At 41.5% G+C, this 144,179-nt stretch overlaps 2 protein-coding genes, 1 long non-coding RNA gene and 1 other non-coding gene across 4 annotated transcripts; 3 read left to right on the plus strand and 1 right to left on the minus strand.

Annotated features, from left to right (window-relative positions):
* Nucleotides 1–34,555: 34,555 nt before the first annotated feature.
* Rnf149 (ring finger protein 149) lies at nucleotides 34,556–65,963 on the plus strand. Its single transcript, XM_012952478.2, has 7 exons — nucleotides 34,556–34,997; nucleotides 48,179–48,429; nucleotides 50,205–50,273; nucleotides 55,632–55,714; nucleotides 57,605–57,701; nucleotides 61,272–61,470; nucleotides 65,117–65,963. Exons 1-7 carry the CDS (start codon nucleotides 34,556–34,558, stop codon nucleotides 65,158–65,160), a joined length of 1,185 nt encoding a protein of 394 aa, XP_012807932.2. The 3' UTR covers nucleotides 65,161–65,963.
* Nucleotides 65,964–68,027: 2,064 nt separating this feature from the next.
* LOC123460152 lies at nucleotides 68,028–72,608 on the plus strand. The gene is made up of 3 exons (XR_006636812.1): nucleotides 68,028–68,271; nucleotides 69,789–69,938; nucleotides 71,588–72,608. It is a non-coding gene; the product is annotated as an uncharacterized LOC123460152 (long non-coding RNA).
* On the plus strand, nucleotides 68,348–68,463 carry LOC123460540. Its single transcript, XR_006637083.1, has one exon. It is a non-coding gene; the product is annotated as a small nucleolar RNA SNORD89 (small nucleolar RNA).
* Cnot11 (CCR4-NOT transcription complex subunit 11) lies at nucleotides 71,460–86,719 on the minus strand. The gene is made up of 7 exons (XM_004651770.3): nucleotides 86,157–86,719; nucleotides 82,976–83,140; nucleotides 78,724–78,876; nucleotides 75,413–75,615; nucleotides 73,756–73,958; nucleotides 71,839–71,935; nucleotides 71,460–71,759 (listed from the first exon to the last, which is right to left on the minus strand). Exons 1-7 carry the CDS (start codon nucleotides 86,623–86,625, stop codon nucleotides 71,562–71,564), a joined length of 1,488 nt encoding a protein of 495 aa, XP_004651827.1. The 5' UTR covers nucleotides 86,626–86,719; the 3' UTR covers nucleotides 71,460–71,561.
* Between the last annotated feature and the right edge of the window lie 57,460 nt (nucleotides 86,720–144,179).

Consider the following 144,179-nt stretch of genomic DNA (forward strand, 5'->3'; position numbering starts at 1 on the left):
GGCAGAGGTAGGAGGATCGCAGTGAGTTCAAGGCCACCCTGAGACTACAGTCGATTCCAGGTCAGCCTGAACCAGAGTGAGACCCTACCTCGAAAAACAAAAAAAAACAAAAAAAAAAAGAATGTAAGAGTGGAACGGTGGGCAGTAGTGTTTTAGAATACTGTTTTCCAGGCACAATGTGGCCAGTGCATTCATAACCTCACAGCAGCTGTCATGACCTGCACAAGACCTGCATATTATTGAGCCCATCAACACGATGTCGTGGATTATGGAGGGCAAAAAAAGACATCAACATAGAAAGAGATTAGTTGGAAAGAAGGGTTTCAGGGAAAGGGGTTGGGGGGGATGGAGCACAAAAAAGTAATGGGAAAGGATTATGCAAGAACGGGAGCTATTTGAAAGGGTTGATTCACCATTTCTTTTTTACTTCTTTCATTTACTTTTTTGACACTGAGATCTTTATTCTTCTATTCTCCTGAACAGCTTCTGTACCCCTAGGAGTTTGTGACAAACCTCCAGTTTCCAAACCTGAAGATTTTGCGGTACAGAAGCAGCAAAGACTCGCTGCGCCACCTGGTGGCTCCCTTTGGGAATGTCATTTTCTCAGAGCCTGGGAATTCCAGTAACTGAGACCAAAAGCGACTTTCAATAAAATATTGTAGTTGAGGGATAGAGAGATGGCTTAGCAGTTAAGGCGTTTGCCTGAAAAGCCCAAGGACCCCTGTTAAATTCTGCAGGACCCACGTAAGCCAGATGCACAAGGGGGCGCATGCATCTGGAGTTTGTTTGTAGTGGCTGGAGGCTCTGATGTGCCCTCTCTCGCTTGCTCTCTCTCCCTTCCTCTTTGTAAATACATACAGAAAATATTCTCCTGCACAGAAAAGACAGGCTATATCTACAAAACATGATACTTGATGGTAGTGATATTTCTTTGGGGGAAAAGGTCTCACTCTGTAGCCCAGGCTGGCCTTGAACTTGATCATCCTGCCTTAGCCTCCTGAGGCTTATAGGTGATATTTTAAAATCATTTATAGCAATTACTATAGCTTCATATTTACTATAATCTAAGACTTTACAAACATTGTTTCATGTAGTTTTCATATCTGCCCTGCAAGGAAAAAAATGCCATAGTTTTCACATGGGGACCCCGAGGCTCAGCAAGGTCACAGCCTGTGCTCCTGGGGTATCAAGGAAATACTCAAGGCTGAGCAAATATTTAACCCAGGCTTGATTCAAACTCCTTTTGCTCCTTTCAATGCTTGGATATTTCAAGAGGAACCCAGTCAGTACTTTTTTTCCCTCTTACGGTTTCTCTTCTCACCAGCACCAGTACCCTAGACTCCACCTGGAGAGTGGCACCAGGAGAACCTGGTTCCCTTGCCCCCATTGTCTTTTGCTCTTCCAACCCTACTAATATCTTTGTAGATAATTCCTAGTATTAAACCCTTTTCCATTTGAAATAGCTCATGTTTTTGTTTTCCTATTAGGCATTGACATGCCATCTAACAACAGAAATTTCCATGGCGTTGATCCCTTTTGGCAAGGCAGGAGTACTGGGGATGGAATATTCAGACTTGAACATTAAGCAAGTATTAAACAGCACTAAGTTAACCCCCCAACCTGGCTTTGATCTCCTAGTTTCATGTGGAATGAAGGTATCCATTTTAATGTGACAGTATCTCACATTTCCCGTGTCATCCAATAATATTTTAATTACCTCATTAACAAAAACCCAAGCAATCAGTTTTAAAGATTCATTCATTTATTCATTCATTCATTCATTTTGAGAGAGAGAGGCAGAGAGAATAGGCATGCCAGGGCCTCCAGTCACTGCAAATGAAGTCCAGACACAAGCACCCCCTTGTGCATCTGGCTTACATGAGTACTGGAAAATTGAACCAGGGTCCTTAGTCTTTGCAGGCAAATGCCTTAACCACTAAGCCATCTCTCCAGCCCACATCATTGTTTTTATACTGAACTCTTGTAGACTAAACACCAAGATTGTATCACTTGGCTAAAGTTCCAAGACAGATGGAGGGAACCGTTCCTCCACGGGGCACAGGCTACCATTGTTAAACATGGTTAAAATCAATTCTAAAGTTAATAGTAATTTCTTACTGTTATACACTCCTTCACATTTTTAATTTCCCGGAAATAAACAAAAATTTGGGGGATGGGAAATTTAACTCTAATTCACAGCTGCTATTTTATTTTGTCTGTCTGTTTGGTTTTGTTTGTTTTTAATTGGTTTGGGTTGTTTTTTGAGATAGTCTTACCATGTAGCCAAACTTGCCTCAAATCCAAAATAATCCTGGTTTTTCCCCCCAAATACTGGGGTCATAGACCTATGCCCCAGACCAGCTCTTGACAGTTGTTAGACTCTTTGCTGGTGCCCTGATGTCTTTAGCAAGGGAGTGTCAACTCAATTACCCTTATGCCAACTCCAGCCACTGTGCAATACTCTACAGACACTGTAAGGAAGCTCCCCACCACTCTAGCTGCTTGCTCTGGCTCCTGATGGTGTGCCCCAGCCATGGTGGCTTGCAACACCTCACATTAGACTTTCCCTACAAGCACTGCAGCCCAGACCAGAAGGGAACATTCCCATGGTGGGTGATGGTGACAACAGGGACAATGCCAGCTGATTGGAAATGTTTCCACTTTATCAAGCTAAAGTTAAGTTGTTCTTTGTACTTTTGAGAAACCAAAAAACAGACTTAACCAAATTTGCCACACAGACCATTTGCAGTTGGCATGAACTAAATTTCCTTCTGCCATAAGCTTTCCATTAGCCTTACACAAAAATAAATTTAAAATTTTTTTTTAAAATGGCAACCTGGGCTGGAGAGATGGCTTAGCGGTTAAGCGCTTGCCTGTGAAGCCTAAGGACCCCGGTTCGAGGCTCGGTTCCCCAGGTCCCACGTTAGCCAGATGCATAAGGGGGCGCACGCGTCTGGAGTTCGTTTGCAGAGGCTGGAAGCCCTGGCGCACCCATTCTCTCTCTTTCTCCCTCTATCTGTCTTTCTCTCTGTGTCTGTCGCTCTCAAATAAATAAATAAATAAATAATTTTAAAATGGCAACCTGAAGTAACTTGATCAAAGCTAATCAGAGATCATATGATTCTGTCTGCCTGCCCCAGCCTTGCAAGGAAAGTAAGCCCACCTACTCACTTTTTATTTCTCTTTGTTTTCTTCAGCCCTTTTCTATCTGCAGCCAGTTTCATTGGCTAGGTTCCTTGGAAAACTTTCTCTGTGCTATGGAATAAAAAATTGTCAGATTCTAGGGCTGGGGAGATGGCTCAGAAATTAAAGGCACTTGAAATACCCATGTAAAGTCAGATGCAAAAAGTGGCTCATGCATCTGGAGTTCCTTTGCAAAGGTCCTAGGTCCTAGCATGCCCATTCTCATTCTCTCTATATATGCAAATAAATAAATAAATAATATTTTTAAATGAGGATTTCCAAAACTTGGCATGGTAGTTCATGCCTTTAGTCCCAGCCCTTGGAAAGCAGAGGTATGAAGATTATCATAAGTTTGAGGCCAGCCTGGGACTAGAGAGTGAGTTCCAGGTCAGTCTGGGCTAGGAAAAAACAAATAATTCCCAGATTTTACAAGCCCAAATCAAGTTAATTGCCATACTTAAACTAAATATAATTTTGTCTTTTGACAAGTTTTAAAATCAAGGTCTATATTTATCTGTTATGAAAGCCACTTTTTGTAAATACTTCTGAAAGTTTCATGTAATTGACCAAAGTTTATTTGGGAACAATAAAATAGCATGAACGTTTAGGAGGTTTTTATTTGGTGTTCAACTATTTTTATTGTATCCATCAAGGCTGTACTGTGTTCTGCAAAGTACCTGATGATGTTTTAAATAAAGACCCACCAGTTCTATCTTCAGATACTTTATGGGAAAGTAAAAGTCAATGCAGAGAGAGAGAAAGGGAAAGTCTGCCAAGAACTGAGAATGAGTAACATGAGTAACAGACAACACCAGCTGTAAAAATAACTGGAAACTGGATCCCTCCCAAGGTGACGATGCAGCTTTGCAATGTCATAACAAGCTCCCTTTGAGTGGCTTTGATTTTCTCAAGTCAGGAAAAATACCCTTCCAAAATCATGTGCTATCTATCAGAAACTTTGTTGTTTCAAACTAAATCAGGAAGAATTAAGTAGTGCACCAGATTTGCCCAGCACAATGTCCATAGACTACAAGCCCCAATCCAACTGTTTCCTGGTCCCCAGGGAATCTGATTTCTCAGACAGCTGCTTGAGAAGCAAATATATCAAACCTACAGCCAACATATTACAAAATGGAGAAAAACTTGAAGCATTTCCCCTAAAATCAGGAACAAGACAAGGGTGTTCATTGTCCCCACTTTTATTTAATATAGTACTGGAAGTCTCAGCCATAGCAATAAGGCAAGAGACACACATAAAGGGATACAAACTGGAAAGGAAGAGGTCAAGTTATCATTGTTTGCAGATGACATGATTCTATATATAAAGGACCCTAAAGACTACCAGCAAACTGTTAGTGCTGATCAAAACCTACAGCAATGTAGCAGGATACAAAATAAATACACAGAAATCTGTAGCCTTCATATAGGCTAACAACACACACACAGAGGGTGAAATCAGAGAATCACTCCCATTCACAACTGCATCAAAAAAAATAAATAAATAAAGTACCTTGAAATAAACCTAACTAAGGAAGTGAAGGATCTCTACAATGAGAACTTTAAAACACTCAAGCGAGAAATTGCAGAAGACACTAGGAAGTGCAAAAACATCCCTTGTTCCTGGTTTGGAAGAGTCAGTATTGTGAAAATGGCAAACTTACCAAAAGCAATCTGCATATTTAATGCAATCCCTATCAAAACTCCAATGGCATTCTTTTTTTAAAATTATTTTATTTTTATGTATTCATTTATTTGACAGAGAAAGAGGGAGAGAGAGAAGACCCTCCAGCCACTGCAAATGAACTCCAGATGCATGCACCCCCTGTGCATCTGGCTAACATAGGTCCTGGGGAATCAAACCTGGGTCCTTTGGCTTTGCAGACAAACGCCTTCACTGTTAAGCCATCCCTCCAGCCCTCCAATGGCATTCTTTATATAAATAGAAAAAATAATCCAAAAATTCACTTGGAAGCACAAAAAATCTCGGATATCTAAAACAATTTTGAGCAACAAAAATAAGGCTAGTGGTATCACCATACCTGATTTTAACCTATATTACAGAGCCATAGTAACAAAAACAGACATGTAGATCAATGGATCAGAATACAGGACCCAGATGTAAGCCCAGGTAGCTATAGCCACCTGATATTTGACAAAAATGGCAAAAACGCTCATTGGAGAAAAGATAGCCTCTTTTACAAATTGTGCTGGGAAAACTGCATATGTATCTGTAGAAGGATGAAAATAGGTCCTTATCTCTCTCCATACACAAGAATTAAATCCAAATGGATCAAAGACCTTAATATCAGACCTGAAACTCTGAAACTCCTAGTAGGGGAAACCCTTCAACATATTGGTCTTGGCAAAGACTTCCTGAATATAATTTCAGTTGCTCAGGCAATAAAGCCACAGATTAACCACTGGGGCCCCATGAAATTACAAAGCTTTTGTATGGCAAAGGACACTGTGAATACAGCAAAGAGGCAACCTACAGAATGGGAGAAAATCTTTGCCAGCTATACATCTTATAGAGGATTAATATATAGGATATACAAAGAACTCAAAAAAAAAACATAATAAGAAATTGTACAACCCAATTAAAAAATTGGCTATGGGCTGGAGAGATGGCTTAGCAGTTAAGCGCTTGCCTGTGAAGTCTAAGAACCCCAGTTCCAGGCTCGATTCCCCAGGACCCATGTTAGCCAGATGCACAAGGGAGTTCGTTTGCAGTGGCTGGAGGCCCTGGTGTGCCCATTCTCTCTATCTCCCTCTTTCTCTCTCTGTCTGTCACTCTCAAATAAATAAATAAATAAAAATAATTCAGAGGGCTGGAGAGATGGCTTAGCGGTTAACTGCTTGCCTGTGAAGCCCAAGGACCCGGTTCGAGGCTCGGTTCCCCAGGTCCCACGTTAGCCAGATGCACAAGGGGGCGCACGCATCTGGAGTTCGTTTGCAGAGGCTGGAAGCCCTGGCGCGCCCATTCTCTCTCTCTCTCCCTCTATCTCTCTGTGTCTGTTGCTCTTAAATAAATAAATTAATTAATTAATTAATAATTTAGAAAAAAAATTGGCTATGGAACTATATAGAGTGCTCAAAAGAAGAAGTATGGGTGGCGTATAAACATCTAAAAAAGTTCTACATCCCTAGTCATCAGGGAAATGCAGATTAAAACTATGTTGAAATTTCATCTCATTCCTGTCAGATTGGCTACTATCATGAAAACGAATGACCATAAATGCTGGTGAGGATGTGGAAAAAGAGGAACCCTTCTACACTGTTGGTGGGAATGCAATCTGGTCCAGCCATTGTAGAAATCAGTGTGAAGGTTCCTAAGACAGCTAAAAATAGATCTACCATATAACCCAGCTATAGCACTCCTAGGCATATATCCTAAGGACTCATCTCACTATCCTAGAGATACTTGCTCAACCATGTTTGTTGCCACTGTATTCACAATAGCTAGGAAATGGAACCAGCCTAGATGTTCCTCAACTGGTGAGTGGATAATGAAGATATGGCACATTTACACAATGGAGTTCTACTCAGCAGTAAAGAAAAATGAAGTTATGAAATTTGCAGGAAAAATGGGTGGATCTGGAAGGGATTATAGTAAGTGAGGTAATCCAGGCCCAGAAAGCCAAATGTCACACATTCTCTCTTATATGTGGATCCTAGCTATAGATGATTGGACTTCTGTGTGAGTAGGAAGATAACTCAGTAGCAGAGACCAGTAAACTAGAAAAGAGATACAAAGGGAATAGAAAGGAAGAGAGAGAGGAACTTAATAGGATGGTATTGTGTATATGTAAGTAGCAGAAGTAGGTGAAAAGGCCTAAGTGAAGTCAAGGGAAGAGATTGTGTAAAGGAAAGATGGAGGGAGGCTAATCAAAGCCTAAGAGGATATATATAAATCATATGGAAACCTACTTTTTTGGACAATGGAATACACAGGAGCCATAGATTGTTACTAGAAAATTTTCAGTGCCAGGGATGGGATACCTTCCAGTAAGTTGTTGGCCAGGGAGGTCCCTGATGCCCCCAGAACATTACAGGCCATTGCCAAGGCCCTTGGTTTCCCACCAGGAATAGATCATAAGACCCTACTGCTGAAGACTGCACATACTTGGGCTGCAAGATCACTGAGAAATCCAGCTGAAACTGAGCTAAAAACTTCCTCCATGTAGACCAGCTGACAGAAAGCTAGAAAACGCCACACTGCATACAGCTCAATGGAAGAGAGAGAAATCACCAGCAAAGATATTCCACAGTGGACACTTCAAGCCTTATATTTGGCCAAACAGGCAAAATTAGCCAGTGGTTACAATAGTTGCATGTCTGGGGGAAAACAACTGCCTTCTAATTTTACTGGAGGCCCACTCCATGTTGGGAATATATCCCTGATACTAAAAACCTACAACAGGGATAGTCATGAGCCCTAGAGATGTAACATCTTCTGCTATATGGCGAAATGTATATACTATGCTCATCAAACTTCTCAGTAAGCACTTCTCTTAATGTTCATACCCGTATATTAATGCTACTCTCACTTTTTCATTAGAGAACTTTCTCTTTTCAGATGGCAATGACCTTGGGATGACTCTGAAGGCATCATGGTGCTGAGAAGAAGTGACAGAGGAGTGCTCAGCACTGCAATATCTCTATCACACCTTCCAAGGCTCAGAGTCCATTGTGGAAGAGGTGGTGGAAAGAATGTATGAGCCAAAGGAAGGGTAGGACTCCTTACAAGGTGCTCCTCCAGACACAAAATGATCTAGATATCCATGACCTCACAGTGCCTTACACTACCTATACAAAACCATCATAATAGGAAGAAAAGATGATGACATCAAAATAAAAGATAGAATGATTGAGTGGGGGAGGGGATATGATGGAGAGTAGAGTTTCAAAGGGTAAAGTGGGGGGAGGGAGGTAATTACCATGGGATATTTTTTACACTCATGGTAGTTGTTAATTATAAAAAATTAAACATTAAAATAAATAAGTAAATAAATTGACACCACTATTAAGGAAATAATAGTTTTAGTAAGAAATAAAAAGGATTATATATTTGAAGCTTTAAATCAAAACTTAAGATAGATATGATAATAAACAAAGGATATATTCTGCCATTACATATCAACTTAAATTACAAACTTAAAATGATGGTGCTCGTAAATGGACATTAAGTTTTCAAACAACAGGGCTGGGGATGTAGCTCAGTGGTTTGCTTGCCTAGTCCATGCAAGGCCCTGGGTTCAAATCCTAATGCTACAAAATGAACAAAGCCACTTATCTCTTTAAATGTACAAAACATCTTAAACAACATTTGAGGAAGGCTAGTGCTCACTCTGGCTGACATGATTTTCTTCTCAATAGTTTTACTTTGGGAGAAGAGTCATGTGTTCCATGTAGACACAGAAAATATGAAATATAATATTGGATATAGAATTATTTGCATTCATGTCATAACATTTTATTTTAACTTCCTTAAATCTCTACACCTTAGTTTTTCCACAATTTCATTTTAGTAATTTCATGCAAATTTAAAATTGGTAATCTTTGTAACATACATAAGGAAATATCTTGCAACTTCTATGTTTTTTGATAAAAAAAATACATCATTTTGTTAAGTCATAAAGAGGTATGAAAATTAAAGGCAAAAATTACAAGGAAAGACTTAAAAATTACACAAGTGTTTTGACAATTAATTGTTTTCATTCTTTTGAGGTAAAATAATATGAGTCCTTCATGTCATATTTCACCTATTATATGATCAAAAAATCATGAAATTTACTGAAGATAAGAGTGCCCAAGATCTAGGAACTCTTAATTGGATTTTAGCATAAAAATAAACTGAATCTGTGTGAGAATTCCTTTGAATCTCTTTATAGACAAATTTGGACATAAAACAAATGTATCTCGTATCCTCAAAGACAATAAGAGTTTATTCTTCAGCCAAATATGAGTGACAATGGCCCCAGGAACTGATGCATGTTACTCCAAATACCATTTTCCAACATGGATATAGTTTCACAAAATTTTTATAGTTACACAGCCGGGTGTGGTGCCGCACACCTTTAATCCCAGCACTCGGGAGGCAGAGGCAGGAGGATCACGGTGAGCTCAAAGCCACCCTGAGACTACATAGTGAATTCCAGGTTAGCCTGGACTAGAGTGAGACCCTACCTTGAAACCCCCCCCCAAAATTTATAGTTACAGAACAAAAGAAGGTCATAAATCAAGGCACTTTTCAACATTTGGTAGAAACATCAGGTAGACGGTTACAGCAAAGTGAGGAATCTCTGCTATAGGCCTCAGGCACTATCTACTGGGGTTCATAGCCTTTGGTTTGGTGGAAGCTATGAATCTGTTGTACATTCCAAAAGGATTTACCTAATAGTCACAAGAATATTGGGTCATACCACCACAGGCTGCAGTCACATGAGAGATCATGCTGGGACTGAGATGGAAGCCAGCTTCCTGCTGGATGGCTATCATAATGCTGGAAGGTGCTATGCCTGCTGCTGGGGGAGAAAACTCCTCTGCATTCTGAACCAGCAATGGATCCTGCAAGCTGCACAATTGGCCAGCCAGGCAAGATGTACCCATGGGTCAAATGGTAATCAACTGCACTCTCTCTAGATATGAGGTTCCACTCAGCAAGAGGGAATTCACACCTGGTACTGAGAACCAGACCAAAAACCTATGCTTTTAACTAATGCTGATTTCACTTTTGGTTAGAGAAGCTTCTTTTTACAGACGGCAATGAATACTGGGGAGACCCAAAACTCATGATAAGAAGAGAACACCCAGTGTCTAGCTCTAGAAGAGTCATCTCTACCACACCCACCAGGGCCCAGGGAACATTGTAGAGGAAGTGGTGCAATGAAAAAGATCGCTGCTCTCACTGCTAGCCAGAGGGACCATCTCTCTGGAGATGGCAGCAGATGCTGAGGAGACTCATCAGAGAACAGAATAGGAGGATGCTAAAAGCCCAACACTAAAGGAGATTTCTATCACACTCTCCAAGACTCAGGGAACATTGCAGAAGAGGGGGTGGAAAGGATGTAAGAGTCACAGGGTGAGTAGGTGTACTTTGGAGCACTCTCCTCCAAATGTGAACCAACTGGTGCACACATAACCCTACAATGGTTACCAAGACCCCCACAACACCACAGGCTCTGAGACCATCTACATTTTGACATGGAGCACAGAGGAGGACAAAAGGAATGAGATAACAAAATTGAGGAAGGACTACCATGAAAGTGAAGATTCCTACAAGGGTGAGAGGCAGGGGAGAGGAGACAAATGAGATAATGGGACAAGAACACAATCAAATTACTGCTTGTCCATATATAAAAGTTCTTGGTAACATAATAGTAATAATAATAAAGAATGTCAAGTTGCACACAGAGGTGGGCAATAAATAAGTATTATGGGAAGGGGACTCTGAATCTGAAACATGCCAACGCTCCACAATCATGAAGTTCTAATCAGTCCATCATCCTTGGAGAATCTTTTACATAGTTGTGTCTTCTAGAAAAAAGAGCTTCCAGAAGGGAGCTTCTGTTCACACAAACTTTTCACTATGGGCAGGCAAGCACCTTTATCACTAAGCTATCTCTTTAGTGCCTTTTTGTTTGTTTGTTTGTTTGTTTGTTTGTTTTGAGGTAGAGACTCTCTCTAGCTCAGGCTGACCTGGAATTAACTACATAGTCTCAGGCTGGCCTCACACTCATGGTGGTCCTCCTACATCTGCCTCCCAAGTGCTTGGATTAAAGGTGTGTGCTACCACACCCAGCTGAGAATTGACCACTTTTAAATGTACAGTTCAGTAGCATTTAGTATACTCATCATGTCGTGCAGTCAATGTTTATTTCTCAATCTTAATTTCCCAGATATTTAAACAGTTATTCATCAAATATTAATCATACATTGATGTCTAAAGACACCAATTGTTTCAGCTAAAGAAAGGCCAAATATTGCCCTTGGACTTTCCTGATGCCAACAAAGACTTCCAAGTCCTGTCAGTAGAAATCAAGAGATCAAAAGGGCCCTTAATGTTACCTCTGAGAAAAGTGCAGGTTCTCTTTACACATTTTAATAAGCCAGGAATGCTCACTGACCTTTAGAGCAAATAATGTCCCCTAGGCTTTCAAAGAGACAGCAGTCAGAATTTTCAGGATAGATTTAATAGGTATTAGTGATATCAGTTGTACTGATGACATGCTGGCTTGTGTTTTTCAGTACTATGTAATTTGCCCTAGTAATTTTTCAATTTTGGCTCCCCACCAATGCCTCATGTTAGCAGAAATTAACAGGAAATCAGGTGAATTTCCCCGTTCCAACATTTCAAGAGAAATTGCAGGCTCTCAGCTCAACCTTGCAGTGCCATGGAGAAAAGAGCTATTGTGGATATAAAAGACAATTGGCCACTAGTTGATCCAGTCTACTTTGCCTATCCAATGTCTTTGCCCTTCAATACATATCTAACTATCCATTCACCACAAGATTCATACTTCTGCCTTTAGTATACCAAAATACTTTTTGTACAAATGAAGATATTCTCATCATTTCCCTGAAGAATTCCTGTGGTGGTTTGAATGTGTTCCCCATGGCCTCACATGCTTGAATACTTAATCCCCAGTTGGTGGTGCTGTTTGGGAAGGTTGTGGGGCCTTTTGGAAGAGAAGCCTTGCTGGAGGAAGTGTATCATGGGGGCGTGGGGGTTAGGTGTTACAGCCCAGCCCCATTCACCACACTTCATTTGCTCTCTCTACTTTCTCCCTGCTACTTCCTCCCTTCTACTGGCTGTCTGAGCCTGCCATGCTTTACCCACAATGATGAAACTTCCCCTTGAAATCATAACCAAAGGTAAACCCTTTCCTTCCATAAGCTGCTTCTGTTCACTTTTGTTCCAGCAATGAGATTGAAACTGCTACACTCCCATCAACCACTGTTTCCCACTCTGGGTGATATTAATGCCTGCCAGGATAAGCTATAGCCCCAAAACAAAATTGATAGTCACCACCCACATTCTTTCTACAAAACATCTGAAACAAAAGGAGGGAATTTTTAGCTAATATAAATCGAATATAAACAACAGCAAAGAAGAAAATATAGTAACCACTATAGCCTTTATTCTATAGTTGCCTATTCTTATCTTTCTTTGTCTACTGCCCATGACATGTTCCTTTTCATTTCACTTAGCAGCACAGATGGAGTTTATTACCTAGAGAAGCAGCACTAACCTTCATTCCTTCAAGGACTTGTTCCCAGCAGTCTCACTTTTTATTGATGTCTATAGTCTTTTACTACATTTTAGATGGCTTAATGATATGAGCATCTGCCACACAAGCATGAGGGCCTGAGACTGCCCAAGTTCAATTCCTCAGCAGACATACCCATGTTAAAAAAAAAGGGGGGGGGCTGGAGAGATGGCTTAGTGGTTAAGTGCTTGCCTGTGAAGCCTAAGGACCCTGGTTCGAGGCTCGGTTCCCCAGGTCCCATGTTAGCCAGATGCACAAGGGGGCGCACGTGTCTGGAGTTCGTTTGCAGTGGCTGGAAGCCCTGGCGCACCCATTCTCTCTCTCTCTCTCCATCTGTCTTTCTCTCTATGTCTGTCGCTCTCAAATAAATAAATAAAAAATGAACAAAAAAATTAAAAAAAAAAAAAGAGCTGGGCATGCCACACATGTGTGTAACCACGGTCCTTGAGGCTAACTGATCAAAAATGGCAGCTCCTGGCTGAGTGACAGTCCACCTCAAAGAAAGCATGTGCATGAGTGATCTATCATGATATTTTGCATGTGCACACATGGTATTAATATCTGCACATACGTGCATATGCCACATCATCATCAAATCACACACCACACATACTACACATGCTCTATCTCTCCATAAAGAAAGGCATCAGAACCACTTTTTCTTGGTAATTAGAACCAACCACACCTGCCTTTTGGTTCAAGGGCAAAATGTCCCTAATAGTCAGATGACTATCTCCTATAATAAACCTGTGCACCAAGTGGATGTTGGTCCTTCTGGGAGTGGTGTCATACTGGGAGCTAAGCATCAATTTCTGGCATTCGCACCATCCAGCCCACTGCAGTTGCAGTAGCTGATCAGCCTCATGAGAGAAGTACAGGTCAGTGAGTCCACGTATCACCTACCTTTTACCTCCACTGTGTGAAGACAGGACATGTGGAAAAATAGACTGTCACCCAAAAACTAGAGCTTCTTAGTTTCTGGTCATTATGGTCCTCCTCTGCCAAAGTTGCTCCATGGTGAATATTTATGAGACACAAATATCCCCACAAATTTTATCTTCTCAGCCGGGCATGGTGGTGCATGCCATTAATCCCAGCACTTGGAAGGCAGAGGTAGGAGGATCACTGTGAGTTCAAGGCTACCCTGAGACTACATAGAGAATGCCAGGTCAGCTTGGACTACAATGAAACCCTACCTTGAAAAACCAATAAAGTAAAATAAAATAAAATAATTATCTTCTCGGTATGCTTATCTATATGTTGCTTTCCAGAACTCCTTGTTATCAACTTTTTAAATTTTCAGGTCCTTGACTAGCCAACTATGTAGCTACTGTCCATAAATTAATGCAGAATATTTCTATGGCTATCTTTCCACTTAGGAAGTTAAGTCCAGGATTTCCTTTTCCCATGTAGCTGTGCCTGTAAGTGAGGTAAACATATCATAACTAAGCCTAAATTTGCTTGGGATTTTTCCATAAAATACTTGCCATGGGAACTAAGTTATATGAGCTGCACCATACCATCTCTCAACTCGGCAACTCATCCTTATCTAAATCCTGATGAGACCCTACCTTGAAACCCACCACCTCAAAAAAAGGGATCCACCTAAGTACTCTTACATAATCATTGGTTCTACTTGCAAGAACAGAGAGATGATGCCAATTCACAGATTCATATACCATGCCCCTTATAACCTTTAGCTGAACAAACAGAAACAAAATATGGAATTTCATTAAAACACCCAGAAACATGAGCTTCAAGAAATCAAGAAGACTATAAAATTAGATCTGGAGAAATCTGGACTGTCTTCCCCACCCGTATTTATCATTTATTGCTTCTTTTCTTATTTAACTTCATTCATCTGTTCCAATATTTACCTGTGTACTTTATTCCAAAAACAGAGAGGGTACAATAGTGAACAAACAAACAAAACCCATGACCTCATGATGATGTGTGGCATTAGCAGATCTGTTGTTTACTCTCCATATGACCGTCTAAATCAAATCACTCAGATCTTTTGGGTCTTGGGTTTCTCACCTGTAAAATGAGTAATGTAGTACTTAATTCAGATAGTTAAGTAACTAAGTGAATTAATCTATATAAAGTGCTTAGAATGTGTCCTGGTACATATTAAACACAAAGGAAATTCAAAAGAGTCTCACTATCTAACCCAAGCTAGCCTCAAACTGGCAGTAATTCTATTTCAGCCTCCCAAGTGCTGGGATTACAGGCATGAGCCACTATTCCAGCTCAGGAAATGTTAGTCTTACATTCTATATCCTACCAATATGTTTTCATATAAATAAAATTTGAGAAGAGAAGAAAGGAGACATTAGAATATAAGCAGTCCCAACACCTTCACATAACAGGTATGGAAATGGAGTATTGTAAGAGTTCCAGTTCCCAGGTCTCACAGGGCATAGAACCCAAGACCCAAGACATAACCTGAGGCCATGCTGAGTCCTTGAGGAGGAGATTGGGAGATCCCAGCATGGCACTGCTGAGTCAGACAGAGCTGACAATGTGTCTCAACCCCATCACTTCCTAATTACGAACCCCTGGGCAGACTCTCATTTACCATGAAGAGAAGGGGGTGGATGATGATGACAGTGATAATGATGGTGATGATGACAACGGTGATGATGATCTTGAGAAGTCCAATCAAAACACAGAGTGTGATCAAACTTTCAAAGAGAAAGAGGCCACACTTTGTAGGAGATAAACTTCAGTGTGTCCTTGCCACCCCTGTCTAGTGTTGTCCTAAGGGACTCTCCTGAAAGATGGAGCACAATACACCAACTGAAACCACCTCTGATCGACTGACACAAAGGAACGTCTTGGAATACTTCAGAGATGGCCACAGACTTGAAAGAAGCTGGAGCTTCTGAAGAGCAGACACCATACAGAGTACTGTGTCACATGTAGCCAGCACTAGCCTCCAACTCATTTTGTAGCTGAGGGTGACCTTGAACTCCTGATCCTCTTGCCTCCAATTTCCAAATGCTGGGATTACAGTGCTGCCATGCTCATCTTATTTTTACTTTTTAAATTCTCATTTTAAATTCTACTTCACTTAAGGCTTAGCAATGTAGAAAGGTAGTTTCTAGAAGAAGTATAATTACAGTAAATTGCCTTTGATGTTGATGCTGATGCCCAAGTTTGCAGCTTTAGAACCTGTTTTATTAACTCACCCATGAACTAATGTTTCCCACAAACTGAATTTATGAGAATTCGCAAAAGTCATTTGTAAGCCAGCATCCAATTTATGAATGTTAAGAGATTAAAACCTTTATAGTAAACCATGACTGTAGCCTTGATATTAGATCTGTGAGACCTCAGAAAGCTAACTTAGGGATTAGACTGAAAGGTAATCACAGAGGCAAATTAAAGAACACACAGGGCTGGAGAGATGGCATAGTGGTTAAGGCAATTGCCTGCAAAGCCTAAGAACCCAGGTTTGACTTCCCAGTACCCACATGAGCCAGATGCACAAGGTGGCACATGCAGCTAGAGCTCATTTGCAGTGGTTGGAGTCTCTGGCATGCCCATTCTCTCTCAAATAAATAAATAAAATATTAAGAAAAGTAGTACAGGGCTGGAGAGATGGCTTAGTGGTTAAGCGCTTGCCTGTGAAGCCTAAGAACCCTGGTTCGAGGCTTGGTTCCCCAGGTCCCACGTTAGCCAGATGCACAAGGGGGCGCACACGTCTGGAGTTTGTTTGCAGAGGCTGGAAGCCCTGGCGCGCCCATTCTCTCTCTCTCTCCCTCTATCTGTCTTTCTCTCTGTGTCTGTCGTTCTCAAATAAATAAATAAATAATTTTTAAAAATTTTTAAAAAATTAAAAAAAAGAAAGAAAAGTAGTACAGAAACTTTGTGATCTTCTCAATGATATAGGCCAGATGTAATGACCTTTTATAGGCTGGGGAGTAGAGTACAAGGTTCTAGTACCTTCTCACTCGCATGTGTAGATAGGGCAGCTACTGACAGAGGACTGACTCAGCCTTACAGTTTCACTCTTAGCATTTCTTTCAGCTGCATGGTAGCATTAATGAGAAATGAACCTGGTGCACATTTCATCCATTCAGTAAATATTTGTTAAGTCTGAGAATGGTAATTGTACTGGACACTGGAAATTACAATAATGAATAAAATAATGAACTTACCCTTCTCTTTCAATAAAAGGTATAAACGATACAGATGACTGACTGGATTATATCTCAGGAATATCCAGTTGTTCTCTCTATATCACTTGGTAATCTGCCAGATGATTTCAGTGCACCTTCTTGGATTTGGATTCAGTTAACTCTCAGTAGGCTTCATAAATCTGTTCACCATTTCTAGTAAACTCCTTATCACATGTCTGGCAAGTGTTTCAATCTAGTCCCTTATTTCTGACACCTGCCCCATCCTTGTTTTGGGTGACCTCACTTCTTAGTTTTATTAAAATTTTTTTTGTTTATTTTCATTTATTTATTTGAGAGTGACAGAGAGAAGGAGAGAGAGAGAGAGAGAGAGAGAGAGAGAGAGAGAGAGAGAGAGAGAGAGAGAATGGGTGCACCAGGGCTTCCAGCCACTGCAGACAAATTCCAGATGTGTGCGCCCCCTTGTGCATCTAGCTAACATGGGTCCTGTGGAATTGAGCCTTGAACCTGGGTCCTAAGGCTTCACAGACAAGCACTTAATCGCTAAGCCATCTCTCCAGCCCAACTTCTTACTTTCTTGAGAAGACTGAATCACTCACAAAGAATGTCTTCAGCTCCTTGTCTCTGAAGATAAAAATTTATGTTTCCACTTTACTTCTTCCTCCTCCTCCTCCATGTTAAATAAATATACTTTTTTCTTTCTATGGTCACTTCCTCTGTCCCGATCTGAATTTCTTAGCTCTTTCTTGCAACTTGTTGCTTCAACCAGCTCCTACAACCTGGGCCTCTTTCCTCTCTTCTCTTTAGTTCCTTGCCCTCAACCTACAGACATTCCCCACTCCAAAAAGGAAAACGTTTCCCTCAATCCTGATGATTGGAATTACCCATCATGAGTGTCCTCAAACAAGTTAAGTGGCTTACATTTACTGTCCCCAACATTCTAGACAATATCAAGTCTCCACAGCATATGACATGGGTCAGCACTGCCTACTGCACTTGTCCCTCTCTGGATCATACAGTTGAGTTCTTTGGTTTTTTTTGTTTTTTTTTTTTTTTCCTCCTGAACACTTAGCTGTCATCTTCAGTGGCTCCTCTTCATTCTATAATGCTTCCCAGCTTCCACTATTTCTTCTCCCATCATATCCCCCAAGGTGTTCACCTGGCTAAAAGCTTCTTGTCTCTTCGAGTAGTTTTTGTGGCTGAGCATCACAGCCCACAGGCTTCCTAGTCATGTCTGCATTATTATCTGTCAAGTTAGGATCACTAGAACTCACCTCATTCTCCAGTCATTGACCTACATTATTTGTACACATTTCTACTTGGATGTCTTGCCAAATACCTCAAGCTTGATCCAAGCCAAAACTATCATCATCCCACTAAACCAGTTCTTCCTGCTTTTCTCCCCACCTTGGGCTTTGCACCATCATACTTCAAGACACCCTTTCTTTTCCTTGTGCATGCCTGTGCAGTTTTCAACCCCTGTTAAGTTTTGTCTCCTTCATAGCTGTTTATATGTTGCCATTCCTTTTGGATTCCACTGCCTATCCCTCTTCATTCCCTCACTATTGGGCTCTTGTTTAAATAGCATCTTGATTAGTCTCTCTTGCCCCAGACTCTTCCTCTTTCGAGGTCTTCTCCTTAATGATACAAAGTTAATGTTTTAATTTCAATTTTATTTTATTTATTTGAGAGAGTGATAGAAAGAGGGAGGAGAGACGGGGATGGAGAATGGGCATGCCAGGGCTTTCAGCCACAGTAAACTAACTCCAGACACATGTGCCACCTTGTGCATTTGGCTTATGTGGGTTCTGGGGAATTGAACCTGGGTTCTTTGGCTTTGCGGGCAAACACCTTAACTGCTAAGTCATCTCTCCAGGGCCAAAGTTAATTTTGAAAGCACAGTGAAACAATGTCATTCTCTGGTACAAAAAAAAAAAAAAAAATCTCAGCGAGCCCCTACTGGTTTCCAAATGGAAAATAAATGAATACCATGATATTGATAGAGATTAGGAACAAGAGAATCTTCTTTTGCAGGTAGTTAGTGAGGAACACAAGTCACAACACTAATCCCAACCTAGACATGGCTCAGGAGAGTGATCAGGAACAGCTTCCCACCCACAGATTCTTTTTGAGTTTATTCTCTTCCCTGATCCACAAACCAGTCAAGGTCCTCCACATACATTTAAACTTAACCAACAAAACTTATCTCAACTCAACACCTAATTTACATCTTTAAGCTTATAAGACCTGATCCAAGTCACCATACAGAGTACCCACTCGGGATCAATCCCAGCTTGGAAGTTTTCTGCCATATAATTAATTTAATTTAATTTACTGATTTATGTGTGTAAGAGACAGAGAAAGGGAGAGAAAGAAAGGGACAGAGAGAGAAAGAATGGACACACCAGAGCCTCTAACCACTGCAATCAAACTCCAGACACATGTGTCACTTAGTGCACCTGGCTTTATGTGGGTACTGGTGAATCAAACTTGGGTCGTTAGACTTTGCAGTCAAGTGCCTTAACCACTGAACAATCTCTCCACCCCCAAAGTTTCTACTGTATATTTGCTTAAAATAAATCTTTCTTAACTTATCCTTCTGTGTATCTATCTGTACCTGCCAGTTCTTTGTGAGTCAGAAGATAAATAAGCTTGAGAGGCCCTGGCTCTGGGAATTAGTGGCCATTGAGTGTCCAGTGTTCTAACCCCTAAGCTATGCTCTTCCAAAGCCCAGAGGGACTCAGTTGCTTTCAACCAGTAACAGTATGAAATTTAAGCACTTCCTAGTATGTTCTCAAATACTTTATGAATTTCCATCATTCTCATTAACGTGCATATCTAATTTTCCATTCAAAACTTACTACTTACTAGTCTCCAAACATAGCCTTCATTTTCCCATTAGGCCTTTGCTTATTTTGTGTTTTACCTCAAACTCCTTTCTTTTTTATCCCTGCACTTCATCAAAACCTCAACCATCATTCCAAGTTTATTTGAAATTCACTGCTTCTGGAAAGTAGTGCCTGCTTTTCCAATTTGGAAGTTCTTCCCTTATTGTTTGTTGGTCCCTATGGTACTGACTACAACTTTTCTAGTAGCAAGACACAAAATATGAATGTCTTATCTCTGCTACTCCACAGTAAATGAGCTTATGTCAGATTCCTCTGTGTGCTGCTTTATACAAAACATCATACTCTGAAAGTCTACATGATGAAGCACACTGTCCTGTTCAATGGAACTCTTTTCTCTTTATAGCAAGATTTTAGGAGGTTGATTTACATTCTGAAACAATCTCCTTGTCCCAGGCCACAAACCACATTTCAGGTATTATTGCCCTAGCACACAGTATCTCTCAATAGAATTTTTTAAAATACTTTATTTTTTTAGAACAGTTTTATGTTTGCAGAAAAACTGAGCAGAAGGGACAAAGAGTTCCCAGCTGCCCCTACCTGTAGAGTACTACCCGCCCCATGCCCCACAACAGGAAAGTACATGTGCTACAACTGATCAACCAGAAAGTCCATAATTTGTATTAGGGTTCAGTCTTGGTCTTGCACAACATATGAATTTGTACAATTAAATATTAAATTTAAATAAATATAAAAGGGCTGAAATTAGAGGGCTGGAGAGATGGCTTAGTGGTTAAGGCACTTGCTGGCAAAGCCAAGGGATCCCGGTTTGACTCTCCAGGACCCATGTAAGCCAAATGCACAAGGGGGCGCATGCACCTGGAGTGCATTTGCAGTGGCTGGAGGCCCTGGCACACCCATTCTTTCTCTCTTTCTCTTCGTCTCTCTCCCCTCTTTCTCTAAAATAAATAAATAAAATATATAAAAAAGAAAAAAGGGCTGAAATTATATAAATTATGCTCACTAATATATGGGAATAAATTATGGATGCACTGCAGAAGCCAGATCTGGCAACACAGGCCTGTAATCTTAGCTAATTGTGAGGCAAAGACAGCAGGATGGCAAGTTCAAATCCTGCCTGGGTAACTTAAAGAGACTTGATCTCAAAATAAGTAAGTAGATAAATTAATGAATCAATAAATAAGTGTCTGGTAATAACTCAGTGGTAGAGTGTTTGACTAACATACAAACAGCTTTGGAAGGCTGGAGCGGTGGCTTAGTGGATAAGGCACTTAACAGCAAAGCCAAAGGAAGCAGATTTAATTCCCCAGGACCCATGTAAGCTAGATGCACAAAGTGGCACATATGTCAGGAGTTTGTTTGTAGCAGATGAAGGCCCTGGTGTGCCCATTCTCTCTATCTGCCTTTCTCTCTCTGTGTGTCTCAAAGAAATAAAAAAAAAATTATTTAAAAATTCTTTAGATTCAAGGACTACTCTGGAACAAAAGAAGAGAGAGATGAGTTGGAGTGATGACTCAGAGGTTAAAGGCACTTACTTGCAAAGTTTGATGGCCTGGATTCAATTTTCTAGTATCCATGTAAAGCCAGATGCACAAAGTGGCACATGTGTCTGGAAGTCATTTGCAGTGACAGGAGGCCCTGGTGTTCCCATTATTTCTCTTCCTCAAATAGGTAAACAAAAAAAAAAGTAAATTCATAATTTTTTAAAAGAAGTAGAGGAGGAGGCGGTGGCAGCAGCTGGAGAGATTGCTTAGTGGTTAAGGCACTTGCCTGTGAAGCCTAAGGACCCAGGTTCAGTTCCTCAGTACCCATGTAAGCCAGATCCACAAAGTGGCTTAAGCATCTGGAGTTCATCTGTAGTGGCTAGAGGCCCTGGCATGCCCATTCTCTCTATCTGTCTCTCCAATAAATAAATTTAAAAAAAAATTTTTTTAAAGAAGAGGTAGAGAAAAATCCATAGTAAAAGTAGTTTGGGAAATTTTCAAATTAGACAACTTTTTTCTAAATAACTAATGGGTCTAATAATTGTTAAAAAAGAAAGCCATAAAATTCCTTGCAGTGAACCACAACAACAACAACAAAAAGCTGGGTGTAGTGACATATTCCTGTAATCCCAACAATTGCGAAGTAGAAGTAGGAGGATCATGACTCAAAGTCATCCTTAGGTATGTAGTGAATCTGAGGTCAGCTGGAGCTACCAAACAACAGCAAAAAATAAAATACCAAACAATGAGTAAAACTGGGAAAAGAAAACCTTCTGGATACATCTAAAACAGTATTTTAGATGTACAAAGTTGTCAAAAATAAAATAATTTTAAAGTAGAAAAAAAAAACAAGCAAGCAAAAGGAAGAACATATCAAGGCCTAGAGCACAAACAAGTGAGGTAGAGAAAGACAATGGAAAACACATATTAAACTGAAAGACAAACCAAGCTGGCAGACCTTCAGCTATACTGATAAAAAGAAGGAGCTCAAATTATTAATTCATCAATGAATCACTACTACCAATGACATCACTACTGAACTTACAGAAATGAAAAGGATTTTAAGGAATATCATGATCAATTATAACAAAAAATTAGATATCCTGAATGAAACAAATTATTAGAAATACAATTATACTACAATTATTTACACAATGAAGCTGTATTTCTTTGCCTGCTAATTAATACATATTTCTAGAACTGAAGGTCAAAGAAAGTCAAGCTATATTTCAATCCTGATGGGTGAATCTGCTATGTGCTTTCTTCAGTTCATTTTGTTCCCTTTTAAAGGCACAAGTGATTATCTGAATAGGACTAATGAAATCCAGTTGAAGGACGTTCCTTCTGCTTTTAAACATGCTCAGAAAAGCTGCACATTACATGTATATAAATGAATAAATGTAGTACTTGTCCCTAAGCAAGCAACACAATTCAGTCTTGAAGAAAAGAAAGAACTTTCCACCACTGTGGACTATTATTCTATGTAAGAGGCTCTGCTGAAGCAGGTTATAATCACTGGATGACCTAGAGAGAATGACCCCTGTTTACCAGTGTTTAGCAACCATCTACAATTCCATGTACTTATGGGGTCTGCAGAACGATTTGCCCCACAAGGATAAGACAACTTAAGTGTGACTAGTCCTAATGTAGATTTGCTGTAAGTATAAAACACACTTGGAATTCCAAAGACAGTACAAAGAAATTGTAAGTGACCTTAGTTTTTACATTGCTTACATGTTGATATATTTGAAGTATATTCAGTGGAATAAAATGCAGTATTAAAGCTAATTTCACCTAATTTTTTTCTACATTTTCAGAGACTACTAAAAGCTCTGAAATTAAAAACATGGCTCATGTCATCTTTATTTTGGATAGCAAAAATCCCTAGTCTGTCACAGACAACTTGACAATTCAAAGGAAGGATGCTGTCATCAGCATCACAGGTATGCTTGGGCCTAGGAATACTGCAGAAGTTTTCTCCATTAAAAAAAAAAAAAAAAAAAAAAACCTTCGTGGCTCTGACCACTTGGGAACTTCCAGCTGTGAATGAGATTTTGCTGGACTGGGCAGAGGTGAGGGCCTCCTAGCCTTTACTTTCCACATGGCTTCTGTATCTCCTACAACTCCTCATATGGCAGGAGCTCCTTGAACTTTCTTTTTCTCTTTTCTTTCCATGGTGTTTCTGGGCCCTCCATGTGGTATCTCTAGGCACATGGGTGCTTTTCCTTGGCTGTGTACTTCCCTCAATAAATATAATAACTTAATATATTTTTAAAACCTCATGGAGAACTCGTGAGGAATGGAATAAGGGTTCCCCATCATTTCTTGACACAGGCAGTGCTCATAAGACTAAAGAGGTAGTTAGCAGGTTTTAAAAAATAGGCTACTGTGAAAATAGTTGCCCAAGCTTGGGCCTAATTATAGTTTGATTCAATCCCTCAAAAGGTTGTTTGATAATATCCCAGTCTATGGGCTAATGACCAGCATTATCAAATTACCCCTTTTTGTGATTCACTGCCATGTTTATGGACTCTTTCATTTACTTCTTTCAAACAGAGATGGAAAAGGTGAAGGGTCTTTGCTTATGCTTGACTCACATTAAAGCCCTGTTCTATCCAGGACCTGCTGTGGGTCTGGATTCTAGACTGAAACAAGCCTAGACAGATTCTTCTCCAGAGAGAAGACATGCTTTTTACTCATGTTTCACCCTACAGCATGTATATAACTCCATGGAAGTTCACTCTGGGGCAACCACTTCTGCTTCCAACCCCTCTGGGGTGGTCAGATGACCAGAGTCTATGACAAATTCACCATAGCACTCTGGAAGTGTCCTTTGTACTTCCAGGTGACCTTTGCCCTCTGTTCCTCCCCCCAACACACAACTACATACCCAAACACAGCTAGAAGATTCTTATACCTATCACTGCAAATTTACTTAGGTTTAAAACATTTTATTAGCAAAACCATCATACAAATGTATTAAATGTCCCAAATAGAAAAAACATAATATATGAAATTTCTAAATCCAGACAAAATATTCAGAGTAGAACCAATACCAAAAACAATGTGTTTTTCTGTTTTAACAAACATTCATTCATTTACTCATTTACCACTTTTTCTATAGGTATACAAACCAAAAAGTCATGATCTCAGCCAACATGAAGATACCCTTCCCAGGAAGGTAGGGTCTCGCTCTAACTCAGGCTAATCTGCAATTCACTATGTAGTCTCAGGGTGGTCTCGAACTCACTGTAATTCTCCTACCTCTGCCTTCCAGTGCTAGGATTAGGATTAAAGGCGTAAACTTCTACACCCTGCCGGAAAATGGGTTGTAAGTTAATTTTAGAATCTTTCTCAAAAATCTTTGACAATTTCCAATAGGTATAAAGTCTACATATAAAAAGAAGTCTACATATAAATGTGACCAATGACATTTTATTAGTAGAGTTTGATTTTGTAATTCCTAACTGTTAATATTTATCTTGAAATACAGATTTGTTCTCCCCATACCCACACCATACCACTCCTAGTTCATTTAGGGAGGGGTGTGGTTCTCTGCCTCAGGAAGTTTTGAATAGTGAATAGCAGAAGCTGTTTTAAGACTCTTACACCCTTTGAAAGGATATGGGTAGGGTTACAGAAAGCTGACCTTGCAGGAGCCTGGAGCTCTTTAGAAGTGTTAAGGAGCCCTACCCAACTTCTAGAAGCAGAATCTCAGAAGGTGAGGTCTCAGAACCTCTTCTAGAAAATTCTTCGGGTAATGAATATGCACATTGAAGTATGAGAACTATCTGGCTACAGAAAAGGACTCCAGAAGGAGACAGGTAAATACCATACTTTTGGGGATGGGAGAGAAAAAGAAGCCCACAGGATGTGTGAAGCTCAGAGCTGCCTGTTTTGAAGAGGTGTTGAGACACTAGATAAAAGGCACTGGGATTCCCAATTAATGAAGCCACCTCCTGCCTTGTTCCCTTCCAACAGGCAGTGAAGCAATGCTTAACATTGAAGGGGGCAGTGTGTTCACAGTGGGATGCTAACCAGAAGACATCCCCAGACCCTTGCCCTCGTTTCCAGAGCCCATCATTGCCCATCATCTTTTGAAGGGCTCCTAGACCGCTCAAGATGCTCATCATGGCATGAAACCACACAGTCTAGTTTGGTTTTATTTAAAGCAAACATTTACTGCCACCCAAAAGAATGAAGAAGTGGATAGTTCTTTGCACACTTGGTACTGTACACTGAGATTCTTGCCCACTGCACATATTATAAAGCTAACAAGCGAGACAGTCAACCACTTGAATGAATTCGTAATTCTTCAACTGGGGCTTGTGAATGGCACATTCAGCCTTATGTCAGCCTCTCTAAGGCATTGCTTTGAAAGAGGTATCAATCTAAAATCACTAACACCAGATAGTCTCCAAAGACTAATATGTTTACTCAGAAGTAGCACTGAGTGGAGATACACATGACAGTAAATTCTGAGTGTCTTCAAGGATGCTGAAACAAGAGGAAATTTCTAAAGGCAAAATAAGAACGATTACATGAGTTGTTTTGAAACAATAATCCTTGGATATACGATCAATAACAAGGGACACTTGAGACCAGGTTTGGATAGGGAGTTGCTGGGTAGATGTCACTACAAAAGTTTATTTTTTTGTGTGAGGCTATGGTGGCCTTTCTGGACAGTTGTGATTCTGGCAGTCTTTTGTGATAGCTCTAATTACAAGGAGTGCAGGTATGAGAGCCTCTCCTTTTTACCTCCCTGCTTTATTTAGTTTCTGTAGAATTTGACATAAGCCAACAACATTTTGATTCTCACAATTTTCAGATACCTGCAAAAATAGAGGGAAGGAAGGGAAAGAAAAAGAGAGAGGAAGCTATCTTGTACTTGTATTAGTTACTTGTTATTATGACAAAATAACTGATAGAAGCAATTTATGGAAGGTAGAGTTTATTTTTAGCTCACAGTTCAAGGGTATGCAGTCTTCAATGGGTGGTTTTGCCTTCAGTGAACCTTTCCTATTGCCCCAGTGCAGCCCAAGAGGTTTCTCTTTAATGGTGATGATCTCTGTAACAATTACAGCACCAGCCTTGTTTGCAACTTCAAACTACCTATTTTTTTCACCTAATAACAAATTTTCCTATGTTTTGTGCTCCACTGTTGCCTTTTTGTAGACCTGGATTACAGCAGTGAGTAGTAACCATGAAACAGCTTTAATGCTATCCTGTGTTGAGACTTCCTTTGCCAAACAAGTTAGTCCATTACTTTTTAATTCAGTCTCAGTCAACTACTCAGGACACAGGCAGAATGCAGCCTGATTTTTGCAAAAATATAACATGAACTGCCTCTACCCCAATTCCCAGTAGAGTTCATGTTCCCCTCTGAAACATTATGAGCTGGGCCTTCACTGATGGATTTCTCTTGGTATTCTGCTCCTCCCAACTCCCATCATAATGGCCTATTAAAGTCTAGTTATAGCAGTCTAATGGAGGTTTTAGCTTAAAGTTCCAAACTCTTTCAGACTCCTCTCACAACCCATTTCAAAGACATACATATCACATGGTCAGGTTATCACAGCCCTACAGGACCAGTGTTCTGTAGTAGCTGTTTGCTGTGACAAAAATACCTGAAAAATCAACTTGGAAGGAAGGAAGAAGGAATAAAGGAAAGAAGGAAGGAGGGAGAGGAGGAGAGAGAAGAGGGAGAAACAAAGGAAAGAAGGGAGGGAGGGAGGAAGGAAAGGATTTATTATGGCTCACAGTTTAAAGATACAACAGTTCATTATGGCAGGGAAATCATTACAGCAGGAGTGTAAGGCAGCTTGTTACATCACATCTGTAGTCAGGGAGCAGTGAGAGATAAGTAATGCCAGTGTTCAGCTCGCTTTTTCCTTTTTATTTAGTATGAGACCCCAGCCCATGGAAGGGTGCCACTTCCACCATTACAGTGGGTCTTCCCACTCCAGTTAACCAGTCTAGGAAATCCTTCACAGACATGCCCAGACATCTATTTCCTAGGTGATTCTAGAGCCAATCTAATTAACAATAGAAATTAACCATCACAGAAATACAATAATTAAAATCTCTGGTGTGGATAAAATTTTTTTTGGGGGGGTTGGTTTTTCAAGGTAGGGTTTCACTTCAGCCCAGGCTGACTTGGAATGCACTATGTAGGGTGGCCTCCAAGTCACAGCAATCCTACTACCTCTGCCTCCCAAGTGCTGGTATTAAAGGCATGTGCCACCATGCCTGGCCTTGAAATAAAACTTGATATATTCACATTTATGTAAGTGTGTTTCTGGCTTGAGATAAACCTCATTGGCACAGCACTTGCCTCATATGTGCAAGGTCCTGGATTCAATTCCCAACACAGCAAAAAGTAAAATATTAAAATTAAGTAACCATGTTTCTTATGAGAACTTCATAATTTGAACTCCATTAAGAGCAATAATAAATTCCAGCTAACAAGAGATATCTTACTAAGCCATATGTAAATAGGATGTTAGCATATCATTTTTTTCAAGTGTCAAGCTCAAAATACAAGTACCAAGCAGAATCATAAAAGTATATCCATGGTTTCCAAATGTGGGTATATATCAAAATCTCCCAGAAACCTTGTTAAAATTCAAACTGCTATGACTTTTTGTTCACAACCTCCTCAGTTTCTGAATCAGTAGATCTGGCATAGGGGTTAAGATTCTGAATTTCTGAAACATTCATAAGTGATACCAATGATGATTGTCCAAGAATCACCTTTTAAAAGTGACTAGAACAAATTACCAGACCACCCTGTTTGCTTGCCATGATCAAAAGTGCTTGCAAGGAAAAAGATTCCTGGATGCTCTACTCAAAGGTGTTCTGGGCCCAGGCCTAGGTTAAATTTGAACAATCAGTCATCATTGTTTATCTGCTTTCATCCTAAGACAGAGTGTACATTGTTGTCATTGGGAGGACCTTTTCTAAACTGATGGAGCTTAGGTCCCAACCCCAAGAACACAAAATAAGCATGCAAATTTTCATAGTTACGTGTTTCTTTTTAAATGTTATAAGTTACTAATCAAATTTGTTATACATTTAATATTATCATTTTAAATAAAGGTAGAAATTGAAATTTCTTCTATAATATGAAAAAAATAGAAAAAGGCTTTTATGTCCAAGAGCAGGAGCTAAATTTCTGATTTCAAATGAAATACCATGTAACCTTTCAAATTATATTGAGGAAGTGAATTCAAGGTATAGAAAGATGTTTATGGAAAATGTTGCTAGTATTTAAAAAACAGGAGCAAACAGTAACCATTGTATTTTAGTTTTAAAATACAGAAAACAAGCCGGGTGTACTGGCACATACCTTTAATCCCAGCACTCTGGGTGCAGAAGTAGGAGGATCGCCATGAGTTCAAGGCCACCCTGAGAATACACAGTGAATTTCCAGGTCAACTTGAGCTAGAGTGAGACCCTACCTGGAAAAAAAAAGAAAAAAAAATACAGAAAACAATATAGCTTTCCAAAATTTAACAGCATTTCTCTGGCATAATTTTGACATTTTAAATCTCTTTTCAATAAATATCTTCTGGTTGAGGGGAAGGAAGAGGGGGCATCTTTTATTTGCCAAGGATTTCCTCAAATTCATGGGCTAAAGTGATCCTCTTGTCTCAGCTTCCAGGGTAGCTGAGACTATAAGTACATGTTATCATGGCTGGCTGGAAGTCAGTTTTTAAAAATATGATAATGGTAGATGTGTTTTTATAGGCACCATATCTTTTAAAGGCACTATATATAGTGGCTTAAATGTGTGACTCCACACATTTAATTGAATCTTGAGTCTTCCCCTACCAAGGAAGAAGTATGTGATTGGGTGGCAGATCTTGAATCCAGCCCTAAGGTGTGTGGAGATTAGTTTGGAGCTCTGGCTATTTGTGCTGTTGGTGTTTTGTGGCTTTTGATGGTGTTTTTCTGTTTTGATGTATGGAAGTGAGTCAGCTTCTTCCACCATTGAAGGTGTTCCCCTGGAATTTGCAAGCTTGAAATAAACCCTTTCCTCCAATAAGCTGTTTCTGGTTAGATGTTTGTCCAGCAACACAAAGCTGACTTTAACATTAAATTAAATTTCTCATTGCTGTGGCAAAATATCTGACAAAAGCAACTTAAGAAAGGATAGGCTTATTTTTGGCTCTCAGTTTAAAGAATACATTATTTTTAAGAACATATATTTATTTGAGAAAGAAAGAAAGTGAGTGAGTATGGACATGCGAGGGTCTTTCACCACTGCAAATGAACTCCATATGCATGCCCAATTTTATACATTTGGTTTTATGTGGTACTGGGAAACTGAACCCCAACCAGTAGGTTCAAGTGCCTTTAATTGCTGAGCCATTTCCCCAACCCAAGAATACAGCTCCTCTTTGCAGGGAACGTACAGTAGAGAGGAGTATGAAGCAGCAAGCTGGTCACATTGCATCCATAGTCAAGAAACAGAGAGAAATGGATGTTGTTGCTTAGCTTGCTTTCTTCTGTTTATTCAGCCAATATCCAATTTGAGTTTCACTCACATTTGTTAGGCATCTTCCCTTTTCAGTTAAATCTTTCTGTAAACATCCTTCTACAGAAACCCAGAAGCAATTTTCCATGGTAATACTAAATCCAGTCAAGTTGACAAAGAAAGGTAACCATCAAAATTCCATCCCTGTCAACATGACACCCAAACACATCACTTTAAAGCATAACATTCCACTCCTAGTTGCCACAGGCTCATGCTATTTCATAATGCAAAATGTCTGTATTCCAACTTCAAAAGTCCTCATATTCTTAACAGTCCCAACATCATTTACCAGCCCAAAGTCTCTTCTGACAGACAATCTCTTAACCATGAGCTCCTATAACATCAAAAAACAAAAGTTATATCCAATAGGCAATGGCACAGAGTAAGCATTCCCATTCCAAAAAGGAGGGTTAAACAAGACTGAAGCTCAGCAGGCTAAACACCAAATTCTGCAGATCAGTGTCTAGCATCTAGGACTCATGATGAAATCACCTGGGCTCAAATAGACTTGAGCAACTCCTCCCCTTCAGTCTTGCTGTCTGCAGCACACATAGCCTTCCTCTTAGGCCTTCTGTCCTCTATGCCTGCAACTTCCTCTAGCAGATGTCCTATAGTCCTTACACTGCCAGTATCCTGGGGTCTCCACTGCAATTTGAACTTCATTTCATGATGACTCAGGGTCTCTTTGTAGGGAATTTGACCTTGCCATACATTGTCTTGACCTCACTGGCTTTCTTAAACCTTGCTGCAGTCTTCTATGGCCTTCATGTTTGCATCTTTCATGCGTGGAAAACTTGTACCTTGTGGACACTGCTGCCAAGTTCTGCTGTCAGCATGAGATATAGTTTAGACCTCCTGAATCACAAATGCTATGGTCTTCCTATGCCTTCCAGGCTGACGCCAAGGAAGTATTTCACTAGGTAGCCATTTTCAAGCAATGAATGGTTGTGGTATCATTCTCAGTTTGCATTCTCTCCTTTAAAATGAATTTGCAAGTGCTAGAGAAATGGCTTGGTGGTTAATAGATGTTTTCTTGGGGCTGTAGAGATGGCTTAGCAGTTAAGGTGCTTGCCTGTGAAGCCTAAGGACCTATGTTCGATCTCTCTCCAGATCCCATATAAGCCAGGTGCACAAAAGTGATGCAAGTGCAAGGGTTGCACATACACACCAGGTGGCACAAGTGTCTGGAGTTTGATTGCAGTGGATAAGGCCCTAGTGTGCCATTTCTCACTCACTCATTCGCTCTCTCTCTCTGTCAAAAATAAAAAATAAAAAAATAAAGCTTGTTTGCAAAGCTTGATAGCCAGGGTGTGTTTCTTCAGTACTCACACAGAGCCAGATGTACAAAGTGGAATGTGTATCTGGAGCTTGTTTACAGCAGGGGGCCCTGGTATCCTAATACAATCTCTCTTCCTTTTCTGTCCCCTATCTTTTAAATAAATATTCAAATGAATTTACATTTTCATATGCTAGAGCCTTTGATGGGTATAGCTTTGCCCTCAAGACACTTTCACCTGTTTTCTAGTGCAGTGTGTGAGGTTTCTCTTTAATATAACTCATCCTTTTAACAATTACAGATGCTTTGTATGCAACCTTAAACTCATGGTCCTCTTCTCCTCAACCTTCATATATTCTTATTTTTCCTCTTTCAGTGTAAATCTGAAAAAGAGCAGTAAACAGTAACCATGACACAGCATGAATGCTATGTAGTCTTAACATTTCTTCCACCAAAGAAACTAGTCCATTACTTTTGAATTTAGACTCAAATTTTCAGGACATGGGCAGAATGAAGTCAGATTCTTTGACAGAGTAAACATGAATGGTCTCCAGCCCAGTTTTTGTCGTCTCCTAAAACCCCATGAACTGGACCTCCACTGTCCACATTCCTACCAGAATGGCCCATTAGGCTCTGCCTACAGTATTGTAGACCTTCTTTAGCCCACCCCTCCAAATTCTTCCACATTCCTTGAACAAATCTAGTCAGGCTAATCACAGTAGCAAGCTCCTCTTGGCACCAGTTTTCTGTCAGTAACTATTCATTACTTCTTTGTTGCTTTAACAAAATACTTGACAAAACAACTTATTTTGGCTCACAGTTTGAGAGTACAGTCCACAGCAGCAGCAGCAGCAGGAATGTGAGGTAGCTAGTCATATTATAGCCACTGTTAGAAAATAGATGAATGCTTGTGCTCAGATTTCTTTCTCCTTTTTATATAATCTGGGACCCCAGTCCATGAGATTCTTCTGCCTATATTCTTCCCTTTGCAGTCAAATCTTTCTGAGAACACCCTCATAGACACACTCCAGGAGCATGTTTCCATGGTGATTCTAAATCCAGTGAAGATAACAGAGAAGACTAACCGTCACATGTACATATTAAAATTATTACAAAAAAATATGATGTTTGGAGTGTCCTTCAAAGTAATTAATGGAAGAGAGAGGATGTGTTTGGAGATAAACTTAAAACCAAGAGCTGAGCCAGGTATGGTGGCACACATCTTTAATCCCAGTACTTGGGAGACAGAGGTAAGAGTATCACTGTGAGTTCACGGCCACCCTGAGACTACAGAGTGAATTCCAGGTCAGCCTGGGCTAGAGTAAGACCCTACCCCCCCCTGCAAAAAAGTTAAAATTAACAGTCATGTACTGATAATTCTTAAATTGAGGTTGCGAGTACACAGAATTGAAAAAGTAAAGATCAAGAGGCTATGCTGGGCCTTAAGAGCTTCATAACTTCCAAGACCTGTCCTTATGAGCCTGTTGGACTTCTTTGAGTAGCAAGTTTGTAACCAAGCTGAGTTCTGTACCTTGGGTCAGTAAAAGGCCACTTTTTTCATTGAGCAAATATTGGCTACTTACTCAACACTCTGCTGGTTGAGATAGGTGTACTAGGCAGCAACCATGTAGTCCTGGGTCTTACAAAGACCCAAACCCTGTTGCTATGTATTGCTGCTATGAAATTATGAAATATAGCATAGACAAGTAACACAGAAAATAGGAGGAGCTTATGTTTGCTTGTAGTTTTCCAGGTAAGACATTACAGAAGAAATAGCTTTTAAATTTAAAGTTTCAAGACTAAGTTGGTGTTTGCCAGGATAAAAGGCAGAAGCAAGAGGTCATTTCAGGAAGAAGGAAATGAATGTGTATGACAGCATAAAACCACAATGATGTGTTCTGGGAACTACAAGTATATATTTGCTGGAACATAATATCAGGGGTTCTAGGATTTATTCCCTAGCCTGCACACACTACTTATTCTAGGTCTAGGACAAGCCTTAAGCTTGAAATGCTATTGGCCTTTTAAAATTAATTTACTAAGGAAAAGGGAGAGGAGATTCAACTTCAAGGATAACTCATAGTTGTGAGTCAGCCTCATCTTAGATTACAGATGCAGCACAAGAAAGATGAGGAACATAAGAGAGTTTAAGGCCTAACTTAAAACGCATGGTATGAGCAACATCAACCTACTTCCTGTAATTATAGACCCTTGTACACAGAAGGAAGATGAATCAATAAAAAAAATCAAGCTCTAAACTTATTTTCCTGCACTTTAGCTTTTTTTTTTTTTTGGTGAAAATAAGATGAGCCAAGTATAATTTCACAAATCAAAGAACGTCTTCCTTAGGCCCACAGTGCTTAAAAAGAAAAGTAATACAAACAGAACTCTCACAGGGATCACCCTTTCTAAATGAAGTATATTAACCACATAGTGGATGAGTTCCAAAATCATTATTAAGTTGCTCAATTAGGATGGAAGCAAGCCTCTGTAAAAAGTAAAGTCCAATTAAAGGCCAAGTGTACCTTTATATAAGGGATTGTCAGGAGAAACTGGTTTGACTAATACAGCAGAGGTCTGTGACAATACCTGGGGTCCTTCCAAGCTACAAGATAATGTGAACATGGGTAGGCCAGGGTTGGGAGACTATTTTAAAGGCCTTCAACAACAGATGATTGGGGGAATAGGGAGGTGTCTTAGAGAAGCAGCTGATACGCCTGATATGCCATAAACTCTTATGTGTCCAACTCAGGTTTTCAGGCATTTTGATATCCAGAAGCTCATCTATGAGGTCTGAAGGTGCGATGTCTACCTTTTCTTCCCTCCCTCCCTCCCTCCCTCCCTCCCTCCCTCCCTGCCTCCCTCCCTCCCTGCCTCCCTGCCTCCCTCCCTCCCTCCCTTCTTTCTTTCTTTCTTTCTTTTTGGTTTTTCGAGGTAGGGTCTCACTGTAGCCCAGGCTGACCTGGAATTCATTATGTAATCTCATGGTGGCCTCGAACTCATGGTGATCCTCCTACTTCTGCCTCCCAAGTGCTGGGAGTAAAGGCATGCGCCACCACGCCTGGCTACGATGTCTACCTTTTCAAGGGGAGGGAAGGTTCTCACTCATGGTGTATGTGGGGAGAAATCTGATAGACCAATATTATTGGCCTTCAAATGACAAACTTATTGGAAACAAACACATTACACATAAAATGCCCTAACAGAAAGGGTAGTTGTGAGTAACTGGAGAAAAGCGACAAGAAATCAATGAAATGAATTACAAAGTGGTATCTGGATCAGATGTGAAAAACACACGCATAGCACTGTTTCTTTTTAATAGAGAGGCAAGGCCTTTGCTATGTCCACAATCACCTTTACTCAAACACCGTCCTGAGATTTTGCACAACAGTGCTCCCACGCCTGCTCCCGCGGAAGCTTCTCATTTCCCCAGCGCGTACTTCCCCAGACCGCGGGGCTCGAAACGTCCTGTTGCTCAACTAAACTTCTGTCTGAGGAGCAGGCGTGTCGCAAGCCCTGACGCGAGCGGCCCGCGCCCACACCTTCCTTAGCTGGCCACAGGGTGGGCACGTAGGACCGCGCGCCTGCGCAGAGTCGGAAAGAGCTCCGCCCCTTCCGTCGCCCCGCCCCGCCAGGTGCGCGTGCGCCGTGGCCCCGCCCCCGCTCGGCTTCGTTTCCGCCCCCCCTCCACCCCCAGCCCCCGCCACCCTCCGTGCCGCGGGACGGGCGTGTTTTCTCTGAGTCTTCGCTCGGCCCGCGCCGGCCTGTCCCGCGCCCTCGCTGGTCTTCAGCAGCATGGCGCGCCGGCTGCGGCCTGCGGCGGGCGCCGGAGCCCGAGGCGCGCTGACCCTGCTGGCGCTGGCCCTGTGCGTGGCCGGGGCGCGGGCCAGGGCGCTCGAGTGGTATTCGGCCGTGGTGCGCGTCGAATACGTGGACCCGCAGTCGAACCTGACGGTGCGCAGCGTCCCCGAGAGCGGCCGCTTCGGTGACAGCTCGCCCAAGGAGGATATGCGGGGCCCGGTGGGCGTCCCGCGCGCCGACCCCAAGGGCTGCGCGCCAGACACCAGCTTCTACGCGCCGGGCGGCCTGGGGGCGGCGCGCTGGGTCGCCCTGGTGGCGCGCGGCGGCTGCACGTTCAAGGACAAGGTGCTGGCGGCCGCGCGCAGGAACGCCTCGGCAGTGGTGGTGTACAACGAGGAGCGCTACGGGAACCTCACCGCGGCCATGTCCCACGCGGGTGAGCCGGCGGGCGTGGAGGGGCCGGGTGCAGCCTCCGGTGGCCGCAGGTGCTGGCCGTACCCGCGAAGCCCCTTCGTCCCCGGGTGGTGCTCCGCGAAGAGCGGGCGGCTGCACCTCAGATTACGTCTCCACCTCCCTCCGTGCTTGAGGTGGGAGGGAGAAGAAAGTGCCCCGGGAGGGGCAGTTACAGAACTGGAAAGATGTGTGGTTCTACCTTGTTGGGAGGCTCACCGGTCCTACCCTTTCCATTCACCGTTCCCCAAAGTTGAGAATGGGTCATTGACATTCTTCCCCATTGCACTCTGGGGATCCCTACTCTTCGCCAATTCAAAGTGCTGGCCTGGTGACATGAGTTTCTTCACTTTGGTATATTCAAAACTTGAGTCAGAGCCTGCCCTTTAATTCTGTATGTTTTCCCACCTGCCTGATAGAGGTTTATAACACAGACTTGACTATCAATCATATGTCTAGTCTTGAGTTTCTATTTAAGTTACTGTGTTTTTTGAAGAGAAAAAGAAAAAAGAACCGGGCTGTCTGCCAAGATACCCGTCCGGTATGCATTATTCCTAGAGGCAGGGCCAGGACCAGCAGGTTGTGCCTTCAGTCAGGAATGAGTAAGTTTTAGTTTGCAAAATCCGAAGAACGGACTTCTCTGTCTGGGACCCCGTGAATAATCCTATTTCTGTTGTGTCTTCTAATATCACTTAAGCTTTAGGCATCATACACATGACCCATTCAGAATTTCCTATGCTTGGAATTTGTGTGTGTGTTTAGAATTTTTGTCTTAAGTTAATGTTACATCTATACCAGGTATCCCTTTTCCTGCACTGTGCTTCTGTTTCTTTTGTTCTAATTTTGGCTTCTTGAGTGCATTTCTGAATCTATAATATGTGTGTAGAAAAGTGTCGTTATATCTGGTCATTTTCATAGAATGTTGGAAATGGTGGCTATTTGAGATGCCAGCAAGTGAAGAATTTGGATCAATTCTTTTAAGAAAATTGGCTACAGATAAGGAGAGAGTAAGAGAAAGTGTAGGGAGGGACATGAAAGGGTGGAGTAACAGTATTTGAGGCTGGATGGAAGTAATCTGCTAGGATCCCAGAATGGAGAAAGTTGATGAGGAAGTTGGGTGTTTGAGAATGAAAGAAAGCCTGGTACAGTGGACAGTAGTGGGTGGTAATGAGTACAGATGTTTAGCCTATCATTGGTGGAGTTACTCCAGTGATTACAAATTCACCTAATGTTTTGTCATTGTACCCAAGACTGTTTTTCCATACGACTCATGAAGAATGCTTACCATTCCAGGTCTGTCCTATCTACAGTGTTCCCAAGTTTAGTAGTTTTGCCAATGAAGAGAGGTCAGTGTGCCATGACTTCCTAATACTGGGTATACACAGTTCTGGTTGCATGCACATTCTAATATAGACATTTTCTTTTAAATGCCAGGTTCAACCTATAATTTTCTACATTTTCCTACTGCATTTTTAATTTTTTTAAAATTTATTTAATGAGAGAGAGAGAATGAATGGGTGTGCCAGGGTCCCCTACTGCTTTTTTTTTTTTTTTGGTTTTTTGAGGTAGGGTTACACTCTATCCCCGGCTGACCTGGAATTCACTATATAGTGTAAGGGTGGCATTGGACTCATGGTGATCCTCCTACCTCTGCCTCCCAAGGGATTAAAGACACGCACCACCATGCCCAGCTTCTTTTTTAAATTTTTATTTATTTTTTTCACAATTTTTATTAACATTTTCCATGATTATAAAAAATATCCCATGGTAATATCCTCCCCCCCCCCCCGTTGAATTTTTATTTATTTATTTGAAAGAGAAAGAGGCAGAGAAAGAGAGAAAATGAATGAATATGGGTATGCCAGGGCCTCCAGCCACTGCAAGCAAACTTCAGACCCATTCACCATCTTGTCCATCTGGCTTACTTGGGTTCTGGGAAATAGAACATTAGTCTTTTGGTTTTGCAGGCAAGTGCCTTTACCACTAAGCCAACTCTCCAACCTGCTACTGGACTTATTTATTTATGAGAGTCAGAGAGAGGGAATGGGCTTGCTGGGCCTCTAGCCACTGCACACGAACTCCAGATGCATGTGCCATCTTGTGCATCTGGTTTACATGGGTCCTGGGGAATTGAACCTGGGTCCTTAGCCTTTGCAGTCAAGCACCTTAACTGCTAAACCATCCCTCCAGCCCCACTACTGGATTTGTTGATCATGGCATTCACATCCTTCCAGGCAGCCACCACTTGTCTTGCTTATTTATAGTGTCCTGTAATTTACCCAGGTTGGGGGGAGAACCCCTCATTGTTGTTGATTTAACATCTTCCAGGGGCTTCTATTCCCATTCCCTGCCTGCTTCTAGCCTCCTTTGCATGACAATAATTCTAATAGAAACAAAAAGGGGAGAGGGATTATCACTTTTTTAAATGACCTGTTACAGTCAGCTTCAAAAAAAACAAACAAACAGAAAATGCCCCATCAAGAGCAGCTTGTGCGAGGAAAGGGTTTATTTTCACTTACAGAATGGAGGGGAAGCTTCATGATGGCAGGGGAAAACTATGGCATGAGCAGAGGGTGGACATCACTTCCTGGCCAGCAGCAGGCAAATGGAAGCTGGCTTTAACGCCCATGAACCCACCCCCAACAATACATCACCTCTAGGTGGATCCAATTCCCAAATTGCCAACTGCTAGCATTCAGAACACATACATTTATGGGCGACACCTGAATCAAACCACCTCAGTACCCATCATGGAGACATTGTGTTCAGCATTTTACGTACTCTGAGTCACTTCATTTTCCAAGACATCTCTTTAAAGTAGATCCCAAACTCTGTTGTATAGGAAATTGATACTCAAAAGAATTTTAGAACTTTGCCCAGATTACTTGGAGATCTGTAGTCAGGTAATTATTGTACTAGGAGCTGTTCTATGCACTGTAGGATGGTTAGCTACATTTCTGTCCTCCCCCAAATTCCAGTAATACTCCCACAGTTATGACATTCAGAAATACCTCCACATTTTGCCAATTTTTAGGGAAAGACAAAATTGTCTTGAGCTATTGACCTTAAAGGAAGATTAATTTGGTTGCAGTAGTAAGTAGTAAGCAGAGGAAAACCTGGAAACAGGACTCCAGTTAGACTCTTTGGGGTAGTTCAAGTAGGACAATAGCAGTTTGTATTGTAGTACAGAAATGGAAAATTTGGCCCTCACAGAACTTGGCCCAGTTGGTTAAAAGGGTACAACTGTGTCATCACTTTGAGAATAGAACTAAGAAATTGAAAGAAACCAGCTTTGACAAACTGTATTTAAATTTGACTTGGATGGGTCCCTGGAGTCACAAAGGCTGCTCAGACTTCGGTTGTTTTCCTGTATTTAGTCAGAATGTAGCTGGGAGTCAGGAAAACCCACTGACTTACTCTTACTTTGTGATCCTGTGTAACCATGGGGATTTGTATGAACTAGGTAGAGGTGGCCTTCTAAGACTGAATACTGATAATATTAAGTCCCAGGGAGAATTTCTCTAGATCTTCTGAAATTTAGTACTAGGTAATTTTTTTGAATTTCAATCAATTTTATTGTGTCTTAAAAAATAATGACTTTGGGCTGGAGAGATAGCTCAGCTGTTAAGGCACTTGCCTGCAAAGCCTAACGACCCTGGTTCAATTCCCCAGTACCCATGTAAAGCCAGATGCACAAAAGTTACGCATGTATCTGGTAAGCCCATTCTCTCTCACCCCTCTGTCTGTCTTTACTTGCAAATAAATAAATAAATGACTTTAAGATCATATTCTATCAAAACATCAATAAGATCTGTTACATATACCTTTCTATTTTTAGAGTTGTATTTAGCAGCCACATTAAGTGAAGCACTGTTCCTGCTCAGAGATAGAACTGCATAAGACCACAGGCTGGCATGTGAGGAGTTGGTGTTTAGGAATGCTGTATAATAACTTTCCAGACTAAATGGTGTAGATTTGAGTGAATCCCATGACCACAAGCTTAGGAAGAATATAGGAAGGGCAGTTTGTGTTATAAAGATGTAGATATTAGCTTGACCCAGACAGGTAGAAATAGATGAAAAAAGGAATCATTGAAACAAAGTTTTCATAGAATTTCATGGATTAATAAATAAGATGTGGGCTGGAGAAATGGCTTAGCGGTTAAGCACTTGCTTGTGAAGCCGAAGGACCCTGGTTCGAGGCTCGATTCCCCAGCACCTACGTTAGCCAGATGCACAAGGGGGTGCACGTGTCTGGAGTTGGTTTGCAGTGGCTTGAAGCCCTGGCGCACCCATTCTTTCCTTCTCTCTCTCTGTAGCTCCCAAATAAATAAATAAATAATATTAAAAAATCAATAAGATGTTCCTAGGTCTTTTAAGAATTGTGCTTTAATTTCTGGAACAGTTAGTTATTCACTGAGTGATAAAGGGCCACTGTGTTTGGGGAAAGGGCTACAATTGGAGTAGAGCAAGAGAGATTTTAAAGATGTATAGCTGACATCAGAGAGGCCACACATTAAAAGGTGCTTGTTTTGTATTGGTACAAAGCATGGTTAGTAGTGTATGACTAAATACTTAGTTATCTGTTACATACTCACAAATGATCTATACTCTAGTTTTGAATTTAAGATGTATTTTGCCAGAAGTGCTATTTTAACCACTTTATAGACATCAAGTTTGTAGAAAGGTTGAGGCTTGGAGGACTAAAGGCCATAGGGAAGGTATTGTCGGTAGGGTAGATGGATTGTAAGATTTGTGTCAGAAATAACACTGCAAAAGTATTCCCGGTAAGATTGTTGAGCAGTATTTTCAACAAACCCAACTATTTTTGGTTATGGTGGGATTGTTGGTATTTTTTCTCTTTTTCTTTTCTGGGCTAGAGTGAGGTAAGATCTCACTCTAGCCCAGGCTGACCTGAAATTCACTATGTAGTCTCAGGCTGGCCTCACACAGCCATCCTCCTACCTCAGCCTTCCAAAGGGCAGGAATTATCACCCATGGCTTATTTCTGTTAAAAAAAAATTTTTTTTTGCTTATTTTTATTTATTTGAGAGTGATATACAGAGAGAGAGAGAGAGAGAGAGAATGGGCGTGCCAGGGCTTCCAGGCACTGCAAACGAACTCCAGATGCGTGCGCCCCCCCCACCCCCGTGCATCTGGCTAACGTGGGACCTGGGGAACCGAGCCTCAAACTGGGGTCTGTAGGCTTCACAGGCAAGCGCTTAACCACTAAGCCATCTCTCCAGCCCTGTTTCTGTTTTTAATAGGTCCTTCCTAAGTAGCTCAGGCTGGCCTTTAATTTATGATTCTCCTACCTCAGCCTTCTGAGTGCTAGGCTTACAGGCCCACATCATCATGCCTGGCCACAATATTTTTGAGCAAACCAAATCATCTAAAACATAATTTACAGTTCTGTAATGCCTGAATGTGATTGCATTTACTTTGTAGCCCTCACACACTAACAAGCCGTGTAAACATTTCTGTTCTATATAATGGCTTCACATTTCCAAGATAGTTACGTTCCATGCTATTTCCTCTGCTATAATACTCATTAGTACATTACATTAGTTACAGTTGTGGAAAATAAGTCGGTTTTCACATTAATTAGTTTGTGCAGAAACATTTCCATGAGCACACTGTCTAGTCCTGGAGCTGTAAAACCTAACAAAAGAACAGGTAGCACTTGCCTAGTGAGGAGAGAAAGCTGTAAAAAAGTTGTAGGTGTGTGAAAGGGGGAGTATCTCAGAGAGGTTACAGCAGTGACTACTGGAAGAGCAGCTTTGCTGCCAAGCTTCAGTTGAGCTTACTCTAAATCTCACAGTTTTGTTGGGGATTCTCCAGGTGGGGAAATAGGAGTGGCCAGAGTATGGCAGTTAAACTAGTGGAAAAAAGAAAAAGCGAAAGTTAGCGAGATTCTGTTACTTGAACTTGGAGATACGATTTCTTACTGCGAAATTGGTTTTCCAGACCAGAAATTGAATCTACTGCTTTAAATATTTCAGTAGTTCTTATCTCCTTCCAGAGAATGTTGAAATCTACAAAAATAGAACAGTAAATCAAATGTTGCTCTGCTAAATTTTGAAGCTGTTTGCCAAGTCCAAACACTGACTTGTTTTTGGTACCTTTTTTGACACACAAAAAAATTGAAAATGAAGTGAAAACTATTTTATTTTTAGCACAGAAGAATTTAAAATTTTGTTACTAGTAGTGTGGCTTGCTTAAAATACTGTTTAGTAGCTGGGCATGGTGGTGCATGCCTTTTAATCCCAGCACTTGGGAGGCAGAGGTAGGAGGATCACCGTGAGTTCAAGGCTACCCTGAGACTACATAGAGAATTCCAGGTCAGCCTGAGCTAAAGTGAGACCCTACCTCAAAAACCCAACAACGATAACAAAATATTATTTAGTTATCTGTTACTTAACAAGGAATTTTGTGATTGTGAACTTTGCAATGACATTGCCCTCAGTGTAAGACAACAGAACTACCCTCAACCTCCAGGAGTTGTTCTGCCTAACTTTGTTGCTGGTGTTGGTGCTGGTGCGAGGTACATATATAGATTGCTTTGTGGGGAGAGATTGTGCAAGATGACCTTTTCAAGCAAGATTGGTAGCAACATTAAGCCCTGGTAAAGAAAAACTGAAATCCATTTGGCCTTATTTCTTTGGGTTTTGGTAATGCTTGCAAAAAAAACTCACCTATTTAGTTAGGAAATAAAGTGAGATTTGCTCTCATGTGCCAATGCAGGCACAATTGTACAAAATTACTTGAGCAGATTAGCTATCACGGATTGTCCCAGAGAGGCAGTGATACATCAAAAGGTACAGGGGTGGGGTGATTATGGTACAGAATGTGCCTGGTACCCCTTGGGTTTGTGCCCAAACTAACTTCTGAGCTAGTGCATTTTTGCCCTTCAGTTCATCTTTCCCCAGGCTTTGTTGTTTTATAAAGGGAACTCCCTTCAAAAGAAGCACTTTTTTTTCAATTTCTTGGGTTTTTTTTGTTTGTCTTTTGTTTGTTTTTTAATTTTTATTTTAACCTGGGCTTGGGGAATTGAACTTGGATCCTTTTGCGTTCTGTCACTTTTCTGACTGAGCTACATCTCTTCAGCCCTCCATTTTTGTTGTTCTTTTAGATAAGTCATATATATTGCCCAGCCTGCTCTTGAGATTGTCCTGCCTTAGCCTCCTGAGTAGTTGGGGTTACAGGTGCTAGAATACCCCAAAAATGCTTTGTAAGAATTATCATAGGGTAGAGCCACCACTGAGCTTGATCTATTTAAGATAGGTCCTGAAAGCAATCTTGCTAACTATCTCATATCCTAGACATTCCCCTAAGCCTACAGCTTTTTAAAAAATATCCAGTTGTGTATATGGACACTTGTTGGGGTCAGAGAACAATTTTGAAGGGTCTGTTGCCATTGCATGTTAACTTCCAGACTGCAAAGAATTATCAGACCAACTGGCCTGTAAGTGGCTCCTCTTCTGTTGCAGAGGCCAACAAGCACCACTGGGATCACAGAGGCATCATGTACCATTTGGCATCTGGCTTTTACCTGGGTGCTGAGGAATTGAACCTGTGTCAGCAGGCTTTGCAAGCAAGCACCTTTAAATGCAGAGCCATTTCCCTAACATCCTACCCCTCCTCCCTTTAATGCTGCAATTTCTTTTAACTCCTTGGGCTACACGTGAGCTCCTTCCTAGGTGAGAAACAGCAGGTGGGTATGGCATTCTTGTAGCACACATTTTGTCAAGATCCAACCCCCACTCCACCTTTCTAGTCTTGAAATTTCAGTAACTTCTCTCTTTCATTCTCATTCGTTTAACATAATAAGTTTGCTGTATGTTTTGGTCACTGGCTAGAGCCATCACTATCTCAGATATGTGTCTAGGATTGTTTCCTAGACTGAGTTCCCTTCCTTCGCTTAGTAAACTTTCCTATTCTTTTTTTATTTTTTTTTAAATATATTTTTTTAATTTTTTATTTACTTGAGAGTGACAGACACAGAGAGAAAGACAGATAGAGGGAGGGAGAGAGAACGGGCGCGCCAGGGCTTCCAGCCTCTGCAAATGAACTCCAGACGCGTGCGCCCCCTTGTGCATCTGGCTAACGTGGGTCCTGGGGAACCGAGCCTCGAACCGGGGTCCTTAGGCTTCACAGGCTAGCACTTAACCGCTAAGCCATCTCTCCAGCCCAACTTTCCTATTCTTAAAGATCTAGTGTAAATATGCCTATCAGGAAAAATTTTCCTCCACCCCATACTAGATTATCCCACTTCTGTGGTTTTTGTTATTCTTACTAAATAGTTAATAGTCCTAAGTAGATTTAGTCTTATCCTAATTTCATAGCCAAAGAAACATTTACAGAGAAAATCAGCTTGTAAGGGCCTAGCAGTGGATAGTAAAGTACTGTTTGAACCCAGATCTTTCTGGCTCTGCAGTTGTATCCCCTAGGAAGAAGGTTCAAGAGTGGATCATACCTTAGATTTGCATTTTCCAACCCTTAGAGCTAGCTTTTCCAGGTGCTTTATGACATTGAGCAACTCACTGATGATTTCTGAGCCCTTGGCTGTAGAATGACAAGGCATCTTTCTGCTTCAAGTGAAATGCTCAGTAACTTTGAAGTGTTTTCCCCATTATTCCCAAAGAATGTGCTATTAGTGCCAGAGGTTCTGAGAAAGCAGTTTTGGTTTTTGTATAAAATCTTAACTAGGATGGAACATGGGGGCTCATACTGTTGTTTCTATTTTAGATTGTACATGAAATGCTTCACAAATATTTTGTTTAAAAAACTTTTACTTTGTAATATGTTTTGTAATTATAGGTGGGTTATTTTTCTCTTGTGATGGTTCCATTACAAGTTTCTGAACTATTGGAAGTTTTTCTGAAGGTGGGCAGTGCCTGCCTATGTCTCCTCAGTAATAGCAGTGTCATTTGTAGGCATGCTGTGGAAACTACAGTTCTCCCTGGTTAGATGGGTCACAGTATTGCCTTCTAGACAGAAGCCACCTTAGAAGAGAGCCCTTCTGACATTGCAGTAACTAAATTCCAATGGCTGAGATCAACCATGGATGCACTACAGATTATATTTCTCTCTACAATAAAACAATTTTATACTGTGTTTCCAGTACAATGCCCCATTACTTTCATGGTACAGATTTTCTGCTGTGCAAAATGAGACTCCCCTCCATCCTAAAGCCACCAGCTCATCTCCCTAGAGGCAGTCATGACCCCAGGCTCTTGAGTAGCTTTCCAGAGGTCATGCAGGCATGCAGTCCACACTGTTTACCTGTTGTTTTTTTCTTTTGTGACTGTCTCCAGTACTGTCCATATTTGCAGAGTGCTGCTTCAGCCTGTGTGCACGTGCTCTATTGTATAATGCCCTTTTCTTTTTCATGGACAGTTAGCTTATGATAGCAGGCAGAAAAAAAGCACAGACAAGTGAAGGAGAGGCACTTGAGACTTGGAAGAAAGAGGATCAGATGTTCAAGGCCAGCCTCAGTTACATAAGACTTTGTGTAGGAAGGAGGGAGAACTGATTTATCACCAAAGGACTTAAAGAGACCTCATTTAAATTTCTCATAGCCATTGCTCGCCAGAAGCATGCAAGAGTGCTGACTTGGAGTATTATTGCCAGTATAGTATATCAGACTTTATTTTATGGTACGCTTTTCATATATTTGAAACCCATTTGTTGGGGTATGACTGCTAATGGATTGGCTCAGGTTTCTTCTTGGGGTGATAGGAAAGTGACAGAATCAGATGATAATGCTTGTCAGCCTGTTGTAAACTACTGAATTTTAACTTAATAGTTAAGGAAGATATTTTTGTTGTATTTGCATTAAAACTCCTTTTTTAAAGATTCATTTTTGTTTATTTTATTAGAGACAGTGAGAGGGAGAGAAAGAGTGAGGGAGATAGAGAGGAAATTGGCATGCCAGGGCCTCTAGCCACTGCAAACAAACTCCAGGCACATGTGCCACCATGTGCATCTGGCTTCTGTGGGACCTGGAGAATTGAACCTGGGACCTTAGGCTTCACAGGCAAGTGCCTTACCACTATGCCAACTCTCCAGCCCAAAGCTGCCATTTTTAAACATTGTAATTTTAGCTGAGCATGGTGCTACATACCTTCAGTCCCAGTACTTGAGAGGTACTTTGTAGAGCCTTCCTTCCTTCCTTGTTATTTTTGTTGTTGTTGTTGTTGTATTTTTTTTTTTTTTTTTGAAGCAAGGTTGCAGTCTAACTGAGGCTGACCTGGTACTACTCTCTGTATAGTCCAGGCTGGGCTCAGCCTTACTGTGATCGTCCTCTGCCTCCAAGTACCAGGATTAAAGCCTTGCACCACTATGCCCAGCTAGTTTGCTTTCTCTTTCTATTTTTTTAAAATTTTTTTGTTTTGTTTTTATTTATTTGAGAGAGACAGACAGAGAAAGAGGCAGAGAGAGAGAATGGGCGCACCAGGGCTTCCAGCCACTGCAGACGAATACCAGATGTGTGGGCCCCCTTGTGCATCTGGCTAACGTGGGTCCTGGGGAATCGAGCCTCGAACTGGGGTCCTTAGGCTTCACAGGCAAGCGCTTAGCCCCTAAGCCATCTCTCCAGCCCTCTATTTTTTTTTAATTTTTATTATTTTTATTTTTTCTACCTCAGAGCTCAGGCTGACCTGGAATTCACTATGTAGTCATAGGGTGTCCTCAAACTCGTGGTGATCCTCCTACCTCTGCCTCCTGAGAGTGCTGGGATTAAAGGCGTGTGCCACCATGCCCAGCCTTCTGTTTTTGTTTTGTAAGTAGGGTCTTTCTAGCCCAGTCTGCCTGGAATTCATTATGTAGTCTCAGGCTGGCCATGAACTCACAGTGATCCTCCTACTCTGGAGTGCTGGAATTAAAGGCATGCACCACCACACCCTGGCGAGAGATGGAGAGTGCACTAGAGCCTCTCACCACAATAATCGAACTCCAGATGCATGCGCTACTTGGTGCATGTGGCTACATGGGTACTGGGGAATCAAGCTGCTTGTTAGACTTCTCAGGCAAATGCCTTAACTGTTGAGCTATCTCTCCAGGCCCTAGCTTTCTTTGTATACTTCAAATCCCTAATTTAGCTGCAATTGACCTTGGTATTGTTGTGAGAAAAGCCTTCAATCTTTTCCTCAGTACAGCTCCCATTTGCCCTCACAAGATTTTTTATATTTTTTTTATTTAAAAAAAAATTTAAGAGGGGGAGAGAGAGAGAAAGAGGCAGATAGACAGTGGGTACACCAGGGCCTCTAACCACTGCAGACAAACTCCAGACGCATGTGCTACCTTGTACATATGACTTTACATGGGTCACGGGGAATTAAACCTAGATTCTTAGGCTTTGTAGGCAAGCACGTTAACCACTGAGCCATCTCTCCAGCCCTCACAAGATTTTTTTTTTTTTAAATAATAGTTTATTTTACTTTACTGACTTGGAATTCTTTTATTATGTACTAAGCAGTTTGGGGGTTTATTTCTGGACTTTCTGTTTTGTCCCATTCTGTGGGCATCCTCATCTACCACCATCACATTGTTGTAGTGACTTTAATTATAAAGACTAGTATATGGTTTTTCTGTTTAAAGTGTTAGAGTTGTGTAAACTGGTGTTTGCTCCCTTTTTCTGTTTTATAAATCATGTCTGCTCGTGCCTTCAGAGCAGTGTTTAAAAGTCGTGATCATAGTAAAATTCTCATTTTTCCATAGTGTATATATAGGCTTTTGTCACCATGCCTATGTTAGAAATAATTGTTAATATTTTATTTATTAATTGGCGAGAGAATCAGAGAGAATGGGCATGTCATGGCCTCTTGCCACTGTGAATGAAATCCAAATGCATACACCACATTGTGTATCTGGATTTATGTAGGGAATAGAACCTAGGGTGGCAGGCTTTGAAAGCAAGCACCTTTAACCTCTGAGCCCCAATCCAGGAATAATTTTTTAACTTACTTTTCTCTTTTTTGTAAAATTTGTGTATATATAAGTTTATGTATGTTTGTTCATGAATGGGCACACATGACACATGGTGTATGTGGAGATCATAAAACAATTATTGGGTCAGTCTTTGCTTTTCTGCCTCCTGTCCTGCTTCATATGCAGAGATCCCCAATCTCCCCTCCCTCCCCATGACTTCTAGTCTCGTAATGCAGAGTCTAGGGACTGACAGTTTTTCAAGCTTAAGAAGTTGAGTGTTTTATCCACTGAGCTATCTCCTCAGTCTCTCTTTTCTTTCTTCTTTTTTTAAATTTATGTTGATATAGCTTAAATTCCACTGGTAGTCTTTCTCTTATTTCTTATTGTATATCCCCTTCCTCATCTCCTTTCCCTTTTCTCTGACCCCCTTTCCTTCCCTTTTCTCCTTGGTCTTTTTTTCCCCCAGCCTCATCTAGCCCAGGCTGGCCTCATACTGCAGTTCTCCTTGGACTTCTGATCCTTCTGCGTCCACCTCCTTTGTGCTGGGATTACGGGGCATGTGCCACCACACCTGACTTAAACCCAGGGCTGCCTGCATGCCAGTCAAGCACTTTACCAACTGAGTCACATTCCCAGTCCCTTCTGTTTCTCAAAAGTTTGGTTATACCTTTGTTTATGAATCTGAATAGTAGTCTTGCTTTGTGGAGAGTAGTTTTTAGTGACTTTCCTACTATCAGTCTTTCTTGGAACCACTTTTGGAATTGATGTTTTCCTGAAAATTATCCCTTTGAAAAAGGCTTGGGTGTGTGTATTTGTTTGCATGTTCACATGTGAGTTCAGGCATGTGCATGCCACAGCATGTGTGCAGAGGTCAAGAGAACAACTTTGCAGTCAGTCCTTCCTTCCACCTCATCTGAAGCAGGCTCTGTTGCTGCTGTAGTTATTGCTGTGTTTGCCTGGCTAGCTGGTCTTGTATCTTCCATGAAATTCTGTCTCTCTTACCATCTTGCCATCAGTGTGAGGGTATTATAGAATCCTGTCATAGCTTCCACCTTGAGTTCTGAAGATCCAGATTCAGGTACTCAGGCTTGAGTAGCAAATACTTTCTCCACAAAACTCTCTCCAGCACCCAAATTACCCACTTTAATAAAAGTTTTCAAATGTATATGTTATTGAACATATTTGTAATTTTATCTTACTTTATGTTCTTTATTCTTTCCTTTGTTTTTTCCTACAGGATCAGGAAATGTAGTCGTCATTATGATTAGCTACCCAAAAGGACAAGAAATTTTGGATCTGGTGCACAAAGGAATTCCAGTAGTAATGACCATAGAGATTGGTATGCGTCATATGCAGGAGTTCATCAGTGGTCAGTCTGTGGTGTTTGTGGCCATTGCCTTCATCACGATGATGATAATCTCATTAGCCTGGCTAATATTTTACTATATACAACGTTTCCTATATACGGGCTCACAGTTTGGAAGTCAGGTAGTTATGTATAACTATTAATTTTGTTTTTCCAAAGATAGGTCATAAATGTATTCCAAATACTGCTTGGAGTTATATGTAGCTGCATCTTTCTTTTTTTTTTTTTTTTTTTTGGTTTTTTGAAGTAGGGTCTTGCTCTAGCCCAGGCTGACCTGGAACTCACCTGTAGTCCCAGGCTGTCCTCAAACTCTTGAAAAATTGTGTTTTTGAAGTAGGGTAGCAGGGTTTCTTTCTATCCCAGTCTGGCCTTGAATTTATAGCAGTCCTACCTCAGCCTTCCCAGTCCTGGATTGAAAGGCATGAGCTGTCATACCCAGATAATAACTTTTCAGTTGCAATGTGTGAAATTTGATACTTTCATAGCTAGGTCACTTTTTGCACAGTTGGTTTATGCAAGTACCCTTTTTGTTCTTTAAATAGAGAAGAATGACAAAAAAAAAAAAAAGGTATGTGACCAAGTGAACTCGCCCTCATATAACCTTGAATCATGGCATAAACTTAAGCAGAAAGGAAGGAAGAGCCTTCTCAGTCTCCACTATGGAGTAACTGCCTAGCCAGTGATCTGCAGAGACACCTTTTCAGGACAGCAGAAAGGAGAAGGAGACTCAGAGGCTTCCAGTGCCATTCTCTGTTCTAATGCAGAGCTGGTTTCTTGACTTAATGGTCAGGTCTTATGGGGACTTTAATAGATGGGGAGTATTATAGTACCCTATTCCTCAGTGTTGTTATTACTTGCCAAGCTGTTTAAGCAATAGCTATTGTTTCTTGGAAGTGTAGCTTAGTTACCTTCTTGTTGCTGGGACAAACACCTGACCAGAAGCAGCTTATGGTAGGAAAGGGTTTATTTTGGCTTATAGTCTTGAGGGGAAGCTCCATGAGGACAAGGGAAAGGATGGCATGAGCAGAGGATGGAAATGAACTCCTTGTTACAGCAGGTGGAAAACGGTAGCAGAAGAATGAGCCGTGCTCTAGCAAAGGGTGTTGGCTATAACACTCCTAAGTGAGTCCCGAAGGACACACCTCCTTCAAGGCTCCACCTCTCAAACTGCTATCAGCTGGAAAGCAAGTGTTCAGAACACATGAGTTGTGGGGGAATCCTAATTCCAAACCACCACATTCTAGCCCTTGTAAACATCAGGTGGAAACAGCAGCAGGAGAGTGAGCTTACTAGCACTGGCAGGCTAGGGGCTAATAAACCAGAAGGTCTACACTAGCAGTACACCTCCCCCAGTAAAAGTTCTTGGGCTAGGGATACAGCTCAATAGTAGGGTACTTGCTTTCTATGTGTGAGGTCCTAGTTTTAATCTCCAGTGCTCTAAATAAATCATTTCTTAGCTGAGCATGGTAGCTTCCATCTATAATTGTAGCATTTGGGAAGCTAAAGCAGTATTGCTACAAGTTGAAGGTCAGCCTGGGCCTATAAAACCCTTGGCATGGTGGAGCACACCTTTCATCCCAGCACGCAGAAGTCAGAGATAGGAGGATCACCGTGAGTTTGGGCCAGTCTGAGACTGTATTCCAGGTCAGCCTGAGCTAGAGTGAGACCCTACTTCAAAATACCAAAATAAATAAAAAATAAAATAAAAACATGCCTTATTTTGAGTTACAACTTTTCAATATAATAACCCTAGGAATTTTTAAAAAGCTATTTTCAATGTAGTTTTTTAACTTTTCTAATGGAATTTTTCTGTATCTATGCTTTTAATTGTAATGTGTGTGTGCTTTTCTTAAATAATGATTTAACATTTTTCAATACTCCCACTTTCTTCCCCAAGAACCATAGAAAGGAAACTAAGAAGGTTATCGGCCAGCTTCCACTTCATACTGTAAAGCATGGAGAGAAGGTAATATTTTCATGGTGCTTATCTTGTGATTTACACTGGAGGGTATGTTTGTGTGATCTGAAAATTATTTTCTTTCTAGTCTTTTGATTCACAGTAAAAGGGATGGAAGTATGGGCAAGTCTTCATGTATGTGTTCATCTTTAAGAAGAGTTGGCAGAAATGCCATCAGTGAAGAGCTTTTCAGATCCACATTAGTCATTTTATTAGCCAGTAGTCACATATGGCTATTTAAATTTAAATTAATTAAATTGAGGGCCTATAACTGTAGCTCACGGGTAGAGCTCATGTTCAGCATGTATAAAGCCATGGATTTAACCCACAGTATGTGAACAACTACCCACATGTAACCCCAAAAAGTTAAGTTTAATTTAAAAAGGAGTCCCTCTGTTTTATGTCCTTGGTGACCACAATGGTTGGTGCTGCTGTACTAGGCAGTGCCAACATTCCTGTCATTGAAAGTTTCAGTGGTGCAGTGTGAAGACCAGAGACGCAACAGTACTTTACAGTCTGTGTCCGAGATACCTTAAATTCATTCTGCTGACTCTGGAGCTACATTCTCATTTTCTCCAAGCGCCTTCATTATAGGAAGAAAACAATGAGGATTTATGGGGCAAAGAAAAGATGCTTATATTAAAAAAGGAAACAGGGCTAGAGAGATGACTCAGTGGTTTAAGGTGCTTGCCTGCAAAGTCTAACAACCCAGGTTCAATTCTCTAGTACCCATGTAAAGCCATATGCACAAACTGGCAGATGCATCTGGAGTTCTGTTTGCAGCAGCTATAGGCCTTGACACAGCCATTTTCTCTCTGTCTCTGCTTGCAAAAAAAAAAGGAAACATTTTGACATGCTCATTCTCAGACTTAATAAAAGCTCAAGACCATACCAGACAGTTACTGGAATAGGGCAAAGTTAGAGTTTAGAGGCGCAGATTTAAATCTTTTTTAAAGTTTGTGCATATTATAACAGGGTATACACTTTTATCCCCCTCCCTTGACTCCCATTACCCTGGGGCCCCTCCTCAGTGGGACTGTGGTAATCACTGTGAAGTGGTGAAGGCCTCAGTCAGTCCTTATGCAGTAGACTGTGGCTCTTACAATCTTCCCACCCCCTTTCCACAGTGTTCCTGGAGCCATGCAGGCCTGGTGGCAGTTTGATTTAATGCTCTTGATTGCCTCTGGGTTTCTGCCTTCATAGGTTTTGACTAATCTTTGTGTCTGTCACCGTCATCATCACCCTGGTTGTCAGGCTACCAGTAAGAGCAGTGTTCATGATATCACTTCCTCTGCAATTTCTTCTGGGCCCTGGCAGAGGTGGCAAGTCTCTTGGTGGGTAACTGGCTATCTTCTTGTTTTATTGATGGATCTGGGCTCCATTTTCTTTGCCATCTATAAAATAAAAGAGATTCTCCAACCAAGCTTGTTAGCAGTGTGTGTTAAGGGGGATATGCAAAGTTGTTTAGGAGATTTTTGGTGAGGCACAAATTTTTTTTTAAAGTTTTTTGTTGTTGTGGGTTTTTTTTGTTCAATTTTTATTTATTTATTTGAGAGCGACAGACACAGGGAGAAAGACAGATAGAGGGAGGGAGAGAGAATGAGCACGCCAGGGCTTCCAGCCACTGCAAAAGGACTCCAGACGCATGCACCCCCTTGTGCATCTGGCTAACATGGGACCTGGGGAACCGAGCCTCGAACCAGGGTCCTTAGGCTTCACAGGCAAGCACTTAACCACTAAGCCATCTCTCCGGCCCAGAGGCACAAATTTTTTTGAGGATACATTCATTGAGACAAAACCTTGCTAATGTAGCAGTATTTTTTTTTATTTTATTTTGTGTGTGCTTATCGGTGGTATGGTACTCTGTACACTCACGAGTAGCCACTCATCTACAATAGCTGGAGTGGAATGTTGGATGTCCTGCTCCATTGCTCTTTTACATGGTCTTGTTTTTAGTCAGTCTCCTGACTGATTCTGGAGTTTATAGGGCTCTAGTGACTCTTTGGGCTCTGCTTCTTTACAGGACTAGGATTACAGTACATGTGACTACATACAGATACAGCTGTTCATGTAGCATCTGGAGACCTTTGTGGTGTCTGGTTCCACCACAGGTCCTCATGCTTTTGCAGAAAGTACACTTGGAACCACTGAGCCATCTTTCCAGTTCAAAAAACTGTGTGTGTGTGTGTGTGTGTGTGTGTGTGTGTGTGTGTTATAAAGGTTTTTTTTTTTCTTATTAATTGAGAGAGAGAATGGATATGTCAGGGCTTCTAGCTACTGCAAACAAACTCCAGAGGCATGTACAGCCTTGTGCATCTGGGTCCTACGGCTTTGCAGGCAAACACCTTAGTTGCTAAGCCTTCTCTCCAGCCCTGTTTGATTTTGAAACATGATTTCATGTATCCAAGCTGGCCTCCTTTGAACTTTTGATCCTCCTCCTGCCTGTACCTGCATAGTGCTGGGCTTACTGGTGTGCATCCACCATGCCGAGTTTATGCAGTACTGGGGATTGAACCCAGGGCCTTTTTCCTTAAAGAATTTTTTCTAAATGATACATTGAATTATAAACTGTTACATTTTAACTTACTAATAATTCTCATGGCCTCTGGTTTGCAGATCATGAGGGGTCTTCTGAGAGAGCAGTTCCAGTTACTACATGTGACAAATTCTATACATTCTGCATAGCTAGTTCCTTGGCATGTGTTACTTGGTTAATTGGTTCTGTGTTTTTGGGCATGTTTTCCCCTCAGCAGAAATTCTCAGTCCTTACATGTAAGAAGGTACAAATTCATATGTAGATTTAACCAAATCTTTGAGAATACAAGTAAATTGATATTATCATCTTTCTGTACAGAACATTGAAAATAATGCTGCTTTCAAAAGACTGTCAAATTAATAGTTTATAAAAATGGTCCATGACATTGGTACCTGCATTTTCTAGCATTTTTTACATTGTAAACTCACCCTCAAAAATGTGTTTTCAGCAGTCTGTATCTTAGTTCTGGAGACTAATGATTGCATTTTTAAACTGGTCTTTTCTTATGGACTTACTGACAGTAATATATAATTGGAGTGGCTGGAGAGATTGCTCAACAGATAAGGTGCTTGCCTGCATACCCTAATGACCCATGTTCAATTCCCTAGTACCCACATAAGGCAGGATGCATAAAGTGGTGCATGTATCTGGAATTTGTTAAGGCCCTGGCACACCCATTTGCTATTTGTCTTCTATTTCTCTGTATGCTTACAAATAAGTAAAACTATTTTTTAAAAGTATACATTTATGGCTAGAGAGATGGCTTAGTGGTTAAGGCACTTGCCTGAAAAGCCTAAGGACCTGGGTTCTATTCCCTAGTACCCATGTTTACACGTGTGTGTGTGTGTGTGTGTGTGTGTGTGATCTGACTCTTCTTTTTTTTCTCCCCCTTTCTCAAGTAAATAAATAAAATACTTTTAAAGTATATATTTATATTAATGAGACTGAAAAGTATTTCATCTGTATGTGGCATATGATAAATAGGTGGCAATACTTTTGTTAACAATGTGTAATTTTAAATGCTATTATAAAATTAATTTTAAGGGCTGGAGAGATGGCTTAGCAGTTAAGTGCTTGCCTGTGAAGCCTAAGGACCCCGGTTCAAAGGTTCGATTCCCCAGGACCCACGTAAGCCAGATGCACAAGGTGGCACATACATCTGGAGTTCGTCTGCAGTGGCTGGAGGCCCTGACGCCCCCATTCTCTCTCTCTGTATCTGCCTCTTTCTCACTCTGTCTGTTGCTCTCAAATAAACAAGAATTTAAAACCATAGTTTTAATAGTCCACATATAAAATTGGGTTGTTACTGCTTCCTTGTGAATCAATAAGTTGTGCATATAGCCAAGTATATATTTAGTGACTTAGGGATAGTGTGACTATGTTTCATGACATGAAGTTTCTACACATTGCTTCAGTTGCTGACGTCCTATTTAATACTCTCAGCTTGTTTTGGCTACTCTGGCCCCCAGTGCTTTGTTGCTGGAACCAGACCTGGTAGACTGACACCGGGGTTTTCCAGAGAAGTAGAAAGGGCTAACTGCACTCTGTGATCTATACATGCTTAAATGCGGAAATTTTATCATAAAACTACTTCCTCCCCAGCCAGCAACTTTATTTCTTTGTGCCTTTGTTAATTTGCTAGGACAAAATGTGACTTACTCAATTGTGTTTTTTTTTTTATCTCAGGAAAGTGAGTATTTTCAGATATGTAGTCATTTCTATTTTAGTTTTGTAAGTTGTGACTGTTTTTTAGGAAGCATAAATTTCCTATTAATAATTCCAGAGAAAAAAGCAGCTTCTTAAGTTTTATTCTTTTTTTTTGTTTGTTTGTTTGTTTTTTTTTTTTTTTGTTTTTTGAGGTAGGGTCTCACTCTGGTCCAGGCTGACCTGGAATTAACTCTGTCATCTCAGGGTGGCCTTGAACTCATGGCAATCCTCCTACCTCTGCCTCCCGAGTGCTGGGATTAAAGGCGTGTGCCACCACGCCTGGCTAAGTATTTATTCTCTTTATAAGTTTTATATTGAAAAAAAGTACCTTACTATAATATAGCGGGCAGGGCTGAGGATGTAGCTCAGTTGACAGAGTGCTTGCCTAGCATGCTCAAAGTCTTTTGATCCCCAGTACCACATAAACTGGGCATGGTATGGTACATGCCTATAATCCCAATACTTGGTAGGTGGAGGTAGGAGGATCAGAAAATCAAGGTCATCCTTAGCAACACAGTGAATTCAAGGCCAGCCAAGAATAACAGACCCTGTTCCCAAAAAAAGGGGAAAAATTATCTATGTATATAGTGTTTTTTTCATTTGTTTATCAGATGGTTACACTTGTACAGTCCTAACACACGAGTACTTTTTCAAAATCCCCAAACGCTAGCTTAATATTTAAAATACCTAATGTACTTGATTAGGGAGTCAATGATGTTTTCCCCTTTTTACTCAATTTCTTTTTTTAAAAAAAAAATCTATTACTTGAAAGAGAGAGGCAGATAGAGAGAGAATGGACATGCCAGGGCCTCCAGCCATTGTAAACAAACTCCAGATGCATGCATCTTGTGCATCTGGCTTTTATGTAGGTATTGGGGAACTGAGCCTGGGTCTTTTGGCTCTGCAGCCAAGCACCTTAACCACTAAGCTATCTCTCCAGTTCCTCACTCAATTTCTGAAATAGCTGCTTGCTAGAACAAAAAAAGAAAACAGCAAGTGTAATTATGTATGTTTTAGTGTTCTGCTACTTCCTATCTAGAATAGTTGATGGTGTTTTAATTAGAATGGAGTGCATTCATCAAGGATGTGCTGTGGACCACCGGTATATAAACCTCTCTTTACAGGGAGTTGATGTTGATGCTGAGAATTGTGCAGTGTGTATTGAAAATTTTAAAGTGAAGGATGTTATCAGAATCCTGCCATGCAAGTAAGTATGTCCTTTTAATCTACTGAGATATTAAAAATTACTTGATTGAGCTGGGCATGGTAGCACACGTCTTTAATCCCAGCACTCAGGAGGCTAAGGTAGGATTGCTGTGAGTTTGAGGCAACCGTGCTCTACAGAGTGAGTTCCAGGTCAGTCTGGGCTAGAGTGAGATCCTGCCTCAAAAAAAAAAAAAAAAAAAATTGTAAGCCTACAAAAAATGATCTTGCTCCCTTTAAAGCTCTTTAAAAGCAGACTTTTAGGTGACTGTTAAGACCCGTTTTAAGGACCTAGTTCTATTCCCTAGTACCCACGTGCATACATCTGGAGTTATTTGCAGTGGCTGGAGGCCCTGGTGTGCCCATTCTCTCCCTTTCCCCTCCCACCTCCTCTAAAGATACATATATATATCTGACTCTTCCTCTCTCTTTCCTTGCCCTAGACTAGTAAACTAGTCTTGTAAGCAAGGCTTGATTAGAATCCTAGGAATCCATTACACACCTAGCAGTACAAAGCCAGTGCTATATTGAGAGAAGGCAAGAAAGATAAATAAAGTACCTAGGGAATGAGAGCTCAAAGGAACCTGGAAGTAGGTCAGAGTGTTTGCACCCTGGCTATGGGTTCCTTCTGAAAAGACTGTGCAGGGGTGTTACCTGTGTACATTCCATAATCATCTTACTGGAGTTTTGGCTTTCTCCCTCATTTTTTCCTAAGCTTTATAGAAACATCCTCCCATGAAACCCACATATTTCTTTCTTTTCTACTAAAGTTTTGTGCCAGTCAGTTTTAGTTTAAGGTGGATGGGTTGAAAGATAAGTTAGACTGTTATGTAACTAAGAATTGCTGTTTTTTAAAAGTATTGCTATTCTTAATGGTACTAGCAAATTAGAATTTGAAGAAAAGGTCTTTAAAAGACAGTAACAATAGTTACTAGATACGTACTATGATACCAGCATGTTGGTGAGCCCCTTGGAATAACTTACGGTATTAAGGCAAAGGTGGCTGCTACAGTAAACCCAGTGTCTGCCTCTGAAGACTGTTGTATCACACACATAGAAAACAGATTCACCCATCACACAGGAGAAGAGTAAGCCAAGACAAACCAGTAAAAGAAAGTGTGTGTATGTCTTAAAAATTCTTAGTGATAGATGCTTATAGAAGAAGGGTATATAAAATGTGTAAAAGAGAAAATAAGTGTTCTTTAGGCCTCTCATACAAAGATGATAGTTTATTATTTTATTGTATTTCTATTAGAGTCATTTTCTGGACTTAAAATTCTATCAGCTTAGTATTAATTACTTTTGCTGATTTATTAGTATTAATTGCTTATGCTTATTTATATATAACAAGTTCCTGGACAATTTAAGTTACACAGCAAGACCCTATCTCAAAAGAAGGGGGGGCTAGAGAAATGGCTTAGTGGTTAAGCACTTGCCTGTGAAGCCTAAGGACCCCAGTTTGAGGCTCAATTCCCCAGGACCCACGTAAGCCAGATGCACAAGGGGGCGCAAGCACCTGGAATTTGCAGTGGCTGGAGCCTTGGCACGCCCTTTCTCTCTTTATCTGTCTGCCTCTTTCTCTCTCTATCGCTCTCAAATAAATAAAAATAAACAAAAAAATTTAAAAAAACAAAAGTAATAAAAAATTTAAAAATACAGCTTAGCATGTGGTAGAAGTCAGTTATTCTGTTTTTGTGGAGTGAAGAGAAAATTTCACTATAAATTCCAAATTTTGTTTAAGTAGCAAGTAGATAAAAACAAGTGACTGGACTACAATGTTAATGTGGTATCGGCTAACTTGTCATAAGGGGATATGTTGATAGAATGTCTTATTTCCTTTATACGATATATGAACATTTATTTTAAGACATTAACACAAACTTAATTTTTTTAGGCATATTTTTCATAGAATATGCATTGACCCATGGCTTTTGGATCACCGAACGTGTCCAATGTGTAAACTTGATGTCATCAAAGCCCTGGGATATTGGGTTTGTTACATTTTTGCTTATATTCAATCTCTGCCCCAATTCTTCCTGATTTACTTACCTTTATCATTGACCAGACAGATGCAAGAGGAACAGACGAAATGTTCCTTATATTCTTTATAGTTCTGTAATTAAGTTTTCCTCTTTATTAAACATGAATTCTTAAAGTAGTCCTTAAAAATCAGTGAACTAAATTTATAATATATATCTATACCAGAATGTTCCCCAGGCAATTTGTAATTACTTCAAGTAGTATGTTTTAGTATATGATGCTATTTTTTATATATATATATAGTATGCAACATATATACATATTATAGTTGGCTTTATTTAAGCAAGAATCATAAAATCTATCAAATAGAAAGAGAAATATTTTCTTGCTTTAGGCGCATATTTTATATATTAAGGAACCAAATCCAATCCTTTTTTGATCTGTTCTTCCTGTTACTAGGTTTCATAGTTCACTTGTGTTGGGGAAATTTGTACTGCATTAAATTTGGTCCATTAGCCTGTGGTAGCTCTTTCTCTTAGGAAAATTGAGGACAGAGTTAAAGATTGTAGTTAACAATGTACTTGCTACAAACTTTACATTACTACAGTTCATTTTCACAGATGCTGTGTGAGGTGCTAAGGCTATCTGTATTCTTCTAGCTCGAAGCTCAAGCTTAAAATCACTGAATACTCATCTAAGGTTGCACAGCTAATTGATAGGGAGTTAGCCTTTAAGCATAAGTGTACTTAATTCTGGAGGCCAAGTTCTTCATTTCTTATTCAAAGAAGAGAATATAAAAGAAAAAAAAAACTTTTTAGAATTCCATATAGCATATTAATCCCTCAAATTTTCAAATAATAGTTTTAGATAAACATTTCAGGGGCTGGGAGTGTTGCTCATTTGGTAGAGTGCTTTCCTGGTGGGTATAAAGCTCTGAGTTTTATCACCAGATAGCCTGGGTATGGGAAAGACACCTGTAATTCCTGCATCCCAGCAGTAAGGAAGTAGAGACAGGAGGATCAGAAATTCATGAGACCTGGTCTCTAAACAATAACAACAATAAGTTTGAAAGAATAATTTAAATATCAATTTTGTTTTTCTTATTGCTAAACCTTGGGCTAATTTTTATTTAATACTGTTAACTAGAAATGATAGAGAATTTCTCAAGCTGATTACTTTGAGACTTAAAACCATGGTAGCTATATAAGTTATGATGGTGTCATTCAGGAACTGGTATGTGGAATAAGACTTTCTTCCTAAGCTACAGGTCTGCCTACCATGCCTTTTTAATCTTCTACTTGATATGCCTTTAGAGAGCACTAAGAGACCTTCCTGCACACTGCAGACATGCTCTATGGAGTGTGCCCACCTGCTTAGGGGTTTACAGGGAAGGGTAAGGCATTCAAGAACTGGCATGCTAGAATCCCATTCTTCCTGTTGTCTTAGAAATTTGTCTTCCCTGCAGAATACCTAAATTTTCCTTGTTGGTTATTACTATTATTTTGTAAATAATTAGCCTGGTATAACATGCCTCCATATTGGGCTGGGATCATCCCCACTGTGCTCAAGAAACTATAGCAAGAAGCTGACATTAAGCATTTTAAATGCAAGAGCACGGAGTTTGACAGATTTATACTGGGAAGTCTTTTCAACTCCTTCCTTAGGTACTCTGCGAAGCTCATTCTAAGTTGTTTTCTACAGGGTGTAATTTTAAATCTATTTTTCATTTCTTGACATTTGTGTAAGTGTAATTCACTGGCCTTAACTAGCCAAAAAATGTCATGTTTTTATATAGCTCATGTGTTAAAATCAGTCATCTGGGGAGATGGCACAGTGAGTCAGAGCTCTTGCTGTGCAAGCATGAGGGCCCAAGGGGGCTTGAGTTCACTCCCCAGTATCCAAGTATGAATAAATAAATTAATTAAAAGTCAGTCCTGCTGTGCATGGTGGCACATGCCTTTAATCCCAGAACTCAGGAAGCAGGGTAGGAGGATTACCGTGAGTTCAAGGCCACCCTGAGATGACATTGAGAATTCCAGGTCAGTCTGGGCTAGAATGAAACCGTACCTCAAAAAAAAAAAAAACAATCAGTTCTGAAGTATTTTTAAAAATCAGTCTTCATTTTATATGAAGTTACACTGCTTTCTTAGAATGTTGATTTCAGTTAAGTTAGAATGTAGTAAGCCAGGTCTACTTGTCAGTGGACAGATTTTAAAGCTAAGTAAGGATTTATTTTTCCTTTGTTTAGTGTTTTAATATTAAAGGCATGCCATTTTCCTTAGACATATCAGCTCATTATGCATTGAATATATTTATGACATGCATGTGTCACCAGTGACACTTCACACAAACCTTAAAGGTATTCATTTGGCTTGCACCTATAACCACTTCAGTGTCACTTGTTTTGTCTGACAAGCACTGATCAAAAGAATGGTGTCTGAGGTTTTAAATCTAGCAGTTTTAAGGAGACAGGGTAAGGTACAGTTCCTCCACTCCAAGGCTCTTGAAGGTTTCACTTTCAAGCACAGTGGGACTACCCTACACTCAAACCCACAGCTCATGTTGCCTCTTCGAAGTGATATAATGGTGAAGTGGGTTTTAGTGAGGAATTTGACTGGAATCTCAGTATATGCCAGATTGATGGTGTGCTCATAGTGGGCACAGGAATGGCCTGTGGAATTAGAGGCTGATGGGTAGTTAGGTTTTGTAGTAAGACCAGTTAGGGTGAGGCTGAACAGGAGTTAGGGCATTTTGGTGATGTGGCAGCAACAGGATTTGTCAGAAGTCTGAATCAGAGGGAGATTTATGTTGAGTGTCCAGGGTATTTAGTTATGATTAGGGAAGAGGAGGCAGCTCTGGAACATAGGTAGAGCAGCCCAGAGGAGGGATAGAGAGGATTTATGGGTGCCAGGCTCACAAGCCAGCCTCCCCTTAGTCACTTGCTCAGCAGTTTCATCCCTCCCACCTGCAGCTCTTGTGTTAATCTAAAAAGGTTCTGGATACTCCTTCTCCAAATGTTGAAACTTAATATAGGGATGCTAATAGAGTCTCTGGCCTTCCTTTCATTATCTTACTTTCATTAAAACAACAAATGGAAGACAGAGGGAGGTTAGAGGCAGAAAGTAGCTGAGCAACACTTACCTATATGGAAGGAGTCAAACTAACTTAAAAAGCCTGAAGCCCTTAGCTGTGAGTCCATCACCTTGGAAACCCAAGTGTTGTGCTGTACAACAAAGCAGTCATTGGGACACTTGGTTGCCTTCCAGGGAAGAAAGGCCACATCGGCTCAAGAAGATAGGAAAGTATTAAGAAACCTCACTTCCTGTCAGAAGTTACTGCTTACATCAAGGGGTATGGCAAACTGGTTTTTAGAGGAGTTCAAAACAAAACAAATCGTGTAGGTCTTAAAAAGCAGTAATCTGTTTTCTTATGATGCTGGATAAAGAGATGCTGATGTGCTTCCCACCAGATTGCTCGTACAGAGGTAAAGATAGATGTTTTGGATGAATTAGGACCAGGATGCCCATATGCTGTATGATTATGTCACTTAGAAAAGCATTCCCTTCTGTCTATCTCTCAAGGGGGAGCCTGAGGACATACAAGAGCTGCCCACTCCAGAAGCTGCCCCTGGAAGTGTTTCTTCTGGGAATTTGAGTGTGACTTCCCAAGATGAGGACAGAAATGGTGAGAGCAACCTGCCGTCACCATCTACAAGCGAATCTAGATCAGCATGCCCTGCCAGTTTTAAAGAAGATGCAGGTGAAGATACAGCATTACTAGGTAAGTGGCTGCTTGGTTTGGGGATATTTTTTTTGGTGGGGGAGGAATTGTTGTACTTTTAAGGTAGAGTCTGTCATCCATGCTGACCTGGAAGTCAGTCTGTCACCCACGCTGGCCTTGAAACTCATGATGATCTCCCTACCTCAGTCTCCCAAGTGCTGGGATTATAGATGAGAGTCACCATGACTGGCTCAAGTTTTTTAAAAAATGTGTTTAGGGCTGGAGAGATGGTTTAGCAGTTAAGGCACTTGCCTCCAAAGCCTAAGGACCCATGTTCGATATCTCTCCAGATCCCATGTAAGCCAGATGCACAAAGGTGAGGCACGCACAAGGTTACACATACCCACTCCATGGCACAAGCATCTGGAATTCCATTGTAGTGGCTGAGGCCCTAGTGTACCAATTTCCTGTTCCTCTCTTTATTTAAAAAAAAAAAAAAAAGTTTAGGGCTGGAGAGATGGTTTAGTGGTTAAGCCCTTGCCTGTGAAGCCTAAGGACCCCGGTTCAAGCCTCGATTCCCCAGGACCCACATTAGCCAGATGCACAAGGGGCGCACGAGTCTGGAGTTTGTTTGCAGTGGCTGGAGGCCCTGGCATACCCATTCTCTCTCTCTCTCTCTCTGTCTCTTCCTCTTTCTCTCTCTGTCTGTCTCTCAAATGAATAAATAAACAAAAATATTTTTAAAAAAAGTTTAGCACTAATTAAGTAAAAATTTAAAAAACCCAGTTCAGTCCTTGGTACCCATATAAAAAAGCCACTGGTAATCCTAGCACTGAGGGACAGAGACAGGAGATAGGAGAATATCTAGGGATTACTGGCCTGCTAGTCTAGTCTGTCTAGTCTACTAGGCAAGCTCCAGGCCAGTGAGAGAGCCTATCTCAGAAATGAATGACACTTAGGGCTATCCTGGCTCCCATATGTACTCACACACATGTATACTGGCCAGCACATGCAAGAATGCACACACATACACATGCACCAAAAGGGTAGAAAGAGAGATTTCATAGAATCATATAAAGTTGGGGGGTTATCTTCTCACCAGTTCTCCAGCTGACACTGAACTATCTCACAAGGCAGCACATTCTGCTTATAAAAAGGGCTCTTATTTTTGGAATCTTGCTTAAATTGAGCCAATGTGCATGAGTGTGGTTTTGGCTGTTGCCTTCAGAGTTCAGAAAGAACCAAATTCTCTTCCTGTAGAACTATGGCCAGTCTTCTCCTGGGTAAAGACAGAGGTCCTTATCCTGATAAGTTGTCCTTCAAAGCAGTGTCCAGATTTTGCTGCCACCTTCTTGCCTGCCATATATTCCAGTTTCCCATGGCTGCTTCTCGGATATGCTCTTAGTGCTAAGAGACTATAATTCAAAATTGTGGCTAGGCATGTTCTCCCTCATATGTGGATCCTAGCTACAGATGATTGGGCTTCTGTGTGAGAATGAAAATACTTAGTAGCATAGGCCAGTAAGTTAAAAAGGAGACAAAGGGTGGAGAAAGGAAGGGAGGAGGATACTTAATAAGTTGATATTGTATATAGGTAATTACAATGATTGTAATGGGGAGGTAATATGATGGAGAATGGAATTTCAAATGGGAAAGTGTGGGGGTGGGGAGGGAGGGAATTACCATGGGATATATTTTATAATCATGGAAAATGTTAATAAAAATTTAAAAAAAAAAAATAAAATAAAATAAAATAAAAAAAAAAAAAAAAAAAAAAAAAAAAAAAAAAAGGAGACAAAGGGTGGAGAAAGGAAGGGAGGAGGATACTTAATAAGTTGATATTGTATATAGGTAATTACAATGATTGTAATGGGGAGGTAATATGATGGAGAATGGAATTTCAAATGGGAAAGTGTGGGGGTGGGGAGGGAGGGAATTACCATGGGATATATTTTATAATCATGGAAAATGTTAATAAAAATTTTTAATTAAAAAAAATAAATAAATAAAATAAAATCCTCAAAAAAAAATTGTGGCTAGGAACAAAGAAGCTAGACATCCATAACAGAATGTCATTTTCTGAAGAAGTTGCATTCCCCTTCCAGCCAGCTATATCCCCTTTGGGGTTCACTTTCTATTTTGTGTCTGTTTATTTATTCTCAGTTATTACTTTCTAATAATTAAAAAAATTGCTAACTATTCTTTTTGCTTTGTAACAGAAACACTAAAGCCGAAAAATATTAAATTAGAAAAGTTGGTTGTTTTAAGTGAACATTACACTTGCAGAATATAATACAGGTTCACTTGTAGTTAGGAAAACCCTGCTAGAAGCTCAGGGGCAGGTAGGGAAGCAATGTGGAGTTATTAGTAGTGGACCCTGGTGCATAGTCCAGTCTAGCTAACCATCTGCTGGTGTTGAGTATGTGCTTCTGGGGTGATCTTGGTCAAGTGTACAGAGTTAGTAAGAGTAAGCTCATGAGCTGTTATGCAACATGGTTACTGGTTAATAACAGTGTATTTTGTATTTGAAAATTGCTGAAAGTAGATGTTCTCATACCTTGCAAAAAGTATATGAAGTGATACTTATGGAAGTTAGCTTGATTCAGCCATTCTGTAATAGATGAATACTTCAAAACATCAATTTTAAGCTTTAAATTTTTTAATATGTTTTATTTATTTATTTGAGAGAGAGAGAGAGAGGGAGAGAATGGGTGCACCAGGGCATCCAGCCACTGCAAACGAACTCCAGATGCATGCGCCCACTTGTGCATCTGGCTAACGTGGGTCCTGGAAGCATCCAACCTGCATCATTTGGCTTTACAGGCAAGTGCCTTAACTGCTAAGCCATCTCTCCAGGCCTGTAAAAATTTTTGTACCGGGGATTGAGAACAACTGGTGGCAGCACGTTTGACATGCTTTGGAGTACCCAACACCAAAACCAAACAAGTTTAACTAAGGTTACTTTAGGCTATTTTATCATTAAATTTTAAATTGGGAGGGAGTAGTATAAGTTCTGTGCTGCTGCTGTGGATTGTAAGAAACTTATACAGAACTGATTCTATGCTCCTTCACTTCTGAATATCTGGATTGAAATACCAGCTTCCTCTCTTGTTTACTAGTTAGCTATAAACAAAGATAATGACATACGAGTCTGTACTTCACAGGGTCAGTGTATACAGTGCCAGTAAATGCTAGCTGATGGTTTCATACCATCATCACAGCTACCTGTTTAACATTTGTTACACATTGTATCACCAGTCCAGACTGCATCTTTTTCTAAAGCACCATGTTCAGATTAATGTTGGCTTAGCTAATTCTGGACCTGTCATACTGGATTAAGAAAGATCTTCTTGGGCTGGAGAGATGGCTTAGCAGTAAAGCGCTTGCCTGTGAAGCCTAAGGACCCCAGTTCGAGGCTTAATTCCCCAGGACCCACGTTAGCCTGATGCACAAGGGGGCCCACATGTCTGGAGTTTGTTTGTAGTGGCTGGAGGCCCTGGCACACCCATTCTGTGTGTCTCTTTCTCTCTTAACTAAAAGAGAAAGAAAGAGAGAGAGATCTTCCTTGATTTTTCTTGGTGATCCTCTCTGCACTGGGTTGTCATTTTTGTGTATGAGTTTTATTTGAATGTTTCTATAATTAGTTTATTGAATTATTATTTTCAAATAAGTGTGACCTAGGGAGTCTTTTGATGCTTCATTTTAGGTGCTGTCAGAAGTGACCCTCAGCATGGAGGACCCATCTGCTAGCAGAGAACCTCAGTACAGCCTCACCAACATGGCCTTGACTTGAACTAAAGGACACTTTTATTTTTTTACTTTAGGACAGTTTGTATACTTGAAAACAGTGACATTATTTTACTTTTCAGATTCAGATTTGATATTCAAAGGGCTGAGATATTTTATTCCTAAAGAGATTTTTTTTGATTAATCTTCATATATTTATCTACTAAAGTACAGTGTTTATGATAAACTGTTGCTTCAGACTGTCAGAGAAGACACAGCCTTTAATATGGAGGACAGTGGTATTTTTCAATATACCTTCTATGGTACTGTAAAAAGATTCTGCTTCTCAGGCTTTTTAGATAAGAGCATGAATTTAAAGTAGAACGTGTAATGTAATTCAGTAACTGATCACATGGGCTTTCCCTGAAGCAAAAATTCTTTAGAAATTAAAATTTATGAGATGAGAAATCTTGCTCACTGCAGTGGCACTCACATGTATCCCAGCACGCAGGAGGCTGAGGCAGGAGAGTTCAAGCCAGCCTAGGCTACACTGCAGGAACCTGACTAAAAAGACAAAAAGAAAAGATTAAGGAATCAACTGTCTGGCACTGAGTTGCACATAGAAACTTCAAAACATTTTCATTGTTGTTTGGGTTATGATAAAAGCACTTGATGACTTTAGGATTTGCATTTTTACCTCAACTACTTAATTTCTTTTGACATTTGCATGGGGAAGATTTGTCCATGTTTTCCTACAAATAAAAAAGCCAAGATTCTGTATTGCACATTAAAGCATTAAAATCTTCATTGATTTGTTAAAGAAATCACATCAGTATACTGTGCTATTTTTTAATGGTGAATATTACATTGGTTCTAAGTATAATTTTTACAACTAAGGAGACAGGTGGAGATTTCTGATTATGTTCTTAAAATAACTAATTTTCCTGATCAGATTTTAAGCACATGCCATGACATTGCCTATTTTTATTTTATTTTATTTTGAGGTAGGGTTTCATTCTAATCCAGGCTGACCTAGAATTCACTGTGTAGTCTCAGGGTGGCCTTGAACTCATGGTGATTCTCCTACCTCTGCCTCCCAAGTGCTGGGATTAAAGGTGTATGCCCCACACTTGGCTCCCCTTTCCCTCTCTGATGGTGTGAAAGTCAGCATTTGAGACAGCTAATCTTTTATATATATATATATATATTTATTTGAGAGTGACAGACACAGAGAGAAGGACAGATAGAGGGGGAGAGAGAATGGGCGCGCCAGGGCTTCCAGCCTCTGCAAACGAACTCCAGACGCGTGCGCCCCCTTGTGCATCTGGCTAACATGGGACCTGGGGAACTGAGCCTCGAACCGGGGTCCTTAGGCTTCACAGGCAAGCGTTTAACCGCTAAGCCATCTCTCCAGCCCGCTAATCTTTTTTTTAAGAGTGGGAATTAAAGGCATCTTTTATTGCTGCTTTTATTATGAGCCTTGTCTTTATAGAAAAAAATCAATGTTTACTGAAAAAATATAATTTTCAACTCAATTCACCTTTATAGCCATATCAACAATAAGCTTTGAAAGATGTATAAATCAAGCTATTTGTATACTCTGATTTTTAGCCACCCATACCTGAGGGTGCTTTTTAGTGTGTGTGTGCGTGCACTTGGGTTCTACAGTGTGCATGTGAAAGTGGTAAGATAGCTTCGATGTCTGTGTTCTAGCTGGAGGCAGGGACTCTTGCTGCTGCAAATGAACTGACAGACTAAATGAATGTTAGACTAGCTGACCCACAAGCTTCAGATTCTCCTGGCTCCTCTTCCAGTTGGACTTATCTGCCACTTTGCATCCACCTTTCCTGATTGCTGGGGAATTGAACCTGAATCAGCATGTTTTGCAAGCAAGTGTCTTTAGCCACTAAACTATCTCCCCAGCCCCACCTGGTAAGTTTTATTGAAGTAAACTGTACAGCTAGATTAATATTAGTATGTATCTATTAATATTCTATACATTACTATTAATATTCTATACATTGCTCTATATATTATTAGTATGTAACACATTTTTTAACTTTTTTATTTTTACAGAGAATTGGCACGCCAGGGCATCAGCCACTGCAATTGAACTCCAGATGCTTGCACCACCTCTTGTGGGCATGTGTGACCTTGTGCTTGCCTCACTTTTGTGCATCTGGCTTTCGTGGGGGATCTGGAGAGTTGAACATGGGTCCTTAGGCTTCATAGGCAAGTGCCTTAACTGCTAAACCATTTCTCCAGCCCTGTAATATATATTAATAGGACCTGTTGAAGTAGAAAATTAATTTCAAACTTTTTTTTTTTTTTTTTCAAGGTAGGGTCTCACTCTAGCTCAAGCTGACCTGGAATTCACTATGTAGTCTCAGGGTGGCCTTGAACTCATGGTGATCTCCTACCTATGCCTCCCGAGTGCTGTAAACATTCATCTTAATCAAAATTTCAAAGTTAGTTTCTCCAGCAGTTGTTAAGTGACTTCTGTGATCAATGAAAATAGGAAAATAAACTACAAATTCTATCTGAAACAGATCTTTGACTTTTAAGAGACTTACTAGTGTGGGGGAATGTTTTAGTTTGTCTTTTTAAAAAGATACTTTATTTGAGCGAGAGAGAAAGAGTCTGGTCGCTGAGGGGGGGTGAGGAGAGGAGAATAGGTGCACCAGGGCCTCCAGCCACTGCAAAAGAACTTTGGACACATGTGCCACCTTGTGCATCTGGTTTTACATAGGTACTAGGTAATTGAACCTGGATCCTTTGTCTTTGCTAGCAAGTACCTTAGTCACTAAGCCATCTCTCCAGCCCTTTGCTGTCTTTTTAAAAAAGGATTCTGTGCTAGACTAAGAACTGCTTGTAATGATTACTGTAAAGTATGGAAACTTTTATTTTTTTAATCCCAGGCTATCCTCCAATTCACCATCCTGCCTGCCTCAGCCTCCATCGTGCTGAGATGACAAGCGTGCACCACTGCTCCTGGTTCTAAATATGTTTTGAAGATTACAGGCAATGGTGTGAAAGTAACAGTATTCTTGTATACTTGCTGTTGTTCTCTGCCTGCCCTCTTCCCACTTCTAGACCGTGAAGCCACAAAAGTGCAAGAGCAGTGTCACATAGCAGGTAATACTTCCTTGTATTCTGAATTTTTAGGGGTTTTAAACCTATAGCTTTTCCCAGAAGATTGTGCCCTATGGCTACTGAGGAATGATGACAATAAAAGGCCGAATTGCAGTGTCTCCATCAGCAGTTTGCTCTCTGTGTGGGTACACGATGACAAAACCTCCCGAAGCGAACCATTGGTCTGACCTCAGTAATGCTAAGATGGAAGCTTCCTGCCCAAAAGAAGCTTCCAAAAAGGGAATGGCCAAAAAAGGCTTTCCCAGAGACTAAAGTATTTGCAAGAAAAATAATCAGTGGCCTTCAAAAGACACTGGGCCTGCTTGGGAAGACACCTGTGTATCTTAAATATACTCATATCAAAGAACTGCTAGAATTGTAAAAGTAATAGTAGATCTTTGAGAGTTTGTGTCCATTTGCATGAAATTCCCCTAGAAAAAAGTTTAATTTAGAAAGTCTAATTTTAGACACATTGAAATTATTTGCTTAAGGAAAAATACATTACTAAGTATGTATGATTAACTGGAAATTGAGGACATTTAGTCAAAAGCAGTTTTTAAAGGCCAAGGATAAGCCCAACTTTCCCATTTTGTAAGCACAAAGTGTTGGCATGATGTAGAGCTAGCTTTGAGATACTTCATATGCTGTGCTTCTGACACAACCATCAATTAGACAAACTCCTCTTCTGATAGCAAAGTGTAGGACAAAATCGTGGACTGAAAAGAAGTGTCTGTGCCGCCCATGTTTGTTAAAAATGTGAGGAACAGAAGTCGGTCCTATTTGATAAACAATAGGTTGTAGAATGGGCTGATGAAAATAGCAGTACTTTTTGTGGGCCCAGGGGTGGCATTTGATATAACTTAGGGATGTTCCTGATACAAGCAGTAGTGACTGCATAAGAATAAAACAGACCAGATATAAACATCTATAATAAGCAAAGTATGCTAGGATTTTAATGAGTACATAAAAAGTTCTTGTTCGGGGCTGAAGAGATGGCTTATAAGTTAAGTGCTTGCCTGTGAAGCCTAAGGACCCTGGTTCGAGGCTTGATTCCCCAGGACCCATGTAAGCCAGATGCACAAGGTAGCACATGCATCTGGAGTTCATTTGCACTGGCTGGAGGCTCTGGCACAGCCATTCTCTTTACGTCTGTTGTTCTCAAATAAATAAATAAAAATAAGCAAAAAGTTCTTGTTCATGAATTTTTCAGATACCTTTGTTATCTTCAGGAGCTAACATTGAAAATATTGCTTAAAATAAACCATCCCATCAAACTATGTGTAAGAACTGGTCATGATGGCTCATGCCTGTAACCCCAGGTCTTAAAAGGCTGGGGCAGGAATCTAAAGCTAGCCTGGGTTTTAAATGAGTATGTGTCCATAAGAAAATTGATACAATTTCTGAAAGGTTGTTTAAATGCATAGTACAAATGTTAGTATTATGTAAGTAATTTTGAATATCCTTTTGAGGTAACTTCTTTCTACTCTTTACTAATTATAGTATTTTTATTTTTTAAACAGGTGATTTGAGGATTAAAGTTGGAATGTACTGAATCTCAGGATTATAATTCTATTTTAGAGAAACTCTTCTCTTGTTGTTATGTGTCCAGGCTGCCTTAAACTTTTGGTTTAAGAACCCTCTTCAGTCTGGTCTGAGTAGCAGAACTCCAGGTCTGTATACTGAGATTGTGGTTTTGAGCCTCGTTATTTGCAAAGTCCATATTTGAGAATTTTATTTGTAACTCCAGTCATCGCATGCTTTTGTTTACAGATGTGCAAAGTCATAAAAAAAAGTTTGAGTTGCCCAACATGTATTTTGAACAAGGGGAATGTGTTTTTGTTGCAGTTCTCAGCAGCAATGAAGTCTTTGCATGGTGTATTTAGCAACATGGGTTTTGTTTGGGGGGGGGTTGTTTTTTGGTTTTATTTTTGCATATTTTATGTTTTTGTTAGCAGCTTCACTAAAATAGCCATAAGCCTGGTGAAATGCTCTCTCTTGTGCTGAGTATAACAAGAATGTGATGATGCCAGCATGTTAGATAAGATTCTGGAGTGTCGTGAATTCCAGTTCTGTGCTGTTGGCTTCAGCTTCACTGTTATATTTTGCTAGAGAATCAATTGGGTGTTCCGCTAAGGTAGTTGTTTCTAACAGTGACAGTTTTTGAAACTGTCATTCCAAAAGCTTTTCAGTGGTGAGCTGTTCTTTTCCCCAATTGCCAGTCTGCAAAATGAAGGTGGCCCTTAGGCATTGAGAGAACGCAGTAGTGTCCTATTGTTTTAAGTTGTCTGAGGAAATGTCTTCTCTTATGTGGGCTCAGGTCATCATTTACTCTAAGCAGATGTACCCATTAATCTTTCACAAGAAAAATTTAGATGGATGACTGGTTATAAATCTAAGCATACTGCTCCTTCTCTAATGTTACAAGATTGTCCCTTATACTTGTAAAACCCCATTTGTTTTCCTTTAACTTCTGCTAAGTGCTAGAGAAGAGGCTAATTCCTACTAACAGGATCTTTTCCCTGTAAATTTAAATATACCATCAAGAATTTGAATAGAAGGCATTATTACTGTCCACAGTGCTCCACCTTGCTTGCTCTTTTAGGTCTCGGACACCCACACCATAACAGACATTGGTTCCCAGAGGTAACATGATCTCCCAAAGCACTGACTTACATTTTTCCTATTATACCCTAGAAAAGCTCCCTCAGCTCTGTGTTTGTAAGAGGCCCAGAAAATATATATTCTGTTCTCATCATGTTACAAGGCTGTGTCCTTGGCTCAGATTATACCAAATGAGAAGAGCTGTACCCAGCTGCTCCCACAAGACAGTATCATAAATTCTTACAAATGTCCCCTCTTACTCATTTAACACTTTTAATATTGGAACCCACAAAAACCAGTCTTGGTTTTTCAGAAGCCTGTAGCTTGTCTTTTAAGCAAAAACAGGAACTGTACTAAAAAGTGTCTTAACACCCATCTGCTTTCTTAAATGTTTATGGAATAACCATTACTGCTATCGATTGTCATAAGCAAGACAAAAAATGACCCAAACCCCATCTATATAAGAAAGTAATATAGGGGTTGGGGATTTAGCTCAGTGGATGAGCGCTTGCTAGGCAAGGCCCTGGGTTCGGTCCTTAGCACCGAGGGAAAAAAAAAAAAGAAAGTAATGTAGAAAAAGGAAAACGACATTAAGTAAATAAAGTGACATTTATATTCATTAGACGAAACAATCGGTCCACTGAAAAGCTTTAGGAACTAATCACAATATGGTTAAGCAATCGGGAGAGGTATTATTTTGACATTTTGGTTTCTGAAGGTGTTTCCCCAGTATCCAGTGTCTTCAGCAACCGGAATAGGCCTGCAGCTTCTCGTATCCTGCTGAATTCAATACAGAAGGCCTGCACTTCTATAAACAAGTCCTGCACATTAATAATTTTGTTACGGATCAAGGACTGGAGAAACACACACACAAGACGCACCAAACGATTCTGGGGAGGAAAAAAAAAAGTTTTAGTCTGCCTGTTTTCCTGTTGGATATTAATAAAATTTATAAACATTTCTACTAACCTGCATGTATTTGTCCTTAATTTGCTCACAAGTAGAGATGCAATTTGATATGTAAAGGTGAATAAATTCAGGAGGTAGATCAACAGCTGTAGTTAGTCTGTTTCATAAAATAAAATGTGGGCTGTTAGTTGTAGTTGCTAATTTATCACCAAGTAAAAAATTTCCTGTGGTCATCTGGTGAAAATTTCTGATAAGTAGTACAACTCCCTAGTTTTAAATATTCTTTGGCAAATAAGTCCAAGAGCCAGTGCCACTTCTGTTAAATCTGTACTTAGTATCTCACAGTGTAGTTACTCAGTAGGTAATGGTTTGTTTAAGCATTAGGTCCCTGAATCGTTTTGGTTAAGTCATTGTAAGCCATAGTCTCCTCCAAGCTCCAACAACCTTGGCAGTTATTTTCATCTTAGGAAATTCCTATGACATGTAAGAGCTATAAAAGCAGTGTTCCTAAGAGGAAGTGTAGATAGTATATAAACAGCACAGCATACAACCAGGTGTTAATAACTGTGAGCTTTGGGAAAAGTAACATGACGCCGAGAAAGATGTAAATGACTAAAATGGATACTGAGAAAGACTTTCTTGAAAATGGAGTAAATAGATGGCATGCATGGTCAAAACTAAGGAACAGCACAGTAACACTGCAGGGAAGACCTAACTGCTATGTGACAAAAGGAATGAAGGCTGACAACCAAAGTTGATAGATTTGAAAGCCAAGACCAGTATTTTCCAAAGGATTATATGAAATGTTTATGAATTAGAGTAGGGGAGGGGATTGTGATCATGGTATATTTGTATTTTTGGAAGTTGTCAACAAAAAGTTTAAAATATAAATAAATAAATATAAAAAAGAATTGGAGTGATGTAAGAATTCTGTGCTTGGCTCAAGTTCATCCCAGGATACACTGGGATACATTAGAGGGGGCTGATTATTAAAAATCTTTCTTTGACTGTATAAAATACAAACTTGAAATCAGGATTACATTAAGCAGATCTGGACCTCAGTAAAGCAAGAGGCCCCTCAAGCTCACCTAAGGAAAATATGGTATGCTAGCTATACAGAACATGTTAACAGGGTATCATGTATTGTTTCACTGACAGTCAGTGGTGATGAGACTGAAGAGTCAAGGAAGGGTTGGGAGAAGGTAAACGCAATCTCCATAACAGCATGCTTAGAAGTCCTGCTCTTATCCACTCTTTCATGCTACAGCTATTAGCTGCCAAGGAAAAATAATGTAGCATCTACTTCCATAAGTTTGCAGGATATAAACTATATTGGAAGTATATTTCAGCAACTGGTTTCACTTATACTTACTACTAACACTAAATATATTGAAATTCTACCATGATGGGCTAACCTCATGTGTGGTAGACACTAGAGCTCAGAGTTTATCTTTTTTATTTTTTAAATATTTTTGAGAAAGAAAGAGAATGTGTACCAGGGCCTCTTGCCCCTTTAAACAAACAAACTCCAGATGCATGTGCCACTTTGTGCATTTGGCTTTACGTGGTAATAAGGAATCAAATCCAGGCCAGCAAGCTTTGCAGGCAAGTGCCTTTAATTGCTTAAATCAGTGAACCATCTCTACACCCTTTCTCTAGTTAAAAAAACAAAAAAAAAAAAAAAAAAAAAAAAAAAACTGCATGTGCAGAAGAGAGAATGAATGAATGAATGAGAATATGGGTGTATTAGGGCCTCTTGCTACTCCAAATGAACTCCAGACACATGCCATTTTGTGTGTCTGGCTTTACATAGGCACTGGAAAACTGGCAGGCTTTGCAAGCAAGTGCTTTAATCATTAATCCATCTCCCCAAGCCTGGGTTAATATAAGGAAAATAAAACTGACAGCATTTCCCTCTTGTATCATTTGACCAGTACTTATGTATCCCCAAATACTTGATAAAATATGGAAACTTACCGATTTACAACTTCCATTGAATGTAAGGACATATCCATGTTGACCAGGACGGAGAAATACTCAGTGATCTGACTTGACTGCATAAGTTTCAATAACATTTCTATAGCAACTAGAGGGTTGTTTTCAACTAGGTCTGGAAGTTTGGCTGGAGTGAGGCCAATATGATAAACAAGTTTGGGATCTTTTTCCAACTCACCAAGGAGCTAAAGAAAACCAAATTTTAAAAGAGAGGTTGTTGAATCACATTGGAAAATTTCCTCCTGCATATAAAACCCAAGTATATTACATGAAACTACTTTTGTTGAAACCTGAAAACCAAGTTCAGTATGTCCTGACATATTTTTTTTTCTCTTTGCTTTTTTTTTGTCCTGACATATTTAGATTGGAATTTTGAGGATAAAAGTGACAATCTGTGAATCTAGTGATTCCTACTTTAACCATGAAACTAGTCTCAGTTTTGTCTAGTTGAATACAGTACTGTCTGGTTATAACAGTATCATCTCAGTCTATTGGAGATTTTTTTGTCACCCACTTATAGCCAAAAATATTTTCTAACTAGTTCTTCCAACAAACCCAAGCCAACTTGGGTGTGATGGGACATACCTATAAAATTAGCACTAGAGGCTGAGGCAGGAGGATCACAAACTTAAGACTAACCTGGGCTCCACAATAAAACCTAGTATCAAAACTTTAAGTAACAGCCATATGCCCCCTCACGTAGGTAAAAACATAAATATCTAGGAAAGGGGCAAGACAGGAATAACTGCAAGCCTTGTACCTGGGAAACTTCAGTTTACAGTTCATGTCACACCATACACTTGGAAATCCCAGTAGGTATCCTCAGAAACATTTTATTAACCAAATAGAAATTTAAAACTTAACTTCTGGGGGGAGGGACACAGGGTTTAGGTAGCCCAGGCTAGCCTTGTAACTCCTGATCTTCCTGCTTCCACCTCCTAAGTGCTAGGATTAAAGGCATACACCACCATGCCTACTTTCTTTAAGTTTTGTGTAATTTTCTTTGTGTTTTCTATAGTGAACAATTTCAGTATAACAGACAACAAACAGCTGTCACTACTTCACTTTGAAAATATCTTTTGATGATAAACTGAATTGGAGATGACTACCAATTTTAAGTTGTAAATGCAAACTGAACAAAATTCATACCCTGAATCCCCTGCCTTTTCCTTATGGGAGCTACCTAATCTTGACCTTGGGCAACAGGAGATATCTTTCATGTCAAATCTACCAATCAGTGTATGTTGAGGTCTAGTTCACCCTCCATGGGCCTCATTTTTCCCTTCTATAAAATGTTAATTCCACCTATACTCAGAAGAGTTATATCCTAGTTTAAATGCAACAGTGCATAAATCAACAGAATGTAGCCGAATAGTGCCAAAAAGTGAAGACACTATCCCACCTCTCCGAGACAAAATGATCAGAAGTGTGAACACTTACTCATCAGACCTCTTGCCCCACCAGTGCAAGTCAAGAAAATCCGGAAGAACAAGGCTTCAAAGATTCCCCTGAACGTCCGAGACTTCTTACTACTGGCTCATGTTGACAAGATTAGCTTTTTGCTCATTTGCCACTTTACGGAAAAAGAAAAAATAAATTCATGCTGGATTAAACTTGAAAAAGTATTTGCAGTACATACCTGTGTTTGTTGGGGAGAAGATAAAGGGCTTTTGAATGCTTTTGCCATGATTCGTTTGATCTCCACACCAGTGCTATTCTTAACACACATAGACTTATCCCACTGAATTGTATGGTCAGGCTCTGTGGGATTTAGCCAGGCCAGTTCATCCTCACAAATGTGGAGAGGCGGTGGTGGGCGGATAAACTCTGGCCGAAAATGGCCTGTAACAAGAGTAGTAATGAATGACTGCTTCTTTCAATGAGTTAACATCTGCACAACTCACTCATTTCACTCTGAAGTACAAAAATGCCCATAAGAAGGATGCATGTGATAAAATTCTCATGCTTCAAATAGGAATGATATAAATTCAGAGTTTCACTCAGAATATAACACAATGCCAACATAATCCCCAAACGTGACAGACCAAAAACCTATCACCTTTTGTAGGAGAGAAAATGATGGCCATAAATTGACTTAATCCAAGCATGCCTACTCAGGAGCAAAAGACAGGTAAGTTTTTTGGTGAGAAAATAAAGTACTATTAATCTTTTAGTCACCATATTTTGTTTTGCAAATCTTAACTGATGGAACAATGTGACAGATGCTGTAGTGGATCCTCCTGATAGGCATGGTGACATAATGTACTCGACCAAAAGCAGCTGATGGGAGGCAAGGCTTTTATTTTGCTTGATAGTCTCAAGGGAAAAGCTGGTGGAGCAGAGGCCGAACATGAACCACCCTGCCAACAGCAGGAGAGTGAGCCAAGCTCTGACAATGGGGAGCTGGCTGTAACACCCCTGAGCCTGCCCTTAACACATCCTCCAGTAAGGCTCCACTGAAGACCAAGTATTCAAAACACATGATTCAAATCACAACATATGACTACTTCCATCATGAAGCAGGACTGTGGTGACCTGCAAAAGACGTTGGCCTGAAGCTGTGGCATAATAGGTAAAATAATGCAGTGGATAATTAAAGGTATGATAGTGAGGCTTAACATTAACATACCTTCCAGAAGGGAAGAAGAGGTCACTACTCACTTCTGCCCCAGCTGCTTGTGAGGCCTTGAGTGCTAGGGCGTACACAAAAGATTGACAGGACTCACTGGTGTGAAGCTGACTATATGTACCCTAAGGGATATCCCAGTGGCTTAGATGACTTTGAGTCACCCATATTCCTGTAAGTAACCCAAAAAGCTTCATTTATTGACCAAGCTGGACTTGGATGGAATTCTTTCTTTGATTTGTCAGCAATCTCTATCTGAGGTGAGTAGAAGTCGTCTACATCTCACATAACAAAAGTACTGATTGATTTTTGACATTTTCAAATGAATATGTAGTCTTTCATGGATCTCATAATTCACAAACACTATATGTTCATAAGACAAAAGCAAAAGAAAAAATTTCAACTCAACTATTTCATGTAACTAACCTTGACAGTACTGGGAATTGAACCTGGGCCTCATATACAAGTGCTCTGAGCTATACCCCCAGCTTAATTCACTGGAATAAATGGTTAGAACTTCTGTGAACAGACATCATACTTGGCTGGTTTCTATATAGACAAAAGGCAAAAAATAAAAGCTGAGTTTCCATACCTCATGACATGCATTTAGAGCTTAACTCCAGGTAGCCAGTGGTGCCCTATCCAAATGGCAAGTCTCAAGAAAAGCAACTTTGCTGCAAAATTTACTAAAGATGACGAGATGTCCACTTATCTATCCAGATATGTACCCAGGGCTATCTGAATCTCTCAGACCATTTACGATAATAAAGTCTTTACCACTTTATAAGAAATACTAATGTGAGGTGAAGAGGCCAGTACGTTGCTCTACTCACTTACGAGTGATACACTTTGCACATGGTGGCACATAATTCAAACTTGTGTCTGTGCAAACACAAACATTGTGTCATGGATGTGCAAATATATTTTGGAGTAGCTTAAATCTCACATTTAAGCCCACATGCCCAAGGGCTACTATAAACCAAAGGTGTGAAGTCACAAGTTTCAAAGTTATAGTAACACTACAATCTGGAGAATATGTCCTTATTTAGAAAGTCTTCATTAAAACCACATAGATGCCTATAAAACCAAATTATGCAGCTATAAGCTATAATATTTCAGTATTTTATTTCAATTAGAGCAAGATGAGGACTGTAAAGCCAGTAAAACTTCATTAAGTCTAGAAGGTTATGATAGCAAAGAAGTATGAAACTACCTCTTTACTGGGTAATAAGTTTTACATTTAAAGAAAAATAGTCATATGGCTCAGAAACTCTTATGTTTGAATCCCTGACCTATTTGGGAAGGCTGTCTTATCTTTAGGAGATGGAACCTTGCTGGAGCAGTGTCCCTGGGCCTTGAAGTGTTACAGCCCGTCCTCACCTGCATTCGTTGCACTCTTGACTTTCTCCTTGCTGATGTGATGAAGTGAGCTGGTTTCCTGCATCTACCATGATAGACTTCCCCTAGAAACTGTATGCTACTTTTGACTGGCCATTTTATCCCAGCAACAAAAAACTAGCTAATAAAAAAATTCATTTCAGAGGATAGGGATATACTTCACCTGGTAGAGTGCTTTCATTGCATGCATGAAGCCCTGGGTTCGATTCCTAACTAAAAAAGCTAGTTGTTGTGCACACCTGTGAGCTCAATACTTGGGAGCTTGAGGCAGGAGGATTAGGAGCTCAAGATCCTTCTCAGTAACATGAGTTAAAGGCCAACCTGTGCTATACAGTGTCTCAAAAAAGCAAAAGGCGGGGGGAATGGGTAGATGTCTCAGCAGGTTAAAAAGGCTTGCTGAACAAGCATGAAGGCCTGAGGGAGCTTGAAACTGCCTGAGTATGATCCCTAGGATCATGTGAAAAGCTGGGCATAGTCATACACACCTGTAACGCTAATCTCATGGAGAGACGAGAGAGGTGAATTTCTGGGACTCGCCAATCAACCAGTCTGACCAAAAACGGTAGCACCAGGTTCAGAAAGAGGTTCTATCTCAAAGAATTAAAGCAGAAGCATAATACAGGAGAACACCCAACATTCTCCTCTGGCCTCCGCATATGCGTGCACAGCCACATACATCACACATACCATTACACGCACCAAAAATTGTACAAATTGTATCTTCATGTATACATGACAGGTATGTAACTTGGTTTTTTGAAAAACTGAATTTTATTGATAATCTCTCTAGACACTACAGTAGGACATTTCACATTAGCAATGAAAACAAGATTAAGATTATCTTAGACTGCAAAGTTCCAGGGAATGTACCTAAAATAAAACCAGAATCATAAAATTAATTTATATATATAAATATGTATACCTACTTTCAATAGGTGGTTTTGGTCCACTGACTAAAGATTCTGTGATCCGAGAGGCAACTGAGCTGTCAAATCCAGAATTAGAAGAGTCCGGGTCTGGATCACTGAGAATACTCGGGAAGCTAGCTTTACTTTGGGTTGGCAATTCAGACTGGCGTTCTGAAAGAGGTTTAGATAGGAAACTTTTTAATCCAGGCATGTAGTACATGCTGTAACCCTAGCAGGTGGAAAGTGAAGGAGGATCTTAGGAATCCAAAGTCAGCCTAGACTACCTGAGAACCTATTGCAAACCAGGGAAGAGGCACTTTAAAACTGAGGACACAAGCCGGACGTGGTGGTGCATGCCTTTAATCCCAGCACTTGGGAGGCAGAGGAGGATCACTGTGAGTTAGAGGCCACCCATAGACTACAGAGTGAATTAAAATTCCAGGTCAGCCTGGATCAGAGTGAAACCCCACCTGGAAAAGCAAAAACAAAAAAATAAATAAATAAAATTGAGGACACTATGAAGAGAGTGGGGGTATGAAATATATCTAATTCTCATACAATACTAACCGAAATAATATTAGGATGACTAATGATTTTAGCAGGCAGTTTACAGAACTGCATGAAAGGCTAATAAGCATCTGAAAAGATGTTAGGAACCAGGGAAAGTTCAGTTAAAGCACAATACACTCTTATATACCCACCAGTTTGGCAAAAATTAATAAATCTAACATCAAATTTAGAGCAGATGGAAGGTAACTTACAGTGCTACTGAAAAGGAAAAGTAACAGGGAACTTTGGAAAACATTTGATACGATCCAAAGTTTCATATGTGCCAGGGCAGTAGCCAAGTGGTAAGGCATCTGTCTCATAAAATTTCACACCGTGCATCTTTCCAGCAGAACAAATATTTTCACATATGCCTAGGGGAATGTATGCGAATGTTCACAGCAGTATTCTGCTCACCAGGGACTTGGACCTGCAGTACATGAATGCACCAGAACAGTGAGGAAGGGTAACAAGTGCAGCTTCATGCTGCTAGTATGGATTCTACTTTTAAGTAATATACGAGAACAGCACAGGAATAAATATAGTATGACTCATTATAAAGTTCAAGGACATGCAAAATGAAAACTTAGGCATGCTCAAGAGGGAACAGGAGAGATCATCACAAAAGCAGAAACAACCCTCCAGCCCCTAAAAATGTTCAACTCTTGTTTCTGTTTTCATTTGAGATAGGGTCTCACATCGTCCAAGCTAGTGTTGAACTTCTGGGCTCAAAGAATCCTCTCAAATCAGCCTCCTGGGTAACGAGGACTTTAAGCATGCCATCATGCCTGGAAATAATGAATTTCTTAACCTAGATGGTGGTTACCCCATGTGGAGTTTATAATTTCTGAAGCTGTGAATGTATGCTGTATGAAGTACCACACTTCAGATTTGTCCTTTTTAAAACACATGACTAAATTTCTGATTAAAGAGCTTTGTAAGTCAATAGAACATCAACTGAGTGGAAAATCAGCCATATGAAATGATGCCTTAGACATTCAACATAATGTTGTTCATTTAATATGAAAAATACTAAAACTCAATGTCATTTTTCATCTAAGATCATAGAAATCAAAGAAAGTAGATAGAATACAATTAACCAAGATTTAGAAAACAAATTACATGGTTAAGTTGTGTGGTAATCTAGGAAATAGTATTTGTTAGGAATTTTCAATGAAATTTTTGAATTATTAATGTCAAATCTCTATGCCTTAGAATCATTAAAATTTAACCTGTTCGCTTGTGTTTTTAATGTTTAGAAAACAAAAACTGCACCATCCACAAACATACCTTTGGTCTGCAAATCCTACTGTTAAGACACTTCTGATTTAGTCTTTGCACAGACTTGGGTAGCTAGCTCAGGAGAGGTGCAGTGGACATGAGAAGAAAGGGATGGAGACAGCTTTAGTCTGGGTGGACTGGCAGGATAGCAGCAGGCTTAGCCACGCCTTCCTGTACTTGATATATTTCAAAGCTCTCCTGGACTAGCTTACATTCAAAGGGAGATCAGAATGAGTCTCACTTTATTAATAAAAGTTAGAATCCTCAAAATGCACATCACCTCTGAAGGTAAGGCAAATAGTCTTGCAGATCATCTCTCTATACAGTTTTAAACTACCTTCTGTTAAGAAAAAAAAATCATTTATTCTTTTATTAGATGCAATATACACTGGTAGCTAGTGAATACCTTTTGTGTGTCTTCAAACTTAAACTCTTAAAAAATATTTCTCTTGGGCTCAGAAAGCAGCCAAAATTCTACTGTTAATACACAGATTTTAAAAGATTCAGAAGAGCATGGCATGGTGGCTTACATCTCTAATCTAATGGGGAAGCTGAGATAGGAGAATCACTGTGAGTTCAAGGCCAGCCTGAGAATACATAGTAAATTCCAGGTCAGCCTAGGCTACAGTGAGATCCTACTTCAAAAACTCAACCCCCACTCCAAAAAGATTCAAATATTTCAAAAGAAAAGGCAGTTTATCAATAGGATATATAATAAGTGTGCCCTTTGAAAACAAAAGTTTATCAAAATGTCACCTTATGTCAGAAGCCAACTGTCACGTGTGTTTAAAAGGGGGGCTGAAGAGATGGCTTAGTGGTTAAGCGCTTGCCTGTGAAGCCTAAGGACCCCTGTTCAAGGCATGATTCCCCAGGACCCACATTAGCCAGATGCACAAGGGGGCGAACGCATCTGGAGTTCATTTGCAGTGGCTGGAAGCCCTGGCGCGCCCAGCCCATTCTCTCTCTCTCTGTCTCTTTCTCTGTCACTCTCAAATAAATAAATAAACGAAAAAAACTTTTTTTAAAGTTTAAAAGGGGCTGGAGAGACAGCTTAGGACCCAGGTTCATTCCCCCAGAACCTATGTAAGCAAGACATACACACAAGGTAGCAAATGCATCTGAAGTTCATTTGCAGCAGCTGGAGGCCCTGGAGCAACCATTCTGTCTCTCTATACCTGCTTCTTTCTCTCTCTCTCTCTCACACACACATACAATTTTGTTTTAAGTTTAAAAACCATGGGGATTATTGGCAAAACACCAAATCATAATGTTTCAATCTGGCTATGAATTATGATTCTCTTTATGAATCACTCTCCAGTGGTAAGACCATCTTAAGTAAAGCAGGCAAGCAAGCAGTAGCCACTCATCCTCCAGAACCCTGGGAGCTCCTTTGATACCAGTGCAAGAAGGTTCTCCATGATTTCCTGTCATAGCAGGATGTGTGCCTCAAGAGCCCTCATTCATTTGTTTATCACATGACAGAATTTGCCAAAGCAATCGGGAAACAGATGTCTCACAATTCCTAAATTCAAATTTAAATGCAAGGTTACAGCAAGTAAAACAATGTGGGTATTAACATAAAGACAGACATACATAATGAGACAAAATACATAAGGAGGCAAAACAGCACAGGAAAAATATCCCCACATATATAGGCAAAAGGTTTTCAAAAAGGATGCCAACAGCATTCTGTTTTGGCTATTTATAGTCCTATAAGATTCCCTTGCACTTTAAGGAGGATTTTTCTATATCTGAAAAAATGTTGTAAACTGTCTTTACAGACCTTTATCCACATCAAAAGTTAAAAGGGGCATGGGAGACGGCTTATTGGTTAAGACATTTGCCTGCAAAGTCTAAGAACCCCTGTTCAATTCCCCAGTACCTACATAAAGCCAGATGCACAAGGTGACACATGCATCTGGAGTTCATTTGCAGTGGCTGGAGATCCCAGCACGCCCATTCTCTTTCTCTCTCTCTATTTGCATCTTTCTCTCTGTGTCTCTCTCAAATAAATAAATAAATAAAAATGTAATATTTTTTAAAATTGTCAAAAGTTCTCAGTGTGGTGGCACATGTCTTTAATCCCAGCACTAGGGAGGCAGAAGTAAGAGGATCACTGTGAGTTTGAGGCCAGCCTGGAACTACAGACTAAGCTCCAGGTCAGCCTAGAGTGAGCTACCTTGGAAAAACCAAAAAACCAAACAAGTTAAAAAAAAAACAACTAAATTTTATCCAGCATTGCTTTAAAACTGGAAAAGCAAACAAACTCAAAACTTCTAATTTATGTACCTTATTAACAAAAAAATATTGACTTCTACTTAGGATCTGCATTTTTACAAATGAAATACATTACATTTAGCACAATAATCTTACAAAGATCTTCATTTTAAGTACAGAATCTCCAAAACAGACAACAATGCCCAAACCACTGATTGTGTCTTACCGGCCAAGGCTAGCTGAAGCCCGCTGATGTCCACAGACTGACCCATGTTTCCAACGTCCATCAATGCAATCTGGCGAGGTGTCTTTTTAAAGAGTTCCCTTGGGGGTGCCAGCATCAGCTGGGAAAGAAAAAACTTTTCTGGTGGAGTTATAGGAGGCAAAAATCCTGCAAACAGAAATGTATACCAATTTCTCCAATGGCTACTATGAAAAATTAACTTTAATCTGGTAAAATTAGCATTTGCTATTTGCTACTTCAAGCTACATATTTTTATAATTTTTAATCAAATTAATCTATGAACTATAAAAGTCATTTGAAATTCTATCACCTGTAGAACTATCAATTAAACAAGATTTTTTGGGGAGTCTCTCTCTAGCCCAGGCTACCTGAAACTCACTCTGTAGTCCAGGCTGGCCCACAACTCACATGATCCTCCTGCCTTAGCCTCCCCACATGCTGGGACTATAGGCGTGGGCTACCATTCTCACTGAAGAGTTTTTTTATTAAAATTTTTTATTTTTTAATTTTTATTAACATTTTCCATGATTATAAAATATATCCAATGGTAATTCCCTCCCTCCCCACCCCCACTCTTTCCCATTTGAAATTCCATTCTCCATCATATTACCTCCCCATTACAATCATTGTAATTACATATATACAATATCAACCTATTAAGTATCCTCCTCCCTTCCTTTCTCTTCCCTTTATGTCTCCTTTTTAACTTACTGGCCTCTGCTACTAAGTATTTTCATTCTCACGCAGAAGCCCAATCATCTGTAGCTAGGATCCACATATGAGAGAGAACATGTGGCGCTTGGCTTTCTGGGCCTGGGTTACCTCACTTATTACTGAAGAGTTTTGTAATGATTAAAAATGTTATCGCCGGGCATGGTGGCGCACACCTTTAATCCCAACACTCAGGAGGCAGAGGTAGGAGGACTGCCAGGAGTTCGAGGCCACCCTGAGACTACATAGTGAATTCGAGGACAGCCTGAGCAAGAGTGAGACCCTACCTTGAAAAACCAACAACAACAACAAAAAAAATGTTGTGTTTGGACTGGAGAAATGGCTTAGTGGTTAAGGCGTTTGCTTACTAAGCCAAAGAACCAAGGTTCAATTCCCTAGGACCCACATAAGCCAGATGCACAAGGGGGTGCACACAACTAGAGTTCATTTGCAGTGGCTGGAGGCCCTGGAGTGCCTGTTCTCTCCCTTCCTCTCTCTCTCAAATAAAAAATAAAATATTTTTTAAAATGTTATGTTCTAAAAATCAATAATTTTTTTTAAAAATGTGTTCTAAAAGTGCTTCAGGGCTGCAGAGATGGTTTAGTGGTTAAGGAGCTTGCCTGTGAAGCCTAAGGATCCAAGTTCAATTCCCCACAACCCACATAAGCCAGATGGACATGGTGGCATATGTGTCTGGAGTTCATTTGCAATGGATAGTCACCCTGGTGCGCCCATTCTCTCATAAATAAAAATATTTTTAAAAGTGCTTCAATTCTTGCAAAGGATCAAGCTTATATATGCTAGCATTAAGGAATAGTTTTCTGGAAACTGGAGACATAGCTTAGTTGGTAGTGTGTCTGCCTCGCATGTATGGGGCCCTGGGTTTGCTTTTCTGTCTAAGAAAGTGTTTGTGTAGAAGTTGAAAAGCTAGAAGGAAGCAATCAGTATCAACACACCTGCTTAGATACAAAGTGCAGCTACACTCCCCACAGGCTCCATTTTGCCTTTTGTCACATAATTCACTTGTTCACCAAGCCCGCTCTCAACCTGCAATATTCCAGAGCACACCTGGCTTCATCTAGCATGCACCACACCCTCGGATTCCATCTGGGAGCCAGACTGCATCCCCTCCTCTCCTGCCCAGACAACAGGAGTTCCTGGTTTTTGTGGGGGGTGGGGTGGAAGACTGCTTACTTTTAATTCCCTTGTCAGTGATCAGACATGCACCACCCATTTTAGCCCCTTCCAATCCTCAATCACACTCTCTCCCCCTTAACATTATTACATTTCTAGCATGTAAATCTAATCACAGTACTTGACCTGTTTGCATAGAATTAAACTTCTACATCACTACAGGATTTTTTAATAATCGAATCCCCATCCACCTACCAGAGCACACCTCTTCTGCTTGAAGAGGTGTGATCCACGGATTCCTTCCTTGGCAATAGACCCCCCTTCACTGTTTACAGTAGTACATATGAACTAGGTATAGGAAGACACTGTATTTGAGAATGACATATGACAGGATGGTTTGCCTAACCTGCAAAGGAAATCAAAGGACTTTGGACCTAAATCCCATATTGTCCCTGCCTCTAACAAACTGGCTGGATCTGACAGTGGTGTTGCATTCACTTTCTGGGAAGTCATAACTTAATTTCCAGAAAGCCAAGGAAAAGTACCTCTACCCTCAGGGTATCTCAGTCCTTAGGAGAAAGGGTTGTGCAGAAAGGCAAGAAGAATGCTGTAGATCCAGAGGCAACAAAGTTCTGCAGTCCTACCAAAACCCTTATCCTCTCTATGCCTAGCCTGTAGAATGCAGAGAATGCAGCTGGAGTAGGTGCATCTAGAAGATCCTGGGTTTGATCCCTCGCCCTGAAGCAGACCAAAGCTTTTTTGTTGTTGTTGTTTTGTTTTGTTTTTGGGGGGTGGGGTCTTAGCATCGAATCTGCTTTTAATCTCACCAATACTGCTACGAAAGTATATATTCTGCAATAAACCTAGACGACATGCGTCTGTTAAGTCGAAATCCAAAGCTACCTTCTATCTTCTGCCAGCATCCCACTATAACAGACCAAGGCAGGAGCTGCAAAATCATTATGCGCTGTGTAATGTTCATATCCACCCAAGTACTCCTTGGGTTCTCAATATGGACTTCCCTTGGTGAGTGCTCTGTGACTTAAAAACGGGGACAGATCAAGAGTTGTTAGTTATAACTTCATAGACCTTAGGATTTGACAATAATAAACGACTAAAAAACGAGTTAACATTGAAAAATGATTTGAAACGGCTGAGATGAGTAATTTTGGTGCCACGTATTTGTAACAAACTTGCAATTTAGCTACCACTTCCCTCGAGTGTGGGGAGGACGGCCTTCTCCCAAAGGGGCTAAGTTTCCTGACCAGTGACGCCCGGAGGCGCAGGCGGGCCACGGCGCAGCTGGCTTCGCGGGTACCTGAGAGCGGAGGCCGGTCGGGCTCCTGGCCGCCGCGGGCGGGCGGCGCGGGGTTGAGCAGGTGTGCGAAGCTGGCCGCGAAGGGGTTGGCGGCGAGCGGCTCGGTGCGGTACATCTCCCAGAGCAGGTAGAGCGCCGTGAGGCGCTGCGCCGCGCTGGGCAGCAGGTCCGGCTGCTGCAGCAGCATCACCAGCACCGAGCCCAGGCGGAAGTGGTCGGCCTTGCTGAAGTAGTGGTGGAAAGCGGTGGACAGGCCCTCGAAGGTGCTGCCGCCGCCCGCCTCCTCGGAGATGATGCTCAGGAGGCTCGAGAGTTCCTTCGGGGTCAGGCTCATCTTGCCCGCGGGGCCTCCAGAGCCTCCACTCCCCGGCCCGGGGCCGCCCCTGAACGCCGACGCTTCACGAGTTCCCCTGGGCTCCGCAGCTGAGAGAAGCCGGCAAGGGGCCGAGATCGCCCCGCCGCCGGGCATTAACTTCGCCCGCCGGCCCTGTTCCTTCGCCCAAGTGGCCCAGTTGCCCGCTCTCTACGTCCCCACGGCCGTAAAGCGCGCAGACCACGACAGCGTCGCAAAACAAATACACCGCGAAAGCCAGTCGGCGGCGGAACCGAGGTACAGCGCAGATCCAGAACAGATGGGCGGGGAGAGGCCCAGAGAGCATCAATCACGCGGGGTGGGCGGGAGCCACGACCGGAAGTGGGCGTGGCGTTCAGGGAGGCGTGGCCGGGCTGGCGGTAGTGTTTTGATCTTTGATCTTTGATCCGTTGGTGCGGCCTGAAAGCGGACCCTTAGGAATCCCTCCGACATAGGTGCCTGACGCTGCATCGTCCCAGGAAATGTCGGCTACTTAGCGGTTGAAAAGCATTTCAGGTGGTTCATGTAAACTATTGTAAATGCAAAGACTGCACACATACCTCCTAACCAAACTAAGTTTACAGAAATGGAATCATATAAAGTACATACGCTTTTGCACATTGTTATTTAAACAAAGTTTTGAGAAAATACAAGCCACTAGGGACACTTGGTTATGACCAGCTGACGTCCTTGTGAATATCAGAGTCTGTAAGACAGTTGAGGAAAGACAAATGTTTCTAAGGCTGCTATATCAGTGATTGTTTTTGTTGCAGTTTACTGGACCATATAGGACTGTGTTCACAAGAGATTGACGAAAGAAGCCGACTCATCAGAGACTTCAAGATTGGTACTGGGCCTTTGTTGCTTCACCAAGCCCCATGGTGGGATATGCTCTTTATGAGGTAGGAGAGACTCTAGGAGTCTGAAGGATTAATAGCAGCATATGAAACATGATTAGGTTCATAAAATGCTAAAGGACTCATAAGACAATGAGAACCAGAAAAGGGAAACAGAGGGAGGGGTCTGTCTGGGTCACGCAAAAACAAATGTAACAAGATTTGTGTGGAGCCAGAGTTCCTAGGGAAGAAAATGACAAAAAAGCCAAATTCCATGCTTATGAGCCTCTCGAGGGTTTCAAAGCCTGAACCAAAGTTTATTTAAGGTATAAACATAATAAAACAGTGCCATGTAGGCAGTTAACCACATAGAGTAACTCTTGTACGTCTTTCCTGTAAGAAAGAACACTGTAGGGTAGAAATTGCCCAGTCTGGGGATGTTTTAGCAGCCAGGCATAGGCGATAGAAAAGTGACCACTTCAGTCACAGCCCAGAGTCTGTCAGACCTGGGTAGCTAGTGCAAGGGGCAAATATATAGCATGTACTGAGGGCATGGTGGGCAGGAGTATATCCCAGATCTGCCTTGGCCCTGGGCTGGGCCACACAGCTTGAATTGGCCCCATCAAGCTTGTTGGAAACAGGGAGATGCATGACAGCCATGTAACAGCATCCTAGGATAAGGAGCATGGACAGCTCATGGAGAATGAGTCATGAAGAATGGCTGTGAAGGACTAAGAGTGCCTTCCATCCATGCCACTGTATCAAGATTATTTCTTACAGGCAATAAGTGATAAAAGTGATGGAATCTGGCACACCCCTTTAATCCCAGCACTTGGGAGGCAGATACCCGAGGATTGCCATGAGTTTGAGGCCATTCTGAGACTACAGAGTGAACTCCGGGTCAGCCTGAGCTAGAGAAAGACCCTACCTTGAAAAAAAGAAGTGATGGAATCTACTAATCCTTTCCTTTAGTGTCCCTTTGGCTGCTGGTTCCTGGGATCAATGGCTGCTTCCTTAGAATGGTGGGTGTGGGCCTTAAAAGATCCTGCCCAGTCTTTGTAAAAAGATTTAATTTAGAGAAACATCTGAAAGACGTTCAAGCACACCTAAAGGAGTGACTGCAGGAAATCAGTTCACATAGATTGTTGCAGGGCCCAGGCTCAGTTGTGAAATCCTTGGGAGATTCTGTTTGGGTAAAGTGCAGATGGCACCCAATGAGAAAAATCCTACAACAGCCTATGCCTGTAAACATTAAAACAATGGTTAAGCAGTTGGAACAAAAGTACCCTGTGTGGGTGGGAAAAGACACACCCTGAAGCCATGAGGCAACAAAACAAAAATCAGAGTGCCAGGTACAGGTTACCTCCCAGTTGTGGTTTGACTGTCAGATATCTCCAATAAGTTCATGTGTTTGGTTCTCAGCTGGCAGTGCTCTTTAGGAAGTTTGTAGAATCTTTTAGAGGTAAAGCCTTGCTGGCCAAGCTATGTCACTGGGGGTGGGTCTTGAGTTTTTATAGCCTAGCTCCATTTTTTTTGCTCTCTGCTTCCTGTCTGTCAATGTGATGAGTGAACTCCCAGCTCCAACCCACATGCCTTCCCACCATGTTGGACTCTACCCCATGAAACCATAAGCCAAAAGTAAGCCCTTCCCTTCCTTACGTTGCTTTAGGTCAGGTATTTGTTAACAGCAACGAGAAAGGAACTAATGCACTTCCTATAAGTTGTTGTCCAGGGAGGCCCTCATACCATAAGGCTATTGACATTGTTATTGGAGGCCCATCAGAAATAGATGGAAAGACCCTATTGCTAAATGCACCACACGCTGGTTACAGGAATGGAATACTCAAAACTGGGTCTCAGCTGGAATCTTCCTTCTTGCTTGCTAACTTTTATAGTGCTGGAAAGCACCATACAGGTTGTTAAGAACTGTCATAATAGGGCTGGAGAGATGGCATAGCGGTTAAGCGCTTGCCTGTGAAGCCTAAAGACCCCAGTTCGAGGCTCGGTTCCCCAGGTCCCACGTTAGCCAGATGCACAAGGGGGCGCACGCGTCTGGAGTTCGTTTGCAGAGGCTGGAAGCCCTGGTGCGCCCATTCTCTCTCTCTCCCTCTATCTGTCTTTCTCTCTGTGTCTGTCGCTCTCAAATAAATAAATAAAAAATTTTAAAAAAAAGAACTGTCATAATACTGTTGCTCAGTTATGGACCCTATGTGCTACATTATCAGCATACTAAGTACAATGTGTCCACTAGTATAATAATTGCACAGTTGTTATGGGTATGATCTACTGGATTTAAGATCTGCTTCATAGGAGGGAGTTAACATCTCATACTATAAGCTCAGTGCCTACAACTTGAGAGATACTAGGTCCTAGTGGGGAAACTACTCTTGTGTTTGCTAAATAGCTGTACCTGTCAAATTATCTTTGCATTATTTATACTTATGTCCATAGATTACTGCTGCTATCAGCCTTGCTCAGAGTTTGTTTCTTACAGTGGACAGAAGCATGTACCCCATGCACATGTGTACAGAGGAGGGTGTTGGGTAACCTCCTGTATTGCTTTGTTGCCTTAGATCCCTGAGACAGAGTCTTTCTGTGAACCAGGAGCTGCCATTTTTTGTTTGGACAGCCCCAGAAGTCCCCATGATCATCCTGTCCCTGCCCTCCTCAGTGCTGGGGTCGTCATGCCCAGTGTTTTTTTACATGGATGCTGGGGACCAAACTCAGGTCCTCATGTTTGTACAGCAAGCCCTCTTACTGATGGAGCCATCTCCCCAGCCTGGTCCTTTTGATTATTTTACATATAAGTGCCACCAAAAAGTATTTTTGGATTATTTCCCTTGGCATAATGTCCTCCAGGTTCATCCATGTTATCACAAATGGAAACATTTCCTTCTTTTTAAAAGTCACATAGCATTCCATTGTATATTATTTTTGAACATTTATCTGTGGACTAATGCTTAGTTGATTTCATGTCTTGGCTACTGGAACAATGATGCCATGAGTGTGTGATTCAGATGTCTCCTCAAAATACTAAGTTCGGGCTGGAGAGATGGCTTAGTGGTTAAGCACTTGCCTGTGAAGCCTAAGGACCCTGGTTCGAGGTTCGGTTCCCCAGGTCCCACGTTAGCCAGATGCACAAGGGGGCGCACACATCTGGAGTTGGTTTGCAGTGGCTGGAAGCCCTGGTGCGCCCATTCTCTCTCTCTCCCTCTATGTGTCTTTCTCTCTCTGTCTGTCACTCTCAAATAAATAAATAAATAATGAACAAAAAATATATTTTAAAAAGTTAGGTTCTTTAAAAAAAAATACTAACTTCACTTTCTGTGGATATATACTCAGCAGTAAGACTGGTAGAAGATATAGTACCTCTACTTGAGGGAGACCGGTGTTGTAGGGAGCAGGTTCCTGAGGGAGGATGGTGCCCCAGGCTGTGCATCCTGAGGGAGCAGCATGCCATGGTATGTAGGGTGTGGGGTCCTGAGGGAGCACAGCAGCACAGTGCCATGAACTAAGGGGTCCTGAGCGGGGAGAGTGCTGTGGGGTGTGGGGTACTGGATCATGAGGGTGGACAGTACCCAGAGTGCAGCTCTGGAATGGTTCAGTGTAGATTGGGATGTCATTGGCAGTTCTATGACCTACTATGGTATTTGCTCTAGTCAGTTCTGAATGTGACCAGCATGTGTCATGGTTTCTAACCAAACACACATACAGGGCAGAATGCAGTAAAATTGTATTTGTTTCCAATAGTATTTGACTATGGGTAACATTGTGAGCATTATGGGTACATTGATAACTGGCCTTTGGGTGATTTCCCTTCAAGTAGATTGAATAGTACTGCACTCTGAAAGAGCTCAGACTGGTCAGGAGAACTAAGGCTTATAATATGTGATGATAGGATTAGCACTTACCACTTCCTTTTAAATCTTCAAGTATATTTATAAAGATATTCACAATTATCTGTGTGCATACTTCTTATTGGTCATCATAGCTATGTACTTATATACACATCAGTATAAATCAAAAGCAAATCTCTACATTCTTAGTCATCAGTCTTTACATCTCATCCTGTTTCTACTTTGGTGTGATAAAATAATGATTATTAGTTGGGTAACTATGAGAAAACAATTACTGGTTTGGTGATGAGACTCTGGAAGAACAGTGCATTGGAAAAGTATATGTAATTGATATCTCTAGCATTCTGGATAGCCTACAACTCATAAGGTAAATAACTTTTCAGTCCAATAACAAATAATACACACCCTTATGAACTTTCACAGAAGTTGAAATTAAATGTAGTGAATAAACCTACAATGACTAAGGATCAAAGTCACAATGTTAAACATAATTATTACCATGTAATGTAGAAGAAATATTAAAACATTTTTTGAACAGTACTATCAGCTAGGAACCTAGAATTCAGAACATCTAAGTTCATGGGGGACACGTGAATCAAACTACCACATTCCACCCTGGCCTCCATAAGCTGATAACCACACATGATATAAAATATAATGTATTCATCCAACTTTAAAAGTCTCCATAATTTTTGTCAATCCCAGTGCTGTGCAAACATTCCCATTATCCAAGGTCTTTTAACTGAGCCATAATACAAAAATAAAAAAAAAAGAAAGAAGAAAACCATAATGGCACAGAATAAACACACTGCAATAGATGGCACTGAGCTGGCCCAATTTCAATGGATGTAATGTCTCAGACAATTTCAGCTGAATAGGCAGAAGTTTCAGCCCAAAGATTTCATTTCTGTACTACATCCCTTTGCTCACACCAGTCCATTTCTACACAAAGCAGTACTGCACAAGTTCTCAGGACATGTGCCTAACAGCAAGCGTCTCACACAACCTGTCTCTAGCCCAGTACAGACAAAGCTTTTCCTCACCATCATAAGCCAAACCTCACAGTCCATAGTTTGTACTGCATTCAGGTCTTTCAACTGACCAGAATAGTCCATCAAGCTATACTTACAGAATCTCTTAGGCCAAGGTTTCAAATCCTTTTACATTTCTCTTAAAACTTAGCTCCAAAAGGCCAAAGCCACACAGACAGGTGTCTAGCAGCAAATGACACCACTTCTTGATAACAATGTTACTGTTGCAGTCAGGTTCTCGTCGCTGGCAGAAATCACTCAACCAAGAGCAGCTTCCGGGGGTGGGGGGAGGGAAGGTTTATTTTGGCTTACAGACTTGAGGGGAATCTCCATAATGGCTGAGGAAAAAGATGGCATGAGCAAAGGGTGGATGTCACCCCCTGGCCAACATAAGGTGGACAATAGCAACAGGAGAGTGTGCCAAACACTGGCAAGAGGAAACTGACTATAACACCCATAGCCCACCTCCAACAATACACTACCTCCACAAGGCATTAATTCCCAAATCTCCATCAGTTGGGAAGCAGAAAACCTAAGTTTATGGGGGACACCTGAATCAAACTGCCATATTTTCCTACATTAGCATAATGTATTGGTCTCTCACATACAGTTGGATTAAAGCCCTCAGGAGTCAACAGGCACCAGATCCCCATCATGCCCAATGTCACTATGAAGGCCCTGGTCTTAACCAAGTATGAACCTCCCACAATGAAGGCAACTACATGTCATAATAAACTATTACCAGAAAAAGAAATAAGCATAAAAGTAGTGATATTAATTAATAATATTAATTAATTAATGATATTAATGTTTTCACTGTAAAAATACTTTTTGCTGTATAAAAAGGAAGACTATATGAACATTTTACATTTTGTACCTGGTATTAATCCATTTTCCTAGGAAAATATATATTTTATCAAGGATTATTTTCTATATACCTACCTAATGGTAAATGTAGAATTTACATATGTGGAAGAGTGGAGGTTGACATACACTGACAGATGTGAAGAAAGTATGGTCATTTTGCAGGGCTTCGCAATGGTCTGTGATAGAACTCCCACTTCATAACACTTTGGAAAGGATTTATCTACTCAGAGAAGGGTTGTCTCACTCACATTGCTTTAGGTTCCTATTAGTGCTGAAAGAAGTATGCCCCATTATTCTTCAGGGTTCTCTTGGCCTGTGTTTTCCTGTCAAGGATCCAAACCATGATTTTTAACCAATTACATCATTAAGTCTAACCATATAGACTAAGCTGTAGACCTTTGCCTTATCAAGCAACAGCCCTGGATACTTAATCCTTGCAGCAGGATCTGACGGTTACTTTGTGTCCTTCTAGTTGCTTCTCAGAAAAAAGACGATGCAGAGGAGGACAAAGAAAAGGAGATATGTCAAGGTAATGTGGACTTTCATGTTTCTATAACAGAAAGGTTACTTTCATAATTCCTTTATTTTTGGTGACTATCACATATGAACAATAAAATTAATTACATGCACTATAAGTATTAGAATGTTTTCCTAGGATGAGGAAGAAATTGAATTTTACCAATGCATCTCTGATTTCAAGTAACATACAAAATTTCAGTGCAGGTTGCAGACTGTATGTTCTCACACCTTTCTGGAGCACGTACTTCCATTCAGAATAAAGTTGTTCGTTTTTCATTCAGAAGTGGACAGGCATACCATATAAGTAAAGCATGCATTTTTTTCATTAAATGATCTCTCCATTGAGTCTGGGCAATATTATGGTTTGGAGAGAGCTTAAGAGAGTCACCAAGGGCTCTTCTGGTAGAAGCCTCAAATGTCCAGCATTAAGGTACTGAGGTGATGAAAGCTTTGAATCATGAGGCATGGTATATGTGATTGGGACATGGAGACACCACCACTACTTTAGAATGGATTCATTAATTCTCACAGGAGTAGACTGTTGTGAAGCTTCTCTGCCATATTGTTATGTATCTGAGGAACTCTAATTGCAGGCCAAGCAAACAGAAGAGAATGATCTGGGATATGAATCAGCAAAAGGGCAAAAATATTTTCTTCATACAGTGCCCAGCCTCACTTGTCTTGTGACAGCATACCTAACAGACTTAGTCTTTGATTTGACTACTCTTTCCCTTCCTTGCTCCCATTACCACAAGTGACTGGGAATCAGAGACCTGGGTAAAGAGAACTCAGCATGCTCTGGGCCTCAAAATGTTTTCTCCTTTCTACATTTCAGGAAACAGCAAAAATAGGTGGAATTGATATATATTCTGGAATCATTTTTCTATTACCATACATTTCAACATTTCCTAACTGAAATCTTAGATTCTAATAGTACCTTAAAAAGCTCTCTAGCTGTGTGATTCAAAAGCCATAATGTGTACCACACATGTGTATGAGATAGGGTAAGGGCTAAGGAAAGAGGGGGCCCAAGGAACAGCTCTGATTCTGGCTAAGGCAAGGGGGAGGAGCTGGGGTTAGGGTAGGCAAAGTTAATCTGTGACAAGCAGAGGCATGAGTTAATGTTAGGGTCTAGTATTGTAAGTCAGCATCAGACAGGGGAGCCTATTGGTCTGAATCATTGTTAATATTGTAGTTATGTTTTTCTTATTGGGTGATTAAGATCATGTATGCTGCCAGAATTAACTGTATATATATTGGGAGTTCAATAATGGCACTGTAGGAGAGACTTTCAGAGACCTGTGAGGAGTTCTATGACTCTCAGTATTGTCATCTGTTAGGGTAAGGCAAGACCATGCTGACCAGGTGGGCCTTCCTCTTTTGGGAAACCTGGAGGACTGATTTTCCTCTGACATGACTCTCCTGTCACAGATACACTGACTTGAACTTTTTTCTGTTATCAAAAAGACAGGTAACTTACCAGCGGCTAGAAGTTCAAGTGTCCCATCATCTGCTGTGGCTTTTTTTTTTTTTTAATTTATTTGAGAGTGACAGACAAAGAGGCAGATAGAGAGGGAGAGAGAATGGGCATGCCAGGGCCTCCAGCCACTGCAAACAAACTCCAGAAGCATATACCCCCTTGTGCATCTGGCTAACATGGGTCCTGGGGAATTGAGCCTTTAACTGGTTTATTTTTATTTATTTATTTGAGAGCAACAGACAGAGAAAGAGGCACAAAGGGTGGGGGGGAGAGAGAGAGAATGGGTGTGCCAGGGCCTCCAGCCACTGCAAACAAACTCTAGACACATGCACCCATCTGGCTTATGTGGGTCCTGGGGAATTGAGCCTCAAACCGGGCTCCTTAGGCTTCACAGGCAAGCCCTTAACCACTAAGCCATCTCTCCAGCCCTACAAGATTATATTTTAGGGCAGGAAACATGTCTTAAGTACCAATACTTCTATAAGCAATGAACTTAAGATGCCAGAAATTAAGTTAATTAAGTGAAACCTTGACTGAAACTGATTATACATAGCTTAAGAATACAATAATACTTGGTGGCCAGGCGTGGCGGCACATGTCTTTAATCCCAGCACTCAGGAGGCAGAGGTAAAAGAATTGCCGTGAGTTCAAGGTTACCCTGAGACTACATAGTGAATTCCAGGTCAGCCTGGGCTAGAGCAAGACCCTACCTCAAAAAATCAACAACAACAACAACAATAACAAAACCCTTGGTCATTGTTGAGTTAAGCAAGCCTGATTTTAACATACATTAGAGATAATATGACAGACACAAAGAATTTCTTAAATAAGTACCTTTTACCAATTAATAATTTTAAGGTTTACCTAAAGAATATTTATAACTGTTACATGAAGCTTAGACAAACTATGTTAACATTGTTTGTATTTCCATGTTTTAAGTATCAGTATCTCTATAAGCACTAACAAAGTATGGCCCTGGCTGCTATGTAGTCTCATGATGGCCTCAAACTCATGACAATCCACCTACCTATGCCTCATGAGTACTGGGATTAAAGGTGTTCACCACCATGCCCAGCTAAGCAACTAAGATGGAAGCTTTTATTCGGGAAAAATGAGCTGCAAGGACTGACTCTCAAGAGTGGAGCAGTCAACTTTGAGATTACAGATAGTGGGCTATATAGAGTTTTTCAGTTGTGGGAAGGTGAGAAAGGGAAATAGCTAGAATATGAGACCAGATGGGAGATAAGGAGGCAGGAAACCTAGACCTGGGGCATTGTTAGGCAAGGAAGAGATAGTGGCTGGGCAGTTCCCTGAGGAATGTGGATGACCCACTTCCTTACGTCTCTGCCACCTTCCTGCTGTCCTCTGTGACTCCATTTTGTCCTGACCTAACAATCACTAGTCACTAAGAGTTCCGGTCTCTCAGAGTTGGGGATGTATTCAGGTTGGTAGAATGCTAGCTTTGTATGCAGAGGCCCTTAGTTTAATCCCCAGAACAGACAAAAAAAGTCTAGCTTTCCCCTGCATATCTGTGGTACTCAAGTGTACAAAGATCCTAAACACTATCATGATTGCCTCAGTGATCAAAAACTGATAGCATCTGTGCATCTGTCTGTACACATTCACAAGTGTGAATGATATGAAAAGCCTACATGTCCTAGTCAGATCATAGGGTCTGAAGATAGGAAACAGTCCTCAGGCAAGTGTGGTGGGTATTGTCAAAATTAAGCTTCTTCTAAGCATTTCTCCTTCCAGTAAGAACTGCTGAAATGCCTTAGCATATCATGGTAGATAGATTCAGGTTTGCTGAGATGAACTTCCTGACCAGGTACAGTTATGAAGTTATTGAAGCTTACAGATCCAGGGGAAGTTCCATAATGGTAGAAGAAGCTGGCCTGCTTCACAGGTCCAAGCAGAGAGAGAAGCACAAGCCAAAAAGCTGAAATCCAGAAGCCACACAGCACAGCACACTTCAAGAACTCCAGGTAGGCACACTTTGCATATCTTTGTATTGAAATCCCAAACCCAGCACCAAACCTTAACATCTGTCCAGTGACACTGCTCCATCCAGGTGGCTACAGATGCAAACTACAAACTAATAAAACACTGAATATATTGGGGACCATCTGTTCAAACTACCACACATATTGAACCATATTATTATAATTCAGAAGAGCAAGTTTATATACAGTTTATATACAGTGTCCAACAAGAACTGCAATCACCACTTGGTTGTTAGTCTGGGCTCAATCATTCTTTTGGTAGTGCATTGTAAAGATGAGCTAGACTCTGCTCAGAAGATACTTTGACTTATAGATGGTCTCTGTTGACTGGGAAGGAAGTCCAGCCAATGCATTTATATCATTAGCATTGAAAAATATGAGTGTATATCGTTGTTTCTAAAATGTCTTGAGCATCAGGATATGTTTATATGGTTGGGCCTCAGTCATAGAAGGCCTTGTTTAAGATGAGCTGGGACAGGCTAAGGATGTTGCTTGCCTTACATGCATGAATCCCTGTGTTCAACCCCTGGTAATTCATGCAACCAGGCATGGTGGTGCACACCTGTAATCCTCCCCCTAGGGAGGGAGCAGGATTATTAGCTCAAGGTCCTCTTTAGCTACATTGGCAAGTTCAAGGCTAGCTAGTGTCCATCTCCAAGCAACCAAAAGAAAAGAAGCTAAGGCTTTTTTATTGTTCACGTTTGGTGTGCAGGAGCTTGTAGACTGGAACGCAGACTTTGAGGAGGAGAGCATGAGCGCAGAGGGCGCACGTGAGCGCTAGACCGCCACAGCCCTTCTCAGGCAGGCTGCATCCAGCCTGCAGACTGCAGAGAGCAGATGGCCCTGAGGAGGGGTACGGGGGGAACAGACACCCTTCATTAAATCACATCCGGCCTGGCCACTTTTTCCTTCCGTTCATGTTGGGGTGCTTTCCAGTGTGGAGCATTGGAGAGCAAATATATAGTGGTCAAGCACCATGTTTTCACTGATTTACAATTACTTCAACTTGGAGTCATGGTGGGGCACATAGTCACTCTTCTCCTGTCAGTGTGGTTATCTGACCATCAGAAGCAGTCAAGAGAGGCATCTTATCATGTGAATATCCTGGTGAAGGGAGATCTAGAGCTGTAGTAACCAAGGTCCCTTTCCTGACTTCCTTTTGAAGGAAACTTTCCTAGTTCTATTCAGGTTGGGAAATGTAGAAGATCCCTCCTTGTTTCTGTGAGGGAGTTTGGTCACAGTGATATGGAAGGACCTAATACAGTACCCTCAGATGAAAAGTAGGAGGAATAGACGGCCTCTGCCCTGCCTCCCTCACTGAGGTTGATGCCTTGTACTGCTGGGGAGTTGCAAAGCATCCTGTTTAGGTAAAGAATGAAAGTAAACATTTATTCTCAAGTGCTCTGGAGACATCCAAACGTGCTCTTTGGATTCAACCTGTCCTGTCTAGCTCATTCCTCTGGCATTTAACAAATGTCACAGGGCCCTTCAGAAAGTCAGCCCTTTCTTTAAATGCTGCTCATTATTACTTTTAGACACATAGTATTTATAGAGGGAGGGCCTGGTGAAATTGCAGTCTCCTAGTACAAGAGCTGAGAGCAGAGGGACCTCAGGAATCTCATTGTGTTCATTGTCATGGGGTTCTGAAAGGAATTTGCATGCTGACTACCAGGCACCAAACCCACAGCTTATTCATGCTGCTCCTTCCTGCATGTATCCCACCCACATAAATTCAGTCTTTAGGTATATTGCATGTAATGTATAGCAAGGGTACAGTGAACACCATCACCTTCCAGAAGCCCCCTTGTGGAAGAATTGACTGCACTTGAAAGCATGTAATGAGACCAAATATCTGGCCCTGGAATACTGATTTCCCTCCATTTTCCTGTCATTAAATTGACATAACTCTAATGTTAATGCATTCCTGGTAACAAGGATAAGGAAATCCCTGAGACCTCGATGTATTCATCTCCAAACAGACAAACATCACAGCCATGGGAAAGGTACTGTAGAAATTAAATAATTACACTGAATTAATAGTAACTATAGATTATATTATACTATATCCCTTATGTAAAATTATGAAGAGTTTTAGCAGTATTGCTAACAATATTTTTATTTATTTGAGAGAGGAAAGTATAGGCATGTTAGGGTCTCCTGCTACTTTAGATACATTTAGATACATTTGCTACTTTGTGCATCTGGCTTCATGTGGGTAATGGGGAATTGGACCCTGGGCCATCAGGCTTTACAAGCAAGTGACTGTAACCACTGATTCATCTCTTCACAACAGCAGTATTTTTTTAGATGTGAAAAGTGCTTGTGTGTGTGTGTGTGTGTGTGTGTGTGTGTGTGTGTGTGTGTCTTTTTCGAGGTAGGGTTTCATTCTCACTCAGGCAGGCCTGGAATTCACTATGTAGTCTCAGGGTGGTCTTGAACTCACAGTGATCCTCTTACCTCTGCCTCCCAAGTGCTGGGATTAAAGGCATGTGCCACCACGCCCAGCTGAAAAGTGCCTTTTTAATCTAGTTTTTCAGTAGAGTGCCAATGACTCAATTAAAAAATATATTTAAAATTTAAGTTTTCTGGGGCTGGAGAGATGGCTTAGCAGTTAAGGCATTCTCCTTGAAGCCTAAGGGCCCAGGTTCACCTCCCAATTACACATGTAAGCCAGATGCACAAAGTGGTCCATGTGTCTAGAGTTCATTTGTGGTGTCTGGAGGCCCTGGTGTGCCCATTCTCTCTTCTCAAATAAATTAAATTTTTAAAAAATATTTTCTTAAAAAGTTGTTTCTTTGACTAGGGATTTTGCTCGGTGTTTAAGATGCTTGCCTGGACAACCTAAACACCCAATTCAGTTTCCCAGTACCTACATAAAGCCAAATACACAAAGTAGAGCATGCATCAAGAGTTCATTTGCAAAGGCTTGAGGCCATGGTACACCTATTCTCTCTCTCTACAAATATATAAATAAAAATATTTTTTGTAGCCGGGTGTGGTGGTGCACGCCTTTAATCCCAGCACTTAGGAGGCAGAGGTAGGAGGATCTCTGAGAGTTTGAGGCCACCCTGAGAATACATAGTGAATTCCAGGTCAGCCTGAGCTAGAGTGAGACCCTACCTTAGAAAACCAAAAACAAAACAAACAAACAAAAATATATTTTTTTCACTTAAGTTTTCTTAAACTCCAGCACTTGGGAAGTTGGTGTGGAGTGTCATTGTGAGTTTAAGGCCAACCAGGGTTAGACCAACTTCCAGGTTTGCCTGGGCTATAATGAATCCTTGCTCACAAAAACAGTAAGTTGAAAAATTTTAAACATCAAATTTTGTTTCTCATTGAAAGGTAGGCTACTAATTATCTATAATACATATCCTTCTAATATCTATCATTATTCTACACATTTAACCAATTTCTGAACATACCAGACTTCCCCAAAACTAGTTATATTATTACTAATAGTACTATTTGTATCTATATTTATACATTTGTTATAAAAACTGACTAACTGATACATTACATTCCAATGTTACCAGTTCTCACACCCCAATACACAGTTGGTCCTATTATTTGTTATTTGGGTCTTTTTTGCTTTTTAATATTTGCTACAATTGGTACACACAAATTGATACTTTCTATCTTTACTCAGTAATTCACATCTTTTCACTCCTTGTGTTGCATAGTTCTATGTTTCAAATAATTATACAATGACTTGTTTTTTTGCCATCACAGTATCAAACAGAAACTTTTTTTTAAAACCACACACATCCTCTGTGCTTCTAATTTCTTTTTCCTTTGCTAAGTTACTCCCAAAGCCTTTTTCCTGGTGTCATACCATGTAAATCAGAGAATACAGTGTATATTAGAGAGTCCATGCAACTCTGCTTTGCTAATCAATATACATTGAATATTCTGGGCACTCAAATTCTGTTTTACTTTTATTTTTGAGAGTGAGAGAAAGAGGGAGAGGGGGAGAGAGAGAGAGAGAGAGAGAGAGAGAGAGAGAGAGAGAGAGAGAGAGAGAAAACAGCATCCCAGGGCTTTTCAGCAGCTATGAACAAACTCCAAATGTGTGCATCCCTTGTGCACATGTACAACATTGCATGTGTCTCACTGTGCGTCTGGCTATGTAGGAGCTGGAGATTCAAACATGTGTTCTTAGACTACATAGGCAAATACTTTAACTGCTAAGCCATCTCTCCAGCCCAGCATCAAATTCTTTATACCATTGTTATGCCTTCCATATTCATAGGCCAATAGTGATGGCATGCCTGCGTGCTCATGGCCTCCTTGTTTCCAGACTGGCCAGGCTCTACAGTGTGCACCTTGTGCTCCCAGTGACTGCTGGGAAAACTCATGTTTTCTTCTTCACTGGCATCTGGAAGTGGGAGATGTGTGACCTGGTTTCATTTCTAATATTTATGTTTATTTCCCAGTTTTATTAAAGTCTGTGATGTTTTTTATCTTTTCTCAGAACGGTTGCATTTCTCTACATTATACCATTTCCTAACTAAAACTTTAGATTTTGGCCAGGCATGGTGGCACATGCCTTTAAGCCAAGCCCTTGGGAGGTAGTGGTAGCAGGATTGCCATTAGTTCAAGGGCATCCTGAGACTCCAGAGTGGATTCCAGGTCAGTAAGGACTATAGTGAGACCTTACCTAAAAACAAGCAAACAAACAAACAAACAAAACAAAAAACCCTTAGATTTTCTTTCATGTATTTATTTTGTGTGTGTGTGAGAGAGAGACAGAGAGAGAAAGAGAAAGAGAGAGAGAGAGAGAGAGGGAGAGAGAGGGGGAGAGAGGGAGAGAATTGGCATACCAGGGTCTCCAGTGGCTGCAACTGAACTTCACACATCCCTTGTGTTCATGTGTGACTTTGTGCACCTGACTTATGTGAGTTCTGGGAGTTGAACCTGGGTACTGGGTACTTAGGCTTCACAGGCAAGTGTCTTAACTGCTGACCCATCTCTCAATTCCAAAACTTAAATTTTTTAAATTATTACACTTTTTCAGTTCTCTACATTTCTATGTGTTACTTTTGTTATATTCTACACTCAATGAATTCTAGTTTCTTTTCTTCATTTCATGGATCTAATGAACAGGGATTACCCTATTACTTCAGACAATATTTTTGACAGCTTTGTTATTCAAATAGTAAGTATTTTGGAAGTTTTATTGCTTCTTCTACTGTCAATTTCTAATTAAAGTGCACATTGGTAAGCTACAAGTTGATCATGGAACAGCATGAAGTAGAATTGTGCTGGTCAACTTGTATGTGAATATTTTTTAAAACCATTTGCTCTGAGGTAGTTCTGAAATCTTTTATGTACAGACAATTATCAATAGAGAACTGTTAGATTCCTTAATAGAAGTCCTAGAAAGAGGCTTTGGAGGGAAGGCCTCTCAGTTCTACTCTCATGCACATGTCTTCAAAAACTTCATTTCCTACATGATGTGCCTGCCATGTTTTAGTCTAACCCTGAATGAGGAGTGGAGGTGGAGGCAGGGCAGGTAAAATATCATAAAACTGGTTGTTTTTGCTGCTTCCTGCATGAGTATACTTTCCTATTTCCCATATCATAAAGTACCTAAGATGTATTGTGGAGAAATTTGGAAATCTTTATGATTTTATGCTCACTGGTTTCTCACTATAGGCTTTATTCTTTTGAATAATCTTAGATCATAGTGGAAGAGATGGCTTAGAGTTTAAGGCACTTGCCTGCAAAGACAAAGGACCCAGGTTCAATTTCCTAGGACCCATGTAAAGCCAGATACACAAGGAGGCACATGCGTCTGGAGTTCATTTGCTGGCTAGAGGCCCTGGCTCATTGATTCTTTCCCCCTCTCTCCCTCATTCTCTCTCTTTGCATCTCTCTCTGTCTCAAATAAATTAGTAAAATATTTTTAAAAAGAGAATGGCTTAGATTATTGTCCATGAGAAAGTAGCCTTAAGTGTTTGCATTACATGCCACTTAGCAGGTATTATAACTTAGCTTGTTCCATGGCTTAAAAATGTCATCTATCAAGGCTTCAAAGTATCATCACTATGAGTGAGAGGATGATAGTCCCATTGAAGACTGTTAGCTGTTGTCTTACATCACCATTAACAGGATGACAGGGGCTTCTTGTATCTGCTACTGCTTCCTTATTCTCTACTTCCAGTGAGCAGACTGCTCCAGCAGCCATTTAATCTATGCTTAGGAGCACTGCCATGCACTGTCATCTGTTGTGTACACTTAGCAGAGGTCTCTGAGTAACACCTGAGCCACTGCACCAACACTTACAATTACTCTATTGTGGACAATAACAATTTGATTGTTAAACTGTTGAAAACATGGAGAAATCAGTAGCCCATGAGAAGGTAAGGCAACCTTTCTTTCCCTGAGCAAGAAATGTTGATTTCATAGTTTTCTGGTTTTACTTGAGGTTGGCCATTAAAATATGATAGTGAGTGTGGAAGATACTTTTCATTGCTTGGACAAACACCCAACCAGAAACAGCTTATGAGAGGAAAGGGTTTATTTTAGGCTGACAGAATCCAGAGGAAACACTATCAGTGGTAAAAGAAACTGGCTTACTCCCATAGATTCATAGTAGAGAGACACAATTTAAAAGCCAGCAAACACCAACAGCCAGGGTTTAAACTGCTCTGAATACATCTCAAGGCTGAAATACAAGATCCACGCCAATGACACCTCCAGCAGGCTGCTCTAGACTCAGTAGGAAGCCTAATCTTACTCAACAATTCCTGAGGCTATGGGGACATATTTTCACATTCAAACTACTACACTGACCATTATAAATCCTTACATATAATAGATTGTTTTCTAGAATGATAAGAAGAAGGCCCTTACGAACTGTTATCTTAAGCAAAAGGACATTTGAAAATGGCAGCCTCTGGTTATACACTATATGTTAAGCCTCTGCCTACTTGGAAGTGTTGTCTTCTCCTTGGATAAGTGTTTTATAATTAGGTAGTGAAGATAGTTCAAGGAGCTGGAGAGATGAATTAGCAGTTAAGGCACTTTCCTGTGAAGCCTAAGATCCCAGGTTCAATTTCCTAGAACCCACATAAACCAGATATACAAGGTGGTGTATGCATCTGGAGTTTACTTGCAGTGGCTAAAGACTTTGGCTCATCCATTCTCTCTCTGTCTCAAATAAATAAAATATTTTATTTATGTATGTATTTATTTATTTATGAGAGGGAGAGAGGCAGATAGAGAGAGAATGAGCATGCCAGGGCTTCCATCCTCAGCAAGCACACTCCAGATGCATCTGTGCATCTGTATTATGTGGCTACTATGGAGTTGAACCTGGGTCATTAGGCTTTTAAGGCAAGCACCTTAACCACTAAGCTATCTCTCCAGCCTTAAATGTTTCTTTTTTTTTTTTAATTTTTATTTATTTATTTATTTTAGAGCGACAGACTCAGAGAGAAAGACAGATAGAGGGAGAGAGAGAATGGGCGCGCTAGGGCTTCCAGCCACTGCAAACGAACTCCAGACGCGTGCGCCCCCTTGTGCATCTGGCTAATGTGGGACCTGGGGAACCGAGCCTCGAACTGGGGTCCTTAGGCTTCACAGGCCAGTGCTTAACCGCTAAGCCATCTCTCCAGCCCAAATGTTTCTTCAATAGATGATATGAGAGACAACCTCCAATGTCTTTAGATTTTTAATGACACATCTTCTCCTTGTCTTGGAAACCTTTGACATTCATTGTCTGTCCTTCTTCTATGTTTTCAATATAGAAATAAAACCACATGCCAACATGTCCCACAATATAGTACTTATGGTGTCTTTCCTTATATAATTGTGGATGGCACCAGGGAAAAATGATATTGTTCTAGATTCTTTGGATAGGAAATTGCACATGGTAAAATATGTTCAATAACCTTAATGTGCATATTGAGAAAACTGTCACTTGGTAAAAATCTTATAGTCAAGTTGTCTCTGCTTCTTGGAAACACTTGCACTCACCTAAGGTTTATGTGGGCTTGGACTTGAGTGCTGGGTCTTGAGTGCTTCTGTCGTGGGATTTGGAATGTGTGTGTGATTACATGTGAGATTTCCTTTTTCAGAATGTATTTCAATCTTACAACACAATTGTCCTCAACCTTGTTCTTAAAACAATCCATGCGATAACATATATGTTACATGAACTGATATCAACTAACTCATGCAGTCCTCAGTATACTTATGCTGGCAAATGGATTGCTATTTTCCCTGTTGCAGGACCAAGTGAGCAATCTGACCTCTCAAATTTGTATGAGGACATTTGGAAATATGCATCCAGACCAGTGGATTAATACTGTTCCTCTCAGATTCTAAAATGTGCTTATGGCTCTATCATGGAAACAATAACCCCAGGCAGACAGTTTAGAATTCTTGTGTAAAACTAAAGTGTCCCACTTGCTAGTTCATAGATCCTACTTATCCAAAGAAAATTGGTCCTATTTTTATTTAACCTAGAGAGGTAGTAAAAAGAACAAAGTGACATTGGATATTGTGGGCCATTCCAAATAGTTATAATTAAATATTTGCAAATGCTTATTTCATTATCCTATGAACAAATACTAGTGATAAATGCGGTGTAAGGTATTTACTAGGCTGGAGTCTATTTCAGCATCAAAACTGGCTAGCTTTAAATCAACTTAAAAGTCATCTAAAAAGTGACATCATGAAATATTAGCACCACTTGATCAGTTTATAGTCAAATGTTCTTGAAAATGTCAAGAAGACCTAGCCACTGAGGTGACTTTCAAAACATGTCAGGAGGGCTGGAGAGATGGCTTCATGGTGAAGCACTTGCCTATGAAGCCTAAGGACCCCTGTTCGAGGCTCAACTCCCCAGGACCCATGATAGCCAGATGCACAAGGGGGTGCACGCGTCTGGAGTTCGTTTGCAGTGGCTGGAGGCCCTGGTGTGCCCATTCTTTCTCTCTATCTGCTTCTTGCTCTGTCTGTTGCTGTCAAATAAATAAATAAAAATTTTAAAAAAACATGTCAGGAATGATAGGATCCTTCCACTAAGTAATAATGAGCACTCTAAGCCATCTAACTTCAGTATTTGCTTTGAAATAGGGTCTCATGTAGCACAGGCCATCTTCACTTTCACCACGCTCCCAAGGATGACCTCAAAACCTCCCTTGGATTATAGGCATGTGCTGGCACATTCAGCTCTGCTTGATTCTCTTGTGTTATGTACAGTGCCTGTAACTGCAAGGCCATGGCTGCTATGTGTCACTGCTTTGTGTTCCATCCCATCCTTCTACCCACTGGGGATGGATGAGGAGCGGCTCAGTCCTCACTTTCTAACCATCCACCTCCATCTCTGTCCACAGAGAGAAAGCTCTGAGTGATTTGTCATTATCAGTTTCAGTGTGTTGATAGCTACTCTGTTTCCTCCTAGATGTGTTGCCATCTGATCAATCACAGGACCCGGCACAAAGTGTAAGCACCTTTCTGTGTTTTACACAGGTCTTGGGACTGGAGTCTGATGTCAGAATACCAGCATGGGTGGAGTTCAGTGAGGGTTCTCTTCAGGGTTGTAAACTACTGATTTCTCACTGTGCCCTCACATAGTATAAAGAGAGAAAGAGCATTTTCTGAGTTGCTTCTTTTGAGGTCATTATCATATTCATGAGGACATCCCCTTCATGTTATAATTACCATCAAAGCCCCCTTTACTCAAGACATATTGGGGCTTAGGATTTCAGTGTAAGAATTTGAGGTGACAGACAGATTTAGCCCAATGCTGAATTTTCAGAACAGGCATGAGACCACCTCCAGGATCTCTAGAACACCACCAGAGACAGACATGGCTCAATTAGTCACAAAACACAAGTAAAATTATTTGTTTAGGGTATGAGGATGAAACATTGTACTTTGCAACTATCTTGTGGAGGGACTTGCCTACTTTGACTGTCAGGAGGGTTTCCCTGGAGAGCAGACATTGGGTTTGCTCCTGAAGAGCACATGGCAGCAGCAGAAGGCACAGAGGCGCTGTGGTGGAGACGCATCCTGCGGCTGGCCTGACTGCCGCGTTCTGCACTGCGTAGGCGAGCGCCTTTAACCACTGAGCGTCTTCCAACACCGCACTATGTAAATGGAGCAGGATAAGCTTAGAGTGAAGCTGGGGAACATGGGCCTTTATTTTGACTAGAGACAGTCCATGCTTCTCTTGGAAATGCAAGGCTGGATATATTCAAATTGTGTTGGGAAACATCACTCTGACCGGTGGGATGTGGGGCAAGAGTGGTGCAGCTGGACCATGGAGTAGATTAGTTGTCATGCCCATTAAGAAGGTGGGCCACTGTGGTGATCCAGGTGAAAGCTCGCTTTGTCATAGGCTGGGGATGGTGTGGGAAAAGATAGGAGACATTAAATTGGAGCTCACCTTTGAGACACACAAGGGGAAGTGAGAAATAAAGAGGTTGGAGCCCACAGACACATGAATTGGTATATAAGCATTATAAAGTCACCAATGTTAAAATGCATGCATATATAACATATGTAAATATAACCTGTGTACACACCTAAACATACATGGATAAAGTTTAGGTCTGAGCTCTGAGAAAAACTTTCAATGTATTTTAGATTTTTTTTTTTTTTTTTTTTTTTTTTTTAGACAGGGTCTCATGTATCCCAGGTTGTCTTTGGGCATACTGTAGCCAGGGATGATCTTGAACTTGTGGTCCTCCTGCCTCCACTTCCCAACTGTTGAGATTACAGGTATGTGGATAAGCCGGGAAGGGAATGGTCGTCTGTTCAGGTGTCAGACTCCTGTTCTTATCAAGTCTTTGTATTTTCTCCATTTCTTCATTAATTTGTTTTATGCTTTGGGGACATTTCCAGAGATACAAATTATTATTTTAAAACATTATTTTCCTCTGGGATCAGGCTGCAGTTGCTCCTGCTGTCCTGCTGGAAAGTCAGCTCTGAAGGCCAACTCTACACAGCAGAGTGGCAGGGGCCGAGCAAGGTGTGGAGAGAAGGAATGGCCAGGGAGGCCAAGGGAAAATAAGGAGTGTCACCAAAGCCAAGAGACCATGTCAGAGTTCTGTGTGCGCTGGATGCTCAGGGAAGAGGCCATTCGTTGTTAGCCATGGTCAAATGATGGCTTTGAAAGGCAGCTTGGAGTGTGGTGAGGATGGGAGCCAGGCAAGGAGAGAACAGAGGGGTGGTAGTGCTGATATTGATGATATGGAATTGACGAAAGAAAAGCTTCGAAAAGAATGCGATGGACCGCCACTCAGCTTTATCAAATCTTAGTAGTTTATCATATTTGCTTTAGATTTACAAAAATGAAAGATAGTTGAGTCCCTCTGTATTTCCCCAATCTCTCATCCTATCTTCCAGAGCTAGTCATTTTTATTAATTTGACATCTTTCACTTTTGTGCTCAATTAACCCTGTGGTTACATTTACATGTCTGTATAAATTCATATGTAATATTTATTTTTAAATTCTGTGGATCTAAATAAATATACATGATATTTCTTTCTACAACTTGTTTTTTTTTACATTGAAGATAGAACTTAAATTCATTCTAAGTATACTTTGGCAAATGTGGTACATGCCTATAACCCCAGCACTTGGGAAATGGAGGCAGGAGGTTTAGGTGTTCAAAGTCATTCTCCTCTGACTTAGTGAGTGTGAAGCTAGCCTGATATAAATCAGTGGATAGTGTACCTCATATATACATACGCATATGTCTTAACTGAGCAACTTCACATAACGGCTGTTTGAGCTGTCTCCAGGTGCTCTGCTGCAAACATGTCACTGGGCATTCCCGTGTGTGCTGTTTGCTGCCTGTGAGCGTCCTTGGGCAGGTCATGCCTGCAGTTGAGCAGCTGGTGTCAGCAGCCCTGCAGGGCACCACCAGCAGCACCCCAGCTTCTGTTTCTCTCACACTGTCACCGACATTGCTTTGGTCAGGCTTTCCGATGTCACCTTTCAGATGGGAAGTGAAATCCTCTCTCACTAGCTCACATTCATTTCTCCCTCACAACTCGCAAGTTTGAGCATCTTTTGATGCTGGCAATCTTGCTTTCTCTTCCGACTTGCTTCCTCCATCCCACTAATTGTTCTCTGGAGTTCTTGTTGACTTGTGAGAAGTCATTTTGTATTCCAGACCCTCACCTTTGTCAGGAATGTGCATTACAAATTTATGTTTTACAATCTGTCTTTTATATTTTAGTATATTTGGTTTCTTTTTGAAACATATTCTTTAAAATTTTTTGTTTACTTTTATTTATTTACGTGAGAGTGACAGACAGAGAGAGAAAGAGGCAGATAGATAGATAGATAGATAGATAGATAGATAGATAGATAGATAAAGAGGGGGGGGGGGAGAGAATGGACACACCAGGGCTTCCAGCCACAGCAAATGAACTCCAGATTTGTGTGCCCCCTTGTGCATCTGACTAACGTGGGTCCTGGGGAACCAAGCCTCAAACCAGGGTCCTCAGGCTTCACAGGCAAGCGCCTAACTGATAAGCCATCTCTCCAGCCCTGAAACATATTTTGAAAAAAAATAATTTAAACTTAAATTATATATAAAACATAGGTTGTAATCTTGTATCCTTTCACCCATAGCCCTCATTTCAATGAAAGTCCTCTACAGTAGGGTCTTTGGTGTTCACTGTGGGGTACTTAGGGCTCTGTCAGTCTCTAGGGGTGGGGGCTATGACACAGAATATTTCTATTGACAATTCCCATACATATGCATACATATAAACTGTACACCATGATTGTATTCCCTCCCGTTATTCCCTCTTCTTTTCCCAAATCCCACCTCGACTGAATCCTTTCTTCTTTCCAAGTACTCTCTCTTCTATTTTGATGTCTTCATCTTTTCCATCTATTATGCAGGTCTTGTGTGGTAGCATCAGCAACTGTGATGTCATGAATATCAAGGCCAGTTGTGTCTGGAAGATAGCACTGTAAGCACTCTTCCTTTTCCTTCAGCTCTTCCATTCTTTCCTGCATCTCTTTCACAATGGTGCCTAAGCTTTGGAGGGCGTGATAGAGATATTTTAGTACTGAATACTAAACTTTTCACTTCTTAGAACTATGATGACTTTTGAGGTACCCTAGTGGTGAGCTCAATCTGAAAAGAGAAACTTCTCTAACCATAAATGAGAGTAGCATCACTATATAATCAGAAGCATAAGTATTGAGAAAGCAGTTTGGTGGGCATAATATATCCACCTCACCAGGCAGCAGTTGCAGTTCTCTCCTGGGGCTTATGCACTCCCAAGGCATAGACTTCTGATGAGGTTTTCAGATCAAGTCCAATGAGAGAGTAGTTGGTTTTCCCAGCAACAGACATACCACCATTGTACCAGTTGGTAAACTTGGCCTGGCTATCGATCTGTAAATCTTGTAGGGTCCACTGCGGGTTAACACTGCTGATGAATTTTCTCCCTCAGCAGGCTGCACAACTCTTTCTAGCATCCTGACAACAGGGAGGAGGCTTCCAGTTCAGCTCCAGCTTGATTTTTCAGTGGCTTGTAGTCTAAATATGTGCATTCTCCTGTAATTGGGTCTTATAATCTAGTTCTGGTGGGCAACCAAGAGCCTGGGCAATAACATATAATGTTTGAGGGCATCAGGTTCTCCATGGCTAACAACTTGCAGGAAAGTATACCACCCTGACAGATGTTTTAAATATACTCAGGCAAGCTGGAGAGATGGCTTAGCAGTTAAGCGCTTGCCTATGAAGCCTAAGGACCCTGGTTCGAGGCTCGATTCCCCACGACCCACCTTAGCCAGATGCACAAGGGGGCACATGCGTCTGGAGTTCGTTTGCAGTGGCTGAAGGCTCTGGCTCGCCCATTCTCTCTCTCACTTTCTATCTGCCTCTTCCTCTCTCCAACTGTCACTCTCAAATAAATAAATTTAAAAAATTTAAATATACTCAGGCATGTAATATTTCCTTTTATGGTTTGTTTTTTCAGGACAGTTGTTTTTTTTGTTGTTTTAGAGTTTTTTTAAAAAAATATTTCATCTACCACTGGCTTTTTAGAAGGGGATGAATCAAAATATGCAAAATATCTGGGAATTTCTCCACATGGATATTCTAAATAGTTCTTAAACATGTCTAAGAAAGGCCAAAGGGCAGTGGGGCCAGGTGGTGCCAAGGGAAGGACCAGGGCTGCTGGTTCCTCATCTTCTGGCCACCAGAGAAAAACCACACTGAGTCAGCAGTCTTTTCGAAGCAGGAACTCACTTTATTGTTACAGGCGGGTGTTTATATAATGTTGAGAATGAAGGCGAAGACTTTAGGGTGGGGTGAGATGTAAGGGCCAATAGCATACCTTGACCTCTGAGATGATTGGTTCTAAGCGCCCACGAGTGGGGACTCTAACTTCCTGTGTGGAAGTGGCAGGCCAGAGGCTATTTGGCCCCCTGCTGAGTCATAGCTGGGCAGAGGCAGTTCGCCAAACTTTAGGCTCAGGAAGTTCCACTAGACCTCACGTCTGGGCCTCTCAAGGCCCAAGACACATGGACAACCTAAATAGTTCTTAAAGAAGTCTAAGAGAGGCCAAAGGGACATATGTCTAAGGTACAATGAAGGCCACATTGCAGCACCTTGAAAAGTGTCAGAAACATAAAAACAATGGGAACTGCTATTCTAATGAAGCTGGCACTGGGTAAATCATCTATATTCTCTATGATTTATCTTTTCATTGGACAGCTACAAAGACGTTTCATAAATAAAATACTTAGAAGGACCAATGAAATAGTAGATTAAAAATGTAAATCATTACTGGTTGTGGTTGCACATGTGCTTGATCCCAGCACTTGGGAGGCTGAGATAGGAAGATTTCTGTAAGTTCAAGGCTAGCCTGAGACTACATAGTGAATTCCAAGTTAGCTTAGCTAGAGCAAGACCTAACCTCAAAAAAACAGCCACAACAACCTATTGGTGGGCCCAAGATTTTAACCTATTGGTGGGCCCAAGATTATGCAGGTCTTATGTAGATAACAACAATCCTGCAAGGTCATGAATACAATGAACACTTTGTGTCTGGGAGACAGCATTTCAAACCACTCCTCTCCATCCTTTGGCTATTACATTTTTTTAAACCACTTTGCCATAATCCCTGAGCCATTGGAGGGTGTGACAAAGATGTTTCATTAAGTGCTGATTCTCAGCTGTCACTTCTGACCAGCATTTAGATCAGTTTTGACTCTCCCCAGCAATCACTAACATCTTCAGTTTGTTCTTAAGCCCCAAATTTCACACTAACTCGAAGACTTTGGGCTGAACAGCCCTGGGATGGTGTTTTTCCTCTGTCATATCATTGTCAACCCAGTAAATATTTAAAAAATATTATTTTTGTAATTTATTTATTTTTTATTTACAACTTCCATGATTGTAAACAACATCCCATGGTAATGCCCTCCATCCCCCTCTTTCCCCTTTGAAACTCCATCCTCCATCATATCCCCTCTTCCTCTCAATCAGTTTCTCTTTTATTTTGACGTCATGAACTTTTTCTCCTGTTATGATGGTCATGTGTAGGTAGTGTCAGGCACTATGAGGTCATAGATATCCAGACCATTTTGTGTCTGGAGGAGCATGTGCAAGGAGTCCTACTGTTCCTTTAGCTCTTACATTCTTTCCACCACCTCTTCTGCAATGGACCCTGAGCCTTGGGAGGTGTGATAGAGATATTTCACTGCTAAGCACTCCTCTGTCACTTCTTCCCAGCATCATGATGCCTTCTGAGTCATCCAAAGTTCACTGCCATCTGAAAAGAGAAGGTTCTTTGCCAAAAGTGAGAGTAGCATTATTATATGGGTATAAACATTAAGAGAAGTGCTTACTGGGTAGTTTGATGAGCAGAGTATATACATTTAGCCAGACAGCAGCAGATGTTACACCCCTAGGGCTCATGTATCAGGGATGTATTCCCTCCCATGGATCAGGCCTCCAGTCCAATTAGAGGGCAGTTAGTTTCCACCATGACAGGCATGCCACTATTGTACCTGTTGGCTCATTTGGCCTGGCTGGCAAAATATAAGGCTTGAGGTGTCCACTGTTGAGTATCTTCACTGCTGATTTCTCTCTTTTCCATTGAACGCATGCAGAATGGCTTCCTCCAGCTGGTCAACATGGAAGAGGTTATCAGCTCAGTTCCAACAGGATTTCTCAGTGGCCTTGCAGCCCAAGTATGTGGAGTCTTCAGCAATAATGGCTTACCATCTATTCCTGTTGGGAAACCAAGGGCCTCAGAAATGGCCTGTAACGTTTTGGGGGCATCAGGGATCTCTCTGGCCAACAACTCACTGGACAGTATCCCATCCCTGGCACTGAAAATTTTCTAGTAACAATCTATAGCTCCTGAGTGTTCCATTGTAAAAACATAGGTTTCCTTATCATTTATTTATATCCCCTTAGATTTTGATTAGCTCTCCCTCCCCTTCCCTTTACTCATTCTTTTCCCCTGACCTCACTTAGGCCTTTTCACCCCCAATAATCTATTCTTCTACTTACATAAAAAATATTATTTTTATTCAGAACATGTTTGTTCTTTTTTTTGTCAGTTTCTATCTTCAGCCTTACCTTCCCTACCACAGTGTTTCTTTTTATTTTATATGCACATGTAAATTGTAGAAATGAATGGGTTTCATAAGCAAGTTTTCATACATGTATATAATGCACTTTGGTCATATTAAACCCTACTCCCTATACCTGCCTACATTTCACCATCCTCAAAAGTGAACTCAACCCTTAGACCTTGAACAAGCAGCCTGACAGACTGCCAATGATCTCCCAAGTGACACATTAATTTCTCCCTATCCTCATAGAACATTCCAGAACAAGGGAATATTTCACAGCAAAAACCTGTGCTGAAGATATGGGGAAGTCCAAGGTGTCTTCACTGGGGTTCCAGTGCCATGTTTTCTGGCCAAGAAAAGGGACATACCTCCTGTTCTGTCCCCATAACTTCCTCATCCAATTTGCATTCTCCTTATCTTGACATTCTCAACACTGGCTGTTCCAGGTCTAGTAGCTCCCTCCTAGCAATACCAGTAGCTGAGAACCTAATTTCCCCAGATGTCCTCTTTAATCCCATCCATCACTCAGGATGTGCAGATCCCCATCCCATAGAGAGGTGGTGCTTCAGAACAATCAGTACCAACCATCATCTCAGGAAAGACAGAATCATGTGGCATATTGCTCAGCACTCATGCTTTCGGCCTTTCACACACAAGGGCAGTTCCACGGTGTGGTCTCATCTCATGGCCATCCCATCTGCCTAACCCATCAGGGACTCATTTCAGCTCCCTGATATGGTGGAAAATGGTGTCCAGAGCAGGAGGGTCTGGTGGAGTGGCTGTGGAATGAAGTTCTTGCCTACTTGAGAAGGGAAAGAGCCCTCACATAAAAAATGGCAATTTTCCATGGAGGCAAATTAAAGCAAAGAAGGTCACTGAAGGCCAGGCTCATGCTGGTGCAGAAACATGGAGGTATGGAAGCAAACTAATGGTCTCACAGTGACGACCTAGGCAGGAGAGTGCTCACTGAGTAAAGGTTCTAAATTGCCAGCATTATGGAAGATGGAACCTGCACATGTATTTCTCAGCTTTTTACCATGAATGTTAGCAATAATATGGAGAAATGCTACACCAAATTAAGCAATTTTGATGAGGCCAAGAAATAATAGTACATGTTCCCACAGCTTCTATAGTCCATTCTCAAGAGATTTTTTTTTTTAATTTTCTTTAATTTATTTATTTGAGAGCGACAGACACAGAGAGAAAGACAGATAGAGGGAGAGAGAGAGAATGGGCGCGCCAGGGCTTCCAGCCTCTGCAAACAAACTCCAGACGCGTGCGCCCCCTTGTGCATCTGGCTAACGTGGGACCTGGGGAACCGAGCCTCGAACCGGGGTCCTTAGGCTTCACAGGCAAGCGCTTAACCGCTAAGCCATCTCTCCAGCCCCCATTCTCAAGAGATTTTGATCCAACAGAAACAGACCCAACTCCTTCCTCATATGGCACTTCCCTTCCAATTACAGGATCAGATAATGATTTTAGTTCATATGTCAAAACAAAACACAATACCTCAAAGTATATGTTCAGCTTTATTTAAAACATTATTTGGGAACCATCAAAAATGATTTAACAGCCAGGCATGATGGCGAACACCTTCAATCCCAGCACTTGGGAGGCAGAGGTAGGAGGATCGCCATGAGTTCGAGGCCACCCTGAGAATACAGAGTGAATTCCAGGTCAGCCTGAGCTAGAGTGAAACCCGACCTCGAGAAAACAAACAAACAAACAAACAAACAAACAAACAAAAATAGTTCAGCAATTGGAACCATTATTCTTTATTATTCTTTTCCAAAGATGGTTCATTGATTTTTTTTTTTTTTTTTTTTGCTGATGATGTTGCTGGAGACAGAGTGGAGACAGGGTCAACATAGAAGTTTTTGTGCAAATATATGTCACATTATTGCATGCTCCCTGGAGGGACTAGGTTGAGCATCCTAAGAGAGTGACTCCTCCCCTATCTTCTCTGATAACATCATGGTCTGGAACAATTTTCTGCTATGTTTTTGTTATTTTTCTTTCACTTGTATAATTCTAGGGATGAGAACTTTTGGTTGACTGTGGAGCACACAGCTCTTTCCTCTCTATTTAGCTCTCCTGATTGCTAGCCATCATCTCTGTTCCCTGAGTAGAAGAACTTAATCATACCACCTACTGACACTCAGCTTTCTGTCTTTCTGGGTACCTCATGGGAAAGTGACAAAGCACACCAAGGGAGTCAATGGTGAATACTTACTCAGAAGTATGGAGAGTGCTTACGCAGAAGAAGAGACTCCTACAAAAGCCCACACCCAGCATTACAATGAGAGATCATAAGTCAAACAGATATACTTTCTGACCCAACAGCACAATGTCCTGGAAGACAGACTCCTTACATAATAAAGTAGTGCCACAAAAATACAAGGCAGAACTTTCTGAAGAGTGGAACACATGGGAGTTCCAAAGAAATCAGAGGATAGACAGAACCAAAACCAGACCTGGCAAGGAGATGGAAAGAGATGAGAGGGAACATGGTGTTCGAACGTGTGTGGGAGGCTAAAGGCTATAGTTCATCCACTGAGAGGTGATGAATGAATGCCCAGGTCCTTTAACCCCAGAAACATGAGCAGTGGTATGGAAAACTCCAAAACCCACCCTCCTACATCTTGGATGCTCAACCAAGAATGCCTAAAAGGGGAGCAAAGCTGAGCCTAAGAGCTCAAAGTCCTTCTCACTAGAGAGGAGGCATAAAAGATGAAGGCCAGGTCTCTGAACTGCATCACCTGTTCTTCCTGGAAGGGGAGTTCAGGTTGAAGATCAGAACCTGGAAATGTGGTCAAGGTCATATGTTCTGAATTAGCTTTTCAGAACACTGAGCTGCTGTAGTGAGTACAGATGAAATACATACTGTCATCTAATCCAAGAATGATTTTTAAGGGAAGAGAAGCACACAAGGTGCTGCTACAAGTCCTAAAATAACAAAGGACAGGATCTGCTTCTCCAAGGGCCCACACTCTTAAGAGATAACCTTCAAATACAGGCCAGGGCCATCTGAGAGTTGTGGGCCACCACATTCTCGGTATCACACAGGATAATACCCCCAAACCAACACAACACACCATGGGCACATTAACCAAAAAGAATCACTAATCCCAAGCAAAGACTCAGAGATTTGGTAGTGACAGAGGAAGGGAGGAATAGAGCTTCTGGGAAAGCAAGGCTTTAAAGAAAAATGAGACACCAAGCATGTACACACGCACGTGCACACACACACACACACCACTGCTGCTTAATAGAATGCCTTTGAAAAAGGACATGCACAAGAACTTCTACACATATGCCCTTGTGTACATGAAAACTTCCCTACATCTTTAGTAATATCTGCTATTTATAAATCACTCACTCTATGGCAATTTCTTATAGTAGACCAAAGACAAGAATCTTCTCTGAGCCATTAACAATAGAAACTGAATGTCCATCTTCACTTTATATTCATTGAAACAAAATACACAATACATAAGTATGTTATACATGGTCTGAGATTACAGTCTTTATCAAACACCTTTATCTCAATCATTACTATAGTGAATATTTTCCTTCATAATTAATATACATTGGAAAGGTGTAATGGAAACCTATCTGTGAAAAGCTTATAATAGTAAGACATTCCCAATCACCTCTTTGCCCTGCCCACTCCAAAAGCCTGTAATAGGACTTAAGTATCCTAAGCGCTAGTCAGGAGTCTATGAACATGCTCAGTAGGTTCAAAATAAGAGTCTCACAACACCAACCAGATCCCTGTTGAAATTATTTATTGGAAAAAAGACTTTAGTTTTATAGTCTGGTTTAAGTGCAATGGACTCCTCCCCTGGATCCAAGACCCTCATGGCTGCCTGAAACCACAGAGGGTAGTAAAGCCTCTACGAACTGTAGCTTTTGTTTTTGTTTTCCTACCAACTAACGTGAGCAGTGCACAGAACACAGACACACTGGGCAAAGGTCTGGCTTCCACCCCAGTGGGACTAAACTGAACCACACAAGTCTCATTAGAATGGTACGCAATCTATAATTAATGAGTGGCATGTTTCTAGTGTGTTTCATTTACTTTGACAGCAGCTGAGCAAGGGTGACTGATCATGTGTAAGAGGGCCTGTGGTACTAGTGGGTGATTGGATGCTGGGGGAGGAACAATGAAATGTCCCATCAAACTCTGCTCTCCTCAGAGCTCAGTTAGAAATCGAACCCTGTGAAATCACACTTCTCGCAGGCAGTTGCAGTTCTGAATCTGCCTTTGGGCTTCTCCCCCACCTCCCACCTGTGCCCGGTGAGTCAAGATTGTCACTGACAGCATGAAAACAGTTGTGTCAGCTTTTCCACAATGAATATCCCCAAACCTTACCAGAACACAGCGTGAAGCCTCAGCTGCACATCGGCCACGACGCGGCTGCTGCTCTGGGCTGTGAGGGAGCAGCCCCAGCTGCCTGAAGAGAGAGGGGAGAGATTAAAGAGACCAACCACCTCCTAAGCACCGGCATGAACGGGGATGCGCCCTGTGCTCACAACACTGGCTCGGGCCATGTCTAGTGGTGGTAAGCAGTTCTCTCTCCCACGAGGAGGCTGTAAGCACAGAGGCTGGGGAGCCTACAAGATTGCAGTGAAGCCGGGTGTGGTGGCACATGCCTTTAATCTCAGCACATGAGAGGCAAAAGTGGAAGCTCGCCATGAGTTCAAGGCCACTCTGTGATAACATAGCAAATTCCAGGTCTGCCTGGACTAGAGTGAGACCGTACCTCGAAGAAACAATGCAAAACAACAACAACAAAAAATTGCCGTGGAAGACAGCCATGCCCAATCATGTACAGACAGCAATTCAGGGTGGTTCGATGATGCAAGAGCAATAGGCCCTCGGTAGAAGCAGCACTTAGAACTTTGACTCTGGATGACTTCCCTGCGATAGTGACATGTGGCCCAGGTGTCTCTTCAGTGCTGGGCAGACGTGCCAGCCGCAGCTCCCATGATCCAGAACTCGGAGGGGAAACATCAGGCTTCCTGCTGTGGGCTGTGCTGCTGAGCCAAGATGTAGAGGAGACTGGTGGATTCATGTATTTTCAACCCATGTTTTCATTCCAATGGGCTTATCTGGACATAATGCCATCATTAGCTAGGGAGCATCTGCCCTTGTGGTCTGTAGCTCTTTTTCCTGATCTCACCAACTGGCTGGAGTCCTTTTATTCCAGACTTCATAGCCAGACTCTTTTCAAATGGATGACATCAGCAGGAGAGTGAAACTGGCTATAATACCCACAAGCCCACTTCCAACAATACACTGCCTCCAGGAGACTTCAATTCTCAAATATCCATTATCTGGGAGGCTAGCAGTCAGGGCACCAAAGTATTTGGGGTACATCTGAATCAAACCACCATAAAAAACTAGAGACATATGCATGCTGAAAACTATGTCACACACTGTAGAGACAAAGCTTAAATGGACTGTAATAGATGGACTCACATACATAAATATATATACATCACACATCTGTACATACATTACATATCTATATACATTACATGCATGAATTTACACAATTTACATGTTGTCATAATATTTACATTATACATAGTAGATGTATATATGTATGCATACATATTGCAAATATGCATACTCTATTACATATATGCACACTTATACTTTACACATAAGTGTATACCTTTCTATACAATACATATATAATTACATCATGTTTATCCATTATTTGCACATACTGCAAATATGTGCACATAGGATTTACATTACAAATATCACATATATGCATATGCATGTACATGCATGCATGGCATGAAAATACTTATTATATGTATATATGTGCACACTCACATTTGCATAGGCTTATATTAAATACATGTTTTCATGCATATGTACTGTCCACTGGATGCATAACACACATGTGTACACCTAGTCTGTTCTGTTTTCCATTCTCTTTAATACACCTCTCTTTGCCTACTAATAACACTGTCAAAGGCAGAGGTACTACTTGATTTTGTGTTGTTTCTTGGGGATCTCCAGAGAAACAGATCCAACTGATTTATTCTGAAGAATAAGGTCATGTAGTTACAGTGGTCAAAGGGTTTTACATTCTGCCTTCCCCAGGCTTGATCCCCAGGAAAGCCAGTGACATAATTCAATTTGAGTGTGAAGTGCTGAGAGCCAACAGTCCAGCCTATGGCTTAGGTCTCAGTCCAAAAGCAAGAGAGCAATATCTCAGTGTGCCAATTAGGGAACATCCAGATATCATGTGAGTGAGATACACTTGGACTTGGTAAGTTGAAAACGTCACTAACACCTAGGGTGAACTAAAGAAGAGGAAGGCAGCAAGCAGAAGGCTGGTGCTTAGGGGCTTTGGGGAAGAAAAGTAAACAGCTTAAACAGTGTTCTTGATAGACACCTGAAAGGTGGGACATCAACAAGGCCTACTGAAGGTCAGTTCTGTGGCACTTTGATGCACAGACAGGTGACACTCAGAATGAAATCATCATTATGGAAGCAAGTGGCAGGTTAATGGACAAGGCAGAGATGATCAGTCCATCAGAGATAGTGAATAACTTTGAAGAATTTATAGTCATTGCTCAGTAATTGCAAGGGATTAGTTCTGGTCAAAGATACTCAATTTCCTTTAAAGAAAATGGTGTAGAATTCATAAAGAACCTACCTACATCCTCCCACATGCTTTCAATCATCTCTGGATTATGTATAAAACCCAACACCATTTAAATGCCACGTGACAAGTAGTTGTAATACTGGATTGTTTAGGGAGTGAGAAAAATGTCTATTTATTTTCAACATAGATACAACATATTTTCAACTGGTTTTGATCCAGTTGAATTTTGAGTATGATGAACCCACAAATCCAAAGAGCCAACTGTGCATCTGCATAAAATAATTTAGGAGCCAGGTGTGGTGGCATACATCTTTAATCCCAGCACTCGAGAGGCAGAGGTAGGAGGATCACTGTGAGTTCAAGGCCAGCCTGAGACTACATAGCGAACAGGTCAGCCTGGGCTAGAGTGAAACCCTACCTTGAAAAACTAACATAGGAAATAAGGTCATTCCTACAGTCTTTGGGAGAGTAAGGACCTTGTTCCATTTACTAAGGTGAAAGCACCATGCTCTCTGACCAAGTGTTTTACTTCCAAGAAGTTAATCTATAGATGGAGTTATATTCATTAGAGCACAATCACAACAAAAAGGAATAAGTGCAATTCTCTGTCAATCATTATCAGATCAGATACACCTTCCTGTAGGATACTTAACTGTCCAGCCACTGAAAAGAAGTTTATTATATGCCATTATATACATTGATATGAAGAAAAATACCAATAAAGATAGGTATTCTAGAAAAAGTACATAGTGATCCTCAGGTGTCCCCCGTTGCTCTTTTTTTGCCTTATTTCCCTGAGGCAGAGTCTGTCACCGAAGCTGGAGCTCACTGTTTCCAGCTGTACTAGCTGACCAGAGAGCCCCAGCGATCCTTCTGTCTCCCCTCCCTTCAGTGCGCGGGTTCCAGGCGCGGCTGGGACGTGGGTCCTCACGCTTGCCCCGCCAGCGCTCTTCTGCATGAAGCCGTCTCCCTGAGCCCCTAGACTTACTTTTCTTCTTGAGAAAATGGAGGTATTCAGAGGAAAGAAAAACAGTTTTGACATTGTAAGTACCTGAAACAGTGTCTTAGGTCACTTTTCAATCACCAGACAGTGAAGCCTGTGAGCCCTGCCCACACTCAGAGTTCTGATCAAATCTCTGCCTTCCGTTCTCTTCAGAGGGAGAAGACAGAGGCCTGGGAGCAAAGGTCTAGGAACCCTTTGCCAAGGGGAGGAAGCAAACAAGCACACAGGTCACAGCGCTCAGGGGGCATCAGTGAGCGCAGGAGCCAGAAAAAAAACTGAAAACCAGGCCAAAACAATGACTAATGTATCCATATGAAATAGAGGCAGAGGTAGGAGGATCATCATGAGTTCGAGGACAGCCTAAGACTACAGAGTGAATTCCAGATCAGCCTGGCCTAGAGCAAGAACCTATCCAGGAAAAAAAAAAAGGGAGGGGGGAAGGAGTTCTAAAAAACAACTTATGTAGCAAATTCTGTACAACTCCCAAAGCAATTCTGAAATAACTCTAAATGTTGGGGTGTAGGGGCCATATTTTTCCAACCTACTATTTTATGTTCAAATTATTAACAAGGTATGAAATAAAGGCATGCAAGTTCCCGTAGTCTCTACTTTTGCATACACTCTAGAAGCTAATCAGGAATTAAAATTAAAATGAGGGAATAAACCAGGAAGGACAAATCCACAGGGGAAGGCAAGAGAGACCCCAGGACGACGCTCAGGGAAGACAAGAAGGAAGTAAAGGCGGCAGTGCTGGAATTCGGGAGAGGATTCTGTGAATAAAGTGCTTGTCATGCAAGCAAGAGGACTTCAGTTCTGATTCCCAGCACCCACATGCATGTGCACACATGTGTGCATGCACATACATGTGAGCACACACACTGAGGTAATGGTGTCCAGGCCTCACAGTGCCACTTCCTATCCAGCAGACTGGGAAACCGTATGATTGAGAGGTACTGGGCAAACCACACAGAATGGCCTTGTCTCAGCAGTAGGCAATGACTGACCCAGTTTTGAGGAATGCTATGGTTCTGCCTCTCACTTTTAAAAGCAAGACCCAAAAGGATTAAACTGTTTCTCACTAGTTTACCTGTGTTCCCAAATCCGCATACCACTTACAGGAATACAGGAGTATATAGCACCCAACAGTGTATAATTCCAGTGTCAATAATATTATCAAAGATTGCTAGGGTTCAAAATAAACTGGGAAATGGCTATACATATTGGAACTGTATGTGAATCAACTGAAATCACCTCAGAAATAGTACAGATGTTATAATTAGCATACAATAGTAAAACAATTATTCTATGGTGGGCATGGTGGCACACGCCTTTAATCCCAACACTTGGGAGGCAGAGGTAGGAGGATTGCTGTCAGTTTGAGGCCACCCTGAGACTACGTAGTGAGTTCCAGGTCAGCCTGGGCTAGAGAGAGACCCTACCTTGGAAAACCAAAAAAAAAAAAAAAAAATTATTCTGTGTTCTCTGTATGGTCCAAAATTTAAGTACAGATGAAATTCACAAAAAGAAGACAAGAATTACAATGTGAGAGATGAGAAAGCCTAGTTGGATCAATAGCAGATTAGATATTGAACAAGGAAAGATTGCTGAATGTTTAACTATTAACCTCTTGAAATCCTCCTCCCCTCAGGAAGGGAATGTTTTAATTCAGAGAAAGTTGCTAACAACATTGGTCAGACTTGTGTTTGCCTTGTAGGGTTGCTGTGAATATTGTACATTTGAACCTTGCAAAAGCTGGCAGGTAGGGGCACTCCTCTCCCTCAAAAAAAAAAAAAAAAAAATCAACTGAAGCTGTTGGCTAGAAGCCATACTTGATAACTGATGGACTGACAGATTCTGTGTATTACACGTATGTGGTGGTCTTGGAGAGGTCAGTAGAGATGCACTGCTCAGCGATTAGTGTCGTGGCATTTTAAGCGGATGCAGTGCAGTGACAACAGAAGGTGGCTACAAGGTTCTCCTTACACAGAAGGAACGACATGGGGCAACGGCAGCGCCACTCAGTGGAGAGGGAAAGCTACAGTGTGAACCATAATGACACAAAGCTAGTAGTTCCCCAGAGGAAAGGGCCATGCTGCCCACTGCTGTGGGTGCCTTGATGGAACCTGTCTACTGGCCGACCTTCATGTGCTTCCATGGGGAGCAGCAAGTGGAGGACCCCTCTTTCTGAGGATGCTGCTAGAGAGCCACCATCTCATCAGCCTAGTGACCACAGCAGCTGCTGTGAACTAGAATCTATATTTTGAGCAGCCATATGTCAAATGAAAATCCAGAGATAGCTTTGCTAGAGAAGAAGGGAGAAGGCTGGGTGTGGTGGCACATGCCTTTAATCCCAGCACTCGGGAGGCAGAGGTAGGAGGATTGCAGTGAGTTCAAGGCCACCCTGAGACTACATAGTTAATTCCAGGTCAGCCTGGGCTAGAGTGAGACCCTACCTCAAAAATCAAAAATCAAAAAAAAAAAAAAAAAAAAAAGAAGAAGGGAGAAGGGAGAAGGGAGATGAGGAGAAGCAGCAGACTCACCAGAACACAGATAAAGATAGCACATCACTGAAAGAACTCCGAATGGTTCCATTAAAAGGAACAAAAATGGGCTGGAGAGATTGCTCAGTGGTTAGGCCATTGCCTGCAAAGCCTAGTGACCTGGGTGCAGATCTCCAGTACCCACAAAAAGCCAGGTGCACAAAGAGGCACATGCATCTGGAGTTCATTTGCTGTGGTGGGAGGCCCTGGTGAACCCATTCTCTCTGTCTGTCTTCTCTCTCTCTCTGCTTTCAAATAAAAAGATAAAAATATTTTTTTAAAAAAAGGGATAAAAATGCCAGCAGATATTCTAGAACTTTCAGTAGCTATTCTAGAATTCAGTAACGTTTTGCATGCCATTCACACCAAGCCAGTTGCCCTGTAATTCTGGGGCCCTTATACCCCCTCTTTGAAAATCTTAAAGGACCTGCAATTTGTGGGCTCACTTTGGGTCTCAGAGATTCCCTTTGGGTCTCAGAGGTTCCCTTTGGCTCTCAGTGGCAGGAGCAGGCTGAACAGGCAGATCTTTTGCATCGTTCTCACTCTATTTTATGCCTCTACCCTTGTTTATCTGACCCTCCTGCTCTTACTTTCAAAGAGCTGTGGGTCCCATATTGCCATACACTGCTCTGGTTGCTCTCTCAGAGCACCAGTGTCTGTATTAACAAGAGTTTATCAAGCATACATCCACATTCATTGCATATGCAAGTGATTAGTTGCTGGGGCTAGGCTTCTGCATCTGAAGGTCAGGGTTCATTTGAAGTATGGATGACAGGAGAGGAAGAAAGCACTGTTTGGGGACTTAACATCCTCTTTTAAAATGTCACAGTCAGCCAGGCGTAGTGGTGCATGCCTTTAATCCCAGCACTCAGGAGGTTCGAGGCCACTCTGAGGCTCCGTAGTGAATTCCAGGTCAGCCTGGGCTAGAGTGAGACCCTACCTCGACAAACCAAATAAAAATAAAAATAAATAAAATGTCACAGTCTTCCCTTTCCATAAGAAAGGTTGTTTCCTAAATTGGATTTCACAGTTGTTTGAACTCTGTGGACTCACCAGATTCCCACGAGAAAGACACACTGATGGGCCAGTGGCGTGACCAGGCCTTGTGAGCGTGGTCAGCATCACCTCCGCTGTAGTGTGAACCCACAGAGGCCGCGTCACAGGTGCTCAGGTGACTACACAGTCCTCAGCGGCTGTTTGGTTTTTAAGATGTTCATTGCTTGTTTGGATTTGGGGCTGTTCAGGGTGTGTCAGTGTGTGTGTGCTTGTGTGTCAAAGAAAAGAGTTTACATTTCCCAAGATAGGGTTGAACTCACTATGTAATAGTTAATAAATGATTTTTTTTTTTTTTAGGTAGGGTCTCACACTAACCCAGGCTGACTTGGAAATCACTATGTAGTCTCAGGGTGGCCTTGAACTCACAGCGATCCTCCTACTTCTGCCTTCTGAGTGCTGGGGTTAAAGGTATGTGCCACCATGCCCGGTTAACAAATGATTTTTATTAAAAAAAAATCATTTTTTAAAAAAATTATTTATTTGAGAGAGAAAGAGGCAGAGAGAGAGAGAGAGAGAGAGAGAGAGAGGGAGAGAGGGAGAATGGGCACCACCCCAGGGCCTTCTGCCGCTGCAAACAAACTCCAGACGCGTGTGCCACCTTGTGCATCTGGCATATGTGGGTCCTGTGGAATTGAACCAAGGTCCTTTGGCTTTGTAGGCAAACACCTTAACCACTCAGCCATTTCCCCAGCCCATAAATGATGTTTTTATGGGTACAAGTGCAGGTACTTTTCTTTATAAATGATATTCAGGCAAAGAGGTTAGGAGTGGCTTAAACAACAGAATTGTATTATCATAGCTCTGGAGGCTAGACGTCTAAGGTCAGGATTGGTTTGTTCTGAGGGCGGTGAGAGAGAATGATCCAGTACTCTACAGATAGCTCAATTTAATTACTGGCTATATTTGGCATTCCTTTGCTATAGGTACATCTGTCTTCAGGTTCCCTATGTGTATTGTCCTGTGTGTGTGTGTGTGTGTGTAGGTTCATACGTGTGAGTGCAAGTGCATACATGGAGGTCAGAGCCCAGTTTTCAGCGTCAGTCTTCACCTTGCACCTCGTTGGAGGTAGGACCTCTCGTTCTCATTGTCCCGGTTATAGTCAATAGGGTAGTGGGAAGTTTTGCTATCTCCCCTCCCACCTCCCAGTCAGCTGGGATTACAAAAGCCTGCTACAGCTTCTTGCTTTTAGATGGGCCTGGGGATCTGAACTTGGGTACTCAGGCTTGAGCAACAAATGCTTTACCCACTGAGCCATCTCTCCAACCCCCCCCCAGATTTACTCTTTTAAAAAAATATTATTTATTTATTTGACAGAGAAAGAGGGAGAATGGGCACGCTAGGGCCTCCAGCTACTGCAAATCAACTCCAGGTGCATGCACCCCCTTGTGCATCTGGCTAACATGGGTTCTGGGGAATTGAACCTGGGTCTTTTGGCTTTGCAGGCAAATTCCTTAACCACTACGCAATCCCTCCAACCCAGATTTATTCTTAAGAAAGGACATTAGTTTTATTGTATTAGGGCTTATCTTACTCCATCATGGCCTCATAGTAATTATATCTATAATAACACACCAAATAAAATAATATTCTTTTTTAAGAGTTATTTTTATTTATTTATTAGACAGGCAGACAGAGAGCATGGGTGTGCCAGGACCTTTAGCCACTGCAAACAAACTCCAGACGCATGCACCACCATGTGCATCTGGCTTACGTGGGACCTGGAGAATTGAACCTGGGTCCTTAGGCTTCACAGGCAAGCACCTTAACTGCCTAAGCCATCTCTCCAGCACCCCCCCTTTTTTTTTTGTAGAGGTATGGTTTTTCCCAAACACAGGCTGACCTGGAATTCACTATGTAATCTCAGGGTGGTCTCAAACTTCTACCTTGTCATCCTGAGTGCTGGGATCAAAGACGTTCGCTACCATGCCCTGCTTAAGGTCATATTCTAAGATACTGGAGGTAAGATTATCAGATAACTCTGGGGAAAGCACAACTCAACCCCCTAAGATGGAGAGAGCTGAAGAAAACCCAATTTAAGTAAGATCTGGCTCCTGGGGCTGGTAGAGTGTATCACCAGTACTGTAAATAAAGTTCCATGTGATGACAGTGTGGCTGGTGAGGTCTAACTGGGTTAGCCTGAATTTATAAACAACATAAATGCCAGGAGACTGCCTGGAGACTTCCAAGGAGCCACTTGTCCTGGGCTACTGGAAGGATTTTACATCTCATAAAAACTGACAGGTCTCAGGATACTCCTAACCCCATGGTGAATACCAGCAACCCCACTGAGGAGGGCATGGGAGAGGGGATATAAGAGGATAACAGGAGGGAAATGGGAGCAACATGCGACTTGTTCAGTAGAGTTCATAATTAATAATACAACCTGACAAGAGCTGGGCATGGTGGCGCACACCTTTAATCCCAGCATTTGGGAAGCAGAGGTAGGAGGATCACCATGAGTTCGAGGCCACCCTGAGACTACGTAATTACAGGTCAGCCTGTGAGACCCTACCTCGAATAAAATAAAATACCTGACAAGTCCTTGTGGGTCTACTTGGGCTCCACCATCAACTCAAAGCCACTTTGTGCATTAAGCCCTATGAATAAATTAAGAGGAAGTGGGTCAGCCAACCACAGACTGTGTGGAGAAGGTTGGTTGGAAAAGAGATTTGTCCCTTTGGGCAACAGAAAATTCACAGGCTCTAGCAAGGTGGCTGTGAGGAGAAGGACACAGATGACCAGAGGTCACTAGGTAGCAGTTGTGATTCCTGCCCCTCCCTGGCCGCTTGCCTGCTCCTGGCAGCCAGCAAGGATGGTTGGTTGGCCCTTCCAGTCCAGCCAGAACTGGTAGCCAAGGACAGGGGAGGTGGCTTGGCTTCCCCAGCAGCCGCGCCCACGCTCGGTCCCGTAGCTGCTGCAGCTCAGCGCCTAGCAAAGAAGGCTCCACACGGTGACAGGCAGCGAGGATGATGCGCTGCATTGCACTCGGCTGTCAAGAGTGATGAAGTCGAGTGTGGTGTTGCTCATCTGTAATCCCAGGTAAGGGAGGCTGAGACAGGAGGATAGTTTGAGGCCAGCCTGGGCGTCAGAGTGAAACTGTCGCAAAAGAAATCGGAATGGGGGACGGGAATAAAGTAGCTGGGAGACAACTCTGAGCCAGATGGGCACCAACACCTAGGCCCGAGGGTGCGGGAAGCCACAGAAGCTCAGTCCCACAGGTGGGGCAGGTCAGGCTGCAGGGAACCAAGTGACTCCACACCACCAGTAAGCAGTCGCAGGCACACTTAAACCAGCATCCAAGAGAGTAGGCTTGACCCTCTTTGGGATCTCCTCGTGATAATAAATTTAACAATGCACGTGGAGCAGAGAGGTGGGTTAGCAGTTAAAGGTGCTTGCTTGCAAACCCTGATGACCCAGGTTCAATTCCCCAGTACCCAAGTAAAGCCAGATGCACAAAGTGGCACATGCATCTGGAGTTTGTTTGCAGTGGCAAGAGGCACTGGCGCACCCATTCTGTTTCTCTCTGTTCTTGCAAATAAATGAATAAATGTTTTCTAAAAGGCAATACATGTATGCATTTACATTATGAATAAGAGTATAAAGATAATTATCTCTCATACTATATGTAACCAGAAAAGTCAGAATTTCTTTTTTTGAAAATATTTTTGTTATTTGTGAGGGGAGAGAGAGAGAAAGAGGGAGAATGGGTGTGCCAGGGCCTTTTGCTGCTGCAAACATACTTCAGATGCATGCACCACTTTGTGCATCTGGCTTTACATTGGTATTGGGGATTTGAACCTGGGCCAAACCTAGGTCAGCAGGCTTTTTTGTAAGCAAGTGCCTTTAACTGCTGAACCATCTCCCCAGCCCCAGAATCTCTTTTCTTATAAATATATGTATAAATATATGTATACACAACACATTTTTTTCTTTTTCCATGTAGTTTAAACATTTACAGTGTTTTAAATTTATTTTATTTATTTGCAAGCAAAGAGAGATAGAGAAAAGAGACAGACAATGGGTGTGCCAGGGCCTTTACCCACTGCAAACGAACTCGAGACACATGTGCCACTTTGTGCATCTGGCTTTACATGGATACTGGGAAATTGAACCAAGCTTTGCAGGCAAGCACCTTAACTGTGGAGCCATCTCTCCAGCCCTCAGGGTTTTTCTTATTTATATATATAGAGAGAAAGATGGAGAGAGAGAGAGAAAAAAAAAACAAACAGGCATGCCAGGGCCTTCAGCCACTGTGAACAAACTCCAGATGTGTGCACCCCCTTGTGGCACATGTGTGACATTGCGTGCTTGCGGCACTGTTCACCTGGCTAAATGGGACCTGGAGATTCAAACATGAGTTCTTAGGCTTCATAGGCAAGAGCCTTAACTGTAGCAGTTAAGCCATCTATCTCTCCAGCCTCTCAAACAGATTTTTTTTTAAAACAAAGTTTACTGTAAGGGCCTGAGGATTTGGCTCAGTAGATAAAGCACTAGCAGTTCAAGCTGGAGTACCACTCCACATAGAAAGCTGAAAACTGCTGGGTGTGGTGGTACACACCTTTAATCCCAGCACTTGGGAGGCAGAGGTAGGAGGATCCCTGTGAGTTTTAAGCCAACCTGAGACTATAGAGTGAGGTCCAGGTCAGCCTGGAGTAGAGTGAGACCCTACTTCAAAAACCAAAAGACAAAACAAACAAACAAACAAACAAAAAACAGAAATAAAACATTCCAGCACTGGGGGAAGCAGAGGTAGGATTATTGCTGTGCCATATATATTTTATTTTGAAAATATTTTATTTATATTTATATTTATTTATCTATATTTATTTTTATTTTTATAAATATTTTATTTATTTATTTTATGTATCTATGTATAATAAATAAATTTAAAAAATAAATATCAATTTTTTTCTGTGAATCCCCCTGGTTCCTCCCAGGGATGGCCAATTTAATCTCTCCATGGAGTTCATAGACATTTATGAGCCCCCCCCACCTCTCTGAATAATGTCACCTTTCACTTTAGTCATCATGTGAAGATTTCATTCTGCATTCCCACAGCCTCCCTCCCATCCCCTCATTTCCCCAGGGTAATTAGTTACAGCTAGTTGGTCACACCATTACTTAGCATTCTTATCATCACTGGAAATGTTACTTAGCAGCAAGACCGACTCTGCTGCTTCCTTACAACATCTTGTCGTCCTGGAGCACAGCCTTGGCTTCTCACTGCCCCCATTCAGAGGCAGCAGTGAACAATCACCCCTGCCGGCCAGGAGGCCCAGCAGATGGTGGCGCTCGGTGCCAGCGGGCAGATTACCACCTTCCGCCTTGAGGGCTCCTTTCCTGCCCGTTGTGTGTTGGGGTCGTGGAGGGACTTTTCGTGGGGAGCCTGGGACAAGGAGCCCGGTGACAGACCAAAGAAAGGAGCCGCTCAAAGGCACTGGCTGAACACCCGCAGGTGCTTTTCTCTTTATCCTGAAAGGTGGGGCGTCTCTCCAGCACAGGCCGACCTGTCGACCTCAGTCTGCTGAGTGCTGCGGTTGAAGGAGTGTGCCACCACGCCTGGCTCCTCCCCAGCAACTACTAACCGGCTGTATATATCCTCTGGGTGGGGGGCTGTGGGAGCCCATGAGCCCTCCTCCATCCTTCAGTGAGCTCAAGCTTGTGCCGGGAACCCCAGCTACTCTGATTTCAACACCATGTCATGTCCATGTTCCATCCTGTCTTCTTCCTGGCTTCTTGATCGACAAAGGTGTCAGGGCCCATCGGAGGTAACACTGTGGAGAACCTCCCATGTTGGGCAATTGAGCCAAGTACAGAAATACCAGTTGAAATGGTTTTCCATAGAATTTTGGAAACACCAAGTTGGAGTAGCCAGTGGTCCCAGCTCTTTGTGATGATGAGGCAGGAGGAGCTCCACAGCCCAGGGATTCAAGGTTCGCCTGGGCAACACAGCAAGTTTCCTGTTTCCAAAAAATAAAAAAACGTATTTGAGTCAGTCTGCAGAGGTTCTGGTTCCTATCTCTTGTTAGGGACACTCTAGGACCTCTAGCAAACTAACTCCAGATGCATCTCACTTTATGTGGGTACTGGGAAATCAAACCTGGGTCATTTAAGCCATCTCTTCAGCCCGACTTCCCTTTTCTTTCTATTCTTTTCTTTTTTTTCTTGGCTTTTTTGAGTTAGGGACTCATTCTAGGCCATGCTGACCTGGAATTCACTACGTAGTCTCTGGGTGGCCTTGAACTCACAGTGATCCTCCTACCTCTGCCTCCCGAGTGCTAGGGCTAAAGGCATGCACCAGCTTGCCTTTTTATTTTATTTTATTTTATTTAAAAAAATGTAGTTACGCAAGTGTCTTGCTCAAGGTCTCAGAGGAAATGATGTTGAGGTCAGGATGCTGACCTAACTCTGACCTCTCCAAAGACACTTAGCTGGCATGGCTTTTTAAAAACCTAGGTTCTTTTCTTAGATATACAGTCCTTGGCCATTCGAGGTGGCACATGCTTTAGAGTAAGATCATTCTGAAAAAACAAACAAACAAACAAACAAACAGGGGCTGGAGAGATGGCTCAGAAGTTAAGGCACTTACCTGCAATGCCTAACGACCTGAGTTTGATTCCCCAGTAACCACATAAAGCCAGGTGAACAAAAGCACATGCAACATTTGTAGCAATTGGAAGCCCTGGTGTGCCTGTTCTCCCTGTCTCTCTTCTCTCTCTCTGCTTGCAAATAAAAGGAAAAATTAAAAAAATACAGGTCACACCTGGTATAGTAGTAGCTCTGTGGTCCCCCAACCCCAGGCTCCTGCTCGCCCCACATATTTTCTCCAAGCCTTCCTATGGTAGAACCAGCTACAGCAGGATCTCAGAGGGTTGTGATCCCACCATTCTGTTCTTGATGTCCCCAGAAGTCCTAATGTGCAGTGCTTTGAAAGCACCCATGGAGTAGTTAGAAGTACTGCTCTGGGGCTGGAGAGGTGGCTTAGTGGTTAAGGCACTTGCCTGTGAAGCCAGAGAACCCAGGTTCAATTCCTCAGGGTCCATCATGTAAGCCAGATGCATAGGGTGGTGCATGCATCTGGAGTTTGTTTGCAGTGGCTAATGGTCCTGGTACACCCATTCTTTCTCTCTGCCTCTTCTCCCCACCCCTCAAAATAAATAAAATATTTTAGAAAAAGAAAGGCCAGACATGGTGCTGCACGTCTCTAAACTAAGCACTCACTTGGCAGCGGTAGGAGGATTGCCAAGAGTTCAAGGCCATCCTTAGACTACATAGTGAATTCCAGGTCAGCCTGGGCTATAGCAAGAACCTGCCTTGGAAGCCGGGTGTGGTGGTGCACGCCTTTAATCCCAGCACTTGGGAGGCAGAGGTAGGAGGATCGCCGTGAGTTCAAGGCCACCCTGAGACTCCATAGTGAATTCCAGGTCAGCCTGGGCTATAGTGAGACCCTACCTCAAAAAACTGAAAAACGAAACAAAGCAAAACAAAAAAAGAACCTGCCTTGGAAAACCAAAGCAGAAAAAAACAAAAAGAGGCACTGCTCTGGAGCCTGAGTCAGAAGCTGTGTGACCTTGAGAAAATTAGGTCCCCCCCCAATCAAAGAAGATTAAAGAGTGGGCTACAAATATGCCTTAGTGGTTAAGGTGCTTGCCAGCAAAGCCAAAAGACCCAGGTTCAATTCATCAATACCCCCAAAAAGCCATATGCACAAGGTAGCACATTTGTCTGGAGTTTGTTTGCAGTGGCTAAAGGCCCTAGCATGTCCATTGTCTCTCTCAAATAAATAAATGAATAAAATATTTAAAAAGGGTTAAGAGTGCCTGCCTTGGGCTGGGGAGATGGTTTAACAGATAAAGGAACTTGTGTAAGCATGAGGACCTGAGTTTGATATTCAGCAACCAGGTGAAAATCCGGGTGTGGCCACCGATGCCTGTAACCTGAGGTGGGGTCATGAGAATCACTGGGGCTCACACAGGTCAGCCAGTCTGATTTATCTGCCCCTCCCCCCACCGCTGCATTAACAAATTGTCACCTTACCTGGTATTGTGGCATATAAGAAACACAGGAAAGAGAGGGTCATTGAGTTTGCAACAGTCTTGCATTTTGGAAATGGCCATGGGTAGCGTGAAGCAGGTTTGCTGGATGCCTGCATGGAGACCCCATGGGGCCATGAGGATGAACCATAGGGTGCAGTGGAGAGCCAATGGAGATGCTGGGACCACAAGATGGCTGCCAAGGAGCTGCCGACCCTGATGAAGTTTTCCAGAACTGTGAGTAGCCTAGCTGGAGGGGCAGAATTGGATCTCCAGAGACTTGTTGCTGGTTAGAATGATCAGACTGGGAGATTTGTCACTGACTAGAGTTATTGGACTTGAAGCTACAGAGTTTCATGTTTGCCCTGATTGTTTTAAATCTTGCATTGGCTGAATATTTTTTTGCTATGCCCAATGCCATCTTTTGCAGTGTGAATGTTTATTCTGTGCCAGTATGAGTTTTGGGGAGGGTATTTTGATATTATGGCTCAGTTAAAAGACCTTGGCCTATGGGGATATTTGAGCATCATTAGGATTGATAAAAACTATGAGGACTTTGAAAGTTGGACTAAATGCATTGCATTTTGCATCATGGTTAATAGTTTATGGGGCCAGGGGTGGAATGTGGAGGTTTGATTCAGGTGTCCCCCATAAACTTAAGTGTTCTGAAAGCTAGGTTCTAAGTTGATGGAGATTTGGGAATTAACACCTCCTGGATGGAATGTATTGTTGGAGGTGGGCTTATGGATGTTATAGCCAGTTTCCCCATGCCAGTGTTTGGCACACTCTCCTGTTGCTATTGTCCACCTTATGTTTGCCAGGGGGTGATGTCCACCCTCTGCTCATGCCATAGTTTTCCCCTACAATCGTGGAGCTTCCCCTTGTGTCTGTAAGCCAAAATAAACCTCTTTTTCCCACAAGCTGCTCTTGGTTGGGTGATTTCTACCAGCAGTGTGAACCTGACTGCAACAATAGGTGACAACTCACAGAAGCTGCTTCTCAGAAGTACACGGCATGACTTGTGGGGACGAGTCTTGAGCAAGCGCACTAGAGGACTTGCAGACAGCTCCACTGGCTCGAGGGTCTCTCTCCAAGCAGTTGTTGACCTTTTTGTAACATTAGAAGAGAGTAGGAATCTTAAGTACTGGACTTGTAGGCCTCTTGACTCCCTCCTCAACCTCAGGAGGGAAGGTTTCACTTCAGAGAAAATTGCTACACAAACTGGTCACTGCTGCTATAACTCTGTGGAGTGGTCATGTGACCTTTTACATTTCAGCTCTCCACGTCTTATTAGCCTCTTGACTCCCTTCTCCTCCCAGGAGGGAATATATCAATTTCAAGGAATTTGCTGCACAACACTCCACTCGTTTCTCACGCTCTCACGCTCTTGCATCGCCTCTCCTGTGATGTTCCCTGAGCTTTGATGAGGAGGTTTTGAGGTAAGATAGATGTGCACCTGTGGCTAAGCATTGAGCCACTGTGCCGCAGCCGCAGTCACTTCATCTCAGGAGCCTGGCCAGTTCCATGTTTATGACAGATTCAGGCTGAGGGCAGCTCGGATTGAGCTGGGCCATGGATTGAGGGGGAGGAGGGAAGCTATGATCAGGCTTAGAGTACAAGACAGGAACTTCAATTCCAATCAAAGGTTTGTTGGGCTGGGCATGATGGTGCATGCCTTTAATCCTAGCACTTAGGAGGCAGAGGTAGGAGGATCGCCATGAGTTGAAGGCCACACTGAAACTATAAAGTGAATTCCAGATCAGCCTGAGCTAGAGTAAGACCCTACCTCAAAATAAATAAATAAATAAATAACTAAAATGACTTAATATCCGTAGCAAGACCCATGCAAGCACCACTTCCACAAGAAGGCTCACCGTCACACATGGCACACGGGGAAGGACAGCCACACCAGGATTGCCCCCACAGACGCTCCATCCTCAGGGGCATGGATGGCTACCCATAGCCAGGACTATGCAATTGCTCTTCCTAAACTCAATAGACCAAGGTATGATTGCACCAATACCAGTTTGGTGAACCAGAGTTTATTGGAGTTACTTACAGAGCAGGGTGAGGGGTTGTTTACAGAAACAGGGGTGACTGACTCAAAGGCAGGCACATCTTCAAAGCTTCCACCCCAGTATAGGTGGTGTCTCCGGGAGGCTGTGGTGGGTGGGTGGGGAGAATCTTGAGCAGTAGAATCTATCTAAAATAAAATGCAGACAGGAAAAAAACAGGGAAAAATTCATAAGTCATGATTGAGTTATGTGATTCAACTGTTCTACTATGAACTTAACTGAAGTCTTTAAAAGAGGGCTCGGTGATGTGGTGCATGCAAACACCTTTAATCCCAGCACCCAGAAGGCTGAGGTAGGAGGATTGCTGTAAGTTCAAGGCCAGTCTGGGCTACAGAGTGCATTTCAGGTCAGCTTGAGATAGAGTGAAACCTTGCTTCAAAATAAATATAAATAAATAAGAGAAGTGGAGAGAGCAAAACGACCTGAGGACTGGAGCTGTAGCCCAGGGGCACGGGGCTTCCTAATGTGCATGAGGTCCTAGATCCAGTTCCCAACTCTGGGAAGCAGCAAGAAAAAGACAAAGAAATAATGGTCCAAACTTTTCCAAATCTGATGTAAACTGCAAACACAAAGATGCAAGAATGTCAATGAACTTGAATTTCCAAGCACAAGGAATGCTGGAGTAATGAAGCTCAAGTGAGTCATTGTTCAACGAGCGGAGAGCAGCGTAAGAAGACGCACAGGGACGGCGGCGCCTCACAGACAGAGGACAGGGTTAGGGCCAGCGCCAGGGTTGTGTGGAAGCAGCGCGAGCAGGAAGACAGAAGAGCAGCATTTTTAATGCACTGAAAGGGAAAAGAGAACGCCCTCTCCCCTAAACGCCCCTAACAGCTGTGAACCTAGGATTGAAAAGCTTAAATTTATTTATTTGAGAGAGATACAGAGACAAAGAGACACCCCCCCACACACAGAGTGAGGAGCCTAGGATTTTATTTTGAGTAAAAATACCTTTGAAAAAAATAAAGGTCAGGCTGGAGAGATGCATCAGCAGTTAAAGGTGCTGATCCTGGACCCCCCGTGTTTCAGCCGAATGGCGGTCAGGGAGTCCCAGCAATTGTGCCGTCTCCATCCTTAGATAGCATGATGGTGGAGTGGGGACCAAATTTTATGTTTGTCTCAGACACTGTGGGGACAGGAAGGTACCAGATGGCCTGAAAAGCCACCAGAGAACAAGGGCTGAGTGCTTGCTTATCTTGGGGGTGACTATTGGCAGAAATTACTTTTTGTTATTTCACATTAAAATATGTACCACTTCCTGGTGACGAACTATTTAAACTAAGGTGGAGGAAACCTTTGGCTCTTTGCCTGTACCCCATTTCTGGAGCCACATGTGGAATATTTCCAGACACAGTGACACATTTTGAGGGCAGGAAGAAGATGGGGATCTGAGGATGGTCCATCTCAGTGCTCAGGACCCCAGGAGAAAAGAGGCATGAAATGCAAGAAGTACTTGGGAGTTAAAAATAGGGGTGTTGCCGGGTGTGGTGGCGCACACCTTTAATCCCAGCACTTGGGAGGTAGAGGTAGGAGGATTGCCGTGAGTTCTAGGCCACCCTGAGACTACATACTGAATTCCAGGTCACCCTGAGCTAGAGTGAGACCCTACCTTGAACCCCCTCCCAAATTATATATAGGGATGGTGTTTGTGGCCCAAAAATGGGTGAAGAAAAAAGCTAACTCCAGGATCAAAGGAAGCAAGAGGGTGCGCCCTGCTAGTGCATGGACCTGAATTTCGCCCAAAACATTCATTTGTTACCAAGTCAGAGTTTAAAATTGTAATGAACTATAAAACCAAACTTGGTCACCTTAGGAATGAGAAAAAACTATTGATTACCAAAAAATAGAAGTATAGCTTCTAGAGCCCATGCTAACTAACTCCAGCAGGACTGCCAGAGCAAATAAGAAGTTAAGATAAAAAGTAAAGAAGGTTTTGTATAGGTAAGTAACAAGATTACATGTGTGATTTAACTAGATGGTATTTACTCATCCAGCAATCTACCAGAGATGGAAACAAGGATGGTGGCTGGGAGCTGGGCTAGTTGGTAGGTCAAGGACAGTATATGCACATTTGGCACAACTGGACCTAAGGTGGGCCTGACAGGCCTGTTATTTGGCTAAGATGATTTTTAAATATTTTTTCATTCACATATCCCCCATAAACTCAAGTGTTCTGAATACTAGGTTCCCAGCTGATGGAGATTTGGGAATTAATGCCTCCTATAGGCAGTGTATTGTTGGGGGTGGGTTTATGGGTACTATAGCCAGCTCCTCCTTGCTAGCATTTGGCATACTCTCCTGTTCCTGTTGTCTAACTTATGTGGGCCAGGGGACGATGCCCACCCTCTGCTCATGCCATTGTTTTCCCCTGCCATCATGGAGCTTCCCCTTGAGTCTATAAGCCAAATAAACATCTTTTCCCCACAAGCTGCTCTTGGTTGGGTGATTTCTACTAGCAATGAGAACCTGACTGCAGTAGTAAAGTGGTATCAAGGAGTGGGATTGCTGCTACACAACTGACTTTGGACTTTTGGAGCTGATTTTCAAGGGGAATGTGGAAGGATTTGAAACCTTGGCTTAAGAGATGCTTTGCAGTGCTGAAGTACAGCTTGATGGACTATTTTGGTCAGAGTTGAAAGACTTGAATGCAGTAAGATCTATGGACTGTGAGGTTTGGCTTATGAGGGTGAGAAAGTTTTGCCTGGACTGGGCTAGCAGTTTGTGTGAGAAGCTTGCTGTTATGCCCATGTCCTGAGAAGTTGTGCAGGGTTGCTTTGCATAGAAATGAACTGGTCTGAGCAGAGGGATATGGCACAGGAATAAAAAAAAAAAAAAAAAAAAAAGCTTTGGGTGAACTGTTGCCTCTTCAGCTGCAATTGAGAGATTATAACCTTTGAGGTTGGACCAGCTGACCTGCATTGGGGCAACAGGAAGAATGTAGACTCTTTTTTTCTTTTTCCTCAATTTTTTAAATTTTTTTTTGTTTGTTTATGATAGTTTTTTTTCAACTTTTATTAACATTTCCATGATTATAAAAAGTATCCCATGGTAATACCCTCCCTCCCCCCCTCACTACTTTCCCCTTTGAAAATCCATTCTCCATCATATCCCCTCCCCATCTCAATCAGTCTCTTTTATTTTAATGTCATGATCTTTTCCTCCTCTTATGATGGTCTTGTGTAGGTAGTGCCAGGCACTGTGAGGTCATAGATATCCAGGCCATTTTGTGTCTGGAGGGAGCATGTTGTATGGAGTCCTGCCCTTCCTTTGGCTCTTACATTCTTTCTGCCATCTCTTCTGCATTAGACCCTGAGCCTTGGAAGGTGTGATAGAGATATTGCAGTACTGAGCACTGCAGTCATTTCTTTCCATCACCATGATACCTTCTGAGTCATCCCAAGGTCACTGCCATCTGAAAAGAGAAGATTCTCTACCCAAAGTGAGAGTAGCATTAATATAAGGGTGTGAATATTAACAGAAGTGTTTACTAGGCAGTTTGATAAACATAGTATATACATTTAGCCAGACATCAGCAGATGTTACACCCTAAGGGCTCATGACTACCTCTGTTTTAAGTTTTCAGTATCAGGGATGTGTTTTCCCCCATGGGGCAGGCCTCCAGTCCAATTGGAGGGCAGTTGGTTTCCACCATGACAGATGTGCCACTATTGCACCCATTGGCTCATTTGGGCTGGCTGACCAATTACAAGGCTTTCAGTGTCCACTGATGAGTATCTTCACTGGTGGTATCTCTTTCTCCCATTGAGCTACATGTACAATGGCTTCTTCCAGAAGAATGTAGACTCTTTTGAAGGGGCCTGAGTGCTCAAGAAGTGTTCTGTTCTTCAAAGTCAGCTCTATTCCCTCCTGGATTAGCATGCTGGCACCCTACCTGGTATTGTGGAGTATTAAGAAATGCAGGAGAGAGACTTCCGGTTAAGATGGCGGCGTAGGTACCACGCCAAAGCAGCCTAGGGGGGGAAAAGACCAAAAAAAACTCAGCAAAATACACACTTTTACTAAAAAGTGAGGTGTATAGGAAGTTGAGGCGGCAGCGGAGAAGTGGAAGAGTTATAGAGCATCCAGAGCCTGCACAGGCGGGAACAGCGGTTCCGGGGCGGCTCGGCTACCCGCCGCAACCGCGGAGCGGCAGAAAACCGCCGGACTCTTGGCTCGAGCCGCAGGACAAGCCAGGTGCGGGATTTTCCCCTCACACCGTGCTCTCCGCAACTCGGGAAACGTGAGGGGAGAACGGCAGCGAGCAACGGAGGGAGGAGCAGACCGCGAGGTAAAAGCACACGTGGAGAAGTGATACAACCAGAGCAGCCGCGGCTCCCTCCCCTCCCCCGCCGCCTGAACCCAGCTCCAGCGAACACAGCAGCGGCCCGGGACCCGGCCACGCCAACTTGGGCTGACGGCGGGACCCAAGCAGGAGCAGAATTCGGCAGCAACTTCAGCGGCTCCAGCACCGGTACCAGTGGCCCCAGCAGCAGCGGACCCAGGAGCGGCAGCGGTGGCAGATCCCGCAGCAGCGGCTTCGGGGTGAGCAGCAGCGGTGGACACGGCAACGGCAGCTTCAGCAGCGGTGGTGGCTCCGGGGGTGGCAGCTACAACAGCTGCAGAGGCGGCAGCAGCGGCTCAGTTTGCCCCGTAGGAAAAGCAAGTGCCCAGCTCCAGAAATCAGAACAGCAGCCCGACGACCCAGGCAGCAACTTGACTGAGACCACAATCACCCAAGGTAACTGGGATTGCACCAGGGAAGGGTCTCACTTGGTCACAAGCTGACTTGGATACCTCAACAGACCAGAAATCTAAACCTCTTTGTTGATAGAGGATCTGGTCATTATAATAACTACTCTTGCATACATACTCGGGGCTGTTTTTGATGGAATGGGTACAGTGTTTAGTTAAATTTTAGAATCTACCAGTATATTATTCCACTCAGCCTGCTTGAATACTCCTATAGCAGGGAAACTCAACCCCTAAGAACATCTTTGTAGATACTCTGAGAGTCTTAAGAGCCACACCTAATACCTTAAGGTCCTACCCTGAAAATATATTACATCAAATCAATTGATACAGCTAAGAATACACAGCTAGCTAGAAAATCCAAGCATTAACTTAATCCAAGATGCAAAAATATATACATTATAACACAAGAAACACTAAAAAGCAAGACGATATAAATCCACCTAAAAGTATTAATGCATCAGAAATGTCCTCCAGTGAGAAAGAGTTAGAGGAAATGCCTGAGAAAGAGTTCAAAAGAATAATTATAAATATGTTCAAAGAGGTCAAAGAACACATGAAAACAATCAAAGAAGAAATCAAAGAGGAAATCAAAGGAATCAAAGAAGAGGCAGGACACCAATTTAATGAAATAAAGAAGGCAATACAAGACATAAATAGAGAAATAGAAATAATAAAGAAAAACCAGTCAGAATTACTAGCAATGAAGAACACAGTTAATGAAATAAAAAACTCTGTAGAAAATCTCACCAGTAGGATGGATGAGGGAGAGGACAGAATATCTAAGCTAGAAGATCAGGTGGCAGACCTAATGCAGTCCAACAAAGAGAAAGACAAACTTATAGAAAAGTATGAGTGGGAATTTCAAGATATTCGGGACACTATGAAAAGATCCAATATAAGAATTCAGGGCATAGTAGAAGGAGAAGAATTCCACTCCAGAGGCATAGTAGGCATCTTCAACAAAATCATAGAGGAAAATTTTCCCCAAATTGGGAAAGAGGTGCCAATACAGATACAGGAAGCCTTTAGAACCCCAGCCAGACAAAACCCAGAAAGAAACTCTCCTCGTCACATTATACTCAAACTTCCAAACACACAAACCAAAGAAAAAATATTGAAAGCAGTTAGAGAGAAAAATCAAGTTACTTACAAAAGCAAGCCCATCAGGATTACAGCAGATTATTCAACACAAACTTTTAAAGCCAGAAGGGCCTGGAGTGATATATTCCAAGTTCTGAAAGATAACAACTGTCAACCAAGGTTACTTTATCCTGCAAAGTTATCCATACAAATAGATGGAGAAATAAAGACATTCCATGACAAAAGCAGGTTAAAGGAATATCTGAAGACAAAACCAGCTCTACAGAAAATACTTGATAGAATCCTCCATGCTGAACAAAAGGAAAAGCACACATATAAGGAACCTAGAAAAAACCAGCCATACTCAAATACCAGTTAACAGAAGAGAGCACAGGTAGAACAAGTAACACACACACACACACACACAAATGGCAAACATAAATACACACCTTTCAATAATATCTCTTAATATCAACGGTCTCAATGCCCCAACGAAAAGACATAGATTTGCAGACTGGGTTAAAAAGCAGGATCCTACAATTTGTTGTCTCCAAGAAACTCACCTTTCTACAAAGGATAGACATTATCTTAGGGTGAAAGGTTGGAAGACGGTGTTTCAAGCAAATGGGCCTAGAAAACAAGCAGGGGTTGCTATCCTAATATCAGACAGGGTGGACTTTAGTCCGAAGTTAGTCAAAAAAGATAAGGAAGGTCACTTTATATTGATTAAGGGCACACTCCAACAGGAGGACATTACAATCCTAAACATATATGCACCTAACATGGGGGCTCCCAAATTCGTCAAACAAACACTATTAGAACTAAGGTCACAGATAACACCAAACACGGTGGTGGTGGGTGACTTTAATACCCCACTCTCATCAATTGACAGGTCATCCAGGGAAAGAATAAACAGAGAGGCATCTGGACTAAATGAGGTCATAGAAGGAATGGACCTAACAGATATATACAGGACATTTCATCCAAAGGCTGCAGAATATACATTCTTTTCAGCAGCACATGGAACATTCTCTAAAATAGACCATATATTAGGACACAAAGCAAATCTTAACAAATTCAGGAAAATTGAAATAATTCCTTGCATTCTATCTGACCACAATGGAATTAAACTACAAATCAGTAGCAAGAAAGGCTATAGAGCATACACAAAATCATGGAAACTAAACAATACACTACTAAATGATGAGTGGGTCAATGAAGAAATCAAAAAGGAAATCAAAAAATTTATAGAGTCAAATGATAATGAGAACACAACATACCAAAATCTCTGGGACACAATGAAGGCAGTTCTAAGAGGTAAATTTATAGCCTTAAGTGCCTATATTAAGAAATTAGAAAGGTCGCAAGTAAACGACCTAATGCTTCACCTTAAAGCCTTGGAAAAAGAAGAACAAGGCAAACCAAAAATTAGTAGACGGGAAGAAATAATAAAGATTAGGGCAGAAATTAATGAAATAGAAACAAAAAGAACAATCCAAAGAATTAATGAAACAAAGAGTTGGTTCTTTGAAAGGATAAACCCTTAGCAAATCTGACCAAAAGAAAGAGAGAAGAGACACAAATTAATAAAATCAGAGATGAACAAGGTAACATCACAACAGATTCCAGAGAAATTCAAAAAATTATAGGGACATACTATAAAAGCATATACTCCACAAAGTATGAAAATCTGAAAGAAATGGATGATTTCCTTGATCTATATGACCTACCTAAATTAAATCAAAATGAGATTAATCACTTAAATAGACCTATAACAAACATGGAGATCCGAGCAGTTATCAATAATCTCCCAACTAAAAAAAGCCCAGGCCCGGATGGATTCACTGCTGAATTTTACCAGACTTTTAAGGAAGAGCTAACACCATTGCTTCTTAAGCTTTTCCAGGAAATAGAAAAAGAAGGAATCATACCAAACTCCTTCTATGAGGCCAGCATCACCCTGATACCAAAATCAGGCAAAGATAGAACAAAAAAAGAAAATTACAGACCAATCTCCCTCATGAACATAGATGCAAAAATTCTCAACAAAATATTGGCAAACAGAATACAAGAGTATATCAAGAAGATCATTCACCCTGACCAAGTAGGCTTTATCCCAGAGATGCAGGGATGGTTCAACATACGCAAATCTATAAATGTAATACATTACATAAATGGGTTGAAGGACAAAAATCACATGATCATCTCATTAGATGCAGAGAAAGCATTTGACAAAATCCAACATCCCTTCATGATAAAAGTCCTACAGAGACTGGGAATAGAAGGAACATATCTCAATATAATAAAGGCTATTTATGACAAGCCTACAGCCAACATATTACTAAATGGGGAAAAACTGGAAGCTTTTCCACTAAAATCAGGAACAAGACAAGGGTGTCCACTGTCTCCACTTCTATTTAATATAGTTTTGGAAGTCTTAGCCATAGCAATAAGGCAAGAGACACACATAAAAGGGATACAAATTGGAAAGGAAGAAATCAAGTTATCATTATTTGCAGATGACATGATTCTATACATAAAGGACCCTAAAGACTCTACTAGCAAGCTGTTAGAGCTGATCAAAACCTACAGCAATGTAGCAGGATACAAAATAAATACACAGAAATCAGTAGCCTTCGTATATGCTAACAACAAACACACAGAGGATGAAATCAGAGAATCACTCCCATTCACAATTGCATCAAAAAAAATAAAATACCTTGGAATAAACCTAACTAAGGAAGTAAAGAATCTATACAATGAGAACTTTAAGACACTCAAGCGAGAAATTGCAGAAGACACTAGAAAGTGGAGAAACATCCCTTGTTCCTGGCTTGGAAGAATCAATATCGTGAAAATGGCAATCTTACCTAAAGCAATCTACACATTTAAAGCAATCCCTATCAAAATTCCAAAGGCTTTCTTCATGGAAATAGAAAAAACAATCCAAAAATTCATTTGGAATCATAAAAAACCTCGAATATCTAAAATAATACTGAGCAACAAAAAAGAGGCTGGTGGTATCACCATACCTGATTTTAACCTATACTACAGAGCCATAGTAACAAAAACAGCATGGTACTGGCACAAAAACAGACATGTAGATCAGTGGAACAGAATAGAGGACCCAGATGTAAGCCCAAGTAGCTATAGCCACCTGATATTCGATAAAAATGCCAAAAATACTCATTGGAGAAGAGACAGCCTCTTCAGCAAATGGTGTTTTGAAAACTGGATAAATATCTGCAGAAGGATGAAAATAGATTCTTCTCTCTCGCCATGCACAAGAATTAAGTCCAAATGGATTAAAGACCTTAACATCAGACCGGAAACTTT

Source organism: Jaculus jaculus, chromosome 4, assembly GCF_020740685.1.
Source record: "Jaculus jaculus isolate mJacJac1 chromosome 4, mJacJac1.mat.Y.cur, whole genome shotgun sequence".
NCBI classification, from domain to species: domain Eukaryota; kingdom Metazoa; phylum Chordata; class Mammalia; order Rodentia; family Dipodidae; genus Jaculus; species Jaculus jaculus.

Bases quoted from the DNA above. Each gene is read 5' to 3' on its own strand.
- Rnf149 (XM_012952478.2), top strand. From the start codon at position 34,556: ATGGCGCGCCGGCTGCGGCCTGCGGCGGGCGCCGGAGCCCGAGGCGCG. The intron at 57,702-61,271 runs GTTTGTTACATT...CTATCTCTCAAG, and splicing joins TCAAAGCCCTGGGATATTGG to GGGGAGCCTGAGGACATACA. The intron at 61,471-65,116 runs GTAAGTGGCTGC...GCTTCATTTTAG, and splicing joins TGAAGATACAGCATTACTAG to GTGCTGTCAGAAGTGACCCT.
- Cnot11 (XM_004651770.3), bottom strand. From the start codon at position 86,625: ATGCCCGGCGGCGGGGCGATCTCGGCCCCTTGCCGGCTTCTCTCAGCT. The intron at 83,141-86,156 runs GTACCCGCGAAG...TTCTGTTTGCAG, and splicing joins CGACCGGCCTCCGCTCTCAG to GATTTTTGCCTCCTATAACT. The intron at 75,616-78,723 runs GTAGGTATACAT...CTCTTGTTACAG, and splicing joins ACCAAAACCACCTATTGAAA to GCCATTTTCGGCCAGAGTTT.